This window comes from Salvia hispanica, chromosome 3 (genome assembly GCF_029641045.1).
Source record: "Salvia hispanica isolate PSC_SH4W2 chromosome 3, Shi_PSC_v1, whole genome shotgun sequence".
In the NCBI taxonomy this organism is placed as follows: domain Eukaryota; kingdom Viridiplantae; phylum Streptophyta; class Magnoliopsida; order Lamiales; family Lamiaceae; genus Salvia; species Salvia hispanica.
In genome coordinates, this window is record NC_142694.1 from 37,987,988 (window position 1) to 38,094,107 (window position 106,120).

At 35.6% G+C, this 106,120-nt stretch overlaps 10 protein-coding genes, 1 long non-coding RNA gene and 1 pseudogene across 20 annotated transcripts; 8 read left to right on the forward strand and 4 right to left on the reverse strand.

Annotated features, from left to right (window-relative positions):
- Positions 1 to 474: 474 nt before the first annotated feature.
- Positions 475 to 2,220, reverse strand: LOC148930669 (uncharacterized). Its single transcript, XR_016136649.1, has 2 exons — positions 1,143 to 2,220; positions 475 to 954 (listed from the first exon to the last, which is right to left on the reverse strand). It is a non-coding gene; the product is annotated as an uncharacterized LOC148930669 (long non-coding RNA).
- Positions 2,221 to 12,114: 9,894 nt separating this feature from the next.
- On the forward strand, positions 12,115 to 14,248 carry LOC125209922 (protein trichome birefringence-like 34). The gene is made up of 5 exons (XM_048109499.2): positions 12,115 to 12,446; positions 12,677 to 12,839; positions 12,916 to 13,115; positions 13,633 to 13,794; positions 13,912 to 14,248. Exons 1-5 carry the CDS (start codon positions 12,115 to 12,117, stop codon positions 14,246 to 14,248), a joined length of 1,194 nt encoding a protein of 397 aa, XP_047965456.2.
- A 2,017-nt stretch (positions 14,249 to 16,265) lies between these two features.
- On the forward strand, positions 16,266 to 18,186 carry LOC148930670 (uncharacterized). The gene is given in 4 exon segments (XM_089066582.1): positions 16,266 to 16,361; positions 16,873 to 17,314; positions 17,317 to 17,801; positions 18,133 to 18,186. Coding segments are annotated over 4 exon segments (1,077 nt in total).
- Positions 18,187 to 20,463: 2,277 nt separating this feature from the next.
- On the reverse strand, positions 20,464 to 22,583 carry LOC125216177 (protein trichome birefringence-like 34). 2 transcript variants are annotated; one of them, XM_048117823.2, is made up of 6 exons: positions 21,964 to 22,583; positions 21,714 to 21,888; positions 21,443 to 21,552; positions 21,188 to 21,355; positions 20,743 to 21,098; positions 20,464 to 20,663 (listed from the first exon to the last, which is right to left on the reverse strand). In XM_048117823.2, exons 1-5 carry the CDS (start codon positions 22,338 to 22,340, stop codon positions 20,759 to 20,761), a joined length of 1,170 nt encoding a protein of 389 aa, XP_047973780.2. In that variant the 5' UTR covers positions 22,341 to 22,583; the 3' UTR covers positions 20,464 to 20,663; positions 20,743 to 20,758. The 2 variants fall into 2 exon arrangements, with proteins under 2 accessions (XP_047973780.2, XP_047973779.2); XM_048117822.2 differs by having other exon boundaries at positions 21,443 to 21,636.
- A 2,551-nt stretch (positions 22,584 to 25,134) lies between these two features.
- On the reverse strand, positions 25,135 to 27,930 carry LOC125211645 (protein trichome birefringence-like 34). Its single transcript, XM_048111525.2, has 5 exons — positions 27,383 to 27,930; positions 26,770 to 26,944; positions 26,440 to 26,636; positions 26,180 to 26,338; positions 25,135 to 25,579 (listed from the first exon to the last, which is right to left on the reverse strand). Exons 1-5 carry the CDS (start codon positions 27,730 to 27,732, stop codon positions 25,222 to 25,224), a joined length of 1,239 nt encoding a protein of 412 aa, XP_047967482.2. The 5' UTR covers positions 27,733 to 27,930; the 3' UTR covers positions 25,135 to 25,221.
- Positions 27,931 to 43,112: 15,182 nt separating this feature from the next.
- LOC125216479 (protein trichome birefringence-like 34) lies at positions 43,113 to 45,275 on the forward strand (annotated as a pseudogene). The gene is made up of 5 exons (XR_016137391.1): positions 43,113 to 43,515; positions 43,585 to 43,759; positions 44,087 to 44,310; positions 44,506 to 44,673; positions 44,737 to 45,275. The product of XR_016137391.1 is annotated as a protein trichome birefringence-like 34 (transcript).
- Positions 45,276 to 49,435: 4,160 nt separating this feature from the next.
- LOC125215565 (small ribosomal subunit protein eS4z) lies at positions 49,436 to 51,821 on the forward strand. Its single transcript, XM_048117015.2, has 5 exons — positions 49,436 to 49,572; positions 50,487 to 50,564; positions 50,639 to 50,819; positions 50,907 to 51,004; positions 51,221 to 51,821. Exons 1-5 carry the CDS (start codon positions 49,570 to 49,572, stop codon positions 51,650 to 51,652), a joined length of 792 nt encoding a protein of 263 aa, XP_047972972.1. The 5' UTR covers positions 49,436 to 49,569; the 3' UTR covers positions 51,653 to 51,821.
- Positions 51,822 to 57,041: 5,220 nt separating this feature from the next.
- On the forward strand, positions 57,042 to 59,914 carry LOC125209924 (cytosolic sulfotransferase 12-like). Of its 2 annotated transcripts, XM_089066305.1 has the most exons (3): positions 57,042 to 57,175; positions 58,424 to 59,156; positions 59,241 to 59,914. In XM_089066305.1, exons 2-3 carry the CDS (start codon positions 58,429 to 58,431, stop codon positions 59,344 to 59,346), a joined length of 834 nt encoding a protein of 277 aa, XP_088922431.1. In that variant the 5' UTR covers positions 57,042 to 57,175; positions 58,424 to 58,428; the 3' UTR covers positions 59,347 to 59,914. The 2 variants fall into 2 exon arrangements, with proteins under 2 accessions (XP_088922431.1, XP_047965458.2); XM_048109501.2 differs by having other exon boundaries at positions 58,424 to 59,914.
- A 4,799-nt stretch (positions 59,915 to 64,713) lies between these two features.
- On the reverse strand, positions 64,714 to 67,370 carry LOC148930671 (uncharacterized). Its single transcript, XM_089066583.1, has 8 exons — positions 67,264 to 67,370; positions 66,992 to 67,088; positions 66,775 to 66,937; positions 66,370 to 66,637; positions 66,182 to 66,272; positions 65,740 to 65,833; positions 65,379 to 65,522; positions 64,714 to 65,270 (listed from the first exon to the last, which is right to left on the reverse strand). Exons 1-8 carry the CDS (start codon positions 67,368 to 67,370, stop codon positions 64,714 to 64,716), a joined length of 1,521 nt encoding a protein of 506 aa, XP_088922709.1.
- Positions 67,371 to 84,643: 17,273 nt separating this feature from the next.
- LOC125212209 (xylan O-acetyltransferase 1-like) lies at positions 84,644 to 87,605 on the forward strand. Its single transcript, XM_048112305.2, has 5 exons — positions 84,644 to 85,095; positions 85,258 to 85,429; positions 86,541 to 86,740; positions 86,817 to 86,975; positions 87,062 to 87,605. Exons 1-5 carry the CDS (start codon positions 84,683 to 84,685, stop codon positions 87,408 to 87,410), a joined length of 1,293 nt encoding a protein of 430 aa, XP_047968262.2. The 5' UTR covers positions 84,644 to 84,682; the 3' UTR covers positions 87,411 to 87,605.
- A 1,060-nt stretch (positions 87,606 to 88,665) lies between these two features.
- APTX (APRATAXIN-like protein) lies at positions 88,666 to 92,462 on the forward strand. Its single transcript, XM_048118725.2, has 6 exons — positions 88,666 to 88,823; positions 88,908 to 89,032; positions 89,698 to 90,614; positions 90,769 to 91,330; positions 91,438 to 91,608; positions 91,885 to 92,462. The coding sequence occupies exons 1-6, from the start codon at positions 88,781 to 88,783 to the stop codon at positions 92,203 to 92,205; spliced, it is 2,139 nt and encodes a 712-aa protein (XP_047974682.2). The 5' UTR covers positions 88,666 to 88,780; the 3' UTR covers positions 92,206 to 92,462.
- An 8,494-nt stretch (positions 92,463 to 100,956) lies between these two features.
- LOC125210687 (E3 ubiquitin-protein ligase APD2) lies at positions 100,957 to 104,521 on the forward strand. Of its 7 annotated transcripts, none has more exons than XM_089067214.1 (11): positions 100,957 to 101,418; positions 101,611 to 101,714; positions 101,782 to 101,904; positions 102,009 to 102,105; positions 102,203 to 102,286; positions 102,572 to 102,646; positions 102,710 to 102,804; positions 103,094 to 103,240; positions 103,536 to 103,608; positions 103,682 to 103,994; positions 104,236 to 104,521. In XM_089067214.1, the coding sequence occupies exons 1-11, from the start codon at positions 101,220 to 101,222 to the stop codon at positions 104,309 to 104,311; spliced, it is 1,386 nt and encodes a 461-aa protein (XP_088923340.1). In that variant the 5' UTR covers positions 100,957 to 101,219; the 3' UTR covers positions 104,312 to 104,521. The 7 variants fall into 7 exon arrangements, with proteins under 7 accessions (XP_088923340.1, XP_088923342.1, XP_088923343.1 ...); XM_089067213.1 differs by having other exon boundaries at positions 100,958 to 101,418; positions 101,608 to 101,714; XM_089067215.1 differs by having other exon boundaries at positions 100,958 to 101,418; positions 101,608 to 101,714; positions 102,722 to 102,804.
- Positions 104,522 to 106,120: the final 1,599 nt, after the last annotated feature.

Below are 106,120 nucleotides of genomic sequence, written 5' to 3' on the forward strand. Positions count from 1 at the left end.
ATTCCACATGGTAAGTCAATTTAAATCCAACCTCCAAACTTCTCCAATTTAAATCCAGTTTCAAAAAGATCAACAATACGTAAGTCAGTTCCAATCTTTTCAAAGACTAAGCACAACAGGTAACCATCAAAATTGTCTCTTTTTATTTCTTTTTCAGTAGCATATTTGGTTTCCAGGTTTCATCACAAAGAACATATACACCAACAATATGATTAGTATGGTTAATTGTAATACCCGCATCATATTTTCTTTCCGTTCGTTTTGTTTTAGATCGAACTAAGGATGTGAAGTTCTCCGTTCATGAAGAATTAATGGAACTCGAGCCTTGTTGTTGCGTTTTTACTTTTAATTGCAAGGAAGAAAATACACAATCTCTTAAACCTAATAATTGGAAATTTCAATGGTAAAACAGCAAGAATTTTCGTGTAGTTTTCTTTATCAATAAGAGGACAACTAACCATCAAAACACTTCAATGCATAGAACAAGGCTTACTTAGTGAACGAAAATTAATAATAAATATGTTACATGGATCAAATCCTCAAATAACGGAAACAAGAAAAGGGAGGATAAAATGTGCATTAATCTTTTGGAATCGGTCTCTCCTTCCGGGCTCGAAGTCGCGGCCCCATCCGAGCAACCGTCGGGCCGAGGCATCAAGACAACTCGAATAGCCGCTTGGCAGCTCAAGCCCCTCCCAACCTGCAATAAAGAGACTAGCATAAGCTACCAAGAAAAAAACAAAAGGAATTAAGTGCTACAATTTAAAGAAATGGGACAACATCTCTTTTGATAAGAGACCATAGACTGCCGGAAAAGGGAAAGTTCAGCCACAAGCAAACAAGTCCAGCCACAAGCAGACAGAGAGGATTAATGGCCGAGTACTAGGTACTCATGTAGAGCCAATCCTCAAGTATAACTTGCTGCAGGATTTTAGTCAAAAAAGGGGAGATCCTCTGCAAGAAGGGAACAAGGTAGTATAACAGCCAAATTAATTCCTCACAAGTACACCACAATCAGCCCATAAAAATCCCCTCCACACCACTTTCAACTCCCTTTCACACATCGCAAATTTCAGCAGAAACTCTAGGGAGAAAAACTAAGAACAAGCAGTAGCAAGCTTGAGAGGGAGGAAAACCGAGACCAAAAGCAGATTTTCTCGAAGCAGCCGTGATACCGAGAGGTAAGCACCTCCACCCCCTTTCTCCCAATCAAGTTTTTCATGTCATCACATAGAGGCACCACAACTGAAGAATCACAATCGATAACACAAGCTCACCCACTGCCCTTGTTTAGAACTCCATGATGGCTCAAGAACATAGAATCAGAGCTTTAGAAATCCCATAACAGTAATAGCATTCTTGGAGCTAACACATAAATGGAACAAGAGTACAATAGGCTGCCTTTATGCTCAAAATCAGTAGCACACACATGTAAAATTTCGTTCCAGGGAGCTAATATCCCCTCCAAAATTCAACTCAATTAAGAACAATCAAGCGGACAAAACAAATCGAACACCCCGGCTGTTGATAAAAAAAAAAATACGGAAAAGAATGTAACTTGGAGTAGAGAACTTATCTTCGGGATGAGTCGGAGCTGTTCGGAGTTGTTAAGGGGACTGCCGTGACGGTTCGAGAGCGATTCGGCGAGTGACGGTGGCTGCCGGCTTCGTACGAGCAGCAGGGGCTGACCAGCTCGACGGAGGGCCGGCGGCGCTGGCGGAGCTGAGCTGTGGGTGTGCAGAGAGAGAGAGAGGCGATGCTCCCTCTCCTTCTCCGACGGCGCGACACCAGCGACGAGCGGCGGCAGGTGGCGGCGACTAGGTAGAGGCGGCGAGGTTTGCAATTGGGAGTCGAGGCGGCGAGGTTTGCAATTGGGAGTCGAGGCGGCGAAGCGGGGCGAGCCGAGAACTCCTCCGTGGCCTCAGCGGAGAGGTGAGCGAGAGTGAGAAGCCGACGGCCGTACTCCGGCGACCGCGAGGCGGCAACGAATGGCGACAGATGGAGCGGCGATTTTCACCGAGGAAGAAAGGAAAGAAAAAAAAAAGGGGCGGAGAGGAATGGTGCGGCGCCGAGCGATGGAGCAGGCGGCAGCCCTGCTCGTCGGGCGGCCGCGGATGAGGACGAAGCGGCGGCGGACGGCGGCGGTTGGCGGCGATACCGCCGAGAGAAAGAAGAGAGAGATGTTGATTTAGGGATTAGGGTTTGATTTAGGGATTTTTGTTTAGAGGGAGAAGCCGATGGTTTTGTTTAGAAGGAGTAATTGGGCCTTCTTTTTTTTATTTTGTTGGCCTCTCTAGTAATAGGTTGGGCCACCAATTAAATAAAATATGGGCTAAGAATTTAATTAAACTATGGACTCTCCTATGTTATGGATTAAATAATAATCCGCATTTTTATCTCCACGAGGACAAGTGGTTTTCTTCTGGAATTTTAGTACGAGTGCTCAAATAATTAATTTTAAGAGACTACGATACGCTAACGATAAATAGACCTCGAGCTTATTTTTGTATGTTTAAATAAATGGCATGGGAGGTAGCACCCTCTAGCTAAGTGAATAATTTTTTCTAATTTAATTAAATCTACTGATTTAATTAATATTCAAGAATTCTAGAACTCTTCTAGAAAATTTAAAGGAAGAATAAAATGATCACACACTTAGGATGTATTCATGTTTAAGCTTAATGGATATCTCAAAATCTAATTAAGTATCATTTTATTTCCTAAAGGGACGTCTTCGAACGTCATCTAAGACCAAGTTAAGGAAATTTCGGAAGGAGCTTTAGCTTTGAGGTGGGCATTTCTTTTAAAACGTGATTTCAGTATGAAAATGTGATTCTTTGCTCAAGTATGTTGTCATGCCATGTTTTGTTTTATGATTACCTATCTGCTTGGCTATGCCAATTTAGTTAAATCGAATTCGGGTCCCAGTAGGGCCGCAAACCCTACTCGGACTAGTGTACACATAAGGGGACCGTGAGCTAACAAAAGGGGTTGGCCGGTCCAGTGACCGTCGTGGAATGTGGCCACATTCCCGGTTCACATCAGTTTCAGATATGGTATATCTATGTTACGTGATTGCGCAATCAAATCTTTACTAAAGGAAAAGTATTTTAGTGACTCGGGTCTTTTAAGTAAAACCCCGTGATCACTCAACTGTGGCATTGATAATTAAATATAGAACTATTTTTGGCAATATGCCCACTGAGTATATCAAATACTCAGCCCTGCATGTTATTTTCAAATGTGCAGGTTGAACGTGGACGAGCAGGCGAAGGTGTTGGGACAAGCATATTAAATAAGTAGTTAGGTAGCCCAAAGTAGCTTGTCTTCATACGTGCTATTTTGTCTTGGACTCTTCCGCTGCAAAAACCTAGAATTATGTACTAGCAAGCTTTGAACTTAGTCTTGTTACTCTGATCACATTTCGACTATGTACCCATATGCCTTTGATACTTTTGATTTGAGTGATTTCATCCTTTTTATGTTGTCCCTTGATGATTGAGAATTGTTTAGTCACGAAATAGCTACGCTCACTAGCACTAGGGAGTTGTGGTCGTGACATTAATCAAATTGGAATTAGAATTTTACAGAAATTAATTAGGATTTCTAATTCAATTCCAAATCAATTTCTAATTCAATTCCAAATCGCATGTGTTGTGATAATTGATATGGAGTTGAGATTGAAGAATTTGTGCACACACACTACACACATTGCACACGCACATTGAATATACATGCATGCACTATACACAAAATACACACTGCACTCTACACACACTGCACAGACAACACATACTCCCTTCGTCCCAAGGAAGATGATCCCTTTCTTGGGCGGCACAAGATTTTATGCAAATTTATTTTGTGTGTTGAGAGGAGAGAGTAAAGTAAGAGAGAGAGAATAAAGTAGAGATAAAGGTGTTTCCATTTTAAGTAATGGGTCATCTTAATTGGGACAAACTTAAAAGGAAAGTGGGTCATCTTCAATGGGACGGAGGGAGTACTACACACACTACATACAAAAAAGACACATTGCACATATGAAATTTGCTTGTTTTGTACGATCGATGTACATGTACATGTATATCGCACACTGATCAAGTAGACTCGCTAGACCATTCCACATTCATGCATGAGACTGAGAAATACCTGAATTGCTCAAACCTATCCATGTATCGTTGAAGACGTAATCAAAGCTCATTTCAAGACCTTAACCATAAACTACTACTCCCTCCGTTCCACTCAAGATGTCACTTTTCCTTTTTAGCTTGTCTCACTTAAGATGTCCACTTTATAATTAGAAATAAATCTCTCTCCTTTCTGCTCATTAAAATATTCAACTATCTTTTTCTCTTTACTTACTCCACCAAACTAGGGCTGGGGAAAAATACCGAAAAAATGATATATTGCTCGTATCGTATTGAAAAATATCGAAAAAATTATCGAATTTTCGGTATATCATAATTTTTTATACGATACAGTATCGTATCGTAAGTTTTCAATACGATAACGATATAAATTTCCTTATATCGCGATATATCATTTTATATCGAACGATATATCGAAAATATCGATATATATCATATATATCAAAGCATACTGAAATTCAATACATATTGAAGTTTAAAATTATAATTATATATAAATCCATTTAATTCATTCATATATTTAGAAAATATATATATGAAACCCTAATAAGAACACTATTTATTTTATTGTGTTGAAGTTTTATTAATTTTGTGTTGAAGTTTTATTAATTTTTGTGTTATTTTTCAGTTTTGAAATTATATTTTTCGATATACAGGTATTCGATACGATAACGATATTGATATTATCCATATCGAAAGTTCGATATATCAAAACTTTCGATACGATAGCGATATGAAATTCTTTCATATCGATATTTTCGATATGAAACACGATACAACGTTTTCGATACGATGTATCGTATCGACCCACCCCTACACCAAAAAACTACTCCCTCCGTCCCGGATAATTCGGGTCACTTTGACCGGACACGGGTTTTAAGAATTGTAATGAAAAGTGGGTTGAAAAAGTTAGTGGAATGTGGGTCCTACCTTTATATATTAGCTTTATAATAAAATGTGAGTAGGAATGAGTTAGTGGAATATGGGGTCCATGATGCACTATTTTTTAGCACTATAAATACCTGCAAGTATACAGAGTAGGAATAGTATAGCTAAAGGTCAGTACCGGATATCGAACACGGGGAAGGAAAACACAGAGTGTCTATCCTCTACTAAGACTCAATTACTATCTGGAAGAATGGAAGGTTTTTGAAAACTTTTTGAAAACAGAAAACAATAAAAAGCAATAAACAACTAAATGCAGATAAAACACAGAGATAAGGGAATCCCAGGGATGTGCGTTCACAGTTATGGTTATACAAATTCCAAACTACAATACCCTAGCACTGTTATTACTTTGATAGGACGAGTCGCCTAGCTTATGCTCATGCGATGCAAACGTTGATTACTAAATTAGCCTTCGTTGATTTATCCTAGCTTCAACCACTCCGATCTTGGTGTCATTAACCTTCCAGTCTTGTGTGATTACTTCCAAGATCCTTGTGATCCCTTGGTCATACTTCTCATCCTTTTTGGTTGTTTCAACTACTCCTTCTTTGCCAACGCTAAATCCTGCAGGGGGTTGCAAGAAATTATTGTTAGAATATGAGAGATTAGGATGAGGTCGGTTTCCATTATAATTATTTAAATTACCGCCCCCTGATTAGGGCGATAATTGTTGTTGTAGTTTCTGTTGGAACCGCCTCCTTGCATGTAGTTGATTTCCTCCACTATCGGGGCAGGAGTTTCGGGTTTAGAGACCGCTATGATGGAGGTCGGTGGAATCGGATCCTCCTTCCTCGATGTGTCCATTTGGTCCACCCTAACTCTGAGCACGGCCAATTCCTTGGCAAAAGAACTTTCCTCGGCCTTTTCAATTGCAACTATCCTCTTCATGCTGTGTCTTTCTTTCGACCACCCCCTGCTGTTTGCGGCGAATTCCTCGATCACCACATGGCATCTTCACCCGACCTTCTAAAAAAGCCTCCGTTTGCCCCTGAATCCAACATATCACAAATATTTCCATTAAATCCATTATAGAGGATTCCTACCTGATGGTCCACGGTGAAACCGTGGTTAGGGCACTTTCGGAGGAAAGCTTTGAAACGAGCAAACGCCTCATAGAGGGGCTCGTCGTGGCCTTGGATGAACTGAAAGATTTCGCTTTTCAGCTTCAAGATTGTGCCTGGTGGATAGTATTTGTCGAGGAAGGCAGCTACGATGTCCTTCCATGTGGAAACCTTCTCTAGGGGCATACACTCAAACCACTCTTTAGTAGAATCAGTTAATGAAAAGGGAAAGAGTCTTACCCTTATGGCATCGTCGTCGACACCATTTAACTTGAGCGTGTTCGCGGTTTCCACAAATTTGGAGAGATGGCGGTTAGCGTCCTCGGTGGCCCTACCTGCAAAAGGAGTTTGCTCGACCCTTTGTATAAGGGTCATGCGTAAGTCAAAGTTATTAGCATCAAAACGAGGGCCTTCGGGAAAAGTAACAGTATTCCCATGATTGAACATGTTCATCACGGGTAATGTTTCCTTGTTCTTTTTCTCCAGCGCCTCTCGGGCCGCCCTCTCCGCATCTCTCTCGTCCATCAACATCTTGACCATCTCCTGCAATTTTTCGAGTTCCGTTTTGTCAGCCATCGATCCTGATCCTTTTTCACTCCTTATTTTCCTACGAGTTCTTTCAAGTTCTAAATCGAGCGGTTCTAGGCTGTCCTTCCCAGAGCGCGTTTATATACAAAACTTGCAAGAATCAAAAACAAAAACAAATTAAAAACTAAAATTAAAACTGAAAGCAAATAAATTCCAAATTAGCAAAATTATCTGTTTGACGATATCACTCCAAAGTGAATTGTCTTCCCCGACAACGGCGCCAAAAACTTGATGCACTATTTTTTAGCACTATAAATACCTGCAAGTATACAGAGTAGGAATAGTATAGCTAAAGGTCAGTACCAGATATTGAACACGGGGAAGTAAAACACAAAGTGTGTATCCTCTACTAAGACTCAATTACTATCTGGAAGAACGGAAGGTTTTTGAAAACTTTTTGAAAACAGAAAACAATAAAAAGCAATAAACAACTAAATGCAGATAAGCTCGGTATATTGGTAGTGGTGATTAATATTTAGCGGTGCTAGGATTGCTATTATGTTGAATCGTGCGCGAGGTGAGTCTCGTTTGACAACATCCTCAAGAGAAGCTTGAAATAAGGTTTTATTATTCGGAACCTAGCTAGTTGGAGTTTAATTACTCTATGAATAATAAATAAGATTTTCTTGCTGAGTCCTCTCTTGGAATAAATAAGACATTGATTAAATAAGTCCATAGCAGACAATAATTAATTAATGGATGTTTCTATCTTAAGTGCGGGAAATAAATATAAAGTATTGGAAACCCGAAGTACTTATAATTTCGGATTTGGATGGGGAGTGCAGTATTACTTCTGTAGTGGCTGCTCGTAATATTCCAATTTCAAGCTTATATTAAATTGGGTTTAATTTAATTAGTAAAAAGCTAATTGGAGGAACCCATATCCAAAGCATTCCATAGATCCCTGTCTGGGCCCAATATGTGACTTATTATAAATAGGAGAATAAAGGAGACAGAAAATACACTTAATTTTTCTCTAAAATTTTCGGCCCCCCTACTCCTTGTGGTGGTCGAATTTTCTCTCCTCCGAGGGAAAGGATTTTTGTCTTCTCTATTTAAGTCCTAGTGCACTGGTGAGATCAGCCCACCCTGATATCAGTTCACTGTCCGGGAACCAGTCAGAAGATCCGTGGTTTTGTACTAAAGATCTTCACGTGGAGAAGGCGCTAGCCATCTTCGATTCTTTGGAGAATCATCAAGGTATAATGGCTGAACCTTAGGCTTCAATTAATTTAAAGCATGTTATTATTTGAGTTATGAGCATGATACGTGAGATAATTACGCGAATAGAATTTGTCTAAATAATCCGCTATATAGATCTGAATTATCTGTAATTGATTTATGTGAGCGCTTCCGCTGCCATCCCGTTCACATACAGCATCAAACTACTTAGGAAGGAACAAAGTAAAAACGAAATGAATATTAAATAGAAAAAGGAATTGTATAACCAAAGTCGTTACTAACACATCCCTAGAATCCTATGAGTTTAGTTACACATGATGAAATAAGCTAAACACATAGATTGAAGGGAAGACAATTTGAACATAAAACTAAAGCAAATAAAACCCGTAGGTTGAATCCTTGTCGTTCTTGATGTTCTTGAAATCCTTCTCCAACTCCTTGCACAAGTGAAGTACTCTAGCTCTTGATCTCTATGAAATATTTTGCAAGTAGAAGCTCTCTCTTTTTTGATGAAGCTTGAGGTCTTATTTATAGGGGAAAGCCAATCCTTGTTGTAGAAGGAAAAGATCTTCAAAATATGGTAAATCTTGGAGCAAATGTAGGGCATTTCGGATTCGCCGCCTTTCTCCGGCGTGCCGCCACACCTTGTTCGGCGGGCGCCGCGTTGGAGTCCAGAGTGTCTGTTTCTCCGGCGGCGGACCGCCGCATGGCTTCCGGCGGTCGCCGAGCGAGACTTCTCTTCCAAGCGTATTTTTCCAAGGCAGACCGCTGCATTGATCTGCCCGCCGGGCGCCGGCGGTCGCCGCACACCTCCGCGGCAGTCGCCGGTCGCCATCTGACTCCAGATTTCCAGACTTTGCGTTTTGGCTCCCTTTTTCGGCTCAATTATGCACATTTCTCACAAAACACATCAAAATACCAAAATAGACAAATTATGCAAATAATGGACATGTAGAGTGACTTTGACATCGAAAACGGACCAAATAATGGCCTTAAAATAGTGCAAAATCCGAGCGAATCAGTCCACTACCAAAAACGGTAAAAGTGAAATGGGACAAATTATGTGGGACGGCCCGAAATGGAAAACTGGGACGATTTATTTGGGACGGAGGGAATACTACTTAAGAATGTGGACATCTTGAGTGAGAGAGAGTGGGTAATTAGCATAGAGAAGTAAGGAATCCCACAAGAATGAATGATTATAAGCATGTGTAAGGACATTTTGGGAGGGGTTAACTGTTGGCACGCTATTTTTAGTAGGTTAAAAATTAACTAGTTGACATAGATGGAAGACAGAGAATTCTACCTAGACTAATCAATTTGACTGAGAAAAAAATGAAAGTATGAATAAAGTGACTAAACATGAAATGGTAGGTGCAATGAGAAAACATTAAATATGAAATAAAACAACTAAAAGCATCTAATTAAAATGATTTTGGTCTGAAGTTACTAAATGTAGGCAACATGCAAGGAAAAGTAAATTGGGACCACATTTCCGTAACGAACCTAAATGACTAAAAAATAGAAAAAGTGTGCATGGTACTAAAGTATAAAGTAAACTTCAGATCTGATCCTCTAAACAAATTTCTACTGCATCTTCGTCAAGTAACTAAACAAAATAGAGCAATTCAATCACCATTGATGAACAAACTTCAGGGAAGCAGAGCATGCTTCATTCGAAACGTAAATACTAAGTTAAGGCTAAAACGACTAGATCTACTTAAACTGATCTACTAGTGTGCGAATAAAACAGAACTAAATCGTAAAATGTATTCTATGCAGAATAAACTAGATCACAAATTTAAACAACCAACACTTGCGAAAAGCATCCAACAAACAAAAATAAAATGTGACATACCAACTAAAACTTCCATAATATGAAAGATCTAATGATGTCCAACTTCGAAATAACAAAACCAAACTCAAGCAGTGAATAACTAAAAGGTTCCAAAAACTAAAGATGTCAAACACTTCATGATCAAGACGAAAAGTAATGATTGTATCTTTCCTCCGAAAAGTGGCGAACATGCATTTTACTTATTCGATAGTTACAAATTAAATTTGATGCACACTTCATCTTTCCATATTGCTTCAGTGTAATGTTAGTTTCCAACTTGGCATTGCGTTCATTTCTGTCGATGACTTCTTCAATTTTGATATTTGAAGGTGAGGTTTCAATAGAAAGGTGCATGGATGAAGAAGAGAGAGGCGCCCTCTTGATTTTCAAAATCTGATTTTATGTGTGTGCCTTTTTTGAAAAAGAAAAAAGAAGATGATGTGGACCTTTATTTTAATTATATTGGACTCACACAAATTAACGGATAAAAAGTAAGAGACTAATTTTTTTTATTAATCTTTGAATTTAATTAATCCTACGATTAATTAATTTCTAGTAACTGAAACTTCAAATTCTATTAAGCACTAAAGTACTGGATTAAGAAATTAAACCATCTGATTTAACCATGGCAAAGAATTGAAGTCGTTTGAACAAGATAAGAACGTAGGATGCACATCCCATTAGGATCATTGCATAATATTCTTTACGAATGTTCTTTAACTAATTAGATCCTATTATTCTTCCAAAAAGGAAATTTTTACGAGTGGTTTAATTTTTTCTGAAGTGATCTTTGAACAAAAGTTTGATGTCTGAATCATCGAGGTGGGCATTTCTATCCTACATTATTATGTGGATGAAATTATAAAATGCTATGAATGATTTATGAAATGATGTTTTTTTAAAGTCGCACTTTCATTTCTTTCAAAGTATCGTCAATGCCATAAATGTTTTTGTTTTGTCGTGATGCCTATCTGCTTGGCTATGCCAAAATGAATAAATGGATTGATTACGAACTGCAATAGGACTGAATATCCTATTCGAGTACTGTGCACAAAGAAATGGACCGTGTGTCATCGAGAGAGTTGGCTGGTCAATGTGTCGTGGAAGGTGACTACCTTCCCATCACTAAAGGAATGTATAGATATGGCAGATTGATGGAAAGAACTTAGACTTCAGTCAAACTTTAAGATCACAAAGAACTTAGTAAGCTCGGGCCTTTTAAGATAAAATCTCTGACTGTATTGTGATGGCATGACAATAAATCTTTTATGTATGTGTATTTTTGGCAATGTGTTCACTGACTGCATGTATTTCTAAACATGCAGGTTGAGCCGTGGATGAAGTGGTGCTGAGTGAGATTGCTGATTTCGATATCTTTGTAAGACTCTCGAAGGCATTTGTCTTCATACATATTGTCGCGTTCAAACCCTCTTCCGCTGTGCATTTTATTCATGTCATATGATAAACTTATGAATGAGAACTATGATAGGAATATGGAGCACCAGTTGTTGAACTCTTTTTCGAGTCGTATGACCATGTTAATCCCTTGAAATTCCTAATATCTTTCGTAATAAAATGGATGTGTGGTTTTCTTTTTTTTATTTATTCCCCTCTTATTCCCCAGTTCCCCAAGCATAGTCATGACTTCAGAGCTTTGTTATTCTTAGCAAATTGCGGTCGTGACAATTCTTCGAAAAAATATTATTAAGAACTTTCAAATATATATTTCAATTTCACATCATCAAACTTTGAAAATATTATAATGGTAAATAAAACTTGAACTTATGTGTCAAATTAAAAAAAAAAGTTCATATAGTATTGAACTCAATGCTGGGTACGTCGTGTCCTTATAAACAATTAATTCATAAAATATCACTCTTCAGTATTTGTTAAATTTATTTAAGTTGTGAGTATAAATTATGTTCTAAATTTATTTGTGACTTTAGAATATAAATGTGAATTGTCATCTTGAGCTATTCTAATGGACAAAAAAAAATTATATTTTAAAATTTTTTGAATTAACTCAGTCTATCTCAATTTTACTGTGCCATAGATGAATAAATGTAGAAAGTTACCATTAAATAGAGAGAATATCTTACTTCTTAGAAACAATCATTAAAAGAGGACTATAAAAAAATGTGCATATATCGAATAAGGAACAAATCAAAATAAAGATATCCTACAAACAGAAGAGCTAAAAACTTAATTGACCATAATTTATATCTCAAATAGGTATGATGCAACACGTGTGAATTATAAAATCCCAATAAATGCAATAGATCATATTGTTTATAAAGTTTGCAAAAGACTTTAAAAAGTCTTAGTATGTTTTTAATTTTTGAAAATAGAGAAAATGGGTGTAGTAAGATGGAAATCTGCAGTAAAATACTTTCCCCTCGCCATCGTATTGATGTCTTGTGTCGTCACAGCTCTGTACAAAATTAACAACGCCGCTTCCAACGTTGTTACACAAGAAAACTTAGTTATTTTCAAAGAGAGTGATAACACCATTTCAAGCTGTGATTTCTTTTCAGGGAAGTGGGTTTACGACGACGTTTCGTACCCTCTTTACAAAGAGAGAGAGTGTACTATAATGGAAGATAGTTTCGCATGTGAGAAAAATGGGAGAAAGAATTTGAAATATCAAAATTTTAGATGGCAACCTCATCAATGCGATCTTCCCAGGTTGTTAAAATATTTTTTAATATTTTATTAATTTCTAGAAATTTTAGGGTTAATTCTCTAGAGCAACACAATGTTTATTCAAATATACGTTTATATGGCATTGCAATTGCGCTTATTTCCGATTATCATGGTGTTTGTAAATTATTTTAAAATATTGGAAACTTGGTGATTGCAATTATTTCACACTTTTTTTTATTAATTAGTGTGGTTTTTGTTGTTTCTACACTTAGGTTTAATGGGACTGCGTTATTGGAGAAATTAAGGAATAAAAAGCTTATATTCGTGGGTGATTCATTAGGTAGAAACCAATGGAGATCATTACTCTGTCTAATTGAACCATATATTCCACCGTTAGCAAGAAGCGATGGAGTTTTGCATAATTTGTATGTCAAGGTATAATGTCATGAAAATCTTCTTCTTCTCCCTTTTTTTACATTTAAGATTTGATGTGTTTGGGAAATATGTGAAGGAATATAATGTGACAATTAGAGCACACTGGTCTCCGTATCTTGTGGAATCTGACCGTGATGACCCAAAACATCATAAGGCGGATAGTAAACGTACAATACGTTTTCAATCTATAGAGAAGCATGGGAGAAATTGGATTAATGCAGATGTACTTATATTTGATACGTTTGCATGGTGGACTGTTCCAGATATCACTCTTTTGTAAGATTATTTCTACTTAAATGCTTGTATTGCACGATCATGTTTCTATGTATATATACATATATATCTAACATAGGGGTGCAATCAAATACTAACTAGCTTGATTTGCTAACTGATCATCATATTATATTAAAAAATGTCGACAAAGTGATATGAGTATATGTCAATACAGATTTAGATTTACATAGCTTTATCTTTTGTTTTGGCGTTTAAATATAAAAGTCAACACAAACATGACGTATATCAATCTATATTTGTGTTGACATACTCATGTCATTGTTGATAATTTTAATATAATGTGTTATGGTAGCAAATTTAGCTGGTTATCATCCTAATGCAATATATGTTAATAATGTATGTGAGAATGATAATAGTTATCTATATATAATGAGAAAAGCATATTGTCCCGGTTAAGTGCAATGCTAATTAAATAAGCCCTAATACCCACTTTGTTAAAGTTGATATTGTAATTTTATTTTAGTCATTAATATTTGTGATTCTATGGTTATATTTTCAGGTGGGGTTCACTTGACAAATTTGACGCAATATATAAGCAAGTGAAAATATCGGTACGTGAGTATGAAGTAGCTTTAAATAGTTGGTCAGAATGGTTGGAATTTCAAGTTGATCGGAACAGAACCAAGATTTTCTTCATGAGCGCTTCACCCTTTCGCCTAGGGTACATATATGTGTTTATTTATGTATATACGCACAAAATAAAAGATTTGAAGGAAGCTTAAATCAGTACAATTATGATGGGTGCTAATGAATAAAATTGTAACGGTATAAATTGTAGAAAGACATATTGGGGAACTAGTCCAAGTTGTTACAACACAACAAAGCCAATATTTGATGAAACATATTGGGCAAATGGTGTTGATCGAAATATGATGGAGATTGTGGAATCAACTATAGAAAAGCTTGAAGAAAGAGGAGTTAAAGTTGAATATATGAATATAACTCAATTATCAGGATATAGAGAAGATGCACATCCATCAATTTATAGGCCATTCGCAAATTTTGCATTGAGAGATATCACCCCTGAGAAATATGCGGATTGTTTGCATTGGTGTCTTCCAGGAGTGCCGGATATTTGGAATCAGATTCTTTATGCTTATATTATGAAATCTTAATGCATAAAAATATTGAGTTGTCATATTATATTTGTATTTCATACTTCAGAAGTTGTAATTTGATGAATTTTTTCACATCCCATATTTTCGTGCTAGAGTGTATATGGACTTTCAGATAATTAATGATTTTTTATCTTAAAAGTGTGGACAACTAAGATTGTCAAATGGAATTGGTGATGAATCACTTGATGCATCATCAATTAAATCGGTGTTTTCAAGCTTGCACTTCTGGTTTTTAATAAGTTTACATACTTATACCAAATCAGACCACACTAATAAAATATGACAACTACCAATTAACAATCAAATCGAAAATGATTATCAAAGTTTGCTAGTAGACTTAATCATTAATACCAATTAAGTATGTGAATCTTTACTCAAGGCTAGATGAGATATTAGTTCATATATCACAAGTCTAAAATAAATACAAGTTCACACTATTGGAGCCACACACAAAGTTCTCTACTTATTTATATTCCTTCAAGGTTCTCTTAACACCACACAATAGTTCAACTAAGATGTATGCTTACTCATTCAAATCATATATATATGTCCACATTTTTATTTCGTTCACACAACATGCTGATTTAAGTTTATACATACATAGATAGCATAATTCAAAAGTTATAGTAGAACATTGAATTAATTATAAATAAATATTCCTCATTATATATCAATCGAAAAACGATGATCAGATCAAATCACAAGTTAACATGCCTTATATGTAGCATATTTGAATCACGTACATAGTAAAAATCACTTCAAATGAATCGCATTCAATATTTAGCTCGATATAGCTATTAACATGTGTTGGAATCGTATGTTTGGTCAAAGGATTTTGATTAAGAATAAATGTGCCGAAACATATAATTTTTTTAAATTAAATGGTACAACGTCGATCTAAGTTTGGAGTAGATGACCATGGTATATTCATTTTCTAAAATTCGATTCCCTGTGATTGAAAAATAATGGATTAAAGTTAGTCACTATAAAGCTAAAAATGAGTTATGAAAAAACCATGGGATTAATTAACCAAGTGTTAATTATCTCACATAAAAAATGAAAATCATACTAAAGATGTATTTAATAAGATTAGTTATTCCATGTAATAATTATACTGGACTAAGATGGGTGGTGCGCCATGGACTTGGACTTGGACTTGGTAATTAATCTTTGGTTGGTCATTGAGAATGGTCTGAGCCCTGCCTAATCTTTTGGACCACCTCAAACATAACGAGGTCCACGCCGGACCCCAATGCGTGGCGTGTCTAGATATGCCACGCCGTCATCAGTCTCTCCAGCTCCCGCAACGGCTAGTAACCCCAGAGTTTACAGTCAAAGGTATGATAACAGACATTATGTCTCCAACTTGCTCCTGCTGTGGATTTTGCATTAGCTCTTTCCCTCTCTGCATTGTCTGATCTATCGAAGTTCTGCCCTCGCCATAATCCAATTAGCTGGAACTTGTTATGTCTGCAGTGTTGCAACGAACAAGACATTAGCTATTTTATCTTTGGGGACGACACGCAAACTTGAGAGCACTACTGTGGCGAATCTCGTCTTGCAGAAAGCAGACTCCTAGACTCAGCTTACTTTTCCTACGGTTTACATTACCATCTATTTCAATTTATTACATGTAATTCCCCTTCGTTATTTCCATTATTTTGGTTTGTATTATGCCCGACAAGTTTGTACATCCAACAAACACAAGACAAGATATTCTTGCCATTGAAGGAGTTAGTACACATAAACTGAACTTAATCTCCACCTTCGCTTCGAGATGTCAAGTGTCCATTCCACCGTCGCTCTAGCCGTTCCATAAACCATGTCTAATGTTATGCCAGTAAGCACAACATCGATCCCAATGATGATGACCGATCCCGGCGCATCAACCACTACACCAACAACCCCTTGGGTGGTTGACAAACCCCTTGGGACCTCTGCTAGATTCACATCAAGTGTATTAGTTGATTCAACTTTTCGTGGTTCCACGTGATCCTTGATTGGATCGAGTGTTATGGCATGTTGGGGCCTTCAGACTCAACACAGGTGTTGGATCCCTCAGGGTCAGCACGAATATGGGAGGCTCCGTGCTCAACACGAATGTGGGAAGGTCTGTGCTAACATGCTCGGATTTTGCATGGTTTTAGAGGATAGTCTTGCATGATTTGTTATCACATTTTATCTATTATTAGGCGTGATAAGAGCATTATGGTTTACCCAAGAGTTACACAACTAAACTAAGAAGAGTTGAAAAGAGGACATACCTGATTTGCTTATGGGTAATGGGGATGTTTTCAAAGGACTGTACATAGGCTTTAGTTCGCTAGTGAAAGCCTTCAAGATGAGTTGCAGGCCTCTATTGCACTTAATGGTTGCTTCTTAAAGACTTTCTTGGGTAGAATTTTAGTGAGTGCCATTGGATAGGATGGAAACAATGAAATATATCCAATTGCTTGGGCTATAGTTGAGGTAGAGAATGAACAATGTTGGATATGGTTTCTAAAGTGTCTCATTGATGATCTTAAAATTGCAGATGGAGCGAGATGGACATTTACATTTATGATTTATATTTGTTATTAACTAAAATTTTTATTACCTATTCTAAATGTTTGAATTTGCAGGAGATTACAAATGCATTCAATACTTTAGCGCCGCTTGTTGAACACATAAATTGTGCACGCCATGTGTACATGAATTCGAAGAAGACACACAATGAACATGATCTAAAGAAACCGTATTGGAAGGCATTTAAGGGCACCTATATAGAGAAATTCAAATCAGCAATTCAAGAAATTAAGTTGGAGCATCGAGGTGCTTATGAAGACTTCATGGGCAGGGATACAAAGAAATTTTGTAAGGCTTTCATTTTCACCTCTGCATGTAGCGACGTGATTACTAGTAACATCGCTAAGTCATTTAATGCATTTATTGTTGAAGCTAGAGACAAACATATAATTCACATGTTTGAGGAAATTGGGTGCACTCTCATTACACAACAAGGAAGTAGGTCACATACCATGTCAAGTGTGCAGGGAAGAATTTGTCCCGAAAATGATTGAAAAGTTAAATAAAATTTGATAGTCGTGAATACAAAGCGCGTACTGCGTTAGGTGGAAAATTTGAGGTTCACTTTGAGGATGATAAGTTTGTTGTGAATCTTGGGGATCGTACATGTACATGTAGATTTTGGGATTTGACTGGAATACTGTGTGTGCTTGGTGTAGCTTGTATAAGGTTCAAAAATGAAGATGTAACTACCTTTGTCGATGATTATTATACATTAAGTAGATATCTTGAGGGCTATATGGTTGGATTAGAACCCATTAGGGGTCAGAGAATGTGGCCCGAGGTAGAAGAAACCATTGTCAAGCCTCTAATGATAAGAAGAATGCCTGAGAAAAAGAGAAGAGCACCTGAGGATAAAGATCCTAAATTTCCTCAAAACAAAAAGAGGACAAAAGTGCAAATGACTTGCCAAAAGTGTCACCAACAAGGGCACAATAGTAAGGGATGCAAGAACGATCCAGTTGAAAAAACGCCTATGGAAAAGGTAGTGAAGTATCCTATAATACCTTTATATAACTATATTAGTTGCTATATTTCTATATGACTCACCAGGGTAAAATGGGAAGGCCCGCAAAGAAAATTCCACAACAAGATAGCTTAGCAAGCTTGAGTCGAGGAACACGAAAAGAGCATCCACAAGTGTCAATCTCTTCAAGTGAAGGAAAGGGCATTACCCAGGAAAGGAGTTGGAGTGATAGGTTTCGAGGAGAGTGGAAACATTTATATGAGGGTATATTGATTACACTTAAGTTGTTTTGGTAACGCTCATTTTTGAAAAATTTATGTGATATTATGACATAATGTATATGATGCAGATGTCTTCTCACAACAAGGTAAAACAAGGAGATTCTAAGCACGTCAAGTTCTAGGATTCAAAGCAATGTCGTTAAAGTTCGTTTAACACAAGGGAGTTAGAACGCACCAACACATGGGAACAATGATTGATTACAAGTTTTTAGAAAAAAATTGTAGCTTTTTTTGATAATTTTCGGTGATATTTGTTTTGTGAAATTGTTGAATTCGGATGGAAAATTGATGAATTTTTAAGTGTCGTGGAATGATGGAGAAATTTGAATAGAAAAATGACGAAATGAATTTGAGTTTTTGATGATTTTTGTTTTTGTGAAATTCTTATGATATTTTGCCAGGAACATGGAGACATTTAATTTAGCTAAAAATGATTGGGGAAATGCCAAAAAGTTTTATTTGATTTGGGGAATTATCATACAGTTTCAAAAGTTCACGGGAAAAGGTAGAATATCTCAAATGTTTGTGTATTTACAAGCAAATTACCTCATTTCATAATAAATGACGTCGTTTTGATTACCGGCGTTTCTACCATGTTGGCAATTCCGATGAGCACCTCAGCTTTAATTTGGGGAAAAATAAAAAAAAATCTAAAGTTCATAGATTTATATTTTTAAAAAAATAAAAATAAATAAAATTGAAAGATCATGTATTTACATGTAAATTACCCTATTTTCTATTCTCATATTTACCTAGCAAGCTATAATGAAATGGCACCAACAAACGTACTGCCCCACAACTTAACTAAAATTAATAGATAAATATCTTGGAATATGTGTATTTGATTATAACATAGGCTTTAAATTTTTCTCTCTTTATTGTACTATTAGTTCTCATAAGTCTTTTAAAAATATAATCTGATCTAATATATTCAGTTAAACTAAGTGTAATTTTTATACATCAATAAATTAATATAGTTCGAATAAACTCGTACTATAAAAGAGTCTCATTATTCACAAATCCACTTTTAAAAACCAAATTAGAGACCAAATTAGGATCATCTATTTTCTTAATCTTGTGGTTAGGATTAATTTACGATTAATTTAATATTTTATTCAATAATTTTTTTTTATTTTTTTCATTTTTTTTATTTTCTTATATTTTTTTAAAAAAATTTAAAATTTTTTTAAATATTTTTTATATTTTTTAATTTTTTTCGTAACTTTTTTAAAAAAAATTAATTTCTTTTTTATAAACTTTTTTTTTTAATTTCTTTTTAATTTTTTTTATTCAATAAAAACTTGTCGAAGTAAATAATGAACTATATTCACTAAATAATGAACTAAATGAAGTATGTTATGAAGTAATTTTGACATATTATTGAAATACATTAATGATACAATAAATTTTAGTGTTAAACGTTAAGCGATGGTAATGAACTATATCCAATAAATAATGAACCAAATGAACGTTAGTAATGAAGTATATATGACATTTTATTGAAATACAATGTTAACTGTGTTAAACGTCAAGCAGTAGTAATGAACTTATTACTTCATTCCATTAGTTTATTACTTCATTTCGTTAGTTTATTACTTCATTCAGTTATGTTATTACTTCATTCCATTAGTTTATTACTTCATAATGTGTTATGACATAATTATCTTTCAGTTGAAGTAAATTCGGTATGTAATGAATGCGAAAAATTACTTCATAACATATGTTCATTTAGTTCATTATGCGGTGAATATGGTTCATTATTTACTCCAGCAAGTTTTCATTGAATAAAAAAAATTAAAAAAAATTATTTTTTTTTTAAAAAATTTAAAAAATAAAATAAAATTTATAAAAAAAATTAAAATTAAAATTTTAAAAAATTAAAATTAAAAAAAATATTTATTAAATAAAATATTAAATTAATTATAAATTAATCCTAATCACGAGATTAAGAAAAATGGATAACCCAAATTTGGTCTCTAGTTCGGTCTATAAGAAGAGTTCGACATTGATTTCAACTCTACTATAAAAAAGTATAAAGTGTATAATACTACTACTTAAGTTCTTCTAATTTTAGTTTTATAATTCAAATTTACAACCTTAATATTCATATTCAAATTATTTTTACATTTTTAAAAATTGGGATGTTAAAAAAAAATTTATATACGTTTATAAAAATAATAATATTAAAGAAAGAGTTTCTATTTGTTAGGAATTAACGACTTCCACCAGTTCACCTCTATATTTGTTAAAATCACATTCGGATCAACTTGTGACAATTAAAAATATAAAACGGCAGGAAGGAGTAGTAATTTTCAACCGACTCGTCCCCCATCAACTAGCAATTATTGTACTTTCAATTTCAACCCCCTGTCTACCAAACTATAACAATAAATGCACAATAAATGGAATAAATATATCTACATGAAGCGAATCAAGTATAATACATTATGTGTTTACAGTATATTTTCGTTTGTTGGAAGGTTAAGCCTTTAATTGAGCATCTTCTAACCCAGAAAATAATAGGCCAAAATGGTGGATCTTCGTGGCAAATTGCATCCATCAATAATCTTGAATGCATTCAATGACATGTTCTCAATACCTACACAAAATAATGTTGTTAGACCATCTCCAATTGTAATGCAAAACTTAAAATGATAGATATACATATACTCTATTACCTAATCTGGATCCATGTCAAGAATTGATAATATAGGAATATAGTATGTGATTCCAAACATCGGGGACTCCCGGTAGACACCAATGAGTACAATCGGAATAGCTGGAAGGGTTCGATAGTTGGTCCTTGCTTACAGTGTGAAAGAAGTTCTTGTAAATCGATGGATGAGCATCCTTTCTATATTCCGACAAATGCGTTATATTCAGATATTCGATGTTTATGCCTCGAGTCCCTAGTTTTTGCAGACAAACTTCTGCTGCTCTCATTCTTGCTTCAACTATTGAAAGACCAATTCTCTCATCCAAAATTGGCTCTGTTTCGTTGTAGCAATTGCGTTGCTCCTCCCATGTTTCACCGCTGCAGTGTCACTCGTTACCTCAACTATATCAACTAGACAACTACTATATAGTAGTATAACGTAAAATTGAAATCACTCCTTGACTTACTAGAGATGAAAAGGAGAAGGGCTCATGAAAAACATCTTTGTTTTAGTTCGATTTATGTTGATTTCTAGCCAATCTGACCACACGTCGAGGACCATTTCATAGAGACGAGTGCTCATCTTATCCACCGTCTTGTTTCTCGTATCCGAGCTCCCTAAAGATGTTCCCCATCTACGAAAAGAAGACAAGAAAACAGAGAGATAAGGTTTTTTTTACTTATATATACAAAAACTCAATATTATCAACAACTTTACTTACGCGATTGTCATCGGATCCGTCCACCACAAGTAGGAATTGAAGACGAGTATATCTGCATCGTTCCAGTGCCTAGCGTGCTTTTCTATCCCCATCAATCTAACGACCCGATCCTTAACACGATGAATAATTGGATCGTCGCAATTCGACTCTACCAAAAACGGAGACCAATATAATGCGATCGTAGCATTATATTCCTAAAACAACATAAAAACATTTTCATGTCTGATAATAGTAGTATTTCTTATAATAACTATTTTAATGTACGGCTTACAAATGACTCGAACGTATGCATATTCTCATCCCGCACAACCCTTCTCGGCGAAGCTGGCCCTAGCGCAGACTCGATCAAGCAGAGCATCGACGTCCATTGGTTCCGATTCAACGAGTCACCCACGAACACGAGCTTCTTCCCCCTTATTTTCTCAAACAACGCTGTTCCGTTGAATCTTTTTCAAATAAAAAAAAATAAGTAAAACTAAATTTGAATCTTCTAAAGAAAATAAAAAAAGAAGTATTCCTACCTCGGAAGATCACAGTGATGAGGCTGCCACCTCCAATTCCGATACTTGAAATCTTTCCTACCATACCTCTCACAAGCAAACTCAGGAAGCATAAAAGAGCAATTCCTCTCCTCATACAAAGGAACTGTTTGGTTGTCAAAAACCCATCTCCCTTCAAACAAGTTACACCTCCGACTCAAACTCGGCCTCGCCTCCTCATCATACGACACCGGAGCATCATTTCCGGCGTCGTTACATGCATTCTTGAGCTGCTTCTGCAGATCCAAGAAGCCTAAGAAGTCACCTGTCAGGTAAAAAACGGCTCCCACTAAAATCAAGAGAGACAAGCCAAGAATGCAGTGAGAAACCATCCCCATTTTCATTTTCTCATGCTTCATTTTTTTTCTCTACACCAAATTTTCTAGTAATGTGGTCTTATTTTTTTGTGAACACAAAATATTTGGGCTTTATCCCAATAATAATTTCACATGCTTCTTGCATTATTGCAAGAATATTTGTTCCTTTAATCCAAGAACCATCGTCGCTTCTCCACTCTGTCAAAAACACATGACCGTTTGTTAAAAGAAATCATAACAACAATTTTACAATTAGGAACGATTTTATATAGAATAAAAGGGTATGTTAACTAAGAGTGTCGGTTTGTACAGTGATAGACATTTGATGGGGTTATTATTAGAAGATAAAACATCGTTAGCAATAGCATTAATTAATTAATTTAATTGATAACGAATATTGTGTGGGGCAAGTGAGCTGGCATTTGGCCCTTGTTTGCAAGTGATAGACATGAATTTACATCAGTGAATAGTGACAAAATAGAAGCCTCCCTTTATGCGTTGTCTAAGAGCCACTCAATATTTCAGATTAATAATGTTTCTAATACATATATATAGTTCGTAGATGTATTGTCATAATTTGTGAATATAATCAAGATCTTATTTTTTGGAAAAAACTGCTAATATCAACTGAATGTTAGTGGTTCTTATGGAAGGTGTTAACAAGGTGAACGAAATTTTTTAAATTTAATATTCTCTCCGTCCGTCATAATTACTTGTTACTAGTTTCATTTTTAATTCGGCTACCAATACTTGTTACATTTACCTTTTACTACTTTTAAAAATGGATTTCATATTCCACTAACTCATTCTAAGTCACATTTTATTTTAAAACTAAAACTCCCCCGTCCCATTAGATAGAAAATATTTGCTTTTCGGCACGGGATTTTATATATTGTTGTTTTATGAGTTAATAAGAGGATAATAAAATAAGAGCGATGAAAAAATAGTGATGATGTTGTTTCTATTTTAGAAAACGTTTCATTTTTATTAAGACAATCAAAAAGCAAGATGTTTCATTTTAAATGGAACAATGGAGTATATAAAAGTAGCACTCTCATTCGACTAATGTATTTCAACTCATTTTTCATTACATGTCTTATAGTCCGTGTCGAGTCCAAATGTGTTAACTAACGGCGGACGGATGTAAGTAGAAAATTTTTCCGATTTAGTAAGTGAAAGAATATTAGATGAAAAGGGTGAATTTCAACGGTCCTCATCAAGGCAATTAGTTCTTAAATAGGTAATTAAACAAGATATAATTTAATAAAGTTATTATAGTGCATATACTTTAACGGTAGCTGCCGACACAATAATCTTTTGCTTTCATTCTTTTGTCGAGTCTTAGATTTTGTAATAAAGTAGTTGGATACAATTTGGTAAGGTTCAATGTGGACCTAAGTTGAATAAAGTCTATAAGGTCCAAAGTACTCACACCACGTAAATTATGTGTGACATTAAATTTAATAAATGTTTCATGATTTTATTTAGGTCCCATACAAACTTTTTTTACGGGATCCGTGGTACTCATTGTAAGGTAAAGTTATCTACCAGAGTAACTTTCATTTTTATGATATAACTAATTTTAATAAATAGAAGATAGTAAGACTATTTTATATAGACTGATAAGTGAGACGAAAATACATTGAATATGGAAATAAAAATATCATATCAAATCTCAACTGTGCAAAAATATATGAGTAACTGTTACTACTTACTAGTTTGAATTAGAAGTCAGAACAAAAATTTGAAGACGTCAGCTTCACACCGACGCAATGGCAGCGGACGAGATATTTTACGGTGTAACCACCTACGATCCAACCTCCAACGCACTCACTATTAAAAAAAAATTAAATATATTAAAAAATATTTTTTTTTATTCCAAATTTAGAGAAAAATTAAATAAGCATATACAACTACACATCGCCTCATCATTTCTCGATCGTGAAAAAACAACTATCCCTTTTTTTCAAAATATACACTCTTGGATCTTTTAGATACACACAAATTGGGAGGAAATTACTAGCGTTCGGAAATTTTAAAAATAATCATAATTTAGGATGCGAAAGAAAGCGTCCCTAAGTTGAGGACAAAATATCTTAATCTTTTAGTTTTCTAGAATGCTTCTATTTGTGTCCCCTAATTGTAGTTGAGATACTAACAATAAGGACACTTACATAATTAGACACACAAATTAGCATTCTTAATAGCGTTAAAAAGTGTCATTATCCGATTTTTTTTGTTATAGTGACGGCACAAGTTTCGATATACAATTGTTAAATTATGAGAGATGTGGATTGAAAAATACTCGATTGTTAGTGGAAAATAAAGCTTATTTCATTATAAAGAGAAGAATTACCGAAAACAAAAATAAACTATTTTATGTGTGAATAGAGTGTTTATGTGAATGGGACTAACATACGTAGTATTAAAATTCATAAAGCCTTGGCAGGAGCTCGTTTTGTCGTGTGCAAATAAATGTAAATTTTTTTGTACCCGCAATCATCCGCACTTAATACATTAATTAATTATAATTTCTAGTTTGTAATGAACTTAAATAATTTAGCTACTAATTAGAGGAGGAAGAAGATTATAATTGTGGGGGAATCAGTTTATGGAATCGAAAAATAATCATTCATATTTGTATTTATTATAGCTCCTTCATCCATCTTCAGACAAGTCACTATTTAAGGCAGGGCACATGCAATCCTTCCATTAAAATTTAAGACATTGAACAAATTCCATTACAATTTCTTCAGTGTTTGGTGAAATCATTAATGCTGTGAATTCCAAAATAAATTTGTATGACCAAAGCCAAATAAGACCATTCAATTATGTAAAAAAAAAAACATTTCCATTTCATTTTTGTTAGTACTATAATTTTACCTTGGTAAAATTATCTCGTGACAAATAATAACGCCAACTTTTAGTTGGATACATTGTTAAAAATGTAAGCATACAATAGTTCGTTCCAGACATCAGGAACTCCTGGAAGACACCAATGTATACAATCTGCATAACCAAGTGGATTAGATTTTTGCTCTTCTGTCAAGGGCTCCCATTGTTTTCTATGAATGGAAGGATGGCCTTCTTTTCTATACTCTGAGAGTTGAGTTATGTTTATCATTTGCACATTTACACCTCTTGTTTGGAGTTCATAAACTCCAGCATCTACTATCCTCATCATGTTAGGGTCTGTTCCATCTCCAATATACCCTTCCTTTGATATCATTTCAGTTTCACTATAGCAATTTCCTCCTTTCATTCCTCCCCATTCTTCTGCTCTGAATTTTGTCACCACCTTTATTAGTAGTGCTTATTAAAATTTTCAAAAATAAGTAGTATATGCATTTTTCTATATTTATAATATTTGATCACGGATCTACTCCCTTCAACCACCATTAATTGGCGGAAAAAGCTAGTGGAATGTGAGTCCTACTTTTATATACTCGGTGTGTTCTATCATAGTTGAGACGTTTCTTTTCAGCACGGCGTTTAAGAAAAAATATTTATTGTGTTAAATGGAGAGAGAGAAAAGAAAAGTAAGAGACGGGAAAAAGTAGAGACAATAATGTAAAAAAGTGAATAAAGTAGAAAGAATAAAGTAAGAAAGTGAATGAAGTAGGAAATGAAAGGTGAGGTAATTATTAACATATAGGGAAATGACTCAACTATAAATGAATTTTCCAAATGAAAAAAATGACTCAACTATGGTGGAACATATGAGTATTAATTTTATAATAAAATTTAAATGAAATGAGTCAGTGGAATGACAAGGTCCACTACCAAAAGTTAGTAAAATATAAAGGCGTCAATTAATCAAGACATACAAAATACTTGGTGTTAATCAGTCAGAGGAAGTAGTATATATAAATTAGTAATACCTCTCATGAGTTGGGGACATGCTCATAAAAAACAGTTGGGTCTTGGTGCGATTCACATGAATTTCCAACCAATCCGACCACGTTTTTAGAGCCATCTCGTAGCTACGAAGCATCTTTATTTTCTTATATATTCCATCTGTAGTATTGAATGAACCCCACCTAACCAATCAATTAATTAATTTATCAGCATATATCATAATCTCACCAAATCTATTAAGAGTACTGGTAGTATTATTTTCTAAACATAGATAGTAACTTACAAAACTTTCATTTGAGGTCTTCTCCACCATAGATAAGTATTGAAAACGAGTATATCGGCATCACTCCAATGACGCGCGTGCTTCTCAATTGCTTGAGCTCTCACTATGCGATCCGGTAATCGGTGACTAACCGGATCGTCTGAGTTTGACTCCACTAGCAACGGAGCCCAATAGAACTCGATTTTCGCATTGTAGTCCTTCACAAACCATAATTTTAAAAAATTACCACAGAGAAAGCCATTTTATTATTATTATTCACTCAATTATATATTAAGAATATTTATAAGTAGTAAATAATAGTAATAAAATAAAATGGAAAAGTGAACTCACTTTAGCCTTGAAGGTGATCAAGGCACTGCCATTGTTGTGCATATATTTTCGGCCACGTGGGATAACTTTGTCGAGCAAGCACACCATAGAAACCCACTGCCCTCTATTCAGTGAATCTCCAACGAAAACTAACCTTTTATTCCTTAATCTCTCTAATAATGCTGTGGCGTTGAACCTAGCTTTTTTAACATCAACAAACACACATTCCACTTCGCTCAAAAATCATCTACCAAAAATAATATCCTCAATCAAGTATTCGTCTCCAAAAGCACACCATTGTTAAATGTATCAATATGCAACAAGTCAAATTTTAATTTTTAAAATGAAAGTCGTATTATACTATATATATATATATAGCAAAACAAAATTATGTCCATGCATGAAAATAAAAATGTGGAAATAGAAATTTTTGTTGTGACTAAGATTCAGGAAACTTCGTAATGTAATATTCCAAGTCCGAAGATGATGAGACTGGCCAGAATTTGACAAAACTTCATGATTTAATACTCCAATTCTAAAAACGATGAGACTAACCAAAATTTGACAACATGTCATGATTTAAAAGGCTATTATCGCAAAAATATTAATATGCATGGGGGAGAAAGAGAGAGACCTAGGAAGGTCACATTGGTGAGGCTGCCACCTCCAATGCTGAAAATTTAAATCACTTCTCCCGAATTTCCCACATGCCAATTGATCCGACATAAACGTGCATTCCGCTTCTTTATACAGCGGATAAGACTCGTTATCGTAAACCCATCTCCCGGAAAACAAATCGCAGACGGCTGACCTCACCTTCTGCCCCTCCTCATCTTCTTGCATCAAGTAGCCGCTCTCCGCCGTCAGATAAACGGCTCCGACCACCAGCGCCGCCACGAGAAGCACTACGAGCGTCTGAAAACTACATCTGACATCGACCGCCGCCGCAAGAAAATCGGATGAGACATTGCTTTTTTTAACCATAACTTAGGTTTTTTCTTCGATTGAAGCATAGGTTTATTTTGTGTAGGGTTTTTATTTGTTTCTGTTTATGGGAGTTAGGTGGTGTTGAGCTATCAGGAATTGTTAGGGTGGAATGGATATATCTTTGCTGGTTTAGTGGAACCAATACCTTTTCCTAGTGGTTGCTTGCTTTGATTTTCTTTCTACTTCATCATTGCTTTATGGAGTATATCTTTTCATTTCAATTGCAAGTACTCCATAATTTGAATAATATGCAGATATTTTGGTCCCTAAAACTATTAATTTGGGCAGAGCGTGTTTTTGCCTTAGACCGACCCGATTTTGAATATTCTGGCAAAATACGTTCTAGTGGACAATTGTAAAGTCTGCCTGCGTCTGCACATAAAAAATTTAAAACTTTACGACGTTTCATTTCTTAACTTTTTCGATAAATCTTTGAATTTGACCGACAAATCGTACTTTGAATCGCCGGTATACTATTTTGTTTCTTAAATATTTTAATTTTAACCCTATGGTTTTACACATCATACGTCACATGAAGAGAAGTAGCGACAACTAGGATTTAAAATATCACGTAAATCATCTGGATCCACCTTCTGACCGTCATGGATAAAAACAACTAACGCCAAAATTTGTGATTTTTCTTACCACTTTTATACTTTATGGGAAATAACAGATTGTTGGGAAAGTTAATGGATTATTGGATCAAAATTCCTATGTACTCCCTCTGTCCCTCACACTTTCATTTTTAGTTTGTCCTACAAAAAATGTCACATTTCATTTTTTGGAAAATGTTCTCTATCACATTAATATAAATATATTATTTTCTTTTTCCACTTAATACACAAAACAACACCTCATAAAATCTTGTGTCAATCATCTACTATGGGACGGAGGGAGTATAATATTATTCCCAATGTCCTTAATAATTTGTCACCATGTGAACCAACACGGGTTTTAAGAAATGAAATAAAAAGTGAGTTGAAAAAGTTAGTGAAATGTGATTCTATTTTTATATGTTAGTTTTATAATAAAATGTGAGTGAAAATAATAAAATATGAGGCCCTCTATAAAATTAGATGACAAACTTTTAGTGATGGACAAAAATGAAAATAAGTGACAAATATATCAAAATAACAGAATTCAATACAAGGTTGACAGATTTCAAATATAAAAAAATTTCTTAATTTATACTACCTCCGTCCCTGAAAGTTACAAGTACCAGTAAAATAATAAGGATGGATGATTAATTGATCTGTGCTGCATAAAAAGTTTATTTTTGTTATACTATCATATCTTAATGGTCCTTTATATACAAATCGTACCCTTTAATGAAATGTGATTGTAATATTTCGAGTTCAACTTTTACTAAATTCATGGTTATTTACTAGTACTCCATATAATAGGATCGCCTATTGACGATGTTACTTAGTTTGGCTCGAATTTAAATAAATATTTTGTAGATAGTATTTCGAATGAAGAAAATGATCCACCGCATGAATGGAGATATGACCAAAAGGTAAAGTATATAGTATGTGGTTGGGGATACAACAAAAATAAAATATTATCAACATTGACTTAGAAACAATATTATCTCTACGGTTTTTCTTTTTTTCTATTTTATTCTCTTTCATTAACTCACAAAATAAACACTGCATAAAACCCGTGTTGAATGTTTCATATTTATCGGAATAGGGGAATACTTAAATCCAGGTTATAATTATCTATGTATATGAATTATTGTCGTAAAGTGTACTCTTGAACCTATTGAATTCTTATGAACTACTACTTCTATCACTTCTCAATACATAAATTAGAACGCACAATGTACTCTACATGTGTAGATAGAACAAGTTTAAGTAATGAGTCTTGAATTCTACTACACACATACAAATGAAAAGGAAAGTTGGCCAATCAAACAACTGTATGAGTTCATCTTATTATTTTGCACAATATAACAACTTGGATGTTGGGATGTTAGGTAGAGCAGTTTAATATTTGGTGAGCAGTTGGCATCTGCAGTCGTTCAAGTCAAGACAACTCTAATAAAACTCAGTTAGGGAAAATGGTTTTGGGCCCCACTAACCCATAGTTTCTATACTTGTGTTTTACATTCCAGCCACTGTCTTTTCCAACATACAGTCGATAGATAAAATTTAACTTATTTTTAATACTACGATTACTTAAATAAAAAGATTTGAATTATGCTTCTCAAATTAGACATATATGAGTTATCTTAATCATATTTTTTAAATAACAGTAGTCTATATTTTACACGAGTCTATATTTTCGAGCGCTATGTACTTCCTCCGTTCCACAAAAGATGTCACACTTGTGAGATGACACGAGATTTTAGGAGGTTTGGTTTTGTGTGTTAAATGGAGAGAGAAAATAAAATTTTTATATTCATGTGAGAAAGAACTTTTTCCAAAAAGGGAAATGTGACATCTTTTGGGGGACAAACTAAAAAGGAAAGTGCGACATCATTTGTGGGACGGAGGAGTATCATTTTTTGGATGTATGCCTGTCACAAATTAGTGATACTTCATTCGTCCACGAAAAATAAAACACATTTGTCATTTTTTTTTCTACAAAAAATAGAGCATATTTAAAAAAAGGAAAGTTTTCAACAACTCTTACTTTTTTTTCCTTCTCTCTTTCTAATAATATGGACCTCACATTCCACTAACAATACTTCTCTTATTTTTTTCCCTTCTCTCTTACTAATAATATGGACCTCATATTCCATTAACATTACTTCTCTCTTACTTTTTTCTCTTCTCTCTTACTTTATCAATTCTACATTAAAATCTGTGTAATTCACAATGTGTCTTATTTTTTAGGGATATTGGCACCTAATATCATGAAATTTTCAAAAAGTTGGGTTTTTCCCACGAACTTTGAAATTGACAAATAATATCACGAACTTTATCATGTGTTTGTTATTTCCCACCAATGCAAAAATTACGGCTATATTAATAGATTGAAGAACAATTTTGGAGGATGTGCTTCAATAAAAACTATCTTCAAAGATTGAAAAACTTGAAACTCTCGAAATTGTTGTCGAGAAATTACGAAAAAAAATTGTAAAATAAAATTATTTGCCTTAGTTTTTGCATAGGTGGGAAATAACAAACACATGGTAAAGTTTGTGATATTATTTGTCAATTTCAAAGTTCGTGGGAAAAATCCAACTTTTTGAAAGTTCTATGATATTAGATGCTAATATTCTTATTTTTTATGGACGGAGGAAAGAGAGTATGTAAAGTAAGTTTTTCACAATTGTATAGATCAAGCGGGGTTGACATAGTTTTGTTGATAGACATGGAAAGGAACTATGTCTTTTTCTTTCTAATTTAGAAATATCTTAACCGATTCCAGGAATAATTTTTTTTTTTTTTAGGGTTTAGGTATTCCAGGAATTCTTGTTGTGTCCCTGTTTCTATAACCCTCTTTTCTCAATGAGGCCTCCAGAATTGCATAGTTACATAGTACATCCCTTCACGAAAAACATAAATTATTTTTACTTTGGAATAATACTTCCTCCGTCTCTAAAGAATATGCACTTTGAGTTCGGCAAAGGTTTTAATACAAAAATTGGTAAAATAAGAAAGAGGTAGGGAGAAAAAGTAAATAAAGTATTGTTAGTGGAGACTGAGGTCCACCTCATTAGAAATAAAAGAGTTTTTAAAATTGGAAAGTGCATATTCTTATGGGACGGACTAAAAACGAAAAAATGCATGTTCTTGTGGGACGTAGGGAGTATTAAATTGGACTCACCAGTACATGATTCATTGCAATAACAATACTACCACCTTTAAATATTGATCACCAAAGATGTCAGGATTCTTGGATTACGGACAACTCGCACCTTTTGATAAATCAAAGCAATGAATATAACCAATATCGCATACGAAAATGAAGTGTAGCTCAGTTGGTAAGATGATTTCCCTCTAACCAATACGTTGGGGATTTGACTCATAACGGGGGTAGATGGGAAACCATTGTTGATCCTCTTAAAAAAAATAAATCATTATTACATGTTCAATGTTATGTCAACAATGATTAAAAAATAACAATCACTGAGATCACGCCTTTTAGTAAATAGTCAACAAAGACTTATCTCGTCTGTTATATATGTTAGATTATTTTAGTGTTATACCACAACAATGTCGATTTCCTAAGGTAAGGGAACATGCGGACTAACAACGCAAATTAGGTAACCAATGTCGATCTAGGTTGTAAAGTACTCCATCTATCCCACATAATAGATGACACACTTGGGAAATGGCACGGGATTTTAGGAGATGTTGTTTTGCGTGTTGTGATGAGAGAGAAAATAGATTTATATTAATGTGAGAGAGAAATGAAATGTGACATCTTTTGTGGGACAAACTAAAAAGGAAAGTGCGGCATCTATTATGGTACGGAGGGAATATTATTTTAGTTCTGCAAAGAAACGACTGTATCATTTTCTGTGAACGTTGTTCAGGACCAGGCTACTACGCAGAAGAATTAGACTTGTTTTAAATGTTTGAGAAACATCCAAATAAATGTATAAATAAACACAATTCAATAAAATTACTTTTTTCTCGTTTTGGGTTAAAAGTGGATTGTAATCGTGCAACATGTTCGAAACATCCTTTGATATACTAATCCTAACACAAATATTCTTCTATTCTTCTTTACAGCTTGATCATCTTCCTGATTAAATCTTTCACGTTTAGAGTTTGTTTGTTATGTAGTCAGGATTACTTAACTAGTTAAAAATCATGTGAAATTATTTAGTTTTAGATTGTTAGATTTTCATTAGTTAGTATTAGGTATATTTGATTAATTATGCAAATACTTTAATTTCTATATAGATTTTCATTTATGTTTAAATTGTGAGTGGATAATATTATTCCAAAAATATTTATTAATAAGCAAATTACCAACATAAAAATAAACATAATTTTACACATAGGGCACACAAAACTCTGGCTGTCGACGCAAATTCAAAGAAATCTCTTGTGCGGCCTATTTTAATTTCGAATGCATTGATAGAATATTATGTTGGGAGGAATGGCCTAATTATGAAGCGCAACGAATAAACAAACCTCTTCAATATGATAGGAGCACAATATAATAATATCTATTGTGGACGAATCAATAATACGATAATGAGAAATGATAATAGAAAATATCAACACCAAAATTTTACGTGGAAAACTCTCTTCAATGTGAAGAGATAAAAACCACGAGACGCACCAGTCTACCATATTGAAAGGTTGTATTTTGTCTCTGCGTGTTCAAATAGGAAATAGCAGGTTCCCTAGATCCCGCAAGTCCACCAGATCACTCGGTCTAGGAACTCGTGGGTCGCGAGGAATCCCGGTCGTCGGACACACAAAGCACTTTTCCTTTCAAAAAAAACCCTCAACCACTTTACTAAACCTAGTATAGGGAAGTAGGAATCGATCCCACAGAGAAGGATGCGTAATACTCATGTTCAAGGATTTGGGAGTGTTTTTGGTGTTGGCTGCTGCCACGCATTTTCTTAGGTTGAGGAAAATCAAAATCAACTTGACTTGGGAACCTTTAAAAATTCTTAAACTAACAGCTAGATCTAGGAAATAAACCTACTGTGGGGACCATGTCTAAAAAAAGCAAGGTACGACTGAAAAGTTGGCAGAATAACTAACTCTCGTACTAACTGACAGTGACATCGTCTTCTACAACCAAATTTGCGTAAAACTTCTTAAGAAAAACAGCATGAGCAAAACAAAAACAGAGCTACTGACTTGAAATCAAATTTATGCATAATAAACGAAGAACTTAACAGATCTGCATACCCTAGACGAAGTAAAATAGAAACCAAGAAGAAATAAAACAAATCTATCGAACTACTGTCTTTCCACACGCCAAATCCAACCTCAGACGCTAAATCCACTCCGGATCCAAGCGTCTGACGTGAACTCCAAACAGCAGAAACTCTCCATCACGTCAGATTTTTAAAGAAAAAAAAACTCCGAATACTCAAACAACCACAGATCTGTCACCAACTTCCACAACAAACACCTCAACATCAAAATAAACAGAGATCGACATAACAATTGAAGAAATAAGCTAACAGCAGAGAGATCTATGCAAAATGACTTGAAATTAACAGCTAAACGCAGATCCACGCACAATAAAACAATTAAACATCATCAACATCAAGGTCGACTCCCAAAAGTGAAGTTCGACGGTGAAAACAAGCAAAACAACTGAAATTAAAGGTAATTGTATCTTCGCCCTCACTAGGACGGTGTTGCCAAACACGAAATCTTCTAGAAAGTACCCTCTCGATCACGATTACCCCAGATCCATTCCCAAGTGTGTGTGTAAAGTGTGTGAGCTAAGAAGAGTGAAAACTATCTCCCATTTTGCATTGCATGCTCTTCTCTATATATAGGCGTTTGAGTGGGCCCAGCGAGGTATAGATAATGACTTTGTTGCCCTCAGCTGTAGACTCCTCTGGCACGCCAATTTTCCTTGTAAATCCTGCTCATTTCGTTCCTTTCTCTCGCTAGACCATCTCCTTCATTACTTCCTTGATCTAGCGATTTTCTTCACACACCTGGCTTAGGAAGCGTGTTAGACCCAGCAATTTATAACATTTTTCGCACATTACCGATGCATGAAATTAGCCTTATCACAAATCCACAGTCACCTTGGAGAGAATACAACCAAGAAGTTTACAATGATATCTAATCCTTAACAACACATCGAAGGCACTAGATAACCAATACAACTTCAAAATAGATGAAATAAATATCTCAAGAAACTACAGTCACGTTCGGAATTTTATAACTGAAGATCTAACCGTCGTTCTAATTCAATTTCCTTCGTTCAGAATGAAGAACCACGAGTCTTCTACCACCAGTTAAAATTTCAAGTCGATTGGACTAAGTTTGGACCTTCGATCAAGACAAAACCCGAGATTGCGCAGTGTAGAAACTTGGAAAACACTCTTTTCCCCCTTTTTCCTTCTACACGTTTTTCTTTTCTCTCAATGTTGCGGCTCCTACACTATTGGTAGTTATTTATAAGTTCTCCATTGACCTATTTAAGTAAATAAATGGGCCAAAAAGATATGGGTCTTTTCCACAAGTTGGGAGCCCTAATCCAACAAATCTTCCCCCGCACAACTGTGTGGAGGATCTCGTCGTTCCGGCAAGAGAACAACAAGCTTCAAACTTACATCTTGGCAAAATCTTGGTCATCATTTGACCAAACGCACAATGGTTACAACTAGTCTTTGTATAGCCTTGTTGCCTCATCACATACTCACATTTTGTTGTACCATTGTTTCGAAACTTGCTTCAAACGGTACAAGCTCTTTTTCAACTTGCACACATAATCCTCTTTAACTGTCACCCTTAACCATTTTAGTTGCTCCATGTAAATTTCTTCAATCAAATCACCATGAAGAAATATAGTCATCACATCCATTTTCTCAATCTCGAAATCAAGGCTTGCAGCCAGCCTCAACACAAACCCTTAACAACCAATCTTGTCTTGTATCTTCGTTTCGAAGAGTTCTTTTCTTGTTTCTGTATGAAGATTCACCTATTCTTCAAAGCTCTCTTACCATTCGGTAACAGAATCAAATCAAAAGTATCATTATCATGAAAAGACTCCATCTCATCTTCCATTGCAAGAAACCAGTTTTGCTTCTCTACACCTTCCACTTCTTCAAAGTACTCGGACTCTCCCCCGTCAGTCAAGAGGACGTACTCATTTGAAGAATATCTAGTAGACTATCATCATTATCAATATCTAGACGATTTTTCAAATTTTCATCTTGTTGGGCATCAACAAAATCATCAAGTTGCATCTCAGCTCCAGCTGCATTACCACCATCTGTAGTAGGCAAGTGTGGTGTATAACTTGGATCAATATCAACGAGGTCATCATGAGAGTGAGAATCTGAACTCTCTGCCTTATCAATAGTCTGGTCTTCACAAAACACCACATCACGGCTTCGTATTACCTTTTTCTCAACAGGATCATACAATCTGTAACTAAACTCATCTTGACCATATCCAAAAAAGATGCACTGTCTTGCTTTAGCATCTAACTTTGACCTCTCATCTCTAGGAATATGAACAAGCTTTGCAACAAAACACCCTAAAACGATCATAAGAGGTGTTCTTCCATGTCCAAATATTTTCTGGAACATCACCCTGCAAAGCAATCGTAGGAGTCAGATTATTAACATTTTCTGGAACATCACCCAAAATGACTATGGAAGTTTCGACTCAAGTATCATGCATCTGACCCTATCCATCAATGTTATGTTCATCCTTTAAGCCAACCCATTCAACTGAGGCGTCTTTGGTGGCGTCTTTTGGTGTCTGATCTCTTGTTGCCTACAATACTCCTCAACTGTCCATGGCACTCACCACCATTGTTTGTCCTGATGCACTTAAATTTCTTTCCGGTCTATCTTTCTGCTAAGGCCTGAAACTCGTTGAACTTACCAAACACTTGATCTTTAGTCTTCAAGGCATATACTCATAGCTTCCTGGAATGATCATCAATAACTGTCACAAAATAAGATGCATCTGAGTGAACCAAATCCAATATATTTGGTTGCCGATGAGGAGGATTAGTTTTGAAAGATACTCGATTTTGTTTCCCCTCTAGGCAATGAGAGCACTTTTCAAAACTAGAACTTTGAGCACCTGGAAGAATATTCTTCTTCACCAAAGTTTCAAGTCCCTTGGCACTAATATGACTCAACCTCTTATGCTACAATTCCAGTGAACACTATTTTTCAACAATATTCACTAAGTCATCTGAAACTGAAGCTTCCAACATATACGAATTTTCCTTCAACTTTGAACCTTTAGCCAATATCATGGACCATTTGCTAATCTTCCATTTTCCATCAACAAAGTTATTTCCATAACCATCACTATCAAGTCTCCCAATGGAAATCAAGTTCAGCAGAACATCTGGAGCATGTCTGACATCTCGAAGTAGCACTATAGAACCATTCTTCGTTTTCAGATGAATATTTCCAATGCCTATAACTTTAGTAGGACCACTGTTACCCATCCTCAATGGACTAAAATCACATCTGGTGTACGTGCTGAAAAACTCTCTTTTGGGAGTGACATGGACTGCGGCACCAGAGTCACTAATCAACATATATTAGAAGAGACCAAATTAATATCATGGTCAGCAACACGGTCAATACTATCTTCTTCAGACCTCTCTGTATTCTTATTATTCTCATTCTCCTTGTTCTTTAAAGACCAACAATTTTTCTTGATGTGACCTGGCTTGTGGCAATAATACCACTCAACATCATTGTATTTGGACGATCTAGACTTGCTTCTACTCTTTCCACTATTACCTTAACCTCTATTTGGATTTCTCTCCCTCTGCTCTGCAAACAAGACTTCATTCTGCGATAATGTGCCTTGAGTCTTCCTTCGAATCTCTTCATTGAGAATTCTATTCTTGGCATAATCAAATGACATTTTTTCTCCAGGAGCAGAGTTAGTGTTCAAGACTCGAAATGCCTCCCAAGAGTCAGGTAAAGTATTAAGTAACCATAAACCAAGTATCTCGTCCTCAAAAGTAACACTAATACTGGACAACTGATTTAACACGCCTTGAAACTTGTTCACATGATTCGATATAGACGAGCCTTCAGAGTATCTCAAATTAATTACTTGTTTCAGCAGATAAAGTTTGTTGTTACCTGTCTTGGAGGCGTACAGCTTCTCAAGAGTATTCCAGAGTGTCTTCGCATTCTTTTCATTTTCAACAAGATTGCGAACATTGCCGTCCACCCACATTCGGATATAACCACACACATGTTCATGCTTAAAAGTCCACTTCATCATTCTTTAACTGCGGCTTCATAGAAGCGAATACAGGTTGATGCAAACTTCTCGCAAATAAAATATCTTTCATCTTGCCCTTCCAAATGATCTCATTCATTCAATTCAAGGAAACCATTTTGCTAGTATTAATTGTCTCCATAATTCAAGCAAATCAAACAACCACAACCGTGGCTCTGGTACCACTCTGTTGGGAGAAATGATCTAATTCTAAGGCGCAGCGGATAAACAAACCTCTCTAATTGCAAGAATATGATAGGAGCACAATATAATACTCCCTCCGTCCCTCTGTAGTAGAGGCGTTATTTCAGCACGGGATTTAAGAAATTATGTTATAAGTGAGTGAAGTGAAGGAAGAATAAAGTAGGAAAGGAAAAAGGTAGAGAGATGAAGAGAGAATAAAGTAAGAAAGAAGAAACGTTGGTGCTTTTTACCTAAATGGGAAATGACTCAGCTAAAACGGGACAACCAAAAAAGGAATACGACTCAGCTACAGAGGGACGGAGGGAGTAACACCTATTGTGGACGAATCAATAATATGATAATGAGAAACGATGATAGAAAATATCAACACCAAGATTTTACGTGGAAAACTCTCTTCAGTGTGAAGAGATAAAAACCACGAGACCCACCAGTGTATCAAATCCACTATCACCAAGGAGAGAATACAACACAATGATATCTAATCCTTAACAACACAATGAAGGCACTGGATAATTAATACAACTTCAAAATAGATGAAATAAACATCTTAAGAAACAGCCGTCACATTCAGAAATTTAAAACTGAAGATCTAATCATTCAAATTCAATTTCCTTCGGTCAGAGTGAAGAACCATAAGTCTTCTACCACCAGTTAAAATTTCGAGTCGATCGGACAACGTTTGGACCTACGATCAAGACAAAACTGCACAGTGCAGAAACTTGGATAACACTCTTTTCTCTCTTCTTTCCTTCTACACGTTTTTCTCTCTCTCTTCTCTCAATATTGCGGCTCCTACACTCTTGATAGGTATTTATAAGTTCTCCATTGATCTATTTAAGTAAATAAATGGGCCAATAATATATGGATCTTTTCTCCACAAGTTGGGAGCCCTAATCCACATATTTATCCAAGTTGGGAGCCCTAATCCACGTTATATCCATGAGTTATTAAGCGATTTTGTCCAAAAATAAAGAACCATTACACAATTTATACAATCTCGAGAAAGAAAAGGAGAAAAGAAAAGGGAGAATAATTAAGTGGGAAACACAAAAAGTTATTTTACATACTACTGATTTAATTAGCATAAGAAGAAAGTGAAACAGAGTAAACGGCGGAAATTAAGTACAGTATTAAAAAGATATAGTAAAAGCACCAAGAGAAGTCATCAATTAGCGCACAATACACTTTGTAAATGGCTGCTCTTCTTCTCTTGAAACAATTATTTTAAGAAAAATGTTTTAGAGACGTAATGTCTCCAAACCATAATGCCATAATGAGGTTAAAATAGTCATTTTATATTTTTATTTAAATTTATGTTTTATACATATACCATAATACCCTTATGCATATAAAATATTTATTTGTATTTAAGAATTAATTATTTAAAAAAATTGTATGTATATTTATGGAAGGCATGATTTAAGCAAATATTGGGATTGTGATTTCTCCCTCCTCCACATTTCGTCGCCCACCTTTTTTTTCATACTCTAACTTCATTATTTCTCTCTCATCTCTACCATTTCTCTTTACAAAATTGATGCTCCAGATCTCATTCTTTTCTTTTTTCCATCTCTACCATATTTTGCATCTTTTGAATTCGGATTTCAATGGAGACATGGAGTAGTAGCCTGAACTCAATGGCGGACACAGTAAGGAGGAAGGAAGGGCTTAAGCCCCTTCCAAGAACTTTTTTTTGTGTTTTTTCCTACTTCAATTTTTTGAAAAAAATTCGCAAACACTCTTTAGCCCTTCCCTAGTTGATATTATTGAAGAGTAAATCATCAGAATTATGGTAGAAGGGGCTGAACTTTGGAATCAAAAAATTGCAGAGGTGAAATTACAGAGATAAAAATGGCTGCTTGTTTGAAGGAAGAAGAAGACGCTCTTTTTAAACAAAATTAATAATATAATATTATTTTAATGTAAAGAATATCTTTATTTGTGATTGGATACATTTAAAGGAAAAGATTGTAATTTGATATGAGTTTGACTTTTATATTTAGATAAAAGATATTAATTTGATATGATAATCTTTCCTTTTATATTAACTGATATATATTCATTTATTTAATTATTATTTAATTCAAAATAAGGGTATATTAGTTCATATAATAATTTAGATTATGGCAAAGTGACGTAATACCCTTATGGCTTGGATACATTATGTCTCTAAATCCCTGCCTTTTTTTAATTAACTCTACTGCATTTATCATGGTCATTCCAAATTGAATTCCATGAAAACTCTACTCACTTAGGGGTGATTAGATACTCAATAAATTATGGGGTAATTAAGTAATCAAACTAAATTATCTTCCTTTGAATTCTTATCTAGATAACTAAACTTATTTTCTTTATTGGTTCAATTATCCTATTAAAGCATGAAAAAGAGTACTAACCTATCTGGGCTGAATAGCATGAAAAAGAGTACCTATCTGGGCTGAATATATGACGCGGACAGTTAGTTAATTTATTTTGTATACCAAATAAACATTTGAGAAACCTAGCTACCAAACGAGTCAGGATAAATATTATCCTAAAGAAACGTAGCTACCAAACGAAGCCTCACAAAATACACTTTCATTTCTTATACGATAGATTAATACTTCCTCTGTCCCACTAAATATGAAACATTTGAGAATTGACATGGAATTTTATATAGTATTGTTTTGTGAGTAAATGAAGAGAGAGTAAAGTAAGAGAGATGAAAAAGTTAGAGATAGAATTGTTTTCGTTTTAGAAAACATTTCATTTTTAATGAGACAATCCAAAAAGAAAAATGTTTCATTTTTAATGGGACACGGGGAGGGAGTAGTACTTATTACTTACTTTACAAATTATACAATTAGTTACTTGAATAAATTTAATTAACATCAACAAATAGTAAGCAAAATATGCCTTGAAAATGAAAATAAAATATTTTAATTAAGAATTCTTGATGCGAAAGCGTATACAAAAATACTCCCTTCGTATTCAAAAAATAGAAACATTTGAAATGGCACGGGTTATAATGCCCAATTGGTAAAGTTAGTGAGAAGAATTGGTAAAGTAAGAATAAGGAAAAGATGAAAGGAAGAGACAAAGTAGTAAAAATAGAGTTAGTAGATTGTGAGGTCCATATCCTAAAATAGAAAGATTTTAAAATTTCTATTTTTAAGAAACAACATAAAATGAAAATAGTTGTTATTTTTAATAAACGACGGGAGTAACAGAATTGGTAAATATTTGGTGTAACCCTAGTTTTTTTAAAACAAATATATTCTTATCAATAAAAAACTGCATTCAAAACAAAGACATCCCATATTATAAGCGCTTAGAACAACTCTATGAACCCAAGGAAATTTTAAAAAAAAATTAGAAAAAATTAAAAATAAACTCAGAAAAATAGTGAATTATCTTTTTTTACCCATAAATAATGTCAGATGGCCAAAATCCATTGTACATCCTTGCTACGATGTCATTCCTACACAGAGAACTTTTTCAACATGTTTGTGGCATCGCCGATGTCTACCGTTTGAACTCTCTTAAATATTTATAGGGATAATTTTCGTTTAAATCATAATTTTTCGTGGACTTATGGTCAATTCATAATGTTAAACTGTAAAATTATTACTACATTTTAGTTTATTCCTCAATTGCTTACAATATTTAAATTTAAAACTAATATGACAGAATAAGTAGTACTCCATGATACTCCCTTTGTAAATATAAAATAATTATTTTTGGACATGTGATTTTATGTAGTGTTTTTTGTGAATTAATGAAGAAAGAGTAAGTAAGAGAGATAAAAAGTAGAGATAGAGTTATTTTTATTTTAGAAAATATTTCATTTTTAATAAGACAACCCAAAAAAGAAAAATGTTTCATTTTTAACAGGACAGAGAGAGTATTAACGATAAAAAGACATTATTATGTGTTTAAAAGATAATGATATATATGAAACAACATAGTTTTTTTTTTAATCATATTTAATTTTATCATATTAGTTTCAATTTTGATTATTAGTATCATAAAACTGAAAAAAAAATTGTATTCCAATTTTAAACAAATATGAAATTGATAATATAAAAGTTATGGTTCATACTTCCTCCGACCGCGAATTGGAATTTCGTATTTCTATTTTGATTAGTCGGCCAATGAGTGTCTTAGTTCATTTTTATTATTAGTTGTAATAGTATCATATTCCAATATCTTATTTCATTTAAAACTAGGGATATTGGCTCCTCTAATATCATGAAACTTTTAAAAAATTAGGTTTTTCCTACAAAGTTTAAAACTGACAAATAATATCACGAACTATACCCGAGTTTGTTATTTCCCATTAACGAAAAACTTATGGCAAATAATATTGATACGGATTTTTTTTATTAATTTCTACACAACAACTTCGAGAGCTTCAAGTTCTTCAATCTTTGAGGATAATTTGTCTTGAAGTACATCCTGTAAAATTGCTCTTCAACCATTAATATAGCTGGAATTTTTTCGTTAGTGGGATATATAAACTCGGGTAAAGTTCGTGATATTATTTGTCAATTTTAAAGTTAGTGGGAAAAACTCTAACTTTTTAAAAGTTCCATTATATTAGGGGCCAATATCCTTTAAAACTAATATACATGTGGGAGTCATAACCTTTTTTTCAACCAATTTTCTTTATATTCCTTAAAATCTATGGTAGAAAAAATTGAGGCTCATATTTGTGGAGACGATACTAACTTTAAAAGCATTTGTAAAAGCGTTGCAACCTTTATAATCTGAACCGACAACATCGATCAAATAAGCATGAATTAAACAATAGTTGGTGTGCCAGTTTATTAATTTGAAAGTTTTTTTTTATTAAGGGGAAAATTAACTAGTGCTACTACTTTAAGTAGGTGGTGGAATCACGGTATATTATATAATAATTATATAATGTTTTGATAATGCATATAAGCTGATGCGCACGGTGTGCGGTGGTTGGAAAAATCAAACAAAAGCTCTGGGGAATATCACCGAGAAGATGGCATAGCAATGTCATAATTTAATACGATTGGTTCAATTGGCACAATAAATTAATAACTTTGATTGCATAATTATAAAAAAAATACCCGAAATTTGATAAGTTTAACAATCTAATCTTCTTGAAAACCAATTTAATAAGCATTTTTTTTGTTTTCTTCAAACGTCTTTGTTGTAATTATAAATTTGTAGTAATTATTTTTTGGGGTTATATTTGTTTAACTATTTTTGATTATATTCTTGGATTAAAACAACAAATATATTCTTAAAAATGATGTAAGAATCATGTGAAAATTATTGGGATAAGCACAACTATTTTGTGCGCTAACAGTATAATAATTAAAAAAGTAGCAAACAACTAGAAATTCATGGTCTGGATCTAACATTGAACAAACTAAAAATGAAACATGAATATTTGAAAATGGGGATTCTCTCGCACTGCATTCTTGGCTTCTCTCTGTTGATTTTAGCCTGCGCCGTATTTTATCTGAGCAAGAACGAAGTTCCGACATCGTACGAGAATATTTCAAGTAGCAGCTAGCTGCAACTTATTTGAAGGTAGATGGGTTTTTGATAATGTATCACTCCCTTTCTACGAGGAAAAATGTTCGTTTATGTTGGGTGAGTTTGCGTGTGAGTCCTTTGGTAGAAAATATTTGAAATATCAAAATTGGAGATGGCAACCTCATCAATGTGATCTTCCTAGGTCTGTGTCTATTACTCAATTTACAAAATATTGGTGGGATTAGAATATTCAAATTGATGTTGAAAATAGGTTCAATGGAACGGCGTTTCTTGAGAAAATAAGGGGCAAAAAGCTCGTGTTTGTAGGCGACTCGTTGAATCGGAATCAATGGACGTCCATGCTTTGCTTGATCGAGTCCTCGCTTGGCCCATCGTCACTGAAAACAGTCGTCCGTGACAAGAATACGCGCTCTTTCCACTCGATGGTAAGAGTTACTGACTTATTTTTGTTATACTAGTATTCCCTCCGTCCCCAAAAATTCATCACATTTGCTCCGGCACAGATTTTAAGAAATATAATAGAAAGTGGCTTGAAAAAGTTAATAAGCGTGGGTCTTATTTTATGTATTAGTTTTATAATAAAATGTGAGTAAGAATGAGTTAGTAAAATGTGGAGTCAACTATAATAAATGGTAAAAGTGAAAGGTGACAAATTTTTGGGGACGGTTGAAAATGAAAATAGGTGACGAATATTTAGGGAAGGGTGGAGGATTTTTTTTGTGTGAAATTAACATATGTTTGACCAATACTAGGAATATAATGCGACGATCGGGTTATACTGGTCTCCCTTCATGGTTGAGTCGAATTGTGACGACCCACTTATTCATCGTGTTAAAACTCGAGTTATTAGGCTTATGGGCATAGACAAGCACGCGAGGCATTGGAACGATGCAGATATACTTGTATTTAATTCCTATTTGTGGTGGGCGGATTCTATGACAATCTTATTGTGGTGGGCGGATCCTATGACAATCTTGTAAGTGCATCATGTTAAAATTATTAAATCTTGTCTCACATCGACTTGGTGATGATCCTAGCTCATGTATATAAGTATGGTCTAGGATCATCATCAAGTCGATGTGGGACAAGATTTAATAGATTTAACACATTGTTTGCTATAAAAACCAATTTCCTACTCGTAACCCCTCTCAATAGTCAATACTCTTCTCAGATGGGGAACATCATTCGAGAGCTCTGATGCCATAAATCAGACAGTGGATGGCATGAGCACTCGGCTCTACGAGATGGTCCTCGATATATGGTCGGATTGGCTAGAAATCAACATAAATCGAACAAAAACAAAGATGTTTTTCATGAGCCCTTCACCTTTTCATCTATAGTAAGTCACTCTATTATTATAAATTTTCTATTAATGGAAATAAATATAATCACACACCTGCAGCGGTAAAAAATGGGATGAGCTACGCAACTGCTACAAAGAAACAGAGCCAATTTTAGATGAGGGATCAATTGGTCTTTCAATTCTTGGTTTCAAAATGAGAGTCGCAGAATTAGCCTTGGAGAAGCTGAGGACTCGAGGCATAAACATTGAATATTTGAATATAACACATTTGTCAGAGTTTAGAAGGGATGCTCATCCCTCAATTCACAAGTATTTTTTTCATACTATAAGTGAGGAGGAATTAGCAAATCCAACAAGCTACTCAGATTGCAGCCATTGGTGTCTTCCTGGAGTCCCTGATGTTTGGAATCAAATTCTTTATTCTTATATTATGAATTTTTGATGAGAAATGATAAGAGATTAAGCTATAATGTGACATGAATAGTTAGTACTCCCTCCGTCCACAAAAAATAGTGCAATTGGTATATGACACGGGTTTTAATGTAGAATTGGTAAAGTAAGAGAGAATGGGAAAAAAATAAGAGATAAGGAGAAAAAGTATGTGAGAAGTAGTGTTAGTGGAATGATGTGTATGGTTATTATTTGTTGAAAACTTTCCATAAATGAACGTGTTCTGTTTTTGACCTACTCCTTGTACTTTCATATTTATTTCCTTTCGCCATTCATAAACAAAACAGTAGAATTTAGTGAAGAAAACGAAACAAAAATTACATGTTCAGAATATAGAGGTGAAAATACCCGAAAAAAGGAAGAAGAGATTCATACAAATAAAAATACTAGTACGAAACGATTCAGTACAAAAAAACTAGAGTTAAAAAGAGAAAAATTCACGTATGCAAGACAAAAGTGCATAATAAAAAAAGTACAAAGAAAAACGAAAATACAAGAAAATAATATTTTAATATATGTCTAATACTCCCTCTTTTTGGAGTCATGTTTCTCCACTTTAGTTTGTCCCCAAAGAGTCATTTATACTAATAAAAAGTAGATTTCAAATTCCACTAATCTCGTTCCATTTATATTTTATTATAAAAAGTATCACACCCGTGCAATGCACAATCCCATTAATTTTTTATTCGTTTTAATTTGAAATTGTAAATTTAGTTTATGATATGAGAAATAATATTATTATATCAGGATTGTATACAATACCAATTTATTATCCCAACAAATAATTTATATATGTAGTATTATTTTATAAATTAATAATTAATTAATAAAGTCGAAGTAAAATTTTAATAATAATTTTTATTCAATTGTAATATCGGTAAATACATATAGCTATAACTATAACAAAGATCGTAGTATTATTATTATTATTGTTGTTGTTGTTGTTGTTGTTGTTTTTGTTGTTGGGATTGGTATACTGAAAAACATATTTCGAGCATGTTGCATTGATAGAATTGCTTGGATACAATTAACTCTACAATGCACTTTTAACCCAAGGCGAGTAGAAATAATTTTATCGCATTGGTGTTTGCTTATGCATTTATAAGATGTTTGTCAAACATTTAAATGTATAAAAAGCAAACAAGTCTAATTCTTCTACATAATAGACTGGTCGTGAACGACGTTCACAGAATGTGACGCAGTCGGTTCTTTGTAGAAGAGAAATAGAATTTCACAACCTAGATAGATTTTGGCTACCTATCGTGAAAGGTTGCAATGTCAGTCTGCATGTTTCCTTACCTTAGGAAATAAACAACATTGATATGGTATAGCATTGAAGGATCAAACAGTTGAGATAAGTTTCTCTTGCTATTTATTGAAAGACGAGGTCTCGGTGATTGTTATTTCTTAATCATTGTTGACATAACATTGAGCATACGATATTGATTATGCGCTACGTTGATTTATCAAATGGTGCGAATTTTTTGCAATCTAAGAATCCTAATATCTTGGGTAGTGGTGATTAATGTCTAGGAGCTGCTAGTATTGTTATTGCAATGAACCGTGTGCTGGGTGAATCCAGTTTGATAATATCCTCAAGAGGTGTTCGAAAAAGGTTTAATTATTCAGAAATCCGGTCGGTTGGAATTTATTCCACAATAATAAATAAAGATTTTGAACAAGACAACTATTGAAAAAAGATAGTAATTGACTAAAGTCAAATAGCAGACTTAAATTAATTAATGAATATTTATATCTTAAACACGAGAAATAATTAATTAAAGAGGTAAAGCGCATATTACTCGTAATTTGGGATTGGACGGACAATCAATATTATTTTACTGTAGTGACTGATAATAATATTCTGTTGGACTTGTATTAAGTTGAGGCTAAATTTAATTAGTAAAAGACCAACAGGTTTGACCCAAGTTCAACCTTCATTGATCCCTAATCTGGCCCATCATAACTCAATATAAAAGGATATTAGAAAGAAGATTTAATGTGATTTAACGCATAAATTTCGTTCCCTTCATTTATGAGTGGACAGTTTCTTCAGTTCTGTTCTTCACAGAACTGAAGTTCTGTCTTCTTTCTAATCAAGCCCTTTTCGATTTCGATAAACTTTGCTCACCCAAAGGTCATAATCTGAGTTCAGGATACAGATTAGAAGATTCGTGGTTGAGTACAAAGATTATCTCGTGGAGAAGGTGCAAACAATCGATAATTCTTTGGAGAATCAGATCGTTAATTCTAAACCTTAGGAAATTCATGAATTAAGGTTTTGATTCCTTGTTTGTGAATTATGTGCGTTCTAGCATGCAATTTTGTGTTTAACACGTGAATCAATTAATTTCATAATCGATCAAATAGATCTATAGATCTGATTTATTTGTATATGCATGCTTTCCGATGTGCAAGGGACACCAAACTCCAACAACTATATCATTTAAGAATATAATATCTGTAAATATATTATTATATTTATTATGATGATGAATAATCCATATTTAAATTAACTATGACAATAAATAAAATGATATAATAATAATAATAATAATAATAATTATTATTATTATTATTATGTTTTAAATTAATAATTATTAAGAAAATCTTAATATATTAAAATTATTAATTAAAAATAATTACTGTTTATATTTATAGTTTTTGTTTATTTAAATATAAAATTTAAGATCTTGATATTTTCCAAACATAAGAAAATAAAGTTGTTAGAAATCATATTTCCATGATTTATTTTTCTAGGTTTTATTTTCCTTCCCAACTTCACTTTCTCGTCAACCAAACATGGCTTAAATGATTGACCGATACACAAATTTAAATTCAATATTCTATCAAAGGCGTATTATTTATTTCATTTGTTGTAACTCAGATGATTTATGTAAATAATTACTAGAATGAAAAACAAAATCGTCATCGAACTCAGGTTTCTGGACGGACAAAATACCTTAATGACTGTTGCGCCACTTATGATTTTTGTAATATCAATCTAAATATTATATTAAGTAGACAATTATTTGGGGTACAGTTCTACTACCCCATTATTCTTAGCTGGATCCGTCATGATTATTTTGTTATATTAATTTGTACCATTATCGAAATTAATATGTGATGCCCTAGCTCAGTGCCATGATTACGGATTTTGAAAGTCTATAAACCTCCATGTGAGTTTAACCCCTAAATACTGCTTTGATAGCTGTTCTCTTGTGATTCAAGAGTATTTTTAGGATATTTCAAGGTTTGTGATTTTCTTTGCATCACACTTATCTTTGCATCACAACTATTAGCCTCTTTCCATTTTTGATAATATAATCAACCAAGAGAAAATTCCTTCGTCCCCAAACAATTGTTCTTCCTTCTAAGTTTTTATATCTTGTTTCACAAAATTAGGCAACTTTCATTTTTGACAAGTTTTCTTTATTAACAGATGTACCTTATTCTCCACCCACTAATAACAAATTTTCTTTGCATCTATTTCTTATTTTACTAGTTTCATATTAAAACTAGCATGATTTCCAAAATCTATACTATACGGAGTATTAATTTTAAGATCAGAGAGACTCTTAGAGCATCTCCAATGGCTTTAGGCCAGCCACATGCTAGCCACTCTCTCTCTCTGCCATGTCATCAGCACTAAAATTCCACCTGCCACATCATCATTTTAATCAAATAGGCTAGCCACAGGCTAGCCGCAATAAAAATAATTAAAAAACAACTACATTTACGAAATTAAACACAAAATACGGAATTAAAATTACGACACATATACGGGAAAAATTCGTTAATTTTATTTAAATAAAAAAGTACATTAACTAAAAATCAAAAAAATTACATAATAAAAAAAAATCTGGGCTTCCACACACGAGCCACCGCCCCACTCTACTCCTCACTAATTTATTAAAAAAATACATTAAAAATGCAATAATTTTATATAAATTAAAAAAGGTCTATTCTAAAAAAAATTACATAATTAAAAAAATTCATAAAAAAATACATTAAAAATGCAATAAAAAAATGCATAAAAAATATTAAAAAATATAATAAATAAAAAAAAAAGCATAAAAAAATACATTAAAAAAAATGCAACCGGCTAGCCGAAATTGAGCCTACTATGGCGGCTAGCGGGATAGGCCAGTGGTCGGCTAGAGCTCGCCGATCGGCTAACCGAAATGCCGCTGGCCAGTTCCAATGGTTCGACTAGCCGACCAACTAGCGACGCGAATCGGCTAGCCGGTGGGCTAGCCGCTATTGGAGAGGCTCTTATTTGTTGAGTGATGATTATGAATGGGGTAGATATAGGCCCAGTAATAAATGGCTTAAAACTTAACTGGGCCTATAATATGTTATTCAATAAAATATTTGAATTCGTATTATAACTCCGCCACTAGGGTTTGCGCTTCTCACTTGAGCCGACTACCGACAGAAGCTGCGGAAGCGCCGCCGTGTTCTGCATCCACCACCTGCAACATGGTTTGTTGATTTCTAACCTTTCCCCTCTTCCTCTTGTATCTTCATTTTTACTCCCTATGTCTATATTCGTCTGATTTGCTTCCCGATTTCGTTTCCTCGTTCATCTTTTCTGCTTTATTTGGTGACGTAAACCTAGGTTTTTAGTTCTGTGTTTAATTTCGGGTTCTATTTCAGATTGCGCCTTTTTTTTTTATTGTTTTTAGACGAATTCTCTGTTTTAGATTCGAAACCGAAGTTTTTGATTAATCGTTAGCTGAATTATCCGATTTTCGTCTGGTAATGACCTTTACATTTTTTGAGTATTTTGAGTAACTTTTAATCAAACTATAACTTGCTTTTGTTCTAACTCTAAATTACTTCTCTAATAGTGTTTAATTGTTTTCGGCTTCTTATTGTTAAATTGTTTAGTGTTATTGTCAGATCAAATAGTGATTTTAATCCAACCATTTACACTAAACTCAAACTTAAAAGAATGTTATTACTCACAAAATTTGAAAATGTTTTTGGTTTTGTTTTAGTGTAAACCTTTTTACTCAAAAACCTAAATTGGAATTGGTTTTGGAGTACCATTAGAGCTAATTGCCTACATTTTAAGATCAAGATCAGTGTACCATTGGAGGTCTAAAAGTATCAATATAGTGGATTTTAATTTGACTAAATCGAGCCTGATGCATTTTGTTCTGTATTATCTTTAATGCATCTCTACTTAAGAAGAAAAGTCTAATGACTGGATAACATTCGTGTTACTTCTCTTCTGATTGGAATTGTGGAAATATAATTTTGTTTTAGTCACCTGGTGTACAGATATCTGTATTTAAAAAGGCTGGGTTCCCAAAATTATCTTATATCTCTAACATATTGTGTTTATTTATTCATTTTCTTATTTGTGTTTTGTCCCTTCTATGTGAAAACAGGCTAGAGGATTGAAGAAACACTTGAAAAGGCTCAATGCCCCAAAGCACTGGATGTTGGATAAACTGGGTGGTGCTTTTGTAAGTATCTTCTCTCTCCATAAATGATTTGGATATAGTTTTACTTTTGACATTCTGTAAAACTGTCCAAACAGGCCCCCAAACCATCATCTGGTCCCCATAAATCTAGGGAGTGCTTGCCTTTGATTCTCATTCTGCGAAACAGATTGAAGTATGCTTTAACTTACCGTGAGGTAATTGCCATTCTGATGCAACGCCATATCCTTGTTGATGGGAAAGTAAGGACTGACAAGACCTACCCTGCTGGATTTATGGGTATGCACTTATTGCTTAAATCTTGGCACATTGGATGCTAATCATCTGCTTAATTGCTTCACTGAAATTGTTATTTCCTACTTCTAGATGTGGTCTCAATCCCCAAGACCAATGAAAACTTCCGTCTGCTGTACGACACCAAGGGTCGTTTCAGGCTCCATTCTATCAGGGATGAGGAAGCCAAGGTCCATTTTCAATTTACTTGCTCTTTTGGCATTCTTATGCGTTCTTTTAATTGTTACGAATGCACCAGGTTATCGTATGGTGTGCCTTCTTCAGTTTACCAAATTTAGTTCATGAATTATGGTTCTTTAATCTTCAAAACAAATCCCCTGGGCTGTCTTTCATTTTTGGTTGATATCATGTTATGACCTCTAAACTGCTCTTCCCTGGATTTGCAGTTCAAGCTGTGCAAAGTCCGCAATATCCAGTTTGGCAAGAAAGGCATTCCTTATCTCAACACTTATGATGGAAGGACCATCCGTTACCCCGACCCTCTCATCAAGGCCAATGACACAATCAAACTCGATCTTGAGAGCAACAAGATTACTGACTTCATCAAATTTGATGTAGGTAATGTTGTTATGGTTACTGGCGGTAGGAACAGAGGGCGTGTTGGTATTCTCAAGAACCGCGAAAAGCATAAGGGAAGCTTTGAGACTGTCCATATCCAGGATGCAACTGGGCATGAGTTTGCCACCCGATTGGGCAATGTCTATACTATCGGAAAGGGTACCAAGCCATGGGTATCTCTACCGAAGGGCAAGGGTATTAAGCTATCTATCATCGAGGAGGCTAAGAAGAGGATTAGTGCCCAAGCTGCTACAGCTTAGATTCGTGATGGTCGGAAGTAGTTTTGTTGTCCTGTGCTTCTATATTCTGTTTTGACATTCATATTGTTTTTTACCTTTGCAAAAATAGTTAAGCTTACTATGTTTTATTTCTAAATGTCGTATCTTTTTTATTTATGATAATGAACAAGTTTTGGTTGCTCGATTTTTAGTTTTGCTGTCTGTAGTGAAAAACGACTTTTTATGAATCTTGGATTGGTTATTTCCTACTGACTCCCTCAACATAAGATAGACTAATTTTATCAATTTAGTATGTTTGTCAAAGTAAGATCAGTTTTAAATACGGGAAGTTTTAAACAAATCTTAATTTTCTACATCAATCTAGATATGAACCCTACAACCCTACTAAACAATTGCGCATTTAGATTCATGTCATTTTCAACTGTCTATATTTATGGACGGAGGTAGTATTTGTTTTAAAAATATGAGTGAACTACATAAGAAGTCTTTAACGTTTCCGTTTATGTCACTGCAGGCCCTAGGAAAAAAAAAATACCTCCACACAACCCTAACCTTAAAAATAATCACATATCTTGTTTTTTCTGACTAAAATGCCCTTAAGCCCTAAAAGGGCATTTTTGTCATTCCATTAAATTGTTGACATGTGATTTTTGGGATATTTTTGTCAGAAACTTCTTATGTAATTTTCTAATAGGTTCTGGTACTTCATACGTAATTAAAATTTTATCATTATTTACACTTTCTAATTTTTTTTTTATAATATACATATTTATCATTAACCGCATTAATTAATACTCCCTCCGTCCCACGTTAGAAGTCCCGGTTTACTACTTTTGAGTGTCCCATTTTAGGAGTCCATGTTGGAATATTCCATAATTGGTAATAGGCCCCACATTCCACTCACCTTTTTCTACTCACATTTTATTATAAAACTAATATATAAAACTAGGACCCACATTCCACTATCTTTTTTCACCAACTTTCCTTTGTATTTCTTAAAACCCGTGCCGAACTCAACCGTGACTCCTAAAGTGGGACGGAGGGTATATGAAAATAATAAAATGAGACCCTTTCTTCCTAATAAGACTCATTTTCTGATATTTTTTTTTAATGTTTTCTGTTTCCCCTAATTTTTATTTGTTTTATACCTTGATTTATCGATCGATTTTATATATTATGAAGTATCCAATTTTGCAGTATGAATTTATAAATTTACATTGTCTTAATTTCAGATACTATTATTAATAAACCCTATATATTCATATGATGTTAAAATTTTCAGTTGGAACTAAATTAAAATTCTTAATAAAATATCAATAAATATAAAATTGTCTTAAAGTTAGGCTTAGATTAACAAATTAGTTCGATAATATATAATGAAATAATATTTTAAATGTCAGTGTTTTCAAGAAAATAATTATTGTATCATTTGATTAAATATGAAATACTTTTTTTATTCTATGTATTATTGATTCAGATTTTATTTCATAAATAACTTTATTGTTGTTTCTCAATGAATTTCTTACATGATATAAGTAGTATATTGTTACCATTAACTAGAAATAGAGGAATATAAGAAGTTTTTTTTTTGTGTAGAAATATTGATAACACTTTAATCAGGTATGAAGTACCAAAACTTATTAGGATATCACATATGAAGTTGCTGACAGAAAAGTGACATAATTCATATGTCAGCGAATTTATGGATTACCAAAAAAATTCCCGAAGGGCATTTGGGCAGTTTGGTCCGAAAAATGGCTACAAATATATGATATGTTATTATGTTTAAGGTTAGGGTTGTGTGGAGGTATTTTTATCTCCTAGGGGCCTGCAGTGACACAAACGGAAACGTTAGGGACTTTTTATATAGCTCACTCTAAAAATATTTATGTGAACCCTACAACCTACTGAATAATTGCGCATTTAGATTCATGTCATTTTCAACTTTATCTATTTTTTAGACAGATGTAGTAATTTTCTTATTTTAAAAATATTTATGCACTCACCATTCAAGTTAATTATGAATTAATATAATAGCCTTAAATAAATCAGTACTGTTAAGCTTTATAGCTATAGGTTTATGTTTTTATGGTATTGCCACCGTGCTATGCACGGGTAATGCGATTTTTAAATAATGATACAAAGTGTAAATAATTTAAAAGAAATAAACTTAATATCATTATGTACACTTAAAAAAAAAAAGTTCTCCCACCTCATATGACAAAGTGGACATAATGATATTTACCTTAACGTATACTATCTCCGTCTTTAAAAAATAGAAACATTTGAAACGATTCGAGTTTTAATGCAAAATTGAAAAAAATAAAGAGAGAAGAATTGATAAAGTAAGAGAGTGAGACAAAAATGAGTAAAGTAAAAAGATGAGAAGAAAAAAAAGTAGTTGAAATAGAGTTAGTGGATTATGGGTCATCTTCTTAAAATAGAAAATTTAGAAAATTTCTATTTTTAAGAGACGGCTAAATATGAAAATAGTTTATATTTTTAAGAAACGGAGGTAGTATGTGTTAATAAGAATAAGATATACACTCCCTCCGTCCCGGCTAAGATGACACATTCCTTAGCCGGCACGGGATTTTAGGAGTAATTGGTTAATGTGTTTAATTGGAGAGAGAAAAGGTGAGTGGAAGTATTAAAATAGAGAGAGAAAGAAAGATGAATATTTTAATAGGTGTGAAAAAAGTGGTTGAGTGTATTAATTGGAGAGAAAAAGTTTCCAAAAAAGGAAATGTGTCATCTTGGTTGGTACAAATTAAAAGGAAAACATGTCATCTTAAGCAGGACGCAGGGAGTATATAAAAAGAAAAATATGTATTTGCAAGTGGATTTTGAGGGCAAAATATATCCTAACGCTTTATTAAATACACACTATATAAACATGTTTCAAGTATTTAAAAAAAATACAAATACAAATACCAATACTAATTATAATATTTTTCAATTTAAAATGAAAAGAAAACATTCATACTAGAGATGCCTAAGGTTTTCGATTTCAGCGGTTAACCGCAGAACCGTGACATTTTTCTTGAACCGGAACAGCCATATTTTGAACCGTGGGCCGGTTCCGGTTTCAAATTTTACGAACCGAAACCGTGCCGGAACTGTCGGTTCCGGACGGTTCCAAACTGGAACCCTGAAAAATCGTCGGAAAATCGTGAAACCGAGCCGAAACCGCGAAAAACTTCCGGAAACCGGCGGTTTAGAACCGTGAAAAACCGTAAAAAATAGTTGGAAAACCGGCGTTTCCAAACCGGAACCGGAACCGCCGGTTTTCGAACCGAAACCGGAACCGTGAAATAGCCTCACAGTTCGGTTCCGGTTCCACATTTCCCAAAATCGGAACCGCCGGTTTACAAATCGTGGGCATGTCTATTCATACTTTAAAAACATGTATAGTTAATAAAAAAAAAACAAGAATATAAAATGGTCAATCAAACAATTCACAATTTTAATAAGAATAAATAGTACTACTAGTAGTTCATATGTTCTATGCCCTTCCTTGGTACGAAGGGAGTACTAGTAGTTCATAAGTTCTATACATTTTAATATCTAGAAACATACACCTTCCGTCCATTATTAGGAGTCCCGTTTATAGGTAACACGTGTTATAAGAAGTGCTAAGAAAAGTAGGTGGAAAAAGTTAGTAGAATAGGAGTCTCACTTGTTTATATTAGTTTTAAATAAAATGTAAGTGGAATGATTTATTAGAATGTGTGACCCCATTATTATTTATGGTAAAAATGAACCGAAATTTTTATTCACGGACGGACTAAAATAAAGAAGCGGGATTAGAGACAGAGGGAGTAACTTAGAATGAAAACAACAAGGTTAATATTTCGAATGGTGATCTTATACGGGTTGCCCAAAGTACTATCCCTGTAGTAAATATTATATGGATAATGTTCATTACAAGGTATATAGCCCCATATAAATATAATATGAGTCAGGTTAAAATGCATATAATATCCAATTCATAATTAAGACCAATCCTACACTATTAGATTTTATAATGAATGGATGAAATTAAAGCTCACATATTTCAATAAATAATAGATAAAATATCATCAAAAGGGTAAAATAGTCAATCTGTTATAACATAAAAAAATTCACAGTTTTTTTTATATCAATATAGTATATTACAAATATCAACACAGTGACATATAATTGTAAATCTCAACACAAGTACCTGAAAATATCAATAAAGTTTTATTTATATTATACGCGTATTATGTTGAAATTATTTGATGCGTTTATTGATATAAAATATATTTATCAACATATACGAAAATTAAAATAAAAATTATAAAATTTCATCATCTGATTATTGTCGGAACATATGCAATTGATATCTCGTTAGAATCCTTATGAAATAACCTTTAATTCGATATATTTTTTACGAAAAAATAATTTAAATCGATAAAGTTACGTGAATTTAAAGTTTTGAAATGATTTTTAGGAGAGAGAAAGTGGTTAGTTTTAACTACAATATATAAGAATTGACATTGATACCATTTAAGTTTATTTAATAATTTTTTTATTTTAAAATATAATTCACTTGCGTTATTTTAACTACTAGATCTACTAATCTAATGACTAAGATTTGATCTTAATTTAAGATTAGTAATTAGTTAGAAATTGTCACTGACCCTATACAATATTAATTATATGTGCATACATTTGTCCTTAATAATTTATTATGACAAAAGATAGAGTTATTTTTTTGAACGCACTAAAAAATTGAATTTTGATGAAAGAATAAAATTTTGATAATTTAATTAACAAAATTATGATAGTAGGGTGAAATTTATATATATATATATATAAAAGACATACTTATTCCGTCCCAATTAAGATGACATATTTTTAGTAGGCACGGGATTTTAGGAGTTATTGGTTAATGTGGTTAATTGAAGAGTAAATGAGTGTATGGAAGTATTAAATGGAGAGAGAAAGAGAATTGAATACTTCATTGAAAAGATAAAAATGTAGTTGGGTGTATTAATTAAAGAAAGAAAGTTATTAAAAATAGAACTTGATTGAGATAAACTAGAAAGGAAAGTATTTGATCTTAAGTGGAACAGAGGAAGGGAGTAATATTCTCTAAAAAAAAATTATAGTAATAACTGAGATGTTTAATCAAATCGTAGCAAATGATCCTCGAACAAAGAAAGTATATGTCGCTATATGACAATCAATGGCAGCTGGCCGGCCAACTACATTGTCATATTTTTTATGGATGATGTCCTCGCTACAGCTGGCCGGCCAACTACAGTGGTCTTTCAAACAATACCTCTCTCCTAAATCAAATCCAATTTAATATTAATGATGAATGCATCATTTTCTACAAGTCCCAACAAATTAAGTTTCTCTTGCCTTAGTATAAATAAACTCTTGGGACTCTTCAAATATACGGACATTCACCAAAATTTAAATAGTTGGCTTATGATTATGAATAATTTCTTTAGATCGTGTGCATGAGGAATCTTGAGCTTGGCGGTGCATGAGAAGAAGGTCACATCGTGATAGGTAAATAGAGAAATTACATGACTAGATAGTTTCTTTTATTTTTGGTTGTTTTTTGGCTGCTTTAAGGTTATTTAGATTGTTTATTTTTGTGTTTCTTATACTCTTGCTCACCAGATTTTTCCATCAAACATATTTTATTTTCTTTCAAAATATTTTAACCACCCACTAATTTAATGTAGTATGATCAATTTTCCTTGACACAGTATCGTAGGCTCGTAGCAACCAACAAATTACATGAATTCAAGGTCGATTCAAAAGTTATTGGCTTACAATCGATAACATACTCCTTCTATCAACAAAAATAGTGCAATTTATGGGTGTTTAAAGAAAAAATGGATAAAATATAAAAGAAAGAGAATAAATAATGAGAAAATATTAATAAATAAATTAGAATATTATGGTGGATTGACTAAAATGAAAAAAATAAATTAATTTTAGTGGATGGATAGTATATAAAATGGTTGAAATTTATATTCAATCAGTATTCTTTAAGATTTAAAAGTAAAACTGATCTTATGATCGGCTTATCACTCGAATCCGAAACAAAAGCTATGAGAGATCCATTTATATGTATTTGACATGAAAAAAGGTTTCCATAATTTATAATAAAAATATTATATATAAGAAATGGTTGCAATAATATAATAAAACAAATATTAAATTATATAATTATTCATATAATTAATGTATGTTGAGAAATGCTAGGTTATGGTATGCTGGGTATTTTTAAAATACAACATAAAATATATGATAAAAATAAAAGTAACAAATATAGTTATGATCCTATTTATTTAATTTCTTACTTTTAGCATTTTTATATAATTAGAAATGGTATGCTTGGATATTTTTCATATAAATAAATTTATATATTAGAAAATAAAATTAACAAAGCATACCATTTACTCCATTTTTAGCATTTTATATAATAAGAAATGGTATGCTTTGGTATTTTCATCGTCAACAAATTATCAAAACCACCCACAATTAAGGCAACATGAGGATAGTTTAATCATTAAGTTAAATCCTAATTTTTTTTCTTTATTTGTAACTTGTTGTACCAAACATCTAAATAGGATAAGTCACAATTATCCTTAGCTACCAAATATCCAATTAAGATAAATTAACTAATCGAAACTATGATAACTATCACTATTTGTATCATGTCTAGTCGAAACATAACATAGCTACCAAACAATGTTTCAATGTATATTTATCCACTATGCTAACCCAATCTTCATATCGTAATAGTCACAATGCAGAGGTGGACAGATTCACGCATAGCCGAGCTACCCAGAACACACTTTATAGAAGCCCTAAAACTCGTCGAGTGGGAAGGCTATTGGTGCATGCCACCAATCGTGAAGGCTGCAGTTGCCCTTCAGAACAACTTCGAGGCACGAAATGATGACGTTTTCCTCGCGTCATGTGCGAAAACAGGCACCACGTGGCTCAAATCTCTCGCATTTTGCATCATGCAAAGACAGAACCACCAAATCGTAGATGCCTTAACCCTGGAAAACCCTCATTTCCTTGTCCCCACCGTAGAAGCTGTTGCTTATTCTGACAAAACGATTGACATTTTCGATGCCTCTGCGGCTCGCCTTCTCCACACACACTTGCCGCACGCACTAGTTCCGGATTCAGTAAGGAGTACGTTGTGCAAGATCATCTACATCGCCCGGAACCCTAAGGACACCGTGGTTTCGAGCTGGCACTTTTTCAACTCCTTTTTGAGGAGAGATGAAGAGCTATTTCCACTTGAGAAATTTATCGATTGTTTCTGCTCCGGCAAGCATCCTTACGGCCCTTTCCTTGAACACGTAATGGGGTATTGGGAGGAGAGCAAGAAAAACCCTAAAAAAATATTATTTCTCAAGTATGAAGAGCTCAAAATTGATCCCAAAACGCAGGTTTTGAAGATTGCTGAATTTCTCGAAAGGCCATTTGAAGATGACACAAAAGCGGATGAGATTTTGAGCAGGTGCAGTATCGAGAGGCTAAAGAACTTTGAGGTTAATAAGAGTGGATCTCATTTTGTTGATACTCCAAATAGTTCTTTTTTCAGGAAAGGTGAAGTCGGGGATTGGAACAACTATTTGACGTCTGAAATGGAAATGAAAATTGACAACACAATATGTCTGAAGCTTCGGGATCTTGGTCTCTATTTCTAAATACCGGATTGGGTATTAGTTTGTGTGAAATCCCTAACCCGAAATATGTATTAATTTCATATTTGTGAAATTTATTAATATTATGTACTCCCTCCGTCCCACTTTAGGAGTCCCGGTTTACCATGTTTGGGTGTCCCACTTTAGGAGTCCCGGTTGAAATATTTCATAAATGATATTAGGCCCCACATTCCACCAACCTTTTACCACTCACATTTTATTATAAAACTAATATAAAAAAAGTAGGACCCACATTCCAATAGTTTTTTTTTCACCAACTTTCCTTTACATTTCTTAAAACTCGTGCCGAACTCAACTAAGACTCTAAAAATGGGACGGAGGGAGTAATATATAGGCGTTGTCATTGGAATTATAATATATTATACTATGTGTATTATAAATGATAAAGTTGATAACTAATAATAGTGGTTGATAACATATGGCCATGTGTTTACAACTTCTTCCGTTGTGCACTGTTTTAGTATTTTGTACTAGATGAGTTACAAGAATAGTGATTAGTGACGACTGGCCTGTTATAAACACTCTTTTGATCTTCATGATCTTTCTTTGACTTGTGAATCTCTTTTAACTTATTGAGAAGTATTTGTGTGTCTTATTGTTAAATTCTTTCATCCCCTCCTATCCCATCTTCTTAATTTCCTCCCCTAGTCAGGATTCACCGAGGCGCGGTCGTGACAACAAGTGATCAATTTTCCATTTTGGGTTATTGATATGGCTCGTTACAAGCATGGTTTTGTAGGGTTTATTACAATAACATGGTTGATAATGTATGAAAAGAATGGTGAATTTGAGTGTGCAGGGGGGCTACAAAAGCGTAGAAAACAGCGAGTGCAGGAATAATCGGAACAACTAGGAAAAGAAGTAAAAAATGACCAGAAATGGAGCTAAGTTGATCAGCTGCGCCGACAAGTTGATCCAGTAGAGTTTACCAGCTGAAGTGATGAGTCACAGGAGAGAGAAAGAACAGATGTCATCTCAAAGGGGCATAGTTGTCTAAAATAGGATGGGCTTGCCTTAGGGATTTGGGCCCCAACTTCGTCCTACAAATATGGAGAGAGTGCACACAAGAAACACAAGAAAGGTGATGCACTATTTTTTAGAACTATTAATACCTGCAAGTATATAGAATAAAAATAGTATACTCAAAGGTCAGTACCGGATATCAAACACGGGGAACACAAACACAAAGTGTCTATCTCCTACTAGAATTCAATTATTATCTGGAGAACCGAAAGATTTTGGAAATTTTTGAAAACTGAAAAAAATTGAAAGCAAATAACAACTTGATGCAGATAAAACACAGAGATAAACAATAGAGATAAAGGGAATTCCAGGGATGTGCGTTCACAATTATGGTTATACAAAGTCCAAACTACAATACCCTAGCACAATTATTACTTTGATAGGACGAGTCACCTAGCTTATGCTCATGCGATGCAAACGTTGATTACTAACATTAGGGTTGTCAATCCTAACACGTAACTCCGAAAAGCTCCTAAGGCCCTTGAAAAGTCCTCACTCTCAATTAACAATATCGTTTTAAAGGAAGCTAACTGTAGCATCTATTAAGTGGACCTAATTCGCTAGAACTCTCTTACAGTTATGAAGCAAATTATGTTTGATCAATCACAGAATGTGTCACTCAGACGTGAAGCGTCAAGATTAACTTAGGGAAGAAACAAAGTAAAAACAAAACGGATATTAAATAGAAAAACTGGAATTGTATACCCAAAGTCGTTACTAACACATCCCTAGAATCCTATGAGTTTAGCTACACATACTGGAATAAGCTAAACACATAGATTGAAGGGAAAACAATTGGAACATAAAACTAAAGCAAATAAACCCCGTAGGTTGAATCCTTGTCATTCTTGATGTTCTTGAATCCTCCTTCAACTCCTTGCACAATGACGTACTCTAGCTTTTAATCTCTGGGAATTTATCTTGCAAAAAGAAGCTCTAATTTGATGAAGCTTGAAGTCCTATTTATAGGGGAAAGTCATTTCTCATCATAGAAGGAAAAGATCTTCAAAATATGGTAAATCTTGGGCCCAAATCTAGATTAAATCGGATTCGCCGCTTTTCACGGCGGGCCGCCGCATCTCCTCCGGCGGTCGCCGCGCGGTAGTCCATAGTCTCCGCCTCTTCGGCGGCGGGCCGCCGCACATCCTCCGTCGGTCGCCAGACGAGACTCCCTTTTAAGCTTGAATTTCTGAGGCAGGCCGCTACACTTCGCCGGTGGTCGCCGGTCGCCGTCTGAACTCCAGATTTTCAGACTTTGCGTTTTGACTCCCTTTTTTTGCTCAAATATGCACATTTCTCACAAAACACGTCAAAATACCAAAATGTATAAAATATGCAATTAATGGACATGTAGAGTGACTTTGACATCAAAAACAGACCAAATAATGGTCTTAAAACAGTGCAAAATCCGAGCGTATCAACTCCCCCAAGCTTACATTTTTGTTGTCCTCGAACAAAACAATAAAGACACAAGAATATTGAATGCACAAGGACTAGACGTCATAATTGCCTCAAAAGAAGAAAGAATAGATTAAGCATGTATTAACGCAATCAAATCAAGCAAGGCTTATTAGTGCACTTTCATTACTAACTCGTGGAACACCTTGAATTCATGCACTCACATGTGACAAACTTCCAAAGATGGGAAGTGTTCTCTAACTCTCAAAGTGTATAAAGGTAATGTGTATAAGCACTCAAATCATGCATTATGCAAAGTTTACCATAGGCTTGCTCAAAGTCTAATCCATCTTCTACTAGATGTGATTAAGCATCAAAAGTCCGAAAGGTCTTTATCTTTGGATGTAATGCAGGCTCTTTGGTAGGTGAGGAATATTTGGCTAAAAAATGACTCAAAATAAAAATATCCCAAGTAGAGTTAAAGTAACTCCACTTTTCTAATAACCCAAGACACTTCTAACATTTTATTTTTCTCCTTCAACTCACTTTCCAATCCTTTGATTTTCTTTCTCTTTTCACAACCTTTCACACTTTTTCTTTTTCTTTTCTTTTTCATAAGCATCCTTTTCTAAGATCAAGCACATATTTGAATTTTTCTATTTCACAACTTGTACTTTCTTTACATTTAAGCACACTACTTTTTATACTTTCCTCCTTATCTCTCCAATTCCTTTACAAAAGATAATAAAAACTATACTAACCCAAGTAATTGTCCCCATTTATTTGGCTTCCAATGAAAAGGATTAAAGACTCAAAATTGGCTCCAAAGGGAAAAATTTTAAAAATTTGAGAGGGTCGAAAAATTTGGGAATAAAAGTAGCTAAGAAAAGATGGTCATTCATCCTCCTAAATCAACTTAAACACTATGTAAACTTAGGCAGACTAGGAGCAAGTTCTAGAAACATATACATGAATGCAGATAAATCACATAAGAAAGAATTTAAGGCTCAAATCTCACAAGGTATAAAGCAAGATTCAAGGCGAACAAACAATTCACTAATTATGCACCTTTTCACCAAACCATCAAATCAAGACGTCAAGCCATACTTAAACATGGATGGAATGTAATATCATTGGCAACTCGGTCTAATGTGTGTCCTTAAGCATGCGTGTTTCTAAGTTCTTCATGTTAATTTCATGACATGGATTCAAGAACAATTTTAGAAAACAAATTTCACCAACGGGATTTTCGAAACAAAAAACAAAACAAACTAAAACCCTAAAACAAAAACCTAAACTCACAGTCCATCACTTCATCCCCCCAAACTTATTTACAACAAAGTGTAAAATAAGTTTGTAGAGTCGGTTGGGACGTGAATGAATCACCAAAAAGAAAACATACCTTGAAAATTTTTGCGTAAAGGTTGGACCGGGTGAAAATTCGAAAAATTTGAAAAATTCACGCTGGGAACTGTGCTCAGGTGGCGGTCCGTCACGGCCTATCCGGCGATCGCCGCACGATGTCAGATTCTTCCAGCGAGCAGGTGGCGGCCCGCCGCAACATATGCGGCGGTCGCCACGAAAGGGTCAGAACCTGCGAAAAAAAATTCAAGGAAGAAAACTAAACCAAAACCAAAAAGTACTTAAAATTAAAGCAAAAATTGTTAAAAATGGTTGGGTTGCCTCCCAACAAGCGCTCTTTTAAAGTCATTAGTTTGAGTTTACCCCCTTTTTTTTACACCTTGGGTGGTTCTTCTAGATCAACTTCTTCCTCCATCACCTTGTCCGTACTGTATACTTCTTCACACGGTTGCCATTAGCTTGAAACAACTGTCCATCCGGGGCTAGCAACTCAACCGTTCCACTATCATAGATTTTCTTGATCATGTAAGGGCCGGTCCATTTGGATTTCAACTTTCCGGGGAATAGAGAGAGTGTCGAATCTTGCAACAAAACTACATCCCCCAAAGTGAGCTCTCGTCGACTGATCATCCTATCATGGTAGGCTTTCACTCTTTCCTTGTACATGGATGACCTTTTATAGGCCTCCATTCGAAATTCGTCCATCTCATTGAGAAAGAGACGCATCTCCTCACCGGCCTTTTGAAAATCATGGTTCAGCTTCTTGATTGCCCAATACGACATGTACTCCATCTCAAGAGGCAAATGACATGATTTTCCAAACACAAGTTGATAAGGAGACATACCTATAGAACCTTTGTAAGCAGTACGGTATGCCCACAACGCATCATCTAACCAAAGGGCCCAATCCTTTCTGTTGACACTCACTGTCTTTTGTAGAACTGACTTGATTTCCCTGTTTGCTAGCTCGGTTTGCCCATTCGCTTGAGGATGGTATGGTGAGGTGACTCTATACTTGACTCCGTATTTGTCCAACACGTTGTCTAGCCACCTATTGTTGAAGTGAGATCCTCCATCACTTATGAGAGAACGGGGTGTACCAAACCTACAAAAGATATTTTTTCTAACAAAAGCAGTGACAACCTTAGAATCGTTAGTTTTGGTTGGAATTGCTTCCACCCATATAGACACATATCCATCTGCAAGTAGGATATATTGGTACTCTCCTGATTTTGGGAATGGTCCCATAAAATCTATCCCCCATACATCAAATAATTCTACCTTAATGATGGCGTTCATAGGCATCTCCTTCTTCTTAGATATTCCTCTCGTGCGTTGGCATTCATTGCATTGGAGAACAAAGCTGGCGGAGTCACGGAAAATTGTAGGCCAATAGAAACCGCTTTGCAACACTTTAATTGCGGTCCTTTGCACACCGAAGTTTCCTACAGTTGGTGACGAATGACATCTTTCAACTATGGCCGACCAATCCTCTTGAAGTACGCACCTCCTAAGTATAGTGTCTGCACATCTTTTGAACAAGTAGGGCTCATCCCAAAAATAAGATCATACATCTCTATAAAATTTCTTCCTTTGATAAGGAGTGAGATCAGGAGGGTGTACCTTGGCTGCTAAATAGTTAACAATATCAGCGTACCATGGAAAAGTGGCTTGAGTGAAGAACAGATGTTCGTCGGGGAAATCTTCGTTGATTTCTTGTGATAAATCTTCTTCTTCCACCAGATGCTCTAACCGTGACAAATGATCTGCCACAACATTCTCACAGCTTCGTATATCTTTTATCTCAACATCAAACTCTTGAAGTAGCAAAATCCATCGAATGAGTCTAGGCTTTGCATCTTTCTTCGCAAACAAGTGTCTAATAGTTGCATGATCAGTGTAAACAATAGTTTTAGTCCCAACAAGATAAGCTCTAAATTTATCAAAAGAATAGACTATAGCAAGCATCTCCCATTCAGTAGTCGTATAATTAGCTTGAGCAGAATCTAAAGTTCTACTAGCATAATAGATGACTCTAAAACTTTTGTCCCTCTTCTGACCCAAAGCTGAACCAACTGCAATGTCTCTTGCATCGCACATGATTTCAAATGGTTGGCTCCAATCTGGGGTGATGAGAATGGGAGCGCTTACTAAAGTTTACTTCAAGTTCTCAAAGGCCTGCAAGCAATTAGAAGTAAAATTAAATTTTACATCTTTTTCAAGCAATTTACAAAGAGGTTTAGAGATTTTAGAAAAATCCTTGATGAATCTCCGATAGAATCCCGCATGCCCTAAAAAGCTTCTCACTGACTTCTCATTGGATGGAGGTGAGAGTTTCTCAATGGCTGCAATCTTCGCCCTGTCAACTTCTATCCCTGCAGAAGACACTTTATGCCATAGAACTATACCTTCTTTCACCATGAAGTGAGTGTTTTTCTTCTAGTCTTCAAAGCTCTTTATTTTGGGGGCGTATATGATACTTGGGCTCCGGGAGGGAGAGATGTAAGAAAAATTACCAACTTGATTTCTCTCAATTAAGAACAAGGTTAGTTTCTACACATATCTGCAAAACCTTAGCTAAATTTTCAAGACAATGATCATAAGATTTGCCAAACACAGAGAAATCATCCATAAAAACCTCCATCACTTTTTCATTCAAATCATGAAATATAGCCATCATACATCTCTGAAAAGAAGAGGAGCGTTACATAAGCCAAAAGACATCTTTCTATAAGCATAAATACCATAAGGACAAGTAAAAGCAGACTTATGTTGATCTTCGGGAGCAATTGCAATTTAATTATAACTAGAATAATCATCAAGAAAGCAGTAGTAATCATATCCCCCTAGTCTATCTAGCATCTGATCAATGAAAGATAAAGGGAAGTGATCTTTCCTAGTGGCTGCATTTTACATCCTATAATCAATGCAAACTCTCCAACCTATAGCTACTCTAGTGGCTATCATCTCTCCATCCTTACCGGGGCACTACAGTTATCCCCCCTTTCTTAGCTATTACTTGCGTAGGACTTACCCACTCACTATCAGATATGGCATAGATAATCCCTGCATCTAATAACTTAATCACTTCTTTCCTCACTATATCTTGCATGATAGGATTGAGCCTACGTTGATTTTGAACACGAGGTTTATGCCCTTCCTCAAGTAAAATTCTATGCATACATGTGGTTGGGCTAATCCCCTTCAAAGTCACTAATAGACCATCCTATCGCAGACCTATACTTGTTTAGCACACACAACAACTTTTCACACTCTTTTTCACTCAAAAAAGCAGACACAACAACTGGAAAAGAGTTATCTGGCCCTAGAAACGCGTACTTGAGATGATCAAGGAGTGGCTTCAACTCTACTTTAGGCGGTCCCCGAGGTTTTCCTAACGCTTTGTTTCTTTCTTCCTCTTCTTCAGGGGTGCGTAGTAGCAAGAATGCATTCCCATTTTGAGGAATTCTTTCAGGGAGCACCTCAAGTTCTGCAACCATAACACAAACATTAGCATCACAAGTAGACAAGTCAGTGTTAGGAGGGGATCTCGAGTTTCGTAATAAGTCACTTCCACTTCCCCCACACAGTCTGTGACGACTTGAATGACGGTACATTCATGATAGCCTTCTGCCCCTTCCTTTCCATGAAATTTCAGGGCGTTGTAGATGTTGAAGGTGATGCTCTCATCATGTAATTTCAATGTTAGCTCCCTCTTCTGTACATCTATCATGGCTCCCCCGGTAGCTAAAAATGGCCTTCCAAGAATCAATGGTACCTTCTTGTCTTCCTGCATGTCCAATACGACAAAATCAGCTGGGAAAATAAATTCTCCTACTCTTACTAAGACATCTTCCACTACTCCCATCGGTGTTGTTGTGCTCCGATCCGCCATTTGCAAGGTAATTGAGGTGGGGCGGATGTTATCAAGATCGAGTTTCCTGTAAAAAGGCAAAGGCATTAGATTAATACGGGATCCAAGATCACATAATGTTCTACCTTTCACATCGTCCCCTAAAACTCAAGACAAAGTAAAGCTCCCTGGATCTTTGTGTTTCATGGGCAATCATTTTTGAATGATAGCACTGCAGTTTTCAGTTAAGCACTGTCTCATACTTTCCCCACTTCCTCTTCGTAGCGACCACATCTTTCAAAAACTTGGCGTAGTTGGGTATTTGTTGCAGAGCTTCCACCAGTGGAATATTGATGTGGACTTTGCTCATGGCTTCTAAGAATTTGGAAAACTGGGCGTCAAGCTTCTCACTCTTCAATCGTTAAGGATATGGAATGGTGACACTGCTTTGTGGGCCGGCGGACCGCCGCGATGAGGTGTGGCGGTCGTCGGGACTTCATCAGTGTCTATTCCAGAATCTAGCTCAATCGGCTGGGGCATGACTGGCGGACCGCCGTGGGGTGGTGTGGTGGACTGCCACACGTTATCGACTGCCTTATAGTTGGGTGACTTTTCTGCTTCCTTCCTTCCCCTGCCTAGGTCTCCTGCCACCGGAGGTTGGTATGTGTTCCCGCTACGTAACTGCACAGCATGACACTTTTCCTTTGGGTTTATTTCTGGCAAGCTGGGGAGCGTCTCCGGATGTTTGCTCCCTATGGCTGTAGCTAGGATCCCAATGTTGAATTCCAGCATCCCAACTTGAGTAACAAGGTTTGCCAATCCTCTCTCCAAGATATTTGTATTTCTTTTCAGGTTTTCCAACCTCCGATTTGTTACCTTCCTATGTTCAAGAACTTCAGCGATGCAGATTTCTAACATTTCCTCCCAATTAGAGCGGGGTTGATCCTCCATACCTGCACATATTTCAGAAAAATCATCAGAATAGTAATCTTGTGCATAGTAGGAGTAATCAGAGCAGTCTGGGTTATAAAATGATCCCCCATGGTTGGGGCTATAGCACTCTTCGTAGTATCCCCCTTGCTGCTCGTCATAATAACCGTATGGATTCTCCATGCCTGCGGGAAAATCCATTAAAACAAAAAGAAACTAAAATAAAAGTACAAAAAAAATAAAAATAAAAATAAAATTAAAGCAATTAAAATCCAAATTAGTAAAATTGTCCGTTTGAAGATATCACTACAAAGTGAGTTGTCTTCCCCGGCAGCGGCGCCAAAACCTTAATGCACTATTTTTTAGCACTATACAGAATAACAAGTATACAAAATAAAAATAGTATGGCCAAAGGTCAGTATCGGATATCAAACAAGGGGAAAACAAACACAAAGTGTCTATCTCCTACTAGAACTCAATTACTATCTGGAGAACCGAAAGATTTTGGAAAATTTTGAAAACTGAAAACAATTGAAAGCAAATAACAACTTGATGCAGATAAAACAAAGAGATAAACGATAGAGATAAGGGGAATTCCAGGGATGTGCGTTCACAGTTATGGTTATACAAATTCCAAACTACAATACCCTAGCACAGTTATTACTTTGATAGGACGAGTCACCTAGCTTATCCTCATGCGCTGCAAATGTTGATTACTAACATTAGGGTTGTCAATCCTAACACGTAACTCCGAAAAGCTCCTAAGACCCTTCAAAAGTCCTCACTCTCAATTAACATTGTCGTTTTAAAGGAAGCTAACTGTAGCGTCTATTAAGTGGACCTAATTCGCTAGAACTCTCTTACAGTTATGAAGCAAATTATGTTTGATCAATCACAGAATGTGTCACTCAGACGTGAAGCGTCAAGATTAACTTAGGGAAGAAACAAAGTAAAAACCAAACGGATATTAAATAGAAAAACTGGAATTGTATACCCAAAGTCGTTACTAACACATCCCTAGAATCCTATGAGTTTAGTTACACATACTGGAATAAGCTAAACACATAGATTGAAGGGAAAACAATTGGAACATAAAACTAAAGCAAATAAAGCCCGTAGGTTGAATCCTTGTTGTTCTTGATGTTCTTGAATCCTTCTTCAACTCCTTGCACAATGACGTACTCTAGCTTTTAATCTCTGGGAATTTATCTTGCAAAAAAAAGCTCTAATTTGATGAAGCTTGAGGTCCTATTTATAGGGGAAAGTCATTCCTCATCATAGAAGAAAAAGATCTTCAAAATATGGTAAATCTTGGGCCCAAATCTAGGTTAAATCGGATTCGTCGCTTTTCACGACGGGCCGCTGCATCTCCTCCGGCGGTCGCCGCGCGGTAATCCTTAGTCTCTGCCTCTTTGGCGGCGGGCCACCGCACATCCTCCGGCGGTCGCCGGACGAGACTCCTTTTTAAGCTTGAATTTCCTAGGCGGGCCGCTACACTTCACTAGCCGCCAGGCACCGGCTGTCGCCGTCTGAACTCCAGATTTTCAGACTTTGCGATTTGACTCCCTTTTTTGGCTCAAATATGCACGTTTCTCACAAAACACGTCAAAATACCAAAATTTATAATATATGTAATTAATGGACATGTAGAGTGACTTTGACATAAAAAACGGACCAAATAATGGCCTTAAAACAGTGCAAAATCTGAGCGTATCAAAAGGAGAGTTCGACACCATCATCTTCAGTCACCTCATTTTCACTTTAGTCTCTTAGCATGGAGGGACACGGATCTGCATAGAAGTCTTCTTTGTTCGAGTTTCCGTAGCACCCCGAGGGGTTAAAACAATTTCAGTTCTGTTTTTAGTTCATCGCTTGCGTAGCTTAGTTATTTTTCATGTTTATTTTCCAGTTGCTACTCTAGTTTCCTTTCAATTGTGGATCGATCTTTACATCTTGTGTTGGAATTCTGTTTCCGTTGCCTTTTAGCGAAGATCTTTTATGAAATGGAGTTTTTAGTTCAATTTATTTTGGATCTGGTGTTTTCTGTTTTGATTGCATTCATTCGCCTTAGTTCATCTTTGTTTATGCTTTTTCGTAGGTAGATTTACATTTCAGATCACCAACTTGAATGAGAATAGGTTAGGTAGTGAAGATTGGGTTTTTGCACGTGTGTCGTGTGCACGTGTCCCTCCTTTCAACAAGATTTATAATTTTCCCACTAATGCAACAAATATTACTAAGTATAAACGGCAAGAGCGGGGTCGAACCACAGAGACTATGGACCTACTCGAGATCGATTCCATGACACAAGCGGAAAGGGGGTCGGCTGCTGCCACGCATTCATTGAGTGGGTTAAAAATCTAATCTACTTGACCTGGCGGAATTAAACCGGACTCTATTTACCTGACCTAGGAGACGGGAGAAGTACGGAAGGAAAATAAAACACGAAAATATTTTTCATCAATTTAATAAATCATGAAAGCAACTAAAGAAAACAATTGAAACTTACTAACCAAGCTAAAGGCTTTCCTAAAATAGGCAGACAAAGTGTAAAAGTAAAGTGGGGACCATTTTTCTCAAACTAGTTGGGCTGACAGAAAAGCTGGAAAACCAAAAAGCAAAAGCAAAAAAGCAGATATGATTCTCTAACTAACTCCTACTTCATCTTCTCCAAATAACCAAGTAAAAACAGAGCATAGAACAGAGCTTCAACACCATTGACGAAATAAAACAGAGCATGCTTCAAAACGAGACGTAAACACGAAATTCAAGCTAGAACTACCAGATCTACGCTACTGGGTCAAGCAGAAAACAAAATGAACACAGATTACCTTGCATGCATCACCTAAACTATCGGATCTCAGAAATCGAGCACGTGAACAACTAAATCTCAACCTCTAAACTACTGGAAATCATGTAAACAACATGGATCTAAACATCTAAGCTACCAATTGCGAAAAGCATCCAAGAAACATAAGTAAAAACATCGTCAACATGAAAATAAACACCAAAGCTTCATAAAACTGGAAATGAGTCGAGATCCAACGGTGAAGTCGTCAATTCCTCCGATGAAACCATTGAACTAAGCTAAGAAAGCAACAAACTATCTAACTGAACTAAGAGAGCGGTGGCGTTAAGCGCCTATGAGAGCTTCCTACCTAAACTACGATAGCGTTAAGCGCTACCTCTTCATTGTGGAAAGCTTCTATTTATAGAGTGGCTTTAACTTCAACCCTAAGGAAACTTCTTGTCGGTATTTGACCATTTTACCCTTGCAATAATTGAGGATCTTCATGTCAGCACGCCATTCTGTCTCTTTGACCAGGTAGATGACTTTTTCTGCACTTTTGCTCCATTTCTACTCTTGTCGTCAACTTCCTGATTCTCCTAGATCCGAGCGACGACTTCTGGTATTTTACTTCAAAATCTGCTATTTTGCATCTGCCGGGTCAATTAGCACAAACTCCTGGATCCAGCAGATTTCTGCACACTTAAGCTCAAAATTTGTGCATTATCTCCCCCAAAAGTATATAATATCACCCAAAACCAATGCATGAAACGAGCCTTATCAAGTAATTTACATCTACTTTTCTTTACGCTAATTTCGTACGGATCTATGTTCATTTTGTCTGATTTCATGTTTACGCTTGTTGCTCTCTTTTAGATCTGCTTTTGTTGTTCTTATTTAGTTGCTTAGCGAAGAAGAAGGTATGAGTTTGTTAGAATTGCAATCTCTGTCACCTTTTAGATGTTTACAGCTTTTTAGTAGTGCGCTTGTTTTGTGTCAGTGGTCCCGAGTTACTTTTTACCTTTCCATTTTTAGCTTAGTTGATGAAGTTACCTTTCTCCACTTATGATGTCTCTAGTCTAGCTTGGTCAGTTTAGTTAGTTAGTTGGTCAGTTATTCCCCTTTAGTTAAAACTTAATCCACCTAAAGCGTGGCCGCAGCCAACCTCCCAGATGTCTCAACCCCAACTCCATTCGCATCTGTCCCTGTGGGATTCGACCCTTACTTCCCTTTACTAGTCTATAGTATTGTGGGTTAAGGTCTTGAAAGCCCTGAGTTTTCTCCGTTCACACATTCAGCGACCAGTAGTCATTAGCCAGCTTGAACCGTCTGTTTTCTGACCTGATCAAGTTGGGCATGTTCTACGTGTTTTAAAATTTACATGTGAACTAGACACATCTCAGTGACCTTACGGGTCTCTTCAGTTGTCCCTCCACAAGTGATTGAAGCTACCTGTGTTTCTTGGTTGAGACAGTACAAGTGTGGTGTGTGTGCAGTGTTGCGATGTTCAAAAAAGGCAGGTTCCCCAGATCCAGCAAGTCCACTAGATCACTTGGTCTAGGAACTCGCAGGTTGCGTGGAATCCCGGTCGTCGGACACACAAGTACTTCCCCGCTTCAAAAACCCTCAACTACTTTACTAAACCTAGTATAGGGAAGTAGGGATCGATCCCACAGAGAAGGATGCGTAAGAATCGTAATCAAGGATTTGGGAGTATTTTTGGTGTTGGCTGCTGCCACGCATTTTCTTGGGTTGAGGAAAAATTAAAATTAACTTGACTTGGGAATATTAGAAAGACACTTAACCTAACAGCTAGACCTAGGAAATAATTCTACGATGGGACCACCTCTAAGAAAAAGCAGAGTACGACTGGAAAGTGGCAGAATAACTAACTCTAGTACTAACTGACAGTGACATCGTCTTCTACAACCAAATTCGCATAAAACTTCTTGAGAAAAACACATGAGCAAATAAAAAACAGAGCTACTAACTTGGAATCAAATCTATGCATAAATCACGAAGAACTTACAGATCTGCATACCTAGACGAAGGGAAATAGAAAACAAAGGAAATAAAACAAGTCTATCCACTACTATTCTTTCACACACCAAAACCAACTTTAGACGCTAAATCCACTCTGGATCCAAGCGTCCAACACGGACTCCAAACAGAAGAAATTCTCCATCACGTCAGATTTACAAATTTAAGCTCCGAACACTCAATCAACCACAGATCTGTCACCCAATTCCACATCAAACACCTCAATAACGAAATAAACAGAGATCGACATAGCAATTTAAGAATTACGCTAACAGTAGAGAGATCTAAGCAAAAGTAACTTGAAATTAAAAGCTAAACTCAGATCCATGAGCGATAAACAGTAAAACATAATCAACATCAAAGTCGACTCCCAAAAGTGAAGTTCGACGGTGAAAACTAGCAAAAACAGCTGAAATTAAAACAAATGTATCTTCGCCTTCACTGGGACGGTGTTACCAAACTTGAGATCTCTAGAAAGTGCCCCCCTATTACGATTATCCCCCAAAATGTTTCCCAAGTGTGTGTAAAATGTATGAGCTAAGAAGAGTGAAAAACTATATCCATTACGCTGCATGCTCCTCTCTATTTATAGGCGCTTTAGTGGGTCCAGCGAGGTATTGATAATGACTTTGTTGCCCTCAGCTGTAGACTCCCCCGTCACGCCAATTTTCCTTGTAAGACCTGCTCATTTCGTCCTTTTCTTTCGCTAGACCATCTCCTTCCTTACTTCCTTGATCTAGCGATTTTCTTCACACACCTGGCTTAGGAAACGTGTTAGACCCAGCAATTTATAACATTTTTTGCACATTACCGATGCATGAAATTAGCCTTATCAAACTGCTCACACTTAAACCATACTTGTCCTCAAGTATAAAGACAAGAAAAGAAAAAGAGTAAGGCAAATTTCAAGCGAGGTTATCTCTTGACCGACTCCTAGACCTAGACTCAAGAAAAAAAAAACTAAGAAATATAAGAAAATCGCACAAACACGCAAAACACATATATACATGAGCTAGTTTCAATTTTAGGCATCTGTCCCCACAAGATTAAGGTCATTCCAATAGTTTGCACTCCTCCAAATAGGCCCTTTCCCTTCCTTTGCCTAGTCAATCTGTCAGTTTGTCAAGATAGCTCTCTACTTACCCAATTGTTAGGTTCACTCGATCACTCATTCCTCACCAGGGATGTTAGGATCGATTCTCCCTTAAGTTAATGCTACACCACTGAAGCGTTTGGTTATGAGAGTTGTCTCCTTTCTGGTGCAGGCTATCATTATTCCTGTTTTAGACCATTCCCTCCTCTGGACTTCGTCCAGCTTATTCCTCCTCCTTTTTTTCTTTTCTTCTTTCTCTTTTTTTATCTGGACTTTGTCCAGCTTGTTCCTTCATTTTTCCTCCTGGACTTCGTCCAGCTTATACCGCCTTACCCTGGACTTCGTCCAGCTTATGCCTTCATAACCCAATTCCCCCCCTTTTTTTTTTTTTTTCTCCTTCATAGCTCTTCTTCCCTAAGCATTCAGTGGTGGCCCTTAAACATTTGTTAGCTCAAAGTTATCTGAGATTTTTATAACTCACTATATAGTAGGGCTTCACAACTAAGTAAGTAGAGGCATTCTCCGTCATTCTTGCTTCATTCAAATTAACTAGGCTCATTTAAGGAAAAAAGCTTCTAAGTTGAAATGCCTCCTATCTTCAATTACTTTCACTAAGGGAATCATGTCATATTAAATCCACTGGCTCATGTGACAAAACTTAAAACTAACAACTCTTAACATGTAAACGGGTAATGCATTGACTCATCTCCCCCTCCCACTTCACTCAAGCTTGTCCCTAAGCCATCGTCGTGAAGGGGGGAACAGAGAGATCAATGCAAAACGTAAAATCATAAAACTTCGCACACTTAGACCAAGCAATGGGCTAAGTGGGAGAAAGACACAGAAAAACATAAAAAAAAACAATTAAAACAACAGAAAACACGAACTTCTCACACTTAGACCACGCAGTGGGCTAAGTGGGAGAAGATATAATAAATGTTAAACACATATATAACAGGTGGATAATAAAATAAAAAAAAAGAACGAAAAGAACGAAAAAAATAAAAGTTACTTGGTCAAGAGATGTTCGATCATTTCTGGGGCTGGCTCCCTCAGGAACCAGACTGGGGTGGGACTCCGGGGCGGGTCACTTTCACCTTCTTCCTAGCTGGCTGCTCCAGCTCTTCTTCCTTCTATTCTGGGATTTCCGGTACTAACTTTCTCACGATCAATTTTGATTTTGGTGGGGCTGGAACTTGCACGGGAATGGTCGGGGAGATCATCTGAAGCGACTGCTGTGGTCGCTTGACGGAGGGACTGCTATGGGTGGTCTGCCTGACTTCACTGCTGGACCCAGGAGTTGTCCTCAACTGGGTCAAGGGGAGCGTCTGCTGCATCCACTTCAACATTTTCATTGAAAGCTCCACCGCTTCCGTCATCCTATCATTCTGTTTGGCACATTTTACTGCCAAATCAACAATATTGCCCCTCAGGGTCTGCACTGCTTCCCGATTCCCCATCAATTCGTTCCTTATCCCACCGAGTTCCTTCATCATATCCTTCCGCATTATCTGCATCTCCTTTTTCATGTCCTGAACTTCCTTCCGCAGCTCCTCGATCTCTTCACTTGGTATGGCCTCTTCTGCTTCCTCCGGCTCCACCTTCACCTTGTCTCCTAAAGAATAGAAGAGAGTTTTGGTGCCTTGAGTCTGCAGCAACCCCTTGTTGAAGAAATAATCAACACTGAACACCTCTGGGGGGTCGCACATGACTACAAGTGGAGCAGCCTTGGCAATTCTCATCTCTATATTCCTCTGGAGGTAAGCGCCGATGAGGTGGCAGGTGTACATATGACGTCCTGGGTTGCTTGTCATCTGATGGCACGCCTGAGCCATCCAATATCCGAGGTGCACCTTAACACCATCTGCCATGCACCAAGTGAAGTAGAGATCGGTAGTAGTGAGGGCTGAATTCGCACTGCCCATCAAATTGTAACTGATAAATATTTGAGCAAAACGGAGGATCCGATCTTCGATGTGGGAGGCCTTGGAGTAGCTGGATTTGAACGCCCCTGATTTAGAGTGCGTGACCAGTTCCCATGCTGTCTGGACTTTGAACCCAGGTGTGTTCTTTGGCATCCCCACCATCCTGTCGTTCCAAGCCCCTTCTTCGTCTTCTTCCTTTTAATGACCTCTAGCAACTCCTTCTCCTGTTCCTTGGTCAAGTTGCTGTTGACTATTACTGGAAATGTCTCGTCCTTCTCCAAGTAAGCGTACTTAAGGCCTGGTGGAAGTGTTTTCAGCTCTTTTTTCGTCCCATTTGTCTCCTGGGGCAAGGGATTTTTTTCTGAATTTTCCGGTGAAGTCTCTTTCCCTAACCCAGGGGATTTTTCCAAACTGGCCACATAAGCCGATCCCTTGGACCTAGCTGATTCTTGGTTCCTGCAGAATTCCATTATGGCCTCCATGAGCTCTTCATCTGTTAATTCCTCTGTGTTCACTGCTGCACACCATCCCACAACTTCTTTGTCAATCGAATGGCTCAACTCCGAATTATCAATCTGTTCCTGTATCAATTCTGTCTCAAGATATTCTTGGACTAAAGGGTTAATAACATCAATAGCATAGATATTCTCAACATCCAAAGGTCTTTTCATCCCCTCATCTATGCTAAAGGTGTATTTTTCTCCATTATAGTCCAAGCAAATTGTTCCATCAAACACATCGATAATGGTCTTAGCCGTACGCAAAAATGGCCTCCCCAAAAGTACCCCACTGGACTCAGCAGACTCATTATCATTCATCTTAATCACGTAAAAATCAGCCGGATATAGAAACTCATGCACCCTGACTATAATATTTTCCAACACTCCTTCAGGGCAAATGCAAGTTCTATCGGCTAGCTGGATTACTACTTTGGTATCAACCATTCTTACCCCAGTTAACCTTTTATAAATTGAAAGAGGCAAAACATTTATTGACGCCCCTAGATCACACATGGCATGCTCAACCTTGATATCCCCTAAAGAAATGGGTAATGTAAACATACCTGGGTCCGTGCATTTTGAGGGCATCCTTCTTTTTTGTATCACAGCAGACACAGTTTCTCCAATCACAATCTTCCCATCTAGTTTGGTTTTCCCTGCAATAAATTCCTTGATGAACTTACTGAAGGTGGGCATTTTCAAGGCTTGCAAGAATGGCAAGTTGATTTCCAACTTGCTGAAAATCTCCATGAGATCCTCTGTATCATCCTTTTTCTTCTTCGCCTCCCCACGATATGGAAATGGTTTTGCTCGCTTTACTGCATTTGTGGATGTCCCAGCCTGGGTTTCATCAACTCCCTTGTTTCCTTCCTTACTTACTTCCTCAGGTTCGAGGTCTAGGAAGAATGGGTCCCTTGGTCGAGGTAGAGAACCCCCTAAATCTTCCTTCTGGGGGTCTCTCTGAACAATGATCTCCCTTGGTTCAGCGCCTCCTTCATGCTGTTTCTGACTTTGTTTCCCTTCTTTTGCTTGCATAGGCGCTTCCTCATCGGCTTCCAACGTTGGCCCTTCATAACCTCGCCCAGATCTCAAAGTAATTTGACTAATATTTGCTCGATCTGGCGGTTTGACGGTAGCAGGAAGTTTACCTTCATTCCCTCGCATCTCGTTCAAAGATACTGCGATCTGGGAAAGTTGTTTTGCCATCATGTCCATGACGGCTTTTTGCTCTGACTGAGCATCTTGTAACTTGTGCACCATGTCATTGTTGGAATGTAGGTTACCTTGCATGAACTGCTGTGAATTTACCAAATCATGGACCAGGTCATCCAAACTCCGTTGTGGTCTGAAGTTGGGTTGACCAAAATTTTGTCCTTGACCTTGGTTCTGTCGAAAATTTCCTTGATGATTGTTGTATTGGTTACTCGACCCTTGATTCCCTTGATGGTTCTGTTGGGAATTCTGAAAATTTCCTTGGTTATTCCTTTGGTGGGGTGGCACATAGGAGTTTCCTGGGTTGTTTTGATTTTTGTTTCCCCAATTATCTTGATCCTGATTCCTATATCCTAGCTGCAATTGTCCTTCTTGTCCCTTCCCTGGCCAATTGGACTGCCTCTCCGGAGGGTGTGCAAAATTCGTGAGCTGCAAGGAAGGTGGCTGGCTTTGATCATGGTCAGTCCATCTGAAGTTTGGGTGATTCCTCCATGGAGCGTCCCTCTGTCTCCCTTGATTCCAACTTCCATCGGGATTCCAACTTCCCATCGAACTTGCTTGAGCGTGGAATTCTCCTTCGTAGGGTTGGCTGTAGTATTGTTGCAATTGCCTTTCCTCTTGACCAAGGGATTTCTCACTTTCCACTGGGGCATGCGGATTGCATTTCTCGATCGCACTTAGCAAGGCCTTCTCCAGTTTATCGATCCTATCTTCCATCTTCTTGTCTTCTTGATCCATCACTGCATTAGTTGATCCTCTCCTCAATATGCTTCGCGGGTTATCATAGGCCTTCTTTGCCTCAATCAATCTCCCCAGCGTTTCCCTGGCTTCACTTGCTTTGTTCTTAGTAAAATTTCCCCCGCTCGAGGAGTTCATCAAGTCCTTTGATTCAGGGTTTGCACCTTCATAAAACAAATAGTAAGTCTCCGCTTCTATCATCCTGTGGTTTGGACAAGCATCCAGCAGCCCCTTGAAGCGGGACCAATAGGAACTTAGGGACTCATCGTATTCCTGTTTGCACTCCTGAATCTCCTTCTTCAAGGCATTCGTCTTGTTAGATGGAAAAAAGTAATCCAAAAATTCCAGTTTAAAATCCTTCCACATGTTGATCGAATCCGGTGGAAGCCTCAGCAGCCAAGTGTTCGCCTCCCCTTTGAGAGCAAAAGGAATTGCTCGAAGACGGTAGTCCTCCTCTGTTGCCTCGTTGGGTCGCTTCTGAATGCTGCATAGTTTACTGAACTCGTTCAGAAATTCATAAGGGCATTCATTCCTACGCCCAGAGAAAGTAGGTAGAACTCCAAGCACATTTGTTTTGATGTCGATCGACCTCCGTCGTGGATTTGAAACTATAGCATGAGCGGGTTCACCGTCAAGATGTGCGGTGAGCGACCCTATTTCCGGATCGAGGTCTAGTAGATGAGCCATATGTGGGTCCTTCTCCTCCTCGGTCTCGGATTGCTCTGGTTCTGTTGATGTTCCTGGATTTTCCTCTGTCGATGAATTCCACTCCTTTTCACTTTCTGACTCGAACGGGAATGGATCTTCCGTTCTCAATCCTGATCTAGAAGTGATGGTAAATGTAGATTGCTTGATTCGCCACTCGTACTGGCCACTCCCTGCTCCAGATGAACTTGCCCAACTTCCAGATTGGAAGCCCGCTTTTATAAACTGTCAGGGAAAAAGAAAATAACAAAAATTAGAATATTTACAACAAATCCTTAATAACAGCAAACGCCATCCATCCCCGGCAACGGCGCCATTTGAAGCTACCTGTGTTTCTTGGTTGAGACAGTACAAGTTTGGTGTGTGTGCAGTGTTGCGATGTTCAAATAAGGCAGGTTCCCCAGATCCAGCAAGTCCACTAGATCACTTGGTCTAGGAACTCGCAGGTTGCGTGGAATCCCGGTCGTCGGACACACAAGTACTTCCCCGCTTCAAAAACCCTCAACCACTTTACTAAACCTAGTATAGGGAAGTAGGGATCGATCCCACAGAGAAGGATGCGTAAGAATCGTAATCAAGGATTTGGGAGTATTTTTGGTGTTGGCTGCTGCCACGCATTTTCTTGGGTTGAGGAAAAATTAAAATTAACTTGACTTGGGAATATTAGAAAGACACTTAACCTAACAGCTAGACCTAGGAAATAATTCTACGATGGGACCACCTCTAAGAAAAAGCAGAGTACGACTGGAAAGTGGCAGAATAACTAACTCTAGTACTAACTGACAGTGACATCGTCTTCTACAACCAAATTCGCATAAAACTTCTTGAGAAAAACACATGAGCAAATAAAAAACAGAGCTACTAACTTGGAATCAAATCTATGCATAAATCACGAAGAACTTACAGATCTGCATACCTAGACGAAGGGAAATAGAAAACAAAGGAAATAAAACAAGTCTATCCACTACTATTCTTTCACACACCAAAACCAACTTTAGACGCTAAATCCACTCCGGATCCAAGCGTCCGACACGGACTCCAAACAGAAGAAATTCTCCATCACGTCAGATTTACAAATTTAAGCTCCGAACACTCAATCAACCACAGATCTGTCACCCAATTCCACATCAAACACCTCAATAACGAAATAAACAGAGATCGACATAGCAATTTAAGAATTACGCTAACAGTAGAGAGATCTAAGCAAAAGTAACTTGAAATTAAAAGCTAAACTCAGATCCATGAGCGATAAACAGTAAAACATAATCAACATCAAAGTCGACTCCCAAAAGTGAAGTTCGACGGTGAAAACTAGCAAAAACAGCTGAAATTAAAACAAATGTATCTTCGCCCTCACTGGGACGGTGTTACCAAACTTGAGATCTCTAGAAAGTGCCCCCTATTACGATTATCCCCCAGAATGTTTCCCAAGTGTGTGTAAAATGTATGAGCTAAGAAGAGTGAAAAACTATATCCATTACGCTGCATGCTCCTCTCTATTTATAGGCGCTTTAGTGGGTCCAGCGAGGTATTGATAATGACTTTGTTGCCCTCAGCTGTAGACTCCCCCGTCACGCCAATTTTCCTTGTAAGACCTGCTCATTTCGTCCTTTTCTTTCGCTAGACCATCTCCTTCCTTACTTCCTTGATCTAGCGATTTTCTTCACACACCTGGCTTAGGAAACGTGTTAGACCCAGCAATTTATAACATTTTTTGCACATTACCGATGCATGAAATTAGCCTTATCAGTGATCAATTTCCTTTTTCAACAAAAGACAAACTTTAACTCTCTCTTACTTTATTCCCTCCTTCTTACTTTATTCCCTCCTTCTTACTTTATTCTCTCTTACTTTTTCCCCTCTCATACTTTATCATCTCCACTTTAACTCTATATATATATATCATTTTCTTAAATCTCGTGCCCAAAAGAAATCCATCACTTGTGGTGGGACGGAGGGAGTATCATATTTTGGCAGTTATAAAAATCATACAATTCATATCTAATTGGTGGATCTGACATTGTGAGCTTATTTTTCCCTTGATCTAGACTTGTTGTTGAATTTCCTATCAAATTTAATCCAATTTAAAGGTGGGGAACTATATCAAATTCTAAAGATCCAATTTAAAGTTGGGGAACTATATCAAATTCCAATTCCAATTCCAATTCCAATTTCAATTTCTCGTCGGCGGCTATGATTGGACTCCAGAACCATTCTTTTAAGCATAGTAATTTCCAACCTAATTTCTTTTTGAAATCCAATTTCAAATTTATGATTTCTAAAATCCATCCACGTATAATTAAATTTCAAAATAAATATGAATCGATCCCCGGGCTCTGGTACCACTATTAAGCATTCTTGTATTCATCTAATAAGTGCGACGGAAATAACATACAAGAATAACAGATCAAGATTCATAATCAAAATGTACGTTGAGAATGTTAAACACAACGGAATTAAATCTTACTTGTTGTGTTGTTGTTTTCTTCGATTTTTCGAATCCTGCAAGTTGAATCCACTACTATCGAGGTCCATGGGTATTCCAATCCGTTGCACGAACTATTCTCGGTACAATTGCTCTGTAGAAAAAAGCTAGGAAATCTTCTTCGGAACTTTACGTATTTTCTGTCGCTTTCTTATTTAGAGAACTAGGTTTTCAGTGTTATATGTTCTTTACAATAGAGAATATGAATACTAAAATAATTGCCACATTGGGTCAAGCCCAATAGAATTATTTCCTACTAATCTAATTTAGTCCATTCACTTTTCAATTGGAGGTGACTCAGGTGAGATCGAAGCTAACAAAGAGCTCTTAGTATGATTAATCAGAATTAGCATTGTTTTGTAAATAAGTGTGGCTTTGCAAAGTATCGGCCATGATACGCTCGGCTTTTGCACAGTTTTAAGGCCATTATTTGGTCTGTTTTTTATGTCAAAGTCACTCTACATGTCTATTATTTGCATATTTTATTCATTTTAGTATTTTGACGTGTTTTGTGAGATATGTGCATATTTGAGCCGAAAAAGGGAGTCAAAACGCAAAGTCTGGAATTCTGGAGTTCAGACGGCGACCGCCGCAAGTTGTACGGCGACCGCCGGGCAGAGCAATGTAGCGGCCCGCCTCAGAAAATTATGTTTGGAAACGAGTCTCGCCCGGCGACCGCCGAAAGTCATGCGGCGGTCCGCCGCCAAAGGAACAGAGACTCTTTTCTTCAACGCGGCGACCGCCGGCCAAGGTGCAGCGGCCCACCGGAGAAAGGCGGAGAATCCCACTAGACCTAGATCTGCTCCAAGATTTACCATATTTTGAAGATCTTTTCCTTCTACAATGAGGATTGACATTCGCCTATGAATAGGACCTCAAGCTTCATCAAATTAGAGCTTCTTTTTGCAACATAAATTCCCAGCGATTAAAAGCTAGAGTACGTCATTGTGTAAGGAGTTGAAGAAGGATTTCAAGAACATCAAGAACAATAAAAATTCAACCTACGGGTTTTATTTGCTTTAGTTTTATGTTCAAGCTGTCTTCCCTTCAATCTATGTGTTTAGTTTATTTCATTATGTGTAATTAAACTCATAAGATTCTAGGGATGTGTTAGTAACGACTTTGGTTATACAATTCCAGTTTTCTATTTAATATCCGTTTTGTTTTTACTTTGTTTCTTCCCTAAGTAATCTTGATGCTACGTGATTGAGTGACGCAATTATGTATGATTTAATACAACTTGCTTCATAACTGTGAGAGATTTCTAGCGAGTTAGGTCCACTTAGTAGACGCTACATTTAGCTTCCCTTAAAACGGCACTGTTAATTGAGAGTGAAGACTTTTCAAGGGTCTTAGGAGCTTTATGAAGTTACGTGTTAGAATTGACAACCCTAATCTTGTAATCAATGTTTGCATCACATGAGCATAAGCTAGGTGACTCGTCCTATCAAAGTAATAACTGTGCTAGGGTATTGTAGTTTGGAATTTGTATAACCATAACTATGAACGCACATCCCTGGAATTCCCTTATTTCTATCGTTTATCTCTGTGTTTTAATTGCATCTAGTTGTTATTTGCTTTTAATTGTTTTCTATTTTCAAAAGTTTTCAAAATCTTTCGGTTCTTCCAGATAGTGATTGAGTCTTAGTAGAAGATAGACAGTCTGTGTTTGTTTTCCCTGTGTTCGATATCCGGTACTGACCTTTGGCTATACTATTTCTATTATGTATACTTGCAGGTATTAATAGTGCTAAAAAATAGTGCATCAGCCATCAGTCTAAAAATAATCTCTTTCTTTATTCATCTAATTATTTTTATATATAAGTAGTCTTTATGACATGAGACGTGATCAATTGCTAACTTATCCTTTAATTGCTAACTACAATTAATTTAAGACCATAGGATTTTAGAAATCTTGTGGTCTATAATTTGTCATATGTAATTTCGTTTTTAATTTTGTAATATTAAAAAGATAATAAGAACTTTCAAATTTAGGATTTATGAACTCAATGTCAATATAGTGTATAAAATATATCAACACGAAGATATGAGAATGTCAACACAATTTCGTATTGACACTGTGCAAGCATTATATTGACATATTATGTAAGCTATATTGATATTACCTGCTTCTTGAAAAATACGAAAATTCATTAAAAAAATTTCAAATTTTGACATCGAAACATATGCATGTAAGATCTCTTTGGAATCCTTATAAAAATTATCTTTAATTTGATATATGTTATGCGAAAAAATATTTAAATTGAGATAGTTATATGCATTTAAAGTTTTGAGATATATTTTTAAAGTCAGTTATAACTAATTTGTTGTTAACTGATATTAATACTCTTACTTACATTTTTTTTACATTGTTTTGATACTCGGGATTGAATAATATTGTCCCTTGATTTGAAGATCGAATGACTATCATTGAGTTGTACGCCCTCCGTCCCAGTTTAAGAGTCACATTTTGCCATTTAAGTCCATCCCAGTTTAAGAGTCACATTTAGAATCTACCATATTTGAACATACAATTTAACCTAATTGTTGATGAAATTTACACTCAAATGTCATTACTTTTATAAAAATAAAACAAAATAAAATCATAAACTCATAAAAAGTCCAAAGGATCTCACTTTCCCACTACCTCATTTCAATTATTACTCTCTCCAACAACCACTACCTCAATTCATTTATTACACACTCCATCAATTTCTTAAAATTCGTGACATAACTAAATCTTACTCTTAAACTGGGACTGAAGAAGTAGTTAGCAACTTAAGGGTAAGTTAGCAATATAATACATCTCTTATGACACGTCTATAAATTTATTTGTTAACCTAAATTAATCATATGCGGCGCAGCCTTTAAATTTATTTTCATTTAACTGCGAAAAAAAATAAAATAACAAAATCACTTGCATCTGTGAACTACTAAAATAGTGCTAATATATAAAAGTATATACTTTCTGGCATTTCATATCCAATAAATAAAGCAAAATTTGACTAACCTAAAAAACACCAATAAAATAAAGTAATTGCGCTCGAATCAAGAAAATGATGACCTGGAATTGCATGACAATGCATGTTCTGGCTTTGATCTAGTAATTGTTCTAAAATGAACGTGAGAAGGTGAGAAAAGCAATAACTATGCAGCATGGTCCACCGCAATTATGTTAAATTAATACCTCAATCAATATTAAACTCCATAAATCACACAATTATATCAAAAGTTATACACATCTCCGCAGAAAATAAAGCACACATATGGCCCAGACAAAATGCAAGAATTCCCCTCTCTTCTTCTCTCTCATCTCCCTCTTCCTCTTCTCCCTCATTTCACTCACCAAAGACGTTACTTTCATAGCCCAACTCACCCTAAGATGGCATCATATTCAGCTTCTTGGAGAAAGAAAAGGAGAGGTTGAAGAGGTAATAAAACCATCAATATCTAAACAAGAAGATGAAGAAGAAAAAGATGGTGATTATGGGATTGAATTGCCTCCAAAATCGTGTGATTTGTCTAAAGGAAAATGGGTTTTTGATAATATCACAAGGCCTTTATACAAAGAAGAGAAATGTGAGTTCTTGACAACTCAAGTGACATGTGTCAGAAATGGAAGAAAGGATTTGATGTACCAAAATTGGAGATGGCAGCCAAATGAATGTTCCTTGCCCAAGTAAGTTAACTAACTAAATCTATGTACCGATTTTTAATTTCTTTAAATCTACACATACATGTATCATCTAGTATTAATATTAAATACATGTTATGGATTACTATATTCGATTCCATTACTATGAAATTATGTGATTGGAAAAGATGTGTTTGATGAAATTAGGTTTGACGCAAAAGTATTATTGGAGAAACTAAGGGGGAAGAGACTTATGTTTGTGGGAGATTCGGTTAATCGGAATCAATGGGAGTCGATGGTTTGCTTGCTCCACACCGGAATTGCTCCGGGCAGAGCAACTTGGAAGGTGGGGGCCCCAATCTCCGTTTTCTCTATTCAGGTTAGGACAACGGATTCTCCGCTACACTTTTACTTCAATATGTGTCGGTGACGATATTCGCGATTTTATCCTTATTTATAATAATTTTATCTATTTTCTTAACCTTTTAAAATTTATCTACTCCGTTCTTCTAGATATTCAGCAATTTTATCAATTACTGTCTTTATGAATTTATCAATTTTATCCTCACCTTTCATATATACATATATCAATTGTATTAATGTTTATTATAAAATTACTGTAACATATTTTCGCAGGAAAATAATTGACCGTTGGAGGAAAATTCTGTTTATAAGATTTGATAGTTGATACGAGATCTAAAAATGAGGATAAGAATGATAAAATAAAATTTTATACAAGATAAAAAAAATAGTATAAAATTGATGCTCCACATTTTAAAATATAATATTGAGCGCAATTGATAAAAGTTGTGATATAATTTATAATCTTAAAAGGTTAGGATAAAATTGGAAATAGATTAGTTTCAAAGGTGCAGTACCATTTTTACTTGTCAAAAGTTTTGTATAGTACATTTGAAACTCTAACTCAAACTCTCTCTGATAGTAGTAAAAATGACTTTTTTTTTTTTTTTTTTTTTTTTAGTTTGCTCCAATGAAGATGACTCATTACTAAATTAAAAATACCTTTATTATTTTATTTTCTCTCTTTTATTTTACTCTCTCCGTTTAATATACAAAATAAAGATATATAAAATCTTATATTGCCTAAGTTCTAAGGAATGATTCATCTTCGTTGGGATATAGGGAATAGTAATGAATTAAAAACACATTGTACTGCTAGCTCTGTGTCGGTGGGGCCTAAAGTTTAATTCGCAAGAGTCACATTAGTCATCTAGAGACACATTGTACTGATAGTTTATGTAGTTGAAACATGAAACACGTTTAGTGCTCGATTAACAACATGTCTAAATTTAAAACTTAAAACTCATATTAAAACCATGAAAAACATAATAAGATAGTTTATATAGTTGAAACTTGAAACTCAACACCATTTCCATCTTCAAAAAAATCAATCGCATGTGCAACATTTATTGTTTCATGATATATTAAATGCAATAAATTTATTGGCATGGACATTTTGGTATTTGTAGGATTATAACGCGACAGTCGAATTTTACTGGGCTCCATTTCTAGTACAATCAAATTCAGATGATCCAAGAAACCACAGCATTTCCCAAAGAATTATAATGCCTGAATCCATTTACAGTCATGGAATCCATTGGAAGGATGCAGATGTTCTTGTCTTCAACACCTACATATGGTGGATGAACAATCAAACCATCAAAGTCTTGTAAGTCCACACACACACTTAAATTTATACTATCAACAAAACATGAAGTGGGCTAATTCGGGTTTTCATGAAACAGACGGGGATCGTCTGATCAAGAATCAGCAGATTATGATGAGGTACAACGGTGTACAGCGTACGAAAGAGTCATGACAACATGGGCTGATTGGCTAACACACAACGTTAATCACACTCGAACCGCATCTTACTTCATCACCATGTCTCCAGTTCACTGGCAGTAAACTACTTATCTACCTTACAAAAATCATCATCATTTTCCACTTCCATTTCTTACACAACTACGAAAACAAATTATCGTGCTAGGAGCTCTAGCTGGAACAACCCTGATGGGGCAGTCTGTGCTCGTGAGACGACACCAATCATGAACACAACAATGGAACTAGACATGGGGACAGACAGGCGGCTACTTGACATTGTAAAAAACACAATCAAGAAGAAGGGAATCCCAGTGGATCTGATCGATATCACGACACTGTCAGAGTATAGAAAGGATGCTCATACCTCGGTATACACCCTTCGTCAAGGTAAACTTTTGCTACCAGAACAGAAGGCTAATCCTGCTGCATTTGCTGATTGTCTGCATTGGTGCCTTCCTGGTGTTCCTGATACGTGGAACGAGCTGCTCTACACACACATAATGTCCAGATCCTGACACCGAAAGCTTCTGATTTATTACAGAACCATTCAACAGTAGTACAATCTTCCTTCACCTCACTTGATATGCATCGATCTCTGTACTTTAATGAGTCAAAATCCGACGTGCAAAGAGGTGATTAACAGTCTTTAGACTCCTGTACAGAATATGCTTTACAAGAAATTAAATCGAAAGTACTACAAATTCTGAAAACACTCCTTCCTATCTCTCACTTTACCAATTGGACGTTTAAACCCGTGTCATACAAGTTTATCTATTGTTTGTGAACGGAAGTACTACTCCCTTCATCCCATAATAGATGGCACACTTGGATAATGACACATGATTTTAGAAGATGTTGTTTTGTGTGTTGAGTGGAGAGAGAAAATATAACTTTCTAAAAAAAATGTGACATCTTTTATGGAACAAACTAAAAAGAAAAGTGTGACATCTATTGTGGAAGGGAGAAAGTATATTTTAAACACTAAATCTCTTGCGCATGATAACAGTATAAACGATTTTGATCTCTACCTAATCTTTTCGCTTCCTCTTTAACCTCCTCATGCGCTCATTCTATCTCAACTCAGTTGATTCAAAAATTTCTAATCTAAGTTGAATCAAAACTTTTAGGTATAGAGATTAAAAGATTTTGTTGAAAAATAAAAGAGAGGAATTAATTAGAAAAAATAAAGAGAGAAATTAAAGTGGGTGGAATATGAAAATAAAGAGATAGATTAAAGTAGGTGAAATAAAGCGAGAGAGATTGGATGTCTTGTTTTTTTTTCAAAAAGGAAAATGAGTTGGGACATCCAAAAAAAATTCGACTCAACTTCCGGAACGAGTACGAGTTAAAAGTTAAAAATAAATCCCTAATTGTTGGCTAAACAAAATTTGACAATGAATCATCCAGCAAATACAGGAGGAATACCTTGGCTCTAAGAAGAAATCTCCAAGGAAAACCGAAGAGTAGAAATGAAATGAAACACGACAAAAATACAACCTTGATTTACTCCCTATGTCCCACAATAATTATCACTCATTTTCATTTTAGTTTGTCCCATAATAATTGTCACATTTCATTTTTACTAAATAGTAAATAGGTCTCACATTCCACTGACTCACTTCACTCTCATTTTATTATAAAACCAGGCACGTTCCATTAACTTTTCCAATCAACTTTTCTTTACATTTATTACAACTCGTGGCCACGATAAGAGTGACGATTATTGTGCGACGGGGGGAGTATTTATGAGTTAAAGCCCAAAACAACAGTTAAGTGGGCTTTTAAATTCTGAAAATCGGAGCTGTCTTTCAAAAAGTGTGTAGCGATCTGTTCAACTTCAATTCCACTGCTTACATAGTTCGGATTCCTTAGACAGAGATATAGAATGGAATCAATGGAAATTGATCGAGGAAATACACCGCCTGGAGGTATATGTGTGTGTTGAATTGTTCGATGAATCAAAACATTGCGACTGCTGGCTAATTTTATTTTATTATTTTGGTTGCTTGAAGGAGAAAAGGGGGAAGAACTGAAGCAAATCATACTAGTATTAATTGGTCTACCGGGAAGTGGAAAATCCACCTTTTGCGAGGAAGTGGCGAAAATTTCTTCCCGCCCCTGGACCCGCGTTTGCCAGGTAGACCTACATTACGCATTACACCCTTTTACTCTGTTGTTACAGTTAAAAGTAGGCGCACTGTAAATGTTTGATGAATTGCCTCAATGTATTGTTAAAATCCAGCGCTGTAGATGTTGATTATTAAATAGAGCTTGAGCTAAGTAAGCTAGGCAGTTAGGAGGGTTGTATGTTAGTCATCTTGTTTTTTATCCCATGTGATTTCATGAGTATATAAATGTAGTGTGTGTACACAGAAATAAAATTCTCTCTCTGCTATCTTCTACTTACATCTTTACATGTTTTTGAAAGTTACCATGTGTTAAATTTGTACTGCTCTCTCATCTTCTTGGATGTTTTTCTTTAGCAAACAAGAGCGTAATAGTTTTTATCTTCCTTTTATAGTTTCGAGAGTAGCATAAATTGGCGGGTGAGTCTCTTCGACCCACTATAAGTGGTTCATACTTCATTTTGGGCTGTACCAAATATTCCCAATGTTAGTACCTAATTAAAAAAAATATTAGTACAAGGTAGTGGGGTCATATTATTTTAAACGCACACAATTTTCTTAATCTGTGTTTTTAAAAGAAACGAATGGCTTATAATGGGAAGGATGGATTACTTGTGACAAGTGCTGTGTGTTGATTTTTATGTGAACCTTTTTTTGCTGTTTCTTTTTGATATAGGATGCAATCAAGAATGGCAAGAGTGGGACAAAAATCATGTGTTTATCTGTTGCAGCTGCTGCTTTGGAAGATGGTAAGAGTGTATTGATAGACAGGTGTAACATTGACAAGGAGCAGAGGGCAGACTTTCTCAAACTCGGCAGTTCAGAAACAGAGAAACATGCCGTGGTGCTTGATCTACCAAACTCACTTTGTATCTCTCGTTCTGTGAAGCGTAGTGGGCACGAGGGCAAGTTACAAGGCGGTCGAGCAGCTCAAGTAGTGAATCACATGGCACCAAAGAAAGAGCTCCCTAAACTGAGTGAAGGGTTTAACAGAATTATGTTTTGCTACAATGAGAAAGATGTGAAAGAAGCTATCAAATTGTATGGTTCTCTCAGACTGTGTGATTCTCTTCCTTCTGGTTGTTTTGGTCAGAAGAGTATGGATTCCATGGTTCAAGTTGGGATCAGGAGCTTTTTCAAGAAACAAGATACCTCTGGAAATGCCAAGTCTGTGCCTGAAGATTCTGGCAATCAGGGAGCGGAAGCGGGTTCTCATACAGCAGGTGATGCTCTTGAGAAGAAGGGGAAGTGTGATATAGTTGATGTTACTACCTCTACTTCAGGTTCTACTGCTTCTTGCAGCATTCCAACTTTGGCGTTTCCATCCATTTCTACTGCAGACTTTCAATTTGACCTTGAAAAAGCATCTGATATTATTGTAGAGCAAGTTCAGGAATATATTAGTAGGATTGGAGAGGCAAAACTAGTTATGGTAGATTTATCTCATGGATCGAAAATATTGTCCCTGGTTAAGACCAAGGCTGCGAAGAAGAATATTGACTCTAACAAGTTTTCTACATTTGTTGGAGATATAACTCAACTCCGATCTTGTGGAGGTTTAAGCTGCAACGTAATTGCTAATCCTACAAACCGGTCAGTCTGCTACATCGTTATTCTTGGTAGAGAAGAGAACTTACAAATACATTAGAATAAAAATATCCGGGACGGTTTTAGTATTGCAGACTGATTTATCCATGTTTGTATCATTGTATGTTAGGTAGATCAGCTGAAATCTTATTTTGTGCAGGGAAATAAAACCAGGAGGTGGAGGAGTAAATGCTGCTGTTTTTAAAGCCGCAGGCTTCGAGCTAGAAGTTGCAACCAAGGAAAGAGCCGAAAAACTTGCAGCAGGGGAGTGTGTGATTGTGCCACTTCCTTCATCTTCTCCGTGGTTTGGGGCAGAAGGTGTGACCCATGTTATCCATGTTCTTGGACCAAATATGAACCCCAGGCGACCCGACTGTCTCAAAGATGATTATACTAAAGGATGCAAGATTCTTCGCGAAGCTTACTCATCACTGTTTGAAGGCTTTGTTTCTATAGTGAAGTCCTATGGTAATGAAGATCAAAATGGCAAAAGAACAGCAGCTTTTGTGCCTGAGAAAAACAAGAAGAGTAAGGGTTCAAGCTCTCCACTATCAAAATCTGGTGTGAATAATCAAAATCAGGTTGATCAAAGCAGCACTACTAAGACTTGGAACCCATGGGCCCAAGCTCTTCACAAGATTGCTATGAGTCCTGGCAATCATAAGGACGTTGTGCTTGAGGTTTCAGATCACGTAGTAGTGATAAAGGATTCTTATCCAAAGGTCCTCAATATCCACTTATCTGTCTTTATAGATATGTACATGAAAAGGAGAAAAAGGGTGAGAGAAATGACAATAATGTTTCTAAACTTCCTTCTTATTATCTGCAGGCACAACAGCACCTCTTAGTCATTGCACGATGCCATGGGCTTGACAGCCTTGCTGATGTTAGTGGTGAAGATATTCCCTTATTGAAAGAGATGCATGATGTTGGCTTGAAATGGGCTGAAAAGCTCATTCTTGAAAATAAGTCGCTGGAATTCCGTCTCGGATACCATTCAGTAAGCCATGTTCTAAACTCCATCTTGGTTGGTATTGATGATTTAACATGGTCTGCATTTTGAAAAGTCGTCAAGAATAATTTGGAATATCTAACGTGTTTTATACTGCATTTAGATCTAATTTTCAGTTCAACAATATCTTACCTTACCTCAGAATTTCTCTCTACTTGAAGTCTGCCTTTAGAAGATGTACCATTTAATATCATAGTTTGAAAACTAGAAGTTGCATGTCATTCAGTATTGTGATATGAGATGGAAATTTTAACCTCATTCTAGATCCCCTCAATGCGGCAACTGCACCTACACGTGATAAGCCAGGACTTCGACTCGACTCACCTGAAGAACAAGAAACATTGGCTTTCATTCAATACTCCATTCTTCCTAGATTCAGTAAATGTAATTAAGCAACTCGAAGAAGATGGAGAGCTCAGATTGGGAAATGAAAGCTTCTTTGATGGGGTTTTGCGCTGCCATCGATGTCTAAGTGTGAACCCAAACATGCCTAAACTCAAGAACCATGTTCGGTCTTGTAAAGACCCCCTCACATTTCTAATACAAAATGGCTATCTTATTTTCTCGGAAGGTAAGTATAGGTAACTTGATTTCAGCAGTGTACAAGTCGCCCTTTAGTACTTTTCAGCTTTGTTCTGGACAAATTGTATGGTACATGATGTATTTTGAGGTCCCTTTTTGGGATCAAAATCATGTCGAATTTTGTGAGATAAGGCATGTTAGGTTAGCTGATGCTTTGGAGGCTTGTACTGTCAAAATAAGGAATCTTTTTTGGGTACTATTGCTGGGTGAATGTAATTATAATCCAATGTCGCATAATGATTGTAGTATGTATGTGGATATTCTTAAGGTCAGACAAATTTCATAATAAATTACTCCATCCGTCCCAATTTAGGAGTAAGATTTAGTTATGACACGTGTTTTAAGAAATTGTTGGAGTGTATAATAATTAAAGTGAGGTAGTGGTTATTGGAGTGAGTAATAAATGAAGTGAGGTAGTGGAAAGTGAGACTTTTTTTACTTTTTGTATGTTTAAGATTTTGTTTTGTTTTATTTTTATGAAAGTAATGGCATTTGAGTGTTAATTTGATGAATAATTAGGTTAAATTTTATGTCCAAATATGGTAGATTCTAAGTGACTCTTAAACTGGGAGGGACTTAAATGACAAAACGTGACTCTTGAACTGAGACTGAGGGAGTAATACTAAAGGTCGGACAAATCTTTCCATAATAATACTTTAGTATTCTAGTATCATGTTGACATCCCCACGGGTATCAATAGAAGCTACTTCATTGGGTTCTTATCGTGTCCCAATCCAACAGGTTCCTATCGGGTTCGTGCGTATTATCGTGTACCCAAAAAAAAGTCAACTATATGTTAATGATAGTAAATTAGCTTGAAACGACACGATAATGACTAAAACATGATATTATTATACGATTTAAACATGATATTACACGATAAAATAAAAAATTACCAAATTAAAATAATTATTTTATTAATCAAAATATTAAAACTAAAGTATAGTAATATTAAATCTAAATAATAAAGTTAAATAATTAAAAAAAATTATTTTTTAATAAAATCTAAGCATAATATTTTCTTAAAATTCATAAAAAATTAACTAATATTTTTAATTAATAAAATTAAATTATATTAATTTTTAATTAATTAAAAGTAAAGTAATATATTTTTTTAATTAATTAAAGTTAAAGTATAATATTTTTAATCAACAAAAATAACTAAAATTAAAGTTTAATAAACTTTTAATTAATAAAAATTAATTATTATTTTTGTCTTAATGTATAACCCAAACACGACCCGACCCAACCCGTTATCTTCGAGTTCTTATTGGGTCGACCCTATAAGAACCCAAATCATAAACGTGCGTGTTCGTGTCGTGTTAATTTCGTGAGGGTCCGTATCGTGTTACCGTGTCGTATCAAAAATTGCCAGCCCTACCTGGGGATTCAAGAAACATAAATATGTCCAAGACTTGTTCTTCCAAATATTCAAATAAATTTCAATAATAATCAAATTAGAAATGAAGTAATAAAAATGGTGACAAAGAGGTAAAGAAGATGAAGTTGAAGATGAAGGTGTTATGAGTTAGATTAATGTTTGGAACCTTGAACCTTCTCTAATAAGATGAAGACAATCTAAAATGCTACTTTCACCAAAGCAAAAATTCCAATGATTCCACAAAACTAGCAAAAATAAGAACTAGTAAAGCGTCCTTAATATTTAATCTTACCCTGGCAAAATATTGAATGCAACCGCAAAAGGATTTTAATAAATCTTCAAAGATGAAGAAGGTGCTCACAATGGAATCTTTAAAGTTTTTACAAATTGTTTAAAAGCTGCCAAGTACAAACCCCAAACTAGTATTTATACTTGGGAGGAAAAGAGTTCAAAAAACAAGCTAAAATGCGGCGTGCCTCGGGTTTGTGATGGAACGAATCCGGCGGGTCGCCTGAAATGCGCTAGGAATTGCCGAACATAACCAGCGAGTTGCTGGGCTCGACAAGGCTGAAGTCGGCGAGTCGCCGGGATTCTTCCTGGATTACCTGAACAGAGCTGGTGAGTAACTGGGTTCGCGATGTGTACGAATCCGGCTACTCGCTAGTTTTCCCGAATTTTATGACTTTCCGGCGAGTCGCTGGGTTCACTAAAAGTGCGACTCGCTGGGAATGTGATGCACTTTTTATAGCACTAAATAATTATGCAAGTATACAAGATATATATAGTATAGCTAAAGGTTAGTGTTGAGTATCGAACACAGGGAAAACGAACATAAATTGTCTATCTTATACTAGGCGTCTTCTACTATTTGGAAAAACAAAAGGTTTTGGAATTTTTTGCAAATAAAACTTGTAAAAACAAAGGAAATACGAATACAAATAAAACACAGAGATAAATCAAATGAGATAAGGAAATTCCAGGGATGTGCTCTCACAGTTATTGTTATACAAATTCTAATTACAACACCCTAGCACAGTTCATACTTCACTCAAACGAGTCACTATTATATTATCCATGCAGCACAAAGTAGGTTATAGACACTAGGGGCGTCAATCATAGATTAATAAATCCTAAAAGCTCCTAAGACTTTTTAAGTTCTCACTCTCAATTAACAATGTTGTTTTAAGGGAAGCTAATTGTAACGTCAACTAAATTCTTCTAACTCGCAAACCTTATCTCACGATTATGTTGCAAATCAATAGATCATCACAGAATGTGTCACTCACACGTGAAAAAATTATCCAACACTTAGAATTCTCTAACGTTCTCATAAGTTTTGACGATCAATTAATGGATCAAGAAGTTCAGATATAATCTTATCAATTCGTGAGGATAAGTTTGTTTATCCTCATTGCTTAAAACAAGCAAAATATGTGCATGATGCAATCCACGTTTCTGAAACTCAATAGATACACAACTGCATCCCAAAATTAAAAAAATATACTCCCTCCGTCCCAAGGTATTAGACCAACTTTCCTTTTTGGGATGTCCCAACATATTAGACTTATTTCCTTTTTTAGCAAAAAGTATCTATCTTATTTTATTCTCCACCTACTTTTTTCTCTCTTCTCTCCCCTACTTTTTCCCTCCCTCATACTTTACTCTCTCCACTTTAATTATTTATATATCAATTCCTTAAATCATGTGCCCAAAAGAAGTGAGTCTAATACTCCGGGACGGAGGGAGTATATATTTGTCAATATATAAAAGAAGAAACTTAAATTTATCGAATAAAATATTTATACCAAAAAAAGGAAACAGACCTGCTTTGACATCTCCAAATATTTTTTTACTCTTAAGATCCCTTATCAAACCATCCAACTTATCTTAAAAATTCCTGCTGACAATATTAGGACGATCATCTGATTGTAATCCCCTGGACCAACAAAGCGAACAATCTCTGGCCACTTACGATTACTGTGTACTTTTTATTAGCACAAAATAAAGCTGCAAGTATACAGAGCAGATCTAGTATAGTTAATGGTTAGTACTGATACGCTCGAATTTTGCACTATTTTAATGCCATTATTTGGTCCGTTTTGAGTGTCAAAGTTGCATTACATGCCCATTATTTTCATATTTTATTAATTTTGGTATTTTTACGTGTTTTGTGAGAAATGTGTAAAATAGAGCTGAAAAAGGGGCATAAAAAAGTCAAAATCTGGAAGCTGGTGAAGAAATGCAACCCAGCGGCCCGCTGGACCCTTGCCAGCTTTCGCTGAAAGCAACACAGAGAGGTTAGGCCGTTCCAGTGGCCCGCTAGGAATTCCGTGCACAACAGCCTCAGTTCGAACCCATTTTTCTGGCGATTTTGACATCCAATCAGTGCGTTCTATTCACCATTCTCTTTGTCTTTAAAAGATCTTCACGATGGTACCTAGAAGATCTCAATCGGAGTTTTGTGGAGAAACTTATGGCCATTCTACAAACATCACTCATTGCAGTCAAATGCTGGCGGAAATTTAGGCGGAAATTTAGGCGGAAATTCAAAGAAGGAAAGAAGATATTACCTTGTAAAGCCAAATCTTTTTCTTAACCTATGGGCACAAAATTTACCTTCTCCAAACCTTTCTCAAGCCTATAAATACCCCATAACCTAATTCATATCGTTCACCAATCTTAGAGACTTCATTCCTTCTCCTACCTTACACATAAATTCCTCCATTCCTCCATCTTCTACAAGGAGCAAAGATTTCAAAGGAGATCAAGCAAGAGCAAGATTAATTCTTTCGGGTTTTATCTAGTTTTTGTTAGATTGAGCAAGCTAGTAAAGAAAGCAATTAAATGAAAACAGTTTCACAATTTGTAGTTAACTTGGTTTGAGAAAGCAGATTAGACAAGGGAATCCTAGGGTAGTGCTTTCATCAACTCATTAGTAATTCTAAGTATTTAGTTCTATATTCATCCGACTCAAGCTCTATTAGGAGTTATTCGTATCGTGTATCAACACTCATGTTACAAATATTACATTGACACATAAAATATAAACTAATCAAAGTCATCACCGATCAAAGATTGACAATAATCAAGGTAACAACCAAGCAGTTCAATATAAACCAATGAATAATTAAAGTAAAACGAGTTCTGAACATTAAACAAATAAAAAAACTACATAGAGTCGATTACTTTCATCCCCTAGGATTCTATAAATTTAGCTATCTATAGACAGATAAACTAAATAAATATAAGCAAGATAAGACATGTTTAGTCTAATAAAAACTAGATAAAACCAGAAGTATTAATCTTGCTCTTGCTTGATCTCCTTTGAATATTTTGCTCCTTGTATCAGATGGAGGAATGTAGGAATTTATGTATAAGGTAGGAGATGGAATGAAGCCTCTAAGATTGGTGAATAATATGAATTAGGTTATGGGGTATTTATAAGCTTGAAAAAGGTTTGGGGAAGGTAAATTTCGTGCTCCGTAGGTTAAGGAAAAGATTTGGATTCACAAGCTAATATATTATTTCCTTCCTTGAATTTCCGCCTAAATTTCCGCTAGCATTTGACTGCAATGCGCGACGTTCGTAGATTGTTCATAACTTTCTCCACAGAAATCCGATTGAGATAACCTGGATACCAATGCGAAGCTCTTTCAATGACGAAAGAAATGGTGCGTAGAAATCCCCGGTTAGACTTCAGAATCGCCGGAAAAATAGGTTGGAACAAAGGCTGTTGTGTGCAAAATAGGTTTGAACAAAGGCCTCTCTGTGCAGCTTTCAGCGACTGCTGCCAAGGGTCCAGTGGGCCACTGGGTTGCGCTAGTTTTCCATCTTCCAGATTTTGACCTTTTTATTCTCCTTTTCAGCTCTATTTTGCACATTTCTTACAAAAACACGTCAAAATATCAAAAGGGATAACATATGCAAATAATGGACATGTAATGCAACTTTTGAAGGGGTTGGCAGCGGAAGCGCTCACATAAATCGATTACATAATAATCCCGATATATTTAGCAGATTATTTAGACAAATTCTATTCGCGCAATTATCACATGTATCATGCTCATAACTCAAATAAATCATGCTTTAAATTAATTAAAACCTAAAACATATTTTTCTACGGTTTAACTATTTAACCTTGATGATTCTCCAAAGAATCGAAGATAACTAGCGCCTTCTCCACGTGAAGATCTTCAGTACTAAACCACGGATCTTCTGTCTGGTTCCCGGACTGTAAACTGATATCAAGGTGGGCTGATCTCACCAGTATACTAGGACTTAAATAAAGAAGACGGAAAACCTTCCCCATGGAGGAAAGAAAATCGCCCCTTTTCTATGTAGAGAGGGGGACGGAATTTTTGGAAGAAAATAAGTGTATTTTCTGTCTCCTTTATTCTCCTATTTATATTAAGTCACATATTGGGCCCAGACAGGGATCTATGGAAGGTTTTGGATATGAGCTCCTCCAATTAGCTTTTTACCAATTAAATTAAATCCAATTTAATATAAGCTTATAATTGGAATATTACGAGCAGCCACTACAGAAGTAATATTGCACTCCCCATCCAAATCCGAAATTATAAGTATTCCGGGTTTCCATTGCTTGATATTTATTTCCCGCGCTTAAGATAGAAACATCCATTAATTAATTATTGTCAGCTATGGACTTAATTAATTAATATCTTATTAATTCCAAGAGTGGACTCAATAAGAAATTCTTATTTATTATTCATAGAGTAACCAAACTCCAACTAGCTAGGTTCCGAATAATAAAACTTTATTTCAAGCTCCTCTTGAGGATGCTATCAAACGAGACTCACCTCGCGCACGATTCAACATAATAGCAATCCTAACACCGCTAGATATTAATCACCACTACCCAATATACCAGGCTTATTAGGTTGCAAAAAACCCGCACCATTTGGTAAGTCAAAGTAGTGCATAATCAATATCGTATGCTCAATACTAAAGATAATATAATGCCAAATGGTTAATATAATGTCAAGTGTAATATATTTTAAATTTAAATATAATGCCATTAAAAGGGTAATATATTGTCAGCGAGACATGTCTTTATTGTTTCTTAAATATTGTACACACTTGAAATAATCTAATGGCATTATTGTTTCTTGAAATATATGTACACACTTGATAAATATGTATCACCGTTAACTTTTAGATGTATTTTAATAAATTAATATTTGGATGTGAATGACTAATATTATGAAATTTAAATAATTTGTGATTTTTTTATGTGAATGAGATTAATATTGCAAAATAGATAAGTCAATTATTAATTTATTCTCGTCCAACCAATTTGATTCGTAAAAAAGATCCTAATGACATTCGTGTCTGATAAAATAAAGTTTCAGTTTGGCCAAGATCTAATATCACAAAATAGATAGATGAATTGGTGAATTACTTTCATCCAACTATTTGGTTTCTATATGGAATCCGTGGGAGAAGCAGTCGAAAGCAATGACAGATTTTGGCGACGAAGAATATAAGCAGATGCTATGTGTTAATAATGTAGCAATAGAGAAGAACATCACCCTCAAACCAGGAGAGGAGTGGACGGGTAGAGTCTAGCTTGCAGCTGTGCCTTCAAGCTTCTGCTGCGACGAACTTGAACCTCATCTCGACTACTTTTGATCGGTCGTTCCTTCGTTTGCTCAATTTTGTTTCAAGTGAATTATGTGTGTAGTGTTGAGGTTTTTGAGCCGTCGGGGTCGCATACTTCGTTCCTGAGTATAACCCGTGATTAATTGATCTCATGATTTGCAGGGAATGGTAATGCAGCAGAGAGAGAAATCATAGTTTGCATCTTCCCTTAGATCAAGAGTGCAGTATGTTGGGGCCTCTCCAGGACTGCCTGCTGTTGCAAGTGACACCGGGAGTGATGTTGTTGAGTTCTTTAATCAAATTTTGAAGGGATTGATGGATTCTATTCCTATTCTATGATTGAATTATAATGCATTGTGGTGTTTAATCTTGATTAGTAGTAGAGTTAATTTAGATGGATAAAAGTGGTATAGGCTAATCAATTGTTTAATAAGATGTATTGGAACTTGGCGATATGCCAAGGCCTTTGCTAATTTCTATCTTTCAAGTTAAAGTACTGGATTAAGTATCTTATCAATTATGTAAAGTAAATGGACCATTTATAAATTATGTATAGTGCATAAGAAGTGTGCAATCTTCTGTCTTTTATGAGTTTTTCATTGCCTCTCTCCGGCCTTGGGAATCCTTACTAAAACTAAAGAATGGTATGGCATATATTTTGATGCTCATAAATCACGTGGAATATGTACATTTTCCTATTCCATATGATCATATGAAGATTATGGAAGACTGTTTCCAAAGGTTTTTATTCTGATTTGTAAGCCAGGTGCACTCGATTTGGACGTTATAGAAGACTACACAACCAGGTTTGGAACGAGTATTACGTATTGGGAAATCAGCTTAGTTTTCCTTTTATGCTGTAGTGATTTATGGTTTTTCAATGGCATAATAGTGGATAGGTAGCATTAAAATGAGAGACTCAAACTTGATCTTGATTCCCTGTCAAATTTCTTCTACATCTACATGTTTGCAGTACTTGATGTAATTGTTATAAATTGATAAACAGTGATGATGTTGAAACTATCAGATGAGTGCAACCGGTCTATGTCATAGTTAAGAAGGTGAAGTGGGGCTGTAACAAGAAGAGTAATTAGTAACATAATTTTTGTTTTATCTTTTAGCTATTTTTCTTTAAACTAATGTGGTGACAAACGAGTTATTTTACCTATGTGTTATGTTGGAGAGTGAAAATTGTTTATAATGATGAGATTGATTTTAATTTTAAAGTTAATGTAGTGTATGAAGAAGTTTTAAAAATAATGAGTAATTATCCATTGTGTTTAATTCTTTATTGTGATAGATTTTTATCTTCCTGTTTAAACATTATAGTATATGATTTGTTTTAAATTTATTATGCTTCAATATTGATTTGTATAGATTTTTGATTCTCATATAACTAAAATTGTTAATCGTATTGTTTATTGTTAATATTAATTCTAATTTTATTTAATTAATTTAAACTTGAATACTTATGCGTTAAAAATATATTAAATGCACAGGCGTGATACTAGTTATTAGTAAAAGAAAAGAGAAAAAAAGATAAAAAAGAAGTAGTGTTAGTGGATGTGAGGTCCATATTATTTGAACGTGCTTATTTTTCTTGGACAACCAAAAAAGATAAATATGTCCTATTTTTTTACGTAAAACTTCTCTATAAACATGGTAGTAGTTCATATTTAATGGGAGCAAGTAGAAAATACATTTAGATTTTTCCTAATAACAATTCAGTTGGGAAGTACCACCGATTACCGAAGCAAACACATCCCCACAAATCCCATCACAATAAATTGAGGCACAATCTTGAAAAATGAAATCCCAATCAAATGAAAACCAAACGGCTTTAGTTGAAGGCAATAGAATAAAATGATAAAAAAAATCCAAATCCAAAAACCCAGTCTCCAATAAATAAACCGAAGCAAAATTGCAATTTTGAGAAATCTCTGCTTCCACGCCGACCTAAATTTTCAATTGTCGTCAACAAAATTACATCCGCGTTTACTGCAATTCGACAGGGATGGCAGAGGTGGAGCAGCCGGAGTCGCCGCCGCGGCCATTTCCCGCGAGGTCACCGGAGTTTCCGCGCGATCAGTTTCATGCAGATCGTTTCTCGCCGATGTATAATGGCGCCTCCACGATGCATAATGGCACCACCTCTACGAATGCAGACGATCCTAAGTCGTGCTTTATTGCTTCGACCACATTCTCGTTTTTTGGTAATTTTTTTTTTTGGTTGGATGTAATTTGTAAATGTTTTTATGTGAGGGTTTTGGATTCTTTTGAGTGAATTTGGATGCTTAGTTGATTCCAATGGATATAATTGGGCGATAATATTTGTTGTAAGAATCATATGATGAACAGTAGGTTTATTTGATTTTGCGTATATGTTTTGTTTCTGATTTCAGTAGCCATAACTATGGCGTTTGGACTGTATTCCCCTGAGAATTTGCGTCTTGGACCTAATGCATCTATATTGATACAGCCCAACACCTTGTTTGTGGAGTCCATAGAGGTATTTTCAAAGTGGCTTAAATTTGTTTTAAAATGTCTTGTTCTAAGGAGATTTTTGCTTGTGCCAGGTGGTTGAAGTTGGTGCAGCCAAAAGTTCGATGTTATTTGGATTTTATGAAGCTCCAGCCCTTGATGTTATGGTTACATGGCAGGAGACTCACAAGATCTCTCTGCCTTCCAATACCCACAAGGTCAGAAGCATAATGAGTGTTTTTACTGTAGTAGAATAATACATGTTTATTTTAACAAAATAAAGGGTACAGTGGTTTATATCTTCATCCCCCTTTTCCTGCAGGAATGGGTGCATTATTTGAATGAAGGATCTCAAATTAATGTATCTTATAGTGTTTCCTCATGGGGCTTCTCTTCTATAGGTCTTATAATTGCTAAAGGTAAAGTTTAGTTTCTCAAGAACTGATTGCTTTAATTTTCTATTTTATATAAGATGTGTTTCATTATGTTTTGAATGAAAAGATTAGTGGTATGCAGAAATTTCAATGGCATGCTGGTTTGACGTCATATATCATGAGCAAATGTTAATTGACATGTTTCTGTTAACATGGTCTGCTTTAGGTAGGGGCCTTGGATTACATTCATGCTGTTTTTCAAATGTTGTGTTATCATTTGTGTTTCCCCTGTGGTTACTTTGTAATTATACAAATTAAAGACTCCTAAATCGTTTACATCACCATTTAAATTTCCCAAATTCTTAGGTTGCCTGTCTTTAATTGCTTGTATCCTATAAATAAACAATTTTTTAACTCTTGGCAATCTTTACACATATTAGGTATGTTGATCGCAAGTTTAGCATCTGATTATTGACGAGTACCCTTAAGAATTTTCCGTAAATACTAGCAGGGAATGCTGAACTTGCTGAGTGGCTTAAAGACCCATCATATCCAGATACAACCTTTTCATGGAATATAATTCATGGTGAGATAAAAATTAGAACCTTTATATTTTCCCTCTATTAAATTGTCATTAGAACCCACTTAGTTATTGTTGCAGGAAATGGCTCAATTCAGAAGGATATCTTGAAATCTTCAGCATATTACACTGGAGTTGGTAACTTGAATCCTGAAATTTTCATGGTGAGTGTTTCTTAACTTTTGGGTGGTGGAGCATGTGAAGTCATTGCAATCTAATTAGTCCTCTAGGTAGATAAATTGAAGAAAATATAAAATTCTGGGCATGTACACTTGATGAAAAGGCATTATGGGGGGGGGGGGGATGGGTTTCTCGCTCTATTAAGAATACTTATAAAGAAATAAATTTCCCATTTAGATTAGTGCTTATACTTGGACCAGGTTTCCTTTTTCCCCATTTTCGATTCTTGATGACTTTTTTATTCATTGTTCTCATATTTTAGATATTAAAGAGGTTGATTTAAATATGTCAATTAAGGCATCTATGTACGACACGACAAAACCATATTACAAGTGTAGACCTGCAGAGGGTAGATGCACTTTCCCACTGTTTTTCATGGGTGCAAATGCAGCTGTTCTTACATCTCCTGGTCGAGTTCCTGTGAGTACTTTATCTGATGAAATGATATTTTTTGAACAAATTAACTTAACGACATGATCGCTACCCTTTGTCTAAGATGGAGGGTACTGTCTCGAACATGTATAAGGCTTTACGGTGAAATAGCCTTTACTGAAATACCCTTAATACACGTGTGTATGGCCATTAAAATAATTTGTGCTACTGATAATTCTATTTCATTAACAATGATGGATGAAATCATTTCCTGAAAATATGACTTTCATTTACCAATTGTCATAAGGAACACTCTCACCTCCACCCTCTATATGTGCTGTAGGGTATGGTCAACGGTAATTGTTATGTCAAAATTTCATATGGACCTCGTTGGATTGCGTATGTCGTTGTAGCAGGTATGTTATCTATTAATGTACGAAAATATAAAGATAATTCTTTATCAAAATATCTTCAAAATTATCAATGTAGGTGGGTTGATTCTTCTAATGCTACTCTTCAACTACTTCACGAACCACCTCCGGCGCACCGAGCAAGACATGCCAAGCGATCCGCCTGGTGGCATTGGATCTGAGAGAAACCCATTGCTTTTGCGTAAAGATGATGACACCTCTGCCTCAGAGGATGGAGATCATGAAGATGATGCACAAGCTGGTGTTGAAGCAAACCCAGTCAAAGGTGATGAAGATCGCGGCCATACTTGTGCTATTTGCTTCGAAGCTCCCAAGGATTGTTTCTTTATTCCATGCGGACACTGTGTAGCTTGTTTTGGATGTGCAAATAGGTAACACTGAGATTTTGAAGCATTGAGATAAGAAGAACGCTCCTCCATGCTTTAAATACGTTGAAAAGTATATCAATGCATCATTCTACATTTTAGCTTCCCAATTGCTTCAGTACCTATCATAGGACTCCTATTATATCTTTATCGCTACATTTTGGGTTCCCCATTGCTTCAGAACTTAGCTATGAAAGCCTACAGTAGTTTCAAATGATTCATGAGTGACCTGATTTTCGCTTTGCAGAATAGTGGAAACTTCAGCAACCTGCCCTATTTGCCGGCGGAAGACCAAAAAGGCAAAAAAGATATACACTGTTTGAACAGTGCTGGAGCCTCTGTTGTGCTTATACACTACAATTAGGGTTAGCATTCTGTATAATATCAGACCTTTTAAAAATAGAAAATCAGCGACTTTTACACCTTTTTTCCTTTTTGTTTCATTATGATGTATTATTTATCTGGAGGAAGTGTATGTACATTAACAAACACTTTTCAATCATCAGTAAATATGAAGGTTTGAATTTTGGATTCGTGTTCGTGTTGCATTTCATCATATTCTGCGTCAAGAATAAAACAAATTTGAAATGTTAACAGCAGGGATTAGACAATTTTCTGTCTTTTGAAGGTCTCAAATATGTTAACTACAACTCCAATTGCTCCCATGAGCTCAAGTTTTCTTCCCCACAGCTTGTAACAAAAGAAGCAACTTAAGGAAGTAGTAGGATGCACCACCAATTGTGACATACTCCAACTTCTCACTACCTTCGACTGTCGGAAAATCGCCATCGGTTACCCAGGGCTGAGTGAATCCACCTGTGAGTCACCACAAGTTTTTGTATCCTCCTTTATGCAGTTTTGTAAGTTTCCAAATCATTTTGATTCTCTGAACTGAATATGATGCAATTATATCTTTGAGTCTTTATTCTTATGCTTGGATATGGTTTGTGTCAATGTTGTCTCCCAACAGATGTTTGACTGAAATTAATAAGTTTGTATTTTTGATTTCTGCCTGATAGTCGATGCTTGTTTTCTTCCATCCTGTCAAATTTGGGATGACATTCTCATTTGGCAATCTGCTTGCTCTTGGAAGGTCCGCATTTCGAGAATACTATGAGTTACCTCCTCTTTTGCTTCTTTATTTCCCTCTGCCATCAGTGCCATGAATGCCTTTTGAATTTTGTGGAGAAAAGTCATTATCCAAAGTTGTCTTCTTAATGAAGAAGGTTGGTTGGATGATCAGATCAGGTCTACGTATTTTATAATGAATATATAACTATTAACTGATACGAAGTTAGCACATGAATGAGGGTATGCATGCAATTATATGCCGTAACATAAGCCGAAAATACATGAGTCTTGACACACACATTCTGAAAACTAAGATAGGAAAGCAAGGTTAATTCGGTGCATATCTTGTAATATGGATTTGAAATTGATGATTGTGCGTTACACAACTATCAGTCTTTAATATTAGTAGCATAATAAAATAATTAGCATTAAAGCAAACCATCAATTTAAATTACAATTGTTGAGATAGAGTTTTAACTGGTTTTGTACATAAATTACATCTCAATATGTTACCTCTGGAATTGATGGGAAGAGAAGCACGTCATCGAGCCTCTCTCTTTCTCCTTCTCCACAGCAGGTTTAACCTTCAAAGCAAGCTCCTCCACGACGATGAGTGATCTGATGAAGATGTTGGCATCTTCGATGTCCTAGCAAACGCTGTTGTAGTTGTTCTCGTCTCTCAGCTCCTCGACCAAGTAGCCCATGACCTCGAATGAGGTGTACTTGTTGCTCTTATTGAGGGATTGCACTACTGCAGCGAGGGAGAGTCGTAACTGAGCCTCGAGGACGACATAGATGACCTTGACTGTAGTGAAGTTCGATTTCTTAGGCATGATTCTGTAGACTTCCTGCGAGGCCTGCACACAAAGCTCCACATTCTGATATAGAGATATGCCCATCAACTATTTGGGGAAGGTCGAGCACAACATAGTTTAAGCTATGAAAAGATACCGCCTTTGCCAGGGCACCGGTGTCCCTCAGCAACATCCACAACTATTTTCAAAACCTCAAAAACATGTTTGCATTCTTTCATGAGTATGCTGCCAACAAACTGTGAATCG

Coding starts and splice junctions, on each gene's coding strand:
- LOC125209922 (XM_048109499.2), top strand. CDS start 12,115: ATGGGTGTAGTAAGATGGAAATCTGCAGTAAAATACTTTCCCCTCGCC. Junction 13,116..13,632: donor GTTCCAGATATCACTCTTTT/GTAAGATTATTT, acceptor TTATATTTTCAG/GTGGGGTTCACTTGACAAAT. Junction 13,795..13,911: donor GCTTCACCCTTTCGCCTAGG/GTACATATATGT, acceptor TATAAATTGTAG/AAAGACATATTGGGGAACTA.
- LOC125210687 (XM_089067213.1), top strand. CDS start 101,220: ATGGCAGAGGTGGAGCAGCCGGAGTCGCCGCCGCGGCCATTTCCCGCG. Junction 102,106..102,202: donor AGGTCTTATAATTGCTAAAG/GTAAAGTTTAGT, acceptor AGTGGTATGCAG/AAATTTCAATGGCATGCTGG. Junction 102,647..102,709: donor TTCATGGAATATAATTCATG/GTGAGATAAAAA, acceptor GAACCCACTTAG/TTATTGTTGCAGGAAATGGC.
- LOC125216177 (XM_048117822.2), bottom strand. CDS start 22,340: ATGAAGCATGAGAAAATGAAAATGGGGATGGTTTCTCACTGCATTCTT. Junction 21,889..21,963: donor CATCACTGTGATCTTCCGAG/GTAGGAATACTT, acceptor TATTTGAAAAAG/ATTCAACGGAACAGCGTTGT. Junction 21,356..21,442: donor ACGGATCCGATGACAATCGC/GTAAGTAAAGTT, acceptor TTCTTTTCGTAG/ATGGGGAACATCTTTAGGGA.
- LOC125211645 (XM_048111525.2), bottom strand. CDS start 27,732: ATGGTTAAAAAAAGCAATGTCTCATCCGATTTTCTTGCGGCGGCGGTC. Junction 26,945..27,382: donor CACCAATGTGACCTTCCTAG/GTCTCTCTCTTT, acceptor TAAAAAAGCTAG/GTTCAACGCCACAGCATTAT. Junction 26,339..26,439: donor AGACCTCAAATGAAAGTTTT/GTAAGTTACTAT, acceptor TTGATTGGTTAG/GTGGGGTTCATTCAATACTA.
- LOC125209924 (XM_048109501.2), top strand. CDS start 58,429: ATGCAGAGGTGGACAGATTCACGCATAGCCGAGCTACCCAGAACACAC.
- LOC125215565 (XM_048117015.2), top strand. Junction 50,565..50,638: donor ATAAACTGGGTGGTGCTTTT/GTAAGTATCTTC, acceptor CTGTCCAAACAG/GCCCCCAAACCATCATCTGG. Junction 50,820..50,906: donor CTACCCTGCTGGATTTATGG/GTATGCACTTAT, acceptor TCCTACTTCTAG/ATGTGGTCTCAATCCCCAAG.
- LOC148930671 (XM_089066583.1), bottom strand. CDS start 67,370: ATGAGCAAAGTCCACATCAATATTCCACTGGTGGAAGCTCTGCAACAA. Junction 65,523..65,739: donor TGGCAAATCTTATGATCATT/GTCTTGAAAATT, acceptor TGTCTTCTGCAG/GGATAGAAGTTGACAGGGCG. Junction 65,271..65,378: donor TAAAATCTCTAAACCTCTTT/GTAAATTGCTTG, acceptor TCATCACCCCAG/ATTGGAGCCAACCATTTGAA.
- LOC125212209 (XM_048112305.2), top strand. CDS start 84,683: ATGGCCCAGACAAAATGCAAGAATTCCCCTCTCTTCTTCTCTCTCATC. Junction 85,430..86,540: donor TCTCCGTTTTCTCTATTCAG/GTTAGGACAACG, acceptor TGGTATTTGTAG/GATTATAACGCGACAGTCGA. Junction 86,741..86,816: donor AATCAAACCATCAAAGTCTT/GTAAGTCCACAC, acceptor TTCATGAAACAG/ACGGGGATCGTCTGATCAAG.
- APTX (XM_048118725.2), top strand. CDS start 88,781: ATGGAATCAATGGAAATTGATCGAGGAAATACACCGCCTGGAG. Junction 89,033..89,697: donor CCTGGACCCGCGTTTGCCAG/GTAGACCTACAT, acceptor TTTTTGATATAG/GATGCAATCAAGAATGGCAA. Junction 90,615..90,768: donor ATTGCTAATCCTACAAACCG/GTCAGTCTGCTA, acceptor TATTTTGTGCAG/GGAAATAAAACCAGGAGGTG.